The sequence below is a fragment of the Ahaetulla prasina genome, chromosome 3 (assembly GCF_028640845.1).
Source record: "Ahaetulla prasina isolate Xishuangbanna chromosome 3, ASM2864084v1, whole genome shotgun sequence".
Classification (NCBI taxonomy): domain Eukaryota; kingdom Metazoa; phylum Chordata; class Lepidosauria; order Squamata; family Colubridae; genus Ahaetulla; species Ahaetulla prasina.
The window spans coordinates 149,811,706-149,955,884 of record NC_080541.1 but is presented as its reverse complement, the minus strand read 5'-3'; positions in this window follow the sequence as shown (position 1 = coordinate 149,955,884).

Below are 144,179 nucleotides of genomic sequence, written 5' to 3'. Positions count from 1 at the left end.
CTGAAATAAGGTTTATTTATTTCACTTCAAAACTGGTTGTCCAACCTAGGACAATCCACCCATCTCTATATTTAACAGTCCAGTATACTGGATATATAACACCATGTACTAGCACGGTGCTTGTGGCAAAATAGGCGACATCTGTAGGAGCAGCGAATCTTGTGCCATTAGGGTCTTCAAATGGCTCAAAGATTGGTGGATAGCCTGAAGTAGCAGCGTCAAATATGGAGAATAATCCAAAATTAGCAAAAGGTAAAAATTAGGAACCATAGAGTTAAAAAAATGTTTAATGGAAGGTGGGGAGAATCTTCAGCCACACTTACACCATCCATTGAAAGGGAGACATCCTCTTAGGGCAGAGAGTTCCATTTATGAGACATTGGAACAAAATTCACATTGACCCATTTAGCCTCAGAAAGCATATGAAAGTGATGCAACACTTAAGTTGGAAGGATAAGCAGATTCTCAATGGAGATAGTCCTTCTTTTTTTTTTTTTTCATAAAAAGTTTTATTTTTACAATCATATCAAATAATTCATCCAATGTACAGTTATATACAATTAGTCGGGCTTGCCCAGTCACCACCCCCCTTTTTAACACTCTTCCCTCTTCTACCTTCTTTTACTTTCCAAACCTTCCTCTCCTTCTCTTATCTACATCCGCTCCTCCCTCCACCCTACACCTTCCTTCTCCCTCTACTATCCCTCTTCCTTCCTCTTCTCCTCTTTCCTACCTCCTACTCTCTCTTTTCTCCCTCCTCACCGTTCTAAAATGGTAACTATGCAGACCCGATCCTACATTAATTATATTTCTTCAATAATCCCTGTACATTAACCATCACTCCATCTCTACCAAACCCCCAATTCCCTCCCCCTTACCCCCCACCCCCCATCCCGACTTCCCAGAACAAAATGCAGGGTATCAAAACTAACAATCATAATCCAAAATAATTCCTAAATTATAATCTCTAGTCACACCACACTTAGTCACACTCTCAATTCCCCTCTCCTTCAAAAATATATCTAATACAAAATATTTCCTAAATTTACTCATATGCTATTCAATATTTTTTTTTATCTGATACTTATTTTAAATATAATCAATCCACATTTTCCATTCTAGAATATATTTTTCTAGTGTATAGTCTTTCAAGTAAGCGGAGATTTTGTCATCTCTGCCAGATTTGATACTTTGAGTGTCCATTCTTGATTGTAGGTAATTCTTCTTTCTTCCAATACTGAGCAATCAAAAGTCTTGCGACTGTTATTAAGTTCAAAATCAATTTAGTCTCTATAGCTGTGTAGTCCATAATTATTCCTAGTAGAAAGAACTGCGGAGTAAACTTAATCTTCTTTTTCAAAATATTCTGCATGATCCACCATACTTTAATCCAAAATGCTTTAACTTTTTTACAAGTCCACCATATATGGTAATAAGTAGCATCTTCACAATCGCATCTCCAACATTTAGCAAGATCTAATATGTGTTTCTTGTAAACAGGTAATGTCATTTTTAAATTGTTTCAAATAATGAAATACTTTCCTTCTCTTCTACGGTGAGTTCAGGCCATTAACATTCCAAGATAGGAAACTTTTGGAACACCAGCCGCAGATCACATTTTACTTTAGGCCTTGCTCCTCCCACTGTTTCCGTTGTAGTAGTTGCCAGTTGTTGTTGTGCCTTCATCTCTTGTTCCTTGCGTTTAGCAGCAGCTCTTGTCAACCTTTGTTCTTTTGAATCTAAACCCGTCGTAGGTATTTCCAACACTTGTAATAAATCTTCTTCCATCACAATCTGTTCTTGTACCTGCTTCACTTCTCTTTCCTTCACTTCAGCCTCCCTTCCTCTAACTTCCAATGGGGGAAGACTTCCAGCTTTTAATACCTCAACATAAAATTCTCTTGCTTTTCCAACCGTATTGAAACGATATACTTTCCCTGCATAATATACTATTATACCAGTTGGAATATCCCATCTATATTCAATCTGATGTTTTTTAAGTTCATTCACCAGGAAGGCAAATTCCTTCCTAGCCCTTAACATTTTTGGTGGAATTTCCTTTAATATCAAAATATCTTGACCAGCAATCTGAATCTTCTCCCCCTTATATGAAGCTTGCAAAATCTGATTTCTCACTGTTCTGTTTGTAAAATAAATAACAACATCCCTTGGCAACTTTTTTTGCCTTGCTATCCAAGAATTCACACGATATATTTTATCAATTTGATAAGCCACATCTGCTGGACGAGCTGCTAATATCTCAGCAAATACTTCAGAAAAAATTTCCCTTAAATTCTCTTCCTTATTTTCTTTCAAACCTCGAATTCTAAGAGCAAATTCCATATTTCTATATTGTATCAAAACTATTTCATCCTCTGTTTTTTCCATTTTACTTTGAAATTCATCCATTTTATTTTCTAATTTTAAATTATGTTGCTTAATTTCTTCAACCTCCTCCTCCAATAAAATCACATTCGTTGCCATTCTATCAGCAGGCAGCAAAGAGTTAAAGAGTAAAAGCAGCAAGTAACATGCAAATTACCAACTGCAGACGGAACGCTGAAAGTATCGCTTTCGCTTTCCACTCGTTAACTTGTTAACAATTCGCCTCCATTTTTTTACTGTTTTCAAGCTTGTTACAAAGAATCGGGGAATCGGCTTGGCTACTTGCTTAAAGTTCTCCCACTTTCGTTCTGTCCGGTATAATCCTTTATTGTCCAAAATAAATCTCGGCGTTTGGTCATGGTGATTGGTTCCGCCAAAGCAGAAGAATCCTCGGATCTGGAGCACTTCGGGTTACTGGAGGGAACTTAACCCTTCAAACCCCTTTTTTCTCAGGGGCTTTAGGGAAATTCAACCTCTGCCCTCAGCTCACCACCTTCTCCTTCTCCCGAAGAGGGGGTTTTCCGAACCGCTGGACAGCAGATTTAAGCTGTCCTAGCGATTCCACATAATCCAGAGGTTGGTGATCGTAAAGATCACCGCCATCACCTACGGTGCCAAACCGGAAGTCCCATGGAGATAGTCCTTCAACAGTCCATTTAAAAAGGTTCTTTGAAGCCAATGTAATAGCTAACAAAATAAGTTGATTATAGATTCAATATTTTAGGAAGAATATATTGTGCTATTTGAAGTTTCAGAGTGCCTTTCAAGGGTAGCCTCTAGGGAGTGTGTTGGAGTAACCTGAACTGAAAGCTAACTAATGCATGGATCATATCCAATTCTGACCAAGAATAAATGCAATGTTACACTAGATGAAGCTATGAATAAGCATCTCTGATCACCACACATCCCTACATATTTATTAACTAGCCCAGGTTCAGGAGTTCAGATTTATAAGACCAAAAATGGAATTATGTCCAAACTTGGTTCTCCTTTAATCTGTTGTGACTCGCTCAAAGACCTGTAGAATTTATCAATATCTACTTATAAATTCACAGCACATATAAAAATTACAGTCACTCTATTCAATACTGAACATATAAGACTGGGATGAACCCTATATCCCAGTGACTTCAACTAATAGAATGCCACTCTCCTTTTGCTCAGTTTTGGATGTATGGATTTATTTTGCTTCATGGATAAATTGCATCCCCATAGTCAACTCTTTAAATCATCTATCAAAATATCTATTCTGACATCAAATATCAGAGCTGGCTCTAGAGAGACACAAATAAGGTAAATCTTAAAGGAATTTACCTGTTCACTTTTCAAGGGGGCCATCAAGTAGAATGTGAGGGTTTTAATTTTCTCTTTCCAGTACCTGCACTGCATTGAGATTAGGGCCAGGGGGAAGGAAAATGTGTATTGTGTGCATGCAGATGTGCATATGGAATGTGCGTATGAGGCCTGATTCATCATCATGCAGTGCATATCATCTTCATGGCCAAAACACATCTGTGCTTTAGATAACTGTTTTCAGTACATTTACTAATGTGATTGGCTTGGCTTATTAACTGCCTTCAAGTTTGGCATGAGTATTCAAGGTGGCTCCTGCTTTAAAATGCCACAAAATTTCAGGAAATAATAATAGAAGAACACATAAAACACAAACAAGAGCTTCACTGACTTTTAATGAAGTCAGTGAAAGAGATGTGGCTGACATTCCTTTGGGGATACATTTCCGAGAAGTGATACAGGAGAACTGTTTTGCCATGATCAATAATACTTGGGCCTCAGATTGCAGAGGCACTTTTAAAAAGGTTCTCACTTGTAGATCCTAATGGCCGAAGAGATTCACAAATAGAGAAGGGATCACTCAGGTAATCAGGACATAAGCAATATAGGACTTAAAGGGCAGAGTTTTAAACTCAGTTTCGACTGCACTACTTTCAATTGTGCCAATAAGAGCAATTGGCAACCCAGGTACTAAGTCATCCAGGTAACCTTGTATCAGTTAGCAGCCTGAAGGTGCAAACTTTCCACTGCCACTTGTAACTATCTGATCAATTAGGGGGAGTCCTTCCTAAGTTTTTTTTTCTGTGACCACTAAGCCCCCGAGGGGCTCCCCTTCCTCTTGTCTGATTGTTTCCTAGGCAACATCTCTTTCCCTCATCCCCCAAGGTCATCCACACATTCTATTACATCCCGTCTCCTAAGCAGGGAAAGGGAACAAATTTTGCCTCTGAGTTAGTATCAATCCCCCACATACTCCAGGAAGATTTAATAATGCCATGAGCAGGGTGTCAGGAAAGCATCACTTCTTGGCTTGTTTTATTCCTGTTAAATAGAATTGTTAATTGCTTTGGCTTTAGACAAGTTTTTTTTACACAGGACTGTCCTATTCAAATAATTTTTTAATCCTTTTTTATTAAGTTTTGACAGGCGTGTTAAGCCCATTGAAGCTCTTCTTGGGAATTTTTCTTTGTTGCCAAATTGCATTAGTGCAGTCTGGGGAAACACTGCGGGCCACACACGACCTGCATATTCTTCCTTTTTGACTTAGCATATTGGATTGATAAAAGTGAGACCCAGTTTGATATGGTGGTTAAAGACGTTGGTTGGGAGACCATGAATTCTAGTCCCGCGTTAGGTACACTGTCAGTTGACTTTGGGCTAGTCCATTTCTCTCCACCCTGAGAAAAAGGCAAAGGCAAACAATTTCTGAAAAATGTCAAAGAAACTACGGTGGAATCTTATTTTTATTTTATTTATTTTATTTGTCAATCATATATAAGATAACAGGTAAAAGTGTAAACATAATTTGGATACATGAAAGAGTAAGTAAAAAAGGAATAGTAAGACAGGGACGGTAGGCACGCGGGTGCACTTATGCACACCCCTTACAGACCTCTTAGAATGGGGTGCGGTCAACAGTAAGACAGTTTAAGCTTAAAGTTTTGGGGGTTTGGGGAAGAAACTACAGAGTCAAGTAGTGCATTCCAGGCATTGACCACTCTGTTGCTGAAGTCATATTTTCTGCAATCAAGTTTGGAGTGGTTTATCTTGAGTTTATATCTTTTATTTGCTCGTGTATTGTTGTGGTTGAAGCTGAAGTAGTCATTGACAGGTAGAACATTGTGGTAGATAATCTTATGTACTATGCTTAGGTCAGAGTGAAGTCTGCATAGTTCTAAATTGTCTAAGCGGACTCATTCAAAGGCATAGTCATACAAAAATATAAGCACAGTGATATCTTTGAAGACATCATAAATGTAGTTATATCATATTTATAGTATAGCTGAAGAATTTGTAGTTTGCTCTTAGGCTGACATTTCAAGGAAAGAAACCAAAGCATGAAAAAAAAATAACCCTACCAACCCCAAAGCTCCCATGATAAGCTGCAAGAAAGGATTTGTGTGCAATTTTTTATGTAGCTACTCAAATGTGAAACGCCTCAGTTTAAGGGACATATTTCCAAGAAAGATATATTGATCTGCAGTGTTTCAGGCTTGTTTGTTTATTTGAAGTAGAATGGACATTACAGAAGATAATACAGAAATGAATTCAAAAGACCTAGGTTTTATGAAGAATGTATCCTGTTCTTTCACTGAATAATTTTTGTCTGTTTTTTTCTCTTCCTATTATTGTTGGGTTAATAGGCACCTTATTAAAAGGATGAAAACATTTGGTATTTTATGAACCAAATGTATGAAACCAGTTTTGATATATAGGCATTGCTCTCTGTTCCTAAGGAACCACATTAAGCGGGAGTTTTCTCCAGCACCTCTCTCAACTTTTCATTTTTCCAGGGAAATATATAACGTTACCGTCTGTAGGTAGCCATTGTCATGGGAAATATTTTTCTTCCACTTTCTGAAAGGACATAATTTATAATATGAAATTAAAAGCATCAAATTAGTAACCCAATCCCTGTATTCCAGTTTAATGAAATTGCACCTTCATTGCATTATTGTTTTGTGCCACTGGACCATTCTCTTTTGTTTTACAAACAAAATGTGGCTTTCATTAATAAAGAATTGTGTAAGACAAAAAGAGAGAGAGGGAGAGATCCTTGGTGCACATTGAAATATGTCTCCCAGAAGTCACAGTGCTCTCATTTAAAATTTTATTTTTCTTCATTTGCTCTCTAGAACTAGAACACCATGGATGTTTTTGTCTTTGTAAAATTAGTTTTAAAGGTTGAAAGGGGATGCCCACAGACAGAGTTCTGCAAATCCTTGAAAGAAATACAATAGAGCACACTTATGAAGCACCCCTATTCACCTAGATATGAGCTGATTTTTTTTTCAGGGTCTAGCAGTGGGTTCAGAAGCTGTTCCCCACTGCTTCCAAATTCCTAAAGAAATGAAGGGGCTGTTGTGCACACTTATGCAAAGACAGTCAACTTTCCAAACTTGTCAAAGATATGGAAAAAAGATATGGCTGCTTCAGTGATTTGAAAAGACATGTTGGGTAGGTTCTCTCCCATTCTTACAAAGGATTTGCACAGCTTTAATCAATATATTTCCCTATATCTTTTGATGATCCGCTTCACATTCGTAGCATTAAGATCTTGCTCACTGTTTCCAATTGGGGTATAGGTATATTGGGCAAGTCCAGAAAGGACATAAAATTAATTCTGAGATGTCTATTAGACATTAAGATCTAGATGTCAGACTTTGAACTAGCTACAAATCATATTTATCCACAAAACTAAAATACAAAGATGGAAGGAAAAAAAGATAAGAGGGTGCCTAAAATGTCTTCAGATTATTTGATTAATCTATTTTTAAAAAGACCTCTAAAGTGCTGACAGGAAATGTGCTTGGCAAGCAAGGAATAGAGCTGGCTTCAAGAAGAAAACACATTCAGCTAATTCTGAAATATTAGTTCCTTGTATTATATTGGAGCCAAGAGGATAAGCAAATACAAAAGCATTCTGATTTACTATTCCAATATACAGGAACCGTTTTTCCTGCTGAGTTCCTGGCCAATGTGTCCATCGCTAACTATGGCAAGATATTCTCAGCATAGCCTAATCTGAGTTTGTGGCTTTATTTTTACAGCCAAGAAGGGGCAGCCATGCGCCAGCAGCTGTAATGAACTGAGAAGTTCTCCATTTCACAGCATCTGAAATGCTCAAATCTACATTTTAACACTTCAAAAATGACTACAATGGATTTTTTAAAAAAAATTGACAACAGTGAATTTCTTCTTTGGCTGTCATGGGTCAGCCATCTTGCTCATGTATAAATTGTATTTCATTAAAGACAGATTGAACAAAAGCGGAGAAGCTCAAGTACATTTTCAAATAATGGAGATCATTTATTTTTAAAAAATTCTTGAAAATAGGTAGATTTTCCTTTTCTCTAAATTGGGTTATTCAGATTATATTTTTAAAGCAAAAAATAGTGTCAAAATATCAGGCAAGAAAGTAATACAGGAATTACATTTCTTGTGTAGGATTTAGAAAAAGATTAAATATATTCACTGGATCATATTTACTATTCTTTGATACTAAAACCAGATTCTGAAAGCTATATGATTTGATCTGATGATCTGTGACACAGCAAATTTACAAATGGATGAAGACTATTGCTTGACATAGTGTAAGCCGCCCTAAGTCTTTGGAGAAGGGCGGGATATAAATGCAAATAAAAAAAAAATTGAAATGAAGCAGATTGGCAGAACACCTTTAGATTTAGATTCCTTAAATTATACACTTGAACAAAATAATCTGATTTAAATATTTGAAAGAAATAATATATGTGATTTTTATAAATACGGAAGAGTATATAGACTTGTCTCATATTAAAGATTTTGTGTGTAATATATGAATGGATATGGATTTCACATTCTTATTAAAAACAGATAGAAGCCATGAGACAGTAGAAACTATTAAGATGAGAACAAGATAGCAATGGGGGTTAATCAATACATTTTGCAGCAGGATCATGACAAAAATTCCTCTTCAAAATCCCCATTCATCCCATCCAGGGGCCGGATAGCTCAGGCTGGTACAGCCTGTTATTAAGAACACAAAGCCTGCAATTACTGCAGGTTCAAGCCCGGCCCAAGGTTGACTCAGCCTTCCATCCTTTATAAGGTAGGTAAAATGAGGACCCAGATTGTTGGGGGGGGGCAATAAATTGACTTTATACAAATAGAATGAGACTATTGCCTTATACACTGTAAGCCGCCCTGAGTCTTCGGAGAAGGGCGGGGTATAAATGTAAACAAACAAAAAAAAAATCAGAGAAACCTATGATGACCTAAGAAAGCAAAAAGACTTACTACTTGAGGCATATTTTCCCCTCATTTCAGAGGTGAAATCCAGCAGGTTGTGTGTGACAGGTTCTCCACTCCTCTGAATACAACAAAATACCTTATGCCACCAGACTTGAAATCCTGGGTTTAGAAAACTTAGAACTCCGTCGCCTTCGACAAGACCTGTGTTTAACTCATTTATTTATTATTTATTTATTTATTCAAATTTATATACCGCCCTATCTCCCGAAGGACTCAGGGCGGTTCACAGGCAGATAAAAAAAGACATATATATACAAGTTAAGAAAACCATTAAGAAAACATATTCAGAAAGCCTAATTATTAAAAATAATATAAATATTAAAACCAATTAAAACCCCTATAAAATTTAAAAAATTTAAAATTTAGAAAATTTAAAAAAAAACTAGTCCATTTATTTTAAAAATTTAAAAAAATTTTTTTAAAAAAAAACTCATAGAATCATCTATTGCAATGTCCTTCCCATTGAAGACTACTTCAGCTTCAATTACAACACAAGAGCAAAGAATAGATTTAAACTTAATGGTTTTTTGTTTTTTTTTGTTTGTTTACATTTATACCCCGCCCTTCTCCGAAGACTCAGGGCGGCTTACAATGTATAGGGCAATAGTCTCATTCTATTTGTATATATTTACAAAGTCAACTTATTGCCCCCCCAACAATCTGGGTCCTCATTTTACCTACCTTATAAAGGATGGAAGGCTGAGTCAACCTTGTTAACCGCTTCAATCTTGATTGCAGAAAATATGACTTCTGTAACAGAGTTGTTAACGTTTGGAACACACTACCTAACTCTGTGGTCTCTTCTCAAAATCCCCAAAGCTTTAACCAAAAACTGTCTATTATTGACCTCACCCCATTCCTAAGAGGTCTGTAAGGGTCATGCATAAGAGCACAAACGCGCTACCGTTCCTGTCCTATTGTTTCCTTTCATTATATCCAATTAATATAGTTATTACTTACTTATGCTTATATATATGCTTATATATTATATAGTTATTTTCATGTTTATGCTTATATATACTATGTGACAAAATAAATAAATAAAAATAAATAAATAAATAAAATTTTGAGTAGTTCAGAGAACCAGTAGCGGAAATTTTGAGTAGTTCGGAAAACTGGCAAATACCACCTCTGGCTGGTCCCAGAGTGGGGTGGGAATGGAGATTTTGCAATATCCTTCCCCCAGGAGTGGGGTGGGAATGGAGATTTTGCAATATCCTTCCCCTGCTATGCCCACCAAGCCACTCATCTTGCTGCGACGGCTGGAGGGGTTGGGAGTGGGGGGCACCATTTTTCGGTGGTTCTCCTACCACCTCTCTGGCCGGTTGCAGACAGTGTTGACAGGGGGGCAGAGTTCGACCGCGAGGCGCCTCATGTGTGGGGTGCCACAGGGGTCGGTTCTCTCGCCTCTCCTGTTCAACATCTACATGAAGCCGCTAGCCGAGATCATCTGTGGTTTTGGGGTGCAATGTCATCTGTACGCTGATGACACACAGCTGTACATTTCCACCCCTAACCACCCCAACGAAGCCCTTGAAGTGATGTCTCGGTGTCTGGAGGCCGTACGGGTCTGGATGGGGAAAAACAGGCTTCGACTCAACCTCTCCAAGACTGAGTGGCTGTGGGTACCGGCTTCCCGATACAGTCAGCTGACTCCCTTGCTGACTGTAAGGGGCGAGGCATTGGCCCCCATGGAAAGGGTTCGCAATCTAGCTGTTCTCCTGGATGTACGGCTGTCTTTCGAAGATCATATGATGGCCATCGCCAGGGGAGCTTTCTATCAGGTTCGCCTGATTCACCAGTTGCGTCCCTTCCTAGACCAGGATTCCTTATGCACAGTCACTCACGCCCTCGTCACTTCTCGCTAGACTACTGCAACGCTCTCTACATGGGGCTCCCCTTGAAGAGCACTCGGAGGCTCCAACTGGTCCAGAATGCGGCTGCACGGGTAGTACAGGAAGAAACTCGAGGCTCCCACGTAACACCTCTCCTGCGCAGGCTGCACTGGTTGCCGGTGGTCTTCCGGGTGCAATTCAAGGTGTTGGTTACCACCTTTAAAGCGCTCCATGGCATAGGACCGGGTTACTTACTTACCGCCTGCTGCTCCCAAATGCCTCCCATCGACCAGTGCGCTCCCATAGGGAGGGCCTCCTCAGGGTGCCGTCGGCTAGACAATGTTGACTGGCGACCCCCAGGGGGAGGGCCTTCTCTGTGGGGGCCCCCGCCCTCTGGAACGAGCTACCCCCAGGGATGTGTCAACTCCCTGACCTCCGGACTTTTAGACGCGAGCTGAAGACATTCTTGTTCCGTTGCGCAAGGCTGGCCTAATATTTTAAATGGGGTTTTTAATTGGAGTTTAACTTAAGTTTTAGTTTTTACTTAATTTTATCTGTTAGCCAAATCGAATAAGCTTTTTAATAATGCTCTTAATTTTTATATTCTTGTTTTATCCGGCTGTAAACCGTCCTGAGTCCTTCAGTAGAAGGGCGGTATACAAATCAAAACAATAAATAAAAAAAATAAATAAACTGGTAGTACAAAAAATTGAATTTCCCCACTGCTTCCAAGGGATCTTTCTGGCCATTCAGAGTCAAGGTGTCAGGCATGTTTTGTTTCTCTGCACTAATGTTCTCCAGGTAATTTTCAAAACAATTCACACACAGAGGAAAAAAAAGGTAATAATTTCCTGAAGGGTCTATTTAACGTTATACTAGAAGCTCAATCAGCTGTGACTCTAGTGACACCAAACCACTGATATTTACATATCTCCTTCCTGATTGTTTCTTGGATATAGAAGAGTGTAGCAGAATGTTGGGGCACGAGATGGAATGCTGGCAATCAGTTTGGATAAAGAGATATAGTTGCTGGAATTTGGCCTGTACAAATCAGCCCACAAAATGTTTTGTTTGTGAGAGAAGTGTCCCTATGGAGCTTCTTAAAATGCTACAGTTTGTTAAAGGCTTGGAACAGCGGCTTTGAGATTCTGCAAGATCTGGACAAGCCTAGGAACAAGGGCCTAGAGCATTGTTGGTGAACCATTTCGGCAATGAATGCTGAAATGGGAGCTCGCACACATCCGTAGGGGAGAACCGTAAACCGGAAGAGCAGTTCCCCCATGCGCATGTGCGCACAGGGAAGCTGAGCTTCCGGTTTTTGGCATGTGCATGCACATTGGTTACCTGGTCTTCCAGTTTCTGGCATGCATGCACGTATGAAGACCAGATGGCCCACGTGCATGTGCGCACCGGAAACTATAAGGTCAAAAAATATTTTAAAACACTTTGGCCTTGATTGGCCAATATTCATTTTCTCATTTATTGTATGTATATATTATGGAATAAAAATATTCTCTGCCTGACTTATAGTATCAATACCCTGTTTTCCCCAAAATAAGATATCCCCTGATAATAAGCCAAATTGGGCTTTTTAGCGCATGGCAATAAGGCTAAGCGCTTATTTCAGGGTTCACAAAAATATAAGACAGGGTCTTATTTTCAGGGAAACATTATCTGGCAGTTTGACTGAAAAGATGTTAATAAGGAGGCAACTTATTAAGTTAAGGTTCCTAATTTAAAAAAGGGATAATCTGGTATTTCAAAAACGGTAGTAATTAGTAATTTGCTAGTCAAGAGTCATGAGGCATCTTTGTTTGTTTGTTTGCTTGTTTGTTTGGTATCCTCTTGCCAGATAACTTATAAACCAAAGCAACAATAATCAATAGAAATACAATAAATATTTTAAAAAATTGAATTGCACAAATTAGAAATCCTTTCCAAAGACGGTTACTATTGATAATATAACCTACAAAGAAAAGAATATACATAGAGCAAACTGCTGGGATAGCATTTTACTCCATTTCCTATAATACATTTTTCTGTGCCATCCTCTTGGTCTCAATTCTTATTGGTTATATAGAGACAATGATGGAATGTCTATTCCATTTCTGAAATCCTGAAGCTAAGCAGTACATCACTTCTCTCTACCATACCTTTGATTAAAAAAAAAGAGCGGTGTACATTCAATGCTATAAACATTGGTACTTCAATACCACCACTGCTAGCATCCCCCAAATCCAAAGCAACTATTTTATGCTCAACCATGTTTGCCTTCACCACAGCTGATCTGAAAATGGTCAGCTTCAGCATTTCTAGTTGCAAATTTCAACTTTCAGAGAAGTTCCTTGTCTTGCTACACAGCTAAGCTGAATTAAATTTGTTCAGGGGCTCAACAGAGGCAACAGCTTGGGTTCACAGGAGCATGGAGCCAATCCAGGAATGACATAAATGCCACATATGGAGGTGTGCATAATATATTTTTCATAATTAGATGGAATATTTTTGGCAGGCTTATATTTTGATAAATGGATATTGTTTTTACGTAAGATGGAAATGGCTAACATTCCTGCTGTTATCCTTGTGCTATGGACTACTACATGGAACTCATCTGATTCCATCTTCTCTGATTTGTTTGTCTGCACTAACTCTTTGCTAACATGCTAATTTCCACATAATGTTTCCCAACAGTTGATAAATGAAATATATTGTTTTAAACAGCTTTGTTGTAATTATTTGGTCCCACGGTACAAAGTAATGCAGGAAACTGCTTAAGGTACAAACAATCTGTTCTATAGGAGGCACTTCTTATCCTCACTTTATATAGAAGGATTAAATATGAATCCCAGATAACCCACAACAGATGTAAGAAGAGCAGAAAAAACGTCACTTATGATAACCTCCCTTATTTGGCTGAAAACAGAGGGAGGCTGACTTGCACCAATACACACAAAATGCCCAGTTTTGGGAGGGGGGCGACATTTTGGAGTTTATCAATCAGGATACTTTAGTATATGGAATAAATGACTATAAATGACTATATTCAGACAGTAGCCTTGAATATTCTGTATTAAGATCTGGATTACATTTTTTCTATACTTTAAAAACTCCATTTTGTTGCTGGTTTTTTTTCCTAGAAGCTTTGATCCCTTTGATGGAAATGTTATCCATATAATCCTATTCTTATCTCTAATTTTAGTCCTTTCAACAAATTCTAAACTAATAAAAGTCATCATCTTAGAATCAACCTTGGGCAAGATGAAGACCAATAAAGTCATGTTAAGATACAAAGAAAAAGAATACTATTATTTTCTTATTCCTCTTAATAATTGATATGACTAAAAATTTGCAGCCTTTTGATAGGATTTAAAATCTGTCCCACGACTTTGACTAATGGTAGGTCTAGCCTTAAATACACTGTTGGTCTTCTTAAGGTGACATACATGATCCAAAGGGAAGATCTTGTTATGTAACTCAGGAACTAAGAAATATCCTCAGCAGTCCTTTTCAAAGCACTTTTCATCTTAAATTACAGCTGTTGTTGTTGTTAGTTGTCAAGTCGTGTCCAACCCATCGCGATCCCATGGACAACGTTCCTCTAGGCCTTCCTGTCCTCTACCATCCTCTGGAATCCATTTAGGTTCACGCCTATTGCTTCAGTGGCTCCATCCAGCCACCTCATTCTCTGTCGTTCCTTTCTTCTTTTGCCCTCAATCTTTCCCAGCATTAGGCTCTTCTCCAGTGAGTCCTTCCTTCTCATTAGGTTACCAAAATATTTGAGTGTCATCTTCAAGATCTGGCCTTCTAAAGAGCAGTCAGGGTTGATCTCTTCCAGGACCGGTTTGATCACCTTGCAGTCCAAGGCACTCGCAGGAGTCTTCTCCAGCACCATAGTTCAAAGGCCTCAATTCTTTGGCGCTCAGCCTTTCTTATGGTCCAACTTTCACAGCCATACATTGCAACTGGGAAAAACAAAGCCTTGACTATATGCACTTTTGTCTGCTTTTTAGTATGCTGTCTAGATTTGCCATAGCTTTCCTCCCCAGCAGCAAGCGTCTTTTAATTTCTTGGCTGCAGTCCCCATCTGCGGTCATCTTGGAGCCCAGGAAAATAAAATCTGTCACTACCTCCATTTCTTCTCCATCTATTTGCAGGAATTGAGAGGGCCGGATGCCTTGATCTTAGTTTTTTAAATATTGGGTTTCAAGCCAACTTTTGCACTCTCCTTCTTCACCTGCATCAAGAGGCTCTTTAGTTCTTCTTCGCTTTCTGCCATTAGAGTGGTATCATCAGCATATCTGAGGTTGTTGATATTTCTCCCGGCAATCTTAATTCCAACGTTTGATTCATCTAGCCCCACCTTTCTCATGATGTGCTCTGCATATAAGTTAAATAGGCAGGGTGACAGTATACAGCATTGCCGGACTCCTTTCCCAATTTTGAATCAGTCAGTGGTTCCATGTCCAGTTCTCACTGTTGCTTCTTGGCCCGCATACAGGTTCCTCAAGAGACAAATAAGATGGTTTTATAAATCACAGCTACTCAACATTATAAAACCCAGATCTAAGACTTGCAGAAGGAGCAAAAGATACTTCTAGCACTAACAAAGTGTTGATGTAATTGATTTTTGGAAGAGGAAGAAGAAAGGATGAGGAAGGATAATTAGGTTTTTAAAAGTCTCTTTACTGTGAAGGTTTAGCCAAAGCAACTGAAAGAAAAATGTGAGGAGGGTAAAGTTTCCAACAATTAGTCAAAATCTGGGGGGGGGGGGGAAACCACATTAAATTTGGGCTATTGCCACTTCCCTTCTTTTGACACCCACAGAATGTTTCAAGCATCATGCAAAAGCATCTGGCAGCGTGAGGGTTAAGGGAAATGTTCTTTCTCTTTAACAGATGGTTAATTTACAATAATTATTACTAAATTCGGTGTTTAATAAGTTAGATACGACAAACCCGGATGCAGAAACACTTGCCAAAGCACCGTTTTTAAGAGTCCTGGGATGAAACAAAACCTGCAAAACACTTGCTAGCCTCAAAGTCTTGAGCTGAGGGTGGCAGGTTGAAGCACATTTTAGCTTTCCTGTAGATTATTAACTCTTTATTACCATCTGTTATCTTATTAGCACATATTGCAAGGAAGTCATACAACCTAGGAGCTTGGCCAAAAGCATATCCATCAGTAAACTGAAGTGGCAGTAAACTCTTAAGTCTCCAACACAGCATTTACTCTGGCCTAATATTTAAACATTTACTCAGTATTTTGAGGGGAGAAATCTTCATGTGAAATATGTACATTGGATCTATAAACTCAATGGAGAGTTTGATGGAGCTTTTCCTGTACAAACAGCAAGTAATCCTGCACAGGTCTCAGTGGACAAAAGAAACCTCTTGTGGACTCTTGTGAACCCTATTTGACATTTTTTTTTTAAAAAAAATTACCGTATATACTCGAGTATAAGCCGATCCGAATATAAGCCGAGGCACCTAATTTTACCACAAAAACTGGGAAAAACTATTGACTCGAGTATAAGCCGAGGGTGGGAAATGAGGCAGCTACTGGTCAATGTAAAATATAAAGATAGAGCCAAGTAAAATAACATGAATATTTATTTGAACGAAAAACAATAAAAGTGCAAAAGGGGGAAGGAGGATTCCCAGCTTTAGAAAATTTAGAACTACGCCGCCTTTGGTATGACCTGAGCATAGCTCATAAAATTATCTGCTACAATGTACTTCCTATCAATGACTACTTCAGCTTCAACCACAACAATACACGAGAACACAATAGATTCAAACTTAAAAGTGAACCTCTCCAATCTAGATTGCAGAAAATGTGACTTCAGTAACAGAGTTGTTAATGCCTGGAATGTGCTACCTGACTCTGTGGTCTCTTCCCAAAATCCCCAAAGCCTTAACCAAAGACTATCTAGTATTGACCTCACCCCATTCCTAAGAGGTCTGTAAGGCGTGCATAAGAGCACCAGCGTGCCTACCGTCCCTGTCCTAATGTTCCCTTTAGTTGTATTCCTTTTATGTATTCAATTCATGCTTATATTTATATAATTATTTAATATGTATTTGACAAAATAAAATGAATGAATGAATAGAATAGAATAGAATAGAATTTTTATTGGCTAAGTGTGATTGGACACACAAGGAATGAATGAATGAATGAATGAGTGAGTGAGTTACTTCAACAACATTGTCTCACAGAAATTGACAATACAACTGCAAGCATGAAAATGAGTCCTCCTTTAGCTTCCAAGGGACCAGGGTGCCTCTGAAGGTCAGTGCTCTAAGCACTAAGAACCCAGCACAAATCTAAGCCTGTATGCACACCAATAGTGAAAATACCCTGCACAGTGTCTCTTGGCAGAGAAGGTTAATTTTCATAGACGTTGGGGTGGCTCTTTTTTTTTTTGGCAGGGCAATAAGGGTCTCTAATATCATTAAACCCAAGTGTGAGGAAAAAGACAGCAGCTAAAATGTTAAGGCCAGTTGTGTGACCTTCTCCAATACAGTTGGCCTGGCTGTTTGCCAAAACTTAAAACACCCTCCCATCCCCCCTCCCTGCTAAAGCTTCTTTCTTAAAACAATTGTGGTCTTTGCCTTTCATTGTGCCAATCGACTTTAGATGTGTGTGTGTGTGTGTGAGAGAGAGAGAGAGAGAGAGAGAGAGAGAGAGGGAGGGAGGGAGTGCAAAAGGGGGAAGGAGGATTCCCAGCTCTAAACAAAGGGAAATCCCGGAATGCCAGCGAGAGGCGGTGCTCACGTTCCTCCTCCCTTGCTCAAAAGCCCCAACATGATATTGGAATTGGATGCCATTATATACCTGCTGAGGGGATAATTTGAATAACTTGAAAGATATAAAAGCTCTAAACATATTTGTTTAAAAATCTAAAATCTATACTTAAAATAAATGAATATAAAGTAATAAAGTTCTTTAAAGTTGTAATTCACTTTGCTGCTGAAAAAGAAAAGAAGCTTAACACCTTAAATGGTATTTATTAACTGAAATATCATCAAATCAAATATATAATGAGGTATATTATAATGACCTTTGTTTTCAGAAAGAAGCATGATGGAAGTTTTTCAATAAAGGGAAATATAGAAAAACTTAGTGTCATGCTCATATATCATCTTTACAGATGTTGTTAACACTATACTATGGCAGCATATGATGGTACAATGTTTCAATCAATTTCAGGATGAAAAACTCATCAATGAGGAGGAGGAGTATAATTTATTAACCTTGTATGATATCAGTTTCTCAAGGACTCTAGAAGGACCTGAGGAAGAAATCTCTGCCCCCTCCCCACTTTCCCTTTCCAACCCAGCCTTCCAAGGGGACCTTTGAGGGAGAAATCTCTGCCCCTCCCACTTTCCCTTTCCAAGGCAGCCTTCCAAGAGGACCTCTCGAAAAGGCTTTCTCCTGGCCGTTTTACCACCACCACACCCTCCACGCCGGCCATCCTAGGCTGGGTTAGAAACGAGGGGGAAGTTCAAGGACCACATCGATGGCACGAGCTCAGATTGTCGGCTGGGGATGATGGGCGCTGCAGTGCGATCTCGGGAGAGACTAGGGGGGAAGAAAGAATGACTGTTTCCCCACACCCTAGGATTGGGGAAAACATTGACACCCCCCCCTTAGTTGCGGGAGAAGGGTTGCGCTTCAAAGCGGTCGCCTCCATCCATCAATCCATCCTTCCTTCCTTACTTCCATCCATCCATCCATCCTTTTTTTTTTCCCAGCGAGCGGTGCGTGTGTGTGACATGCAAGCAAGACATCTCACGGGGCGTGTGTGTGTGTGTTTGTGGTGGGGGTCTCGTCCCAGCCACCCACCCACTCGCTCCCTTTCCCTCTTCGGAGCGTGGGCTGTTCCCGTTCGCCCTGGCCTCCGTCCTCCGATCTCCTGCGGCGAGCGAGCGAGCCAGCGAACGGCTTCGGGCACCGCGGACTTTGGCAAGGAGGAAGGTGGGAGGGAAGCGGAGCTGCCGGCTGTGGGGGGGTTGAGGGGCGTGCAAGAGGAGTGAGCGTGGAAAGGCCTTTTTGTGTGTGTGTGCGCGCCTGTGTGCCCTAGGGAGGGAAGCGGAGCTGCCGGCTGTGTGGAGGGGTTGAGGGGCGTGCAAGAGGAGCGAGCGTGGAAAGGCCTTTTTGTGTGTGTGCGTGTGTGTGCGCGCCTGTGTGCCCTAGGGAGGGAAGCGGAGCTGCCGGCTGTGTGGGGGGGTTGAGGGGCGTGCAAGAGGAGCGAGCGTGGAAAGGCCTTTTTGTGTGTGTGCGTGTGTGCGCGCCTGTGTGCCCTAGGGAGGGAAGCGGAGCTGCCGGCTGTGTGGGGGTTGAGGCGTGCAAGAGGAGCGAGCGTGGAAAGGCCTTTTGTGTGTGTGCGTGTGTGCGCCTGTGTGCCCTAGGGAGGAAGCGGAGCTGCCGGCTGTGGGGGTTGAGGCGTGCAAGAGGAGCGCCTCCTCCTCTTCCTCCACGCCGCTCCTCTTGCACGCCCCTCAACCCCGCCATCCCCACCCTCTCCAGCGTGAAGGTCACCTCCTCCCTCTTCCAGGCGGCGGCGGCGGCGGCTCGGCTCGGCGGAGCGCCACAGCCGGCAGCTCCGCTTCCCTCCACGGTCCCAGTCCAGCGAGCGGTGGCGACATGCCGGCGCCGCTCCGCTTTCACCGTTCGCTGGACTGGGACCGGCTTGGCTCGGTCCGCGCGCGGGCGGGGAGCCGCCAGCCTTCTCGGCCGGCGCTTTCACCGTTGAAACCTCCTCCCTCAGCCGAAGGCTGGCGGCTCCCCGCCCGCGCGACCTGCCAAGCGGTCCCAGTCCAGCCGAACGGTGAAAGCGACATGCCGAGCGCCGCTCCGCTTTCACCGTTTGGCTGGACTGGGACCGCTTGGCTCGGTCCGCGCGCGGGCGGGGAGCCGCCAGCCTTCTCGGCTGAGGGAGGGAGGGTTTTCCCGAACGGTGAAAGCGTCGGCCGAGAAGGCTGGCGGCTCCCCGCCCGCGCGGACGAGCCAAGCGGTCCCAGTCCAGCCGAACGGTGAAAGCGGAGCGGCGCTCGGCATGTCGCTTTCACCGTTCGGCTGGACTGGGACCGGCTTGGCTCGGATCCGCGCGGCGAACTGCTCAGCCTTGGGCAAATCCCGCCGGACGATCTTGCCGCCTCTTTGGCGTCTCCTGTGCGGGGTTCCCGAAGTACATCGAGAGTAGACTCGAGTATAAGCCGAGGGGGCGATTTTCAGCACAAAAAACGTGCTGAAAAACTCGGCTTATACTCGAGTATATACGGTATATTCTTTTTAAAGTTTTATTGAGGCTTATTTTAAGATAAAATGCAAATAGAAACAGAAATTAAGAAGAGAGAAGTGCAAAACTAAAGAGAGAAAAAAGTAGTAACATCTGACTTTTTTCAGCTCGGTAGAATACAGGAAAAAATTACAATCTCAACCTTTTGCTTTACATTTCTAAAAAAATGCATGCCATTTCTGCAACAACAAAGGAAGTTTTTCTATTTCTCCATTCACATAACATACTGATCCTCCAACTAAAGACAACAAAACTGAGAATGTCATACTTACATCATACTTACCTGAGAGCCTAGTTAACACAGCAGGTTAAAACAATGACTTGATGCCCATAACCAGGGGTCTGCAAACTTGGCTCTTTTAAGACTTGTGGATTTCAATTCCCTGAGTTCCTCAGCCAGCAAAGCTGGGAGTTGAAGTCGACAAATCTTAAAAGAGCCAAGTTTGCAGACCCCTGTACTAAACCACAAACCATATTACCCATTTTAATTTAGGCTGTTGTGGTGCAAGCCAGGCCTACGGGTAACCTAGATCTGTTATTACAACAGGGCAAAAACAATCTTTCTGATCATTTCAATATTTCCAGATGAAAACATGAGGGGAGGCTCATTTGTTGAATTACTAATTCATAAACACAAGAGTGTCTCTACCAGGGGGTCATTCAAGGGCACAACGTGCATTTCTGGGCCTGAAAGCTGTTTCCCACATGTTATATTTTTTTTAAAAAAACCAACATCTTTAGATTTATTTCATGAAGTTCCTAAATGGTAGACAGTAGAGTCAAATTACCTTGGGGAGGGAGGGGGTGAAGCTATTGGGCCACTCCAGAAGACCACTTTTGTGGAAATAAGTGATAAATAAATGCTCAGAAATTATTTGTATAAAACTCTGCTGGTTAAAAAAAAAGAAGTGCTATGTTTTACATTAGCCATTTATTACTCAATGGAATTTAACGCCATACATTAAAGGGGGTGTCAGATTAAATCAGTGCTAGTTTAAATTTTGGCAAATTGTAAACAAATAATAAATGTGCTACAGGACCCACAGAATGTCTAATATTTTTTTAAAATATTTTTATTATTATTATTTTTTAAATTGGCCTTCCCATATTCTTCTCTTTTTTGCCTGTTTGTAATTTATCAAATGTTTGCAAACTTTAAAAATCTCATCAAGCAATTTCCAGTGTTTTCATTTCCAATTAGTCTTCATTATAGCCAGATATTATAAAACCTGTATATGTGCATACATAGGCATGTAAACACATAATTACTTATAGAGATTTCTACCAACACAGATATACAAAAGAGAGCGAAAGGAGGAGGTGAGCTGGTTAGACACATTATGAGTATAATTATTACACAGTATGCAATTCCCAGGAAGTCTAAAAAAGCATTTTGTTTTCCTATTCTACATACCATCCATTCTTTTGATAGACATGAACCTCATTCAATTTTTGAAAAGAATGTACTTGACCAGTCATTCCTTTGAAGACCCATATTTCTAATCCACTTCTCCAGGTCAATATCCCAACAAAAAAAAAACAATGTGTGATTTTAATTATATTATTCTTTCTTTGATTGCAGATTCTGCCTCCATTCCACACACAGATTCTCAGCACGTGCCCCCTAACCTGTATTTATTGTTCAGCATGGATTGACTCCCCAAGTCTTCACAATGCATTACATATGATTTAAAAAGTCCTGCTTGTTTCATTTCATGATTAAATCTTTCCTGTGCGAAACTTATGCTTAAAGTTGGGAGTTCCAATTCCAAATTCTTTCTAGAAAGGATTCCTTAAATACAGGTGTAGCTACATATTTAAGTTACAAGTTTCTACTTTGCTCTAAATTCCATGTACGAATGTATTGAAAAGCATCTTTCCAAAATAAATGTGCATTTGTTACATATATTAAATCTACCAACCTGCCTTCCATTGAGGACCTGTATACTGCACGAATCAAGAAGAGGGCCGTGAAAATATTTGCAGATCCCTCGCATCCTGGACATAAACTGTTTCAACTCCTACCCTCAAAACGACGCTATAGAGCACTGCACACCAGAACAACTAGACACAAGAACAGTTTTTTCCCGAAGGCCATCACTCTGCTAAACAAATAATTCCCTCAACACTGTCAGACTATTTACTGAATCTGCACTACTATTAATCGTTTCATAGTTCCTGTTAAGTTCGGGAAGTAACGAGGCTGGAGACCAGGGTAGTGACAACAGCTCTTTAATATAGGGTGAACCCAGCAACCTGGCTGGGGAAAAACCTCTCCTTATATACTGTTTAACCGGCGGCTTCAACCAATCAGCAACGTGCTTGTTTCCCGCCAAAACATTTAAAGATACATAACACTCCTCCCCTCCCAGAAAACACTTTACCTATATTTACATATTATTTACATGTTATTTTTCGACGTAGTCACGCAAATAACCTGGGCGTCTCCTGATTCTTTCGGACCTGCGCGGTTCAGTCCTTGGGAGTGGGTTGAGCTGGTCGGAGGGGCTGTTTGCTCCTCCCAGCTCTTTTGCTAGGCCATCCGGCCCTGGATTACTTGCAGACTCTTTTTCTAGGCCATCCGGCCTTGGATTACTTGCAGAGTCGTCCCTGCTGTTTCCAAGGGGAACCTGATGGCGTCGCTGGACCTCCTGGGACTCAGCTAAGTCTTGCGCCTCTCCCGGGTTACGGTCAGCTGTTGGTTCAAATAATGTGTGGTCATGGTCTGTTTCATTTAGCTCGGATTGTTCGGCTATTCGTTTTCTTATTTGATCTATGTGGCGCCTCCATACTCGGTTGTCTTGTAACTCAACTAAGTATGACTTTGGACCGGTTGCTTTTATGATTTGCCCTGCCAGCCAACTTGGGCCGTCCCCATAGTTGCGGGCCCACACTCGGTCGCCTATGCCCATTTCTCTAGTTTTTTCCAGTTCCCCCTTGTAACCCTCTGGTGTGTAGTGGGGGTTTAAACGGTCGAGTGGGCACCGGAGCTTCCGTCCCATCAATAATTCGGCTGGGCTTCTGCCTGTTGCAGTGCTGGGGGTTCTATGCTGAACGGCCAGAAAGAAATCTATCTTTGTTTGCCAGTCGCCTGGCTTGAGTCTGGCCAATGCCTCTTTAGCGCTCCGGACGGAACGCTCTGCAAGGCCATTCAACGCAGGGTGGAAGGGCGCAGAGAGGGCATGTCGGATGCCCTCATCTGCCAATTATTCCTCAAACTGGGTTGCCGTGAATTGCGGGCCGTTATCGGATTCTAGCGTGTCGGGCAGCCCGTGGGTTGCAAATAGGTGCCGTAGGGCTGCGATTACCGCCTCGGCTGTCATGGATCTCATGAGAATGATTTCCAGCCATTTAGAGAAGGCGTCGACTACCACTAGGAAGGTTTGGCCGTGGAAGGGGCCAGCAAAATCAATGTGGATTCTCGACCAGGGCCCTTGGGGTTTTTCCCATTCCCTGACTGGGGCTGTTGGGGGTAGTGGTCTGGATTCCTGACATGCCAGGCATTTCCCTACCTTCTCAGCAATTTCTGAGTCCATTAGGGGCCACCACACATAGCTTCTCGCCAACCCCTTCATCCTTACGATCCCTGGGTGGCCCTCGTGGAGGAGGTCCAATACCTTTGCCCTCAATTTCTCCGGGATCACCACTCGATCCCCCCATAGCAGGCACCCCCCTTGAGCCGATAGCTCCCCACGCTTCTTCACAAACTCCTTAAAACGCTCGCCCGGCGCAGCGGGCCACCCTCTTTGTACCCAACCAAGTACAGTTCTCAAGATAACGTCCCGGTAAGATGCCCGAGCCACTTCCTTAGATGTGACTGGGCCAGAGTCCAGAGAGTCAATTAATAGTACGGGCGTCCCCGGGGTGGGGTCCTCGATTGCCCCTGGTAGGGGGCATCTGCTTAATGCGTCTGCATGCCCCAACTCCTTTCCTGGTCGATGCAGCAGTTTGTAGGAGTAGGCGGCCAAAAAGATAGTCCATCTGGTTAATCGGGGTGAGAGTGCCACCGGCGTTGGGCGGTCGCCAGCCAATAACCCTAACAGGGGTCTGTGGTCTGTGACAATTTCAAAGTTTCTGCCAAAAACGTATTCGTGAAACTTCTTGACCCCTGACACTATAGCTAGGGCTTCTTTGTCCAACTGGCTATAGTTCCTCTCGGTTGAGGACATCGTTCTTGAATAGAATGCTATTGGGGCTTCTGTGCCATTTGGAAGTCTGTGGCTGAGTACTGCCCCCACTCCGTAAGGGGAAGCGTCACAAACTAGAACCAATGGCAAATTGCTGTGATACTGGATTAGCAAGCTATTGCTCGAGAGCAGGTTTTTTACTGCTTCGAAAGCCTTTGCTTCCGCCTTCCCCCAAGACCATGCAGCATTCTTTCCCAACAATTTATGTAGCGGCTCGGCAATCGTTGCCTTATTTTTTTTAAAAACCGCGTAAAAGTTCACTAAACCCAGGAAAGCCTGTAGCTCTGTTTTGTTTTTGGGCGCTGGAGCCTTTCTTATTGCTTTGACCTTGCTCTCGGTGGGGTGAATTCCCTCTTTGTCAATTCTGTAGCCCAAGAATTCTACGGATTCTACCCCGATTTGGCATTTGTTCACTTTAAGCTTTAGACCGGCTGACCGGAAAATGCCCAAAACTTTTCTCAATCGCTCCCCCAATTCCTCTATATTTTCTGCCGATACCAAAACATCATCGAAGTAGGGGACTACTCCGGGGAGCCCTTGCAAAAGTCGCTCCATTAAGTTTTGAAATAGACCTGGTGCCACACTCACCCCAAACTGTAACCGGGTACACTTGAAAGCCCCCCTATGAGTCACGATCGTTTGGGCTTCGGCGGTGGTTGCGTCTACGGGTAGTTGTTGATAGGCTTGTGCTAAATCTAATTTAGCAAAAATTTGCCCTTGTCCCAGAGAGTGCAGCAAGTGTTGCACTACGGGAACTGGGTAAGCGCTCTTTTGCAAGGCTTTGTTTAACGTTGCCTTGTAATCAGCGCAGATTCTAACTGACCCATCTGGTTTCACCGGGGTGACGATTGGCGTCTCCCATTTGGCATGGTCGACTGGTACCAGTATCCCCTGCCTTATTAGCTTGTCTATTTCCTTATCAATTTTGGGCTTAAGGGCAAAAGGTACCCTCCTTGCTTTTATCCGGATAGGGGCTACCTGGGGGTCTAGATTAAACGAAATAGGGGTCCCCTTGTACTTGCCCAGGCAGTCCTTGAACACATCTTCGAATTCACTCATGAGTGCATCTTTAAGGTTAATGTCACTTCGGTAGATGCCAGTCACTCCCATGCCCAATGCACAGAACCAGTCTAGTCCCAACAAACTTGGCAGGGTCCCTTCGACGATCGTGATGGGCAGGGTCTTCTTGTGTGGTCCGTACTCGACTCGGACGGAGGTGGTCCCTCGAACAGGGATGCGATTCCCTTGATAGTCGTGGACTCGTAGCCGTTGTGTTTGCAGGTGTCGTTTTGCTACTGTTGGCAAAGCTTTCGCAAGAGTGTCCCAGGACATGATTGTGATCGCTGACCCGGTGTCCACTTCTAGTCGGCACGGCACTCCTTCTATTTTGGGTTTGGTGAAGATTTTCTTCTCCACCTTGGTTGCGGCGCGGCCTATGATCACGGTCGTTCGATTCAAGTTCGCGCCTTTTTTGTTTGAGCCAATCACGGGTCGCCTGGCCGATCCCGCGCTCTGATTGGTCGGTTTGAATTTTCGGCGGGAAGGTTGGGGAGCTCGACAGACTTGAGCCAGGTGCCCCTTCTTCTCGCACCGCCGACATGTAGCGTCCTTGAATTTGCATTGTTGACGCGGGTGTTGTCCTCCGCAACTTCCGCATTCCTCCCGGTCTTCTTTGCCACGTTTCTCGGTACGACAAACCCCTTCCTCATCCTCGCCGTCTGATTCGGTCTGGATCTCTTCTTGGTGCACCGGGGTTGCTTTTGTGCTCGCCTTCGGCGTGAGTGGCTTTTGCAGGGTCTCTGCCGCTTGGGTGGACATTTCATGCGCTCTGGCTTCGTCCAGAGCGTTTGCCAGCGTTAGATTGCTTTTTGATAGCAGCCGCCTCCGCAAACGCATGTCTCTGACCCCACGGATGAGTTGCTCTAGCAGCGCCTCGTCCAGGTCTCGGTACCCACAGTCTTTGGAGGCTTTCCGCAGGGCGGCCATGTAGTCGCTGATGGATTCGCCCTCTAGCTGTCGGCGCTCTCCAAATTCAAAACGCCGCACGTATTTGGACGGCGTTGGCGCGAAATGGTTTTTTAGCAGGGTTTGCAGAGTTTGCCACGATACCGATTGTACCGGCGTTGGCTCTGCCAGGGCTTCCGCGATGTCAATGACCTCGGGACCGCAGTGGCTCAAGAAATATGCCCTTTTGCGGTTGTCTGGAACTCCTTGCAGTTCGTTTGCTTCTAGGAAGCTTTCGAAACGGGTCATGTACGTTCCCCATTTCTCTCTGGCTGGGTCAAACGGCGCGGGCGGAGTGTAACTGGCCATCTCCGCGTTTCTGCCCTGGGTTTGCTGGGTTCGGTTCTTCCGTGCTTCAGCTCGGTTCTGGTGCTCCTTAGCCTCGAAATCCCACCTTCGTCGCCAGTGTTAAGTTCGGGAAGTAACGAGGCTGGAGACCAGGGTAGTGACAACAGCTCTTTAATATAGGGTGAACCCAGCAACCTGGCTGGGGAAAAACCTCTCCTTATATACTGTTTAACCGGCGGCTTCAACCAATCAGCAACGTGCTTGTTTCCCGCCAAAACATTTAAAGATACATAACAGTTCCCATCACCAATCTCTTTCCACTTATGACTGTATGACTATAACTTTTTGCTGGCAATCCTTATGATTTATATTGATATATTGACCATCAATTGTGTTGTAAATGTTGTACCTTGATGAACGTATCTTTTCTTTTATGTACACTGAGAGCATATGCACCAAGACAAATTCCTTGTGTGTCCAATCACACTTGGCCAATAAAATTCTATTCTATTCTATTCTATTCTATTCTATTCTATATATAGAGGGGGACGCGGTGGCTTAGTGGGTAAGACATTGAGCTTGTCGATAGAATTGTTGGCAGTTCAGTGGTTCGAATCCCTAGTGCTGCATTAATGGGGTGAGCTCCCGTTACTTGTTCCAGCGTCTGCCAACCTAGCAGTTCGAAAGCACGTAAAAAAGGTAAGTAGAAAAATAGGGACCATCTTTGGTGGGAAGGCAACAGTGTTCCGTGCGCCCTTGGCGTTGAGTCATGCCGGCCACATGACCACCAAGACGTCTTCTGACAACGCTGACTCTTCGGCTTTGAAATAGAGATGAGCACCGCCCCCTAGAGTCGGGAATGACTAGAACGTATGTGCGAGGGGAACCTTTATCTATCTATCTATCTATCTATCTATCTATCTATCTATCTATCTATACATATATATATGTTTTCGTAGATTTTCACGGGTATAAGTATGTAAGTGGAACAACTTGCCTGCAGAAGTTGTAAATGCTCCAACACTGGAAATTTTTAAGAAAATGTTGGATAACCATTTGTCTGAAATGGTGTAGGGTTTCCTGCCTGGGCAGGGGGTTGGACTAGAAGACCTCCAAGGTCCCTTCCAACTCTGTTGTTGTTGTTGTTGTTGTTGTTGTTGTTGTTATTATTATTATTATTATTATTATAATTCTTGGCGTATTCGGGTCTTTTCCTGTGTAAGGTTAAGAGTATCTTGGCGATGTTTCGACGAGGTCACACTCGTCATCTTCAGGCTGGTACTTACGGTTTGGTGCTTGTGCAAGCAAAGCATGGTCGGAACTTACAACACAACCGACCACCCAGGATGTTGCAGCACAAGACTTAGGATGTCATAGTGCTGGAGCTCAGGATGTTACCACACAGCCCATTACCCAGGTCATTACAACACAGAAGACTAATGGGCACACAACTAGGACCACACGCACACAGGATGCTACTAAACAGCCAACTAATCTGCAAACATCAACTCCATCAACCCATCAAGATGTAACAACACAGCCAACCAACCGGCTTACAGCAACAAAGCCAGCACTCCACACCTCCCCACCAGTATTTATAGAAAGACGGCAGCTCTGACCATGCTTTGCTCACACAAGCACAAAGCTGTAAGCACCAGCCTGAAGATGACGAGTGTGACCTCGTCGAAATGTCGCCAAGATACTTTCAACCTTACACGGGAAAAGACCCGAATACGCCACACACACACACACACACACACACACACACACACACACACACACATATAAAACATTCCTGTTTTTTATCTTGTTATTGAATTCCGTAACACTTCAAAATTTTAGAATCCAGGAGAATCTAAGTACTAATAAATTATTCAAGATAGCTTGTAAATATAAGTGCAGCTCTGTTACACATGTTGCACAGGTTCTTCACAGATTCATGGGGTCCACAAGGGCCAAGTAATGAAATGCGTGTAATATGAACATAGTGACGAAATGTGTTGCAATACATTTATTAAATATTTATTTAATAAATATTTATTTATTTAATTGAGTTCATTTTATGTATTCAATTCATACTTATACTTATATATATATTATTGAATACATACTTGATAGATAAATAAATAAATAAATAAATAAATAAATAAATAAAATAAATATGTTGATGCAAACTTCTATTCCTTACATTCTTGAGTAAAATATCGTGACACATGTATAAAAAAATGGAGTTTGCATCGTGATGTCAGGATACATGTTTGGCTATTTTGGTGTCACTTTAATGTCATTGATACTTATGTATACATCGATCAAAAGTCAGCAACATTTTCAGGTTGCAAGCATTATAACATGGTTTTGCATGGCCCCTCTGATTCTTGGACTAAATCAGTGAAAATACTAGTTGCTGGTTCCAACATAGATAAACCTGCAGCTCTCTAACTTAACCAAATCTGATGGCAATTTAGGAAAAAAATATGTGTTGGCTGCATTCACACAATACACTAAAGTTAAAATAAGTTGGACAAACCACATTATTTAATACTTGTATAGAACATCAAGAAATAAAACTTTTTAAAAAGGCTGGGGTTCGCATCTGACATCACAATGCATATTTCGCCATGTTTTTCATCATCATGGTTTGTAGTAGACGACTGTGAAAATTTTACCCTTTCTGAAGGTTTTGGGAAAAAAATATCCATCCAATACAATTAAAAAAATCCCCCAATGAAGTCTTACTGCACTCTCATTCATAATACAATGGTGACACATAGATGTTTCACCGAAAGAATATAAGACTGAAGATGCAAAACTGGAAGCCCAGTTTCTACATCAGTTCTCTTACCTTTTGTATCCAAGTTAAAAGACATTTCTGGTGAGCAAAGAGATTTTTGCAGTCACAGAAGTGCAGCAGACCGTCACGGCCCATCTCATCTCCTTCCCGGCAGATAAAACATTCTTTTGACTCTAATTAAAAAAGATTAATAAAGTAAGAGAACACATCAGGTTTGCATCAATCAACTGCCCATGTGGTTCATATTATTGTAATTAAAAGTTATCTCTCAAATTGTTGGATGAAAGTGCCATGATCTGCAATTGAAAACAGATTGAAGGGAGTTTTCCCAACTTATTATATTTTAAACAGTCAGACTGGAGCAATGTTCTGGAGATAATATGTTCAAAACGGTCCTTAGAGGCAAAATGTCAGCAATCATATTCCTTTGAAAGGCTCCTTATAAAAATGTGTCTTGTGTATTTGTATTTCTTTAAAGAAAGATAGTAAAACATTAATATCAGCCAACTCCCCTTGCAATGTTCTACTGCAAATGATATTCTTTCGCATTTACTACCCAATCATTGAATCACAAGAAATATCTGTTTTAATAATACAGTTCTATATTCCTTTATGAGATCTCGTCTCATAAAGGACCTTGAAGACTCCAGGCTAAAATTCTTTACTCCTACTCTGAGTATGACAGTTGCTGGTGTGGGCCCTGAACAATACATATGTTGCATTTGGACAATCAAATCTAGACTTAGTAAAGTGAAATCCGAACAAACTTTATGGAGTTAAACAATGTATTACATCCAACTACATCCAACCAGGGAACACTGATAAATTTATTTATTTATTTTATTTATTTATTGATCAAATTTATTTTTCTCTTAGCTCTGCACGCTTTTTGCAATGTAGGTTCTGGAGGACTCGGTGTGGCTGTCAGCTTGAGAAACTTAACAAACTTTTAAAAGCTTGCACAACAATGAGAAGCTGCAGAGATTTCGCTTTCTCAAGGCTGTAGAATAGTTATCCAAATGTATCTTCCACCCCCGGCAAGGCCGCATCAGTTACACAAACAAATCCCCTCTGAGATAGCAGTTTTTTAAGGACTGCTAAAAAAGCAGCAGGCATCTTCAGGTTGAAATTCAGACTTCTTTCCCACATAACAAAGGGTGTTTGATTGGATTTAAAGTGACCAAACGTGTCCTACCACCATTGTTGGTGACATGGAAGACTTTGCAGCAGCTATGAAAGAAAGGCATGAGTCATTCAGTACTGCGATCTCACCAAGGCAGCACGGAGTATATTTATTAATTTTAAATATTTATGCTGGAAGGAGCAATCTGTGGTCTTGTGCGGCTATCAGCCTATTTTTCTATAGCGTCTAGCATGATTTTTTAAAAAATCTCTCTACAATTCATCAGAATATATTTCTGGCAGGCAAGATAACATGTCAAGATAATATGTTCAAAACGGTCCTTAGAGGCAAAATGTCAGCAATCATATATTTAGGTCCTTTGAAAGGCTCCTTATAAAAATGTGTCTTGTGTATTTGTATTTCTTTAAAGAAAGATAGTAAAACATTAATATCAGCCAACTCCCCTTGCAATGTTCTACTGCAAATGATATTCTTTCGCATTTACTACCCAATCATTGAATCACAAGAAATATCTCAGTTCTAATAATACAGTTCTATATTCCTTTTTGAGATCTCATCTCATAAAGGACCTTGAAGACTCCAGGCTAAAATTCTTTACTCCTACTCTGAGTATGAGAGTTGCTGGTGTGGGCCCTGAACAGTACATATGTTGCATTTGGACAATCAAATCTAGACTTAGTAAAGTGAAATCCGAACAAACTTTATGGAGTTAAACAATGTATTACATCCAACTACATCCAACCAGGGAACACTGATAAATTTATTTATTTATTTATTTATTTATTTATTTATTTATTTATTTATTTATTTATTTATTTATTTATTTATTTATTTATTTATTTATTTATTTATTTATTTATTTATTTATTTATTTATTTATTTATTTATTTATTTTATTGATCAAATTTATTTTTTCTCTTAGCTCTGCACGCTTTTTGCAATGTAGGTTCTGGAGGACTCGGTGTGGCTGTCAGCTTGAGAAACTTAACAAACTTTTAAAAGCTTGCACAACAATGAGAAGCTGCAGAGATTTCGCTTTCTCAAGGCTGTAGAATAGTTATCCAAATGTATCTTCCACCCCCGGCAAGGCCGCATCAGTTACACAAACAAATCCCCTCTGAGATAGCAGTTTTTTAAGGACTGCTAAAAAAGCAGCAGGCATCTTCAGGTTGAAATTCAGACTTCTTTCCCACATAACAAAGGGTGTTTGATTGGATTTAAAGTGACCAAACGTGTCCTACCACCATTGTTGGTGACATGGAAGACTTTGCAGCAGCTATGAAAGAAAGGCATGAGTCATTCAGTACTGCGATCTCACCAAGGCAGCACGGAGTATATTTATTAATTTTAAATATTTATGCTGGAAGGAGCAATCTGTGGTCTTGTGCGGCTATCAGCCTATTTTTCTATAGCGTCTAGCATGATTTTTTAAAAAATCTCTCTACAATTCATCAGAATATATTTCTGGCAGGCAAGATAACATGTCAAGATAATATGTTCAAAACGGTCCTTAGAGGCAAAATGTCAGCAATCATATATTTAGGTCCTTTGAAAGGCTCCTCTCTGTGAGAGCGCACGGGTCGGTGAGAGATATTCGATCGCAGTAGGCGGTCCCGTAAGTAACCCGGCCCGATGCCATGGGCGCTTTAAAGGTGGTCACCAACACCTTGAAGCGCACCGAAAGCCACAGGTAGCCAGTGCAGCCTGCGCAGGATGGGTGTTATCACGGGAGCCACGGGGCTCCATCTATCACCAGCGCAGCCGCATTCTGGACTAACTGCAGCCTCGGATGCCCTTCAAGGGAGCCCCATGTAGAGAGCATTGCAGTAATCCAGGCGAGGCGTCACGAGTGCGTGGTGACCGTGCATAGGGCATCCCGGTCCAGAAAGGGGCGCAACTGGCGTACCAGGCGAACCTGGTAGAACGCTCTCCTGGAGACGGCCGTCAAATGATCTTCTAGAGACAGCCGTTCATCCAGGAGGGCGCCTAAGTTGCGGGCCCCTTCCATCCGGGCCAATGACTCGCCACCCATGGTCAGCGCGGTTAGCTGACTGTACCGGGATGCCGGCATCCACAGCCACTCTGTCTTGGAGGGATTGAGCTTGAGCCTATTTCTCCCCATCCAGACCCGTACGGCCTCCAGGCACCGGGACAGCACTTCGAAAGCTTCGTTGGGGTGGTCCGGTGTAGAAAAGTACAGCTGGGTGTCATCCGCATACAGCTGGTACTTCACACCGAAACCACTGATGATCTCACCCAGCGGCTTCATGTAGATGTTAAACAGAAGGGGCGAGAGGATCGACCCCTGCGGCACCCCACAAGTGAGGCGCCTCGGGGCCGACCTCTGCCCCCCCGTCAACACCGACTGCGGCCGGTCGGAGAGATAGGAGGGGAACCACCGATAAACGGTGCCTCCCACTCCCAATCCCTCCAACCGGCGCAGCAGGATACCATGGTCGATGGTATCGAAAGCCGCTGAGAGGTCTAATAGGACCAGGGCAGAGGAGCAACCCCTATCCCTGGCCCTCCAGAGATCATCCACCAACGCGACCAAAGCCGTCTCCGTGCTGTAACCGGGCCGAAAACCGGACTGGAACGGGTCTAGATAGACAGTTTCATCCAGGTGCAAGGGAAATTGATATGCCACCATACTCTCTACAACCTTCGCCGCGAAGCGAAGGTTGGAGACCGGACGATAATTACCTAAAACAGCCGGGTCCAGGGACGGCTTCTTAAGGAGGGGCCTCACCACCGCCTCTTTCAAGGCAGGCGGGAAGACACCCTCCACCAAAGAAGCGGTCGTAATCGCCTGGAGCCAGCCTCGTGTCACCTCTCGAGTGGCCAGCACCAGCCAAGAGGGGCACGGGTCCAGTAAACACGTGGTGGCATTCAACCTACCCAACAACCTGTCCATGTCCTCGGGAGCCACAGGGTCAAACTCATCCCAAACAATGTCACCAAGACCGCCCTCGAGCATCTCACCCGCATCACCGCAATCTTGGTCCAGACCATCCCGAAGCTGAACGATTTTATCGTATAGATAACCGTTAAACTCCTCAGCACGTCCTGCAACGGGTCATCCGCTCCCCTGGTGTAGGAGGGAGCGAGTCACCAAACAGGGCGGCTGGGCGGTTATCTGCCGATGCAATGAGGGAGGAGGCGTAGCTCGCCTCGCTTCCTCAATGCCACTAGGTAAGTCCTAGTATAGGACTTCACTAGTGTCGATCAGCTTCGAGCGGCTAGACCTCCAGGAACTCTCTAGGCGTCTTCTCCGGCGCTTCATCCCTCTCAGCTCCTCGGAGAACCAAGGAGCCGGTTGGGACCTGCGCCGGGTCAGAGGCCGCAAAGGCACGACACGGTCTAAGGCCCCCGCCGCGGCCCGTTCCCAGGCCGCAACAAGTTCCTCAGCCGAGCCGTGAGCCAGACCCTCAGGAAATGGCCCAAGCTCCGTCCGGAACCCATCCGGGTCCATCAGGCGCCTGGGGCGGAACCAACGTATCGGCTCCGCCTCCCTGCGGTGGTGAATGGCGGTCAGAAAGTCCAGGCGAAGAAGAGAGTGATCTGACCATGACAAAGGTTCAATGACTATTTCCTTTAAGTCCAGATCTCTCAACCACTGACCAGAGAGAAAAATCAAATCCAGAGTGCCACCCCCAATGTGAGTAGGGCCATCAACTACTTGAGTCAGGTCCAAGGCCGTCATGGAAGCCGTGAACTCCCGAGCTGCCGTCGATGACGAGCCGGAAGATGGCAAGTTAAAGTCCCCCATGACTAAAAGTCTGGGGGTCTCAACTGCCACCCCAGCCAGCATCTCCAGAAGCTCGGGCAGGGCAGCTGTCACGCAGCAAGGAGCCAGGTACGTGATCAGCAAACCCATCTGACACCTACGACCCCATCTCACAAAGAGGGATTCGCACCCGGCAATCTGAGGTACAGTGGTCTCCCTCGGCTCTAGACTCTCTCTAATCACAACCGCCACCCCCCCACCCCTACCCTGGGCCCTCGGCTGATGGAACGCACGGAAACCCGGTGGGCACATCTCAACAAGGGGCACGCCCCCTTCAGTGCCCAACCAGGTCTCCGTAATGCCCATAAGGTCCGCGGAACCCCCCTGTATAAGGTCACAGACAAGGGGGGCTTTATTCACCACGGACCGGCATTGCACAACATCAACGAGGCCCAAGCTCTGAGGATCCTGACCATCTTCCATGAACTCATTCCAGTTTGTCTAAATTTCACCTGATGTTTGGCAGCCAGAACTGAATACAGTTCTCAAAATAAGGTTTAACCAGTGCTGCTTCTGCACATTGGCTTGAAGCCCCTACAGTTAGCTCTGTTTTGCTGATACAATCTCATATGAGCTTAAGAGCAAATTTAAGCAATGAGCTTTAATTACCTAAGCTACGATTAAGCCAAAAGATGCTGACACCCTATTCTCAAAGCCTCTGGCTTGCCTTCTATGGTGTCTACAAAGTAGACCACTTGAACATTGTAAGGGGATGAAAACCATTTTCCTTATCAGCAAAATATCTTAGCAAAAAAAATCAGCCAAGTAACTATTCCTTATTTAAAAGGTCATCCATTAGATGGCAGCTAATTAAGACAATGATGCAAAATGGTCATTGAAGGACTGAAAGAATATTTACTTAAAGGCACATAAATCCTTCTGCAAGTAGCATTCAACCTTGGAAGACAATCCCCCCAGCTGCTTTTAAGTTTTGAAAACAAACTGGATCTTTCAATACACCAAGAATTTCAACACAATGGAGACTAAATGTCTCTGAGAATAAACAAAAAAATGTTTATTTCTCTGCAGTTGTACTATAGCCCAGATTTGCTGCAAAACTCTTAAGAAAACAACATCTCTGTGAGGTAGGATAGGCTGAGAAATCCAGCTGATAACCATCAAGGATTTCATGACCAATGTCAGCGTTCTAGAAAAACCCATCTCCAATTAAAAACTCCAACGCAAGCATTGAGAAAATCCGAATCTGAGAGTTCCGGGTTTTCCCTCAGTAAATCAAAACCCCCAAAATCATCCCCTCACTCATCAGTCCATGCTCCAATCACCATTATGCTCCAATCACCATTATGCTCCAATCACCATCTGTCCCATCTTGAGACATCACTCCAACCACTCCTTTACCAGATGCAGGATTGTCCTGACCTTGACCAAAAGGAAGAATGCTATTTTGTCTAACTACATTTATTTTATTCTTTTCTGGAGGTGAGGGGAATTAGTGCATCCTCTGACAAATTTCCCTTCTCTTTGTTCTTGAAATATCAGTGAAAGTGTACATACGTGAATTCCCTTCGCTGCAGTACTTAAATGAAATAAAAATGATTTTCAAAACAATGCTTAAAATGTGGCATTTATATAGGTAGTCCCTGATTCACAGCAGTTCGTTTAGTGACTGTTCAAAGTTACAATGTGACTGAAAAAAGTGACTCATGACCATTTTTCACACTTACGACCATTGCAGCATCCCCATGGTCACATGGTCAAAATTCAGACCGCTGGCAACTGACTCATATTTATGACGGTTGCAGTGTCCCAGGGTCATGTGATCAGCTTTTGAGAACTACAGGCAAAGTCAAGGGGGAATCCAGAATCATTTAACAACCATGTTACTAACTTCATCACTGCAGTGATTCACTTAACAACTGTGGCAAGAAAAGTTGTAAAATGGGGCAAAACTCACTGAAATATCTCACTTAACAACAAAAATTTTGGGCTCCATTGTGGCCATAAGTCAAGGACTACCTGGACTGCTGATCCTCTCTCTCTAGAAGGAGGTCAATCCGTGTGAAATAATTATAGTAATTTAGAAAGTTTGGCATCAGTTTAGGCATCTGTCAAAATTCCCCCCATACCATGTTAAGTGGATTGATTGGTAGGTTTTTCTCCACATCTGCTGGTTGGTGGTGAGCTGGGAAGACTACAAAGCCAGAGGAACCCAACAATTCCTGGCACTGACGTACGCCATATAAATAAGGATATCTTTGTTTGTCAGCTCTGTAGCTGGGCAGCATCACTGGGCCCAACAAATGTTACACTGGTATAAAATTCTGCCAATTTAGAGACTAGATCGATGGGGCTTTAAATTGGCCATAAGGAAGGGCTTTCCCTGACTATGTTAATTTGTAAATAACCCTGACAAGTCTACCAAATATCAGCTAACTACTTTTTTTATGGTTAGTAGCAAGAAGTATATAGTATATAGTACATGGAAACATATGACTGGTTTCTTCCTAATTACTTGTATAAGGACCATTTTCTATATTATTCATGTTGTTTTGTATTTTGTTATGGATTGCACCAGTAGAGGCTAAATCAATTTACGTATATATGTACAATGACAATAAAGTAGTATGTCATATATTATGTATGTTCGAACATATTATGTATATTTGATATTGAGCACTCTTTTTGTTGTTTTTGTAAGTTTTCCAGAGAAACTTGCTAGCTATTATAGGAAAAATGAATTGTACATGTAATGGAGCTTAATCTGGTCTAACAAGAAGATTTATACAAAAAACACAATCTGACATTTACAAAGTGACAGAAGAAATAATAATCCATTCCTATATTTGTATTGAGAAAACAAGATTGTCGTGCACGTTGATTGCTATTTCACTTGCAAGTCAAATGTCTGTTTTTAGTAATGCAGTAGAAAAAGAATAATAATAATACCAGGTGTCTGATAGAGAAAGCATACTAGAATTTAATATATATGACAAATTGTTTAAAAACAGCAAAATGTGACCTGACTCTAGTTTCACTTTTTATAGTATTCTGCTGAGTAAGGACTGGGTATGTAAATTAAAATAGCCTCAGGATGTAGTATTTTTCACCTGAACTTCCAATTTGGTAGTTTTCTTAGAGTATAAACACATACTTCAAGAATTAAATAATGAAACTTGCTCTCTTGTTCTTTCAGATTTTTTTTTTAATTTTCAAGAAATGAAAGACACATTTCAGGTTGATCAACTCAACCAGTTAAGAACCAATCTATTATCAGCCAATAGCTGCAATGAAGAATTGTATTAGTCCATATTTTTGTAGACTATCAACAACCTAATCTGCATAGTTGAAACTAATTAATAGATTGGAATGCAGTTAGTCTTTGACTTTAGAATAGAATAGAATAGAATAGAATAGAATAGAATAGAATAGAATAGAATAGAATAGAATAGAATAGAGGTATGCACTAGAATTAGTTGGTTCATTAAAAAAACCCTGCACATGTAATATGTGATTTTTAAGGGTATGCACATATTGAAAATCTGCATAAAACTGTGTTTAGGAAACAGAAAGGAAGTCTTTTTTGACTCAGCCTGTATAGAAGTGACATGAACCAAAGTAGATATTTTAAACCATGTAATTTAAAGAGTATACGCAGCTGGTGGGATTCAATGAAAAAAAAAGTTAAATTGCTTTAAAGAAGACAGAAATTAAAAGACTGCCCATGCACAAATTCATTATTGGATGAATAAAAATATTTTAAAACATTTTCTATTTTGAAAATATTTTCTAATATTACCACTAACCATGGCAATATAATCAGTGGTGGGATTCAAATTTTTTTACTACCGGTTCTGTGGGTGTGGCTTGGTGGGCATGGCATGACTTGATGGGCATGGCTTGGTGGGCGTGGCAGGGGAAGGATACTGTAAACTCTCCATTCCCTCCCGATCAGCTGGGAATTGTGAGGCAGAGAATAGATGGGGGCAGGGCCAGTCAGAGATGGTATTTATCGTTTCTCCGAACTACTTAAAATTTCCACTACCAATTCTCCTGAACTGGTCAGAACCTGCTGAATACCACCTCTGAATATAATTGCTAAAACCTGGGTGATATTTGTTCATCTGAAATATGAGTATGCCTTCAAAACCGTCTCCTATTATGTCAAGTGACCACAAAAACAAATGAAATGACTTATTTTTTTAAAAAAAGTTGAGGAAAAATGAGGCTTGCAAGGGGGGGGGGGACACCTAATAAAAAAGCACCCTATTTTTGTTGATTTCCAAGCAGGTATATACTGCATGCAAAACAAGCATTCTAACCAGGAGTGAAATGCTACCAGTTCAGGCCAGTTCACCCAAACCAGTAGTAAAAAATGCTACCGGTTCACCGAACCGGTAGTAAAAAAATGTAAAAAAAAAAAGTTTCAATGATCAGCTGAGCAATACGCTATTGTTGTAACTTTTTTTTTTTACTTTTTCAGCATTTTTTTTTACTACCTGTAAAAACCGGTAGTTAAAAATATTTTAAAAAGTAAAAAAAAAAAGTTCTGATGATCGCGCATAGCTCAGCTGATTGTCGGGACTTTTTAAAAAACTTTTTAAGCATTTTTTAACTATTGGTTCAGGCTAATAGGTAGTAAAAAATGCTTTAAAAAAGTAAAAAAAAGGTTCCCGAGATCATGCAGCACAGCTGATTTCTCCCCTCCACTGTTCTACTTACCTTCCCAAGCCTACTTATGGCGTGTACTGTGCATGAGCACACAGCACGCATTTGGTGCGAACTGCGCATGTGCATGCTTGGCGCACAGCACACATGTGTAGCCACCAAACCGGTAGGAAACCGGTTCAGATTTCACTACCGACTCTAACCACTTTGCTTTTGATATATCATTATAACAAGGCATCAAAAACTTTCTTCAGGAAATGCTTTGAAAATTAATTGAAGGGACATTTTTTCCTCAATAAACTTCTAAAATTAGCTTATAAGGAAGTAAAACAACTCAACCAAATATTTTAAAACTACAGCAGGAAAATACACCTTGTAGTTGCTTTTGCAATGAAACCAAGTGAATAAAGAGTAATTTTATCCATTATTGCCCTCAAAAAAAAAAATAGGGACTAGGTGATCAGGCGGTGTGGTTAAGCCTTAGATTTATGTTTCAATGCCAGATGTTGGAGCACCAAGAGCAACAGCCCTGATTTGTATTATTCACTGATTGTCCAGATTATGCCACTGATAAAGTTGTGTAGATCATTCTCAATGGAGGGCATGTCATTGACCCACTATTGATATCTTCTTGTATTCCGTGGCTTTATTTTTTTAATCAGTGGAAGGACAGGTTTGTGTTTGGCGTTGTGCTTGGATGAGCAACTCACAGGAAAAAAACAAGGCAGCGGATGAGACTGGAAAGGCAAAAACAATTGGAAGTGGTGGTAAACCATAATATTTTTTTTTTTAAAAAAAAAACCTACACAGGCATGTCCATGAAATTACCAAGCTCAATTCAAGGGACACCTTGGTTTGACATTCAAATCTTTGAATTTAGCTTTCCAAAATAGATACTGTGGTTTTCAACGCATTTGTCTAAAGTATTTCCTTCTTTGATCATTTTTTTGAGCAATGAACCACAAATACTAGACAAATATGTTCTGTGCCCCTAATTTGTGCCTCTACAGAATACATTTTGGCAGCTCCGACACCCTTGAGTCCTATCTAAAAAATGCCTTGTAGATTACTGTTACATGCCTATCTCTCAGGCTCTATTTTATTAGTAGTAGTTTCTAGAGGATCATCTAACTTGTTTTATCAAGATGAAATTAGAATTTAGGTTTCATGAAACAAGGAATATATTAGGATTAATAAAGTGTCTTTAAGAGAACCCCAGTAAAGTTTGGATGCCACATTGAATGTATTATTGCAATTAAACACTTTGAAGATGACTCTCTTAGAATTTACTTAGTCTCATCCTTATTAACCAATACTTAACTGATTATATATTTTCAAGTGGGACTGAATGGAAGGCAAATCAAATTGGATGCTATTACAACCACTTTCAGATTTGGCATCTAATATTCCATCTAAAACGCTACAAGATTATTTTTTTAAAAAGAAAATCTTTGCCCAGTATTTATTAACATTATTTCTGAATTAAGCCATATACCACTGAATTTAGCTTGAATTTTATACAGAGAAACCAAATCTTTGTTTAAATATACAATGATTGAACAAATTCTTCTTAACAATTTTAACAGCAGAACTGAAGGAAAAATTAAGTAGAAGAAACAGATAAGCATTAAAAATTGTGGAATTCTTAAAATATTAATCTTAGAAGAATGGCTAATATATTATAGAATTGGAATTTAGACATGTCTTACAAATAACTAACCACAAAGTTGAGTGGTTGAGCACTGAAATGGACAATAAGGATTCTGAACTGGACCTCAAATAAATGTATACCATATCCTGTTCACCGCAAACATTTGGCATAATGACCTGCCTGGTAAACTTCTAGATTACAGTTCTGCAATTATTGCCTATTTTGCTACCTTCTTCCAACATGGCTCTTGAACATACCCTGAGACCAAAGTATCAGGATAGGAGGCTGCAGGAATGATATATTTCCCATTAACATTTTTTTCAAGCTTTATTTATGTATTTACGGTTATATATTGCAGTGTTTTACAAGCCCCACCCCCAGTGATTTACATCACGCACCTACACCACGTTATTTATACATTTTACAAATGATTAAGAATTTAATCAATTGAAATTAAATTAAAATTTAATTTAATAATGAATACTTAAATGCATTTATAAAATAACAAGAGTATCATAACATAACCAGCAGATGGAGTCCTCTTATCCACCAGGCAAAGAGCTGGGTTTAATAAGTTTTGGAAAGTGGCATTAATGGGTCAAGTCTAATTTCTTTTTCATAGAACTGGAGCCATAACAAAGAAGCTGTGCCTCTTGGCATTTCCTTTCCTGGACAAGATCTACTTTAAATGGAATTGTCTACATGTCAGTGAGGTATCACCAATCTACTTCAAAGTCCTAGCTGGTTATCTATAATGAAACTGTTATAGCTGAATCTTTCACTGAACAATATGATGATATATGGGATAGCATGACAAATCAAAACATTTTCAAAGTTAAAAATGTTGTTCCAGTCACATTTCATTATACTTATTCTCTGGTGCTTACATAGGGCTTGTTATCATGCAAACTTCAGACTGAAATAAAGCCAGCAATCTTCACTGCAGATTTTTCAGTCTATTCTAAAGAATAATACGCTTTTGGTTTGCAGGGAGTTCTTGTGTTCAGAATGTAGAACAAACTATAAAAACATGAATGCAACTCTGAAGCTTACTGAGTGTCTTTTAAGCTAGATGCACACTGACAGCTTGTAAGTGCCCAGAGAATGATTACTAAGTAATTTCACCCCGTTTTAGCATCTGTAGAACTAATTTTGCTAATCCAGAAATTCAAGAGAAAACACATAGATAATTCCTTTTCAGCATCTTACGTATAACTAAAATGCCAATCTGCAGAGATTTATACAACACTTTAAAAACATATTTGTCTTAATTGGATTCTTAACAAGCCACATTGGTGGTTTCCGACTTCAGATGTTCAATACATTGTTGAATTGTTGCATACTTTCTAAGCTCATTTCCAGGTTCGGTGCAGACATCTCTGTGCCCTTATACGGACTTTGACAGAACTGTTTCCATCAGCCACTGTTGCCATATAAGTGATATAACTCAAGGGTAGTGTCTGAACACAACAATTAGATTTTCCTTTTTTCATGACATGATTAAGATTATCTGTTTATCCTACTGCAACAGGAAAGTTGATGGTTTACTTGTGCTATGCAAAAGAATAAGACTACCAGATTCAGACTGTAAAAATTGCACGTGCTCCTAGATAGCAGCAAAATATACCTAAAACTCTAACTTTTTGGTGCTATCCTCTGATCTTCCAGATTTCTTGCAGCCCAAAATCTCATATCCTTATAAAAGGATAAATGACAAGTCCCATTTTTCCCCATCTGCTTTGCCTGATTTCTAATGCCAACGGTATTCTTCATTTCACTAGTGCTTCAAAGGTTAACAGTATGCTGCATTGTGTTAACTTCTCGATTGCTTTGTTTCCCCCTTCCTCAAATTATTCTTGCCTTTTTGGCCTCTCAGTGATTGAACAGATGTTTCCAGTGAACTCTTGACAAAGAAGCACATTCTCCCTCCTCCCCTCTGCACCAGCATATTATGTACTCTGCACACTCCACTATTTAATCATGTCAGTGCAAAGAAGGAACCAGGAGGTACTAGGGCCCAACTAAAACCTCTCAAGAGTGATTGGAAACACAACAGTTGAATGCTGTAGTATGAAAACAACAAGTGAAGAGGCACAGGTAAGTATGGTTTTGCACTGAACCATCACCTCGGAGCCAAGTTCTTTATTTTTAATTTTATAAAGCAATCTCAATTTCCTGTCTTTCTCAAGAAAAATGAAGGGAAAAAAGAGACTGTGATTATAACCCCCTTTCAACCCTCCTCCCACTCCCTCCCTGCAGTTGGGTTTGGTACACAAGGATATTGCTTGCTTCTTCATAACTTCTCTGCAAATAAAATGAGATTTTCAAGCAGGCCACTTTAAAAGCCTTGAAGGGACTAAGCGAATGTGCGACAAAAATGCTACATATTAGTTGTTATTCCCTCCTTCTCAAAGGATAAAAAAAGATTCACTTTGAAAAAAGGGAAGGAACTATAGCAGGAAAGGGCTTCACAAACACTTTCTCATTAGTATTTTAGAGGAATATTGGAATAACCTTGAAAAAAATGTGGCAACTATTAGGAAAACTCAACCTTAGCTTAGAAAATATGAACTTAGTACAGGGAAGGGTGAGAAAGAAGCTCAAGATTGCCCCACCTTGACTGTCTTTGGTGAGACACAAAGTGAAAAAGACCTGCTGTCAGGCTTTCAAAATTCTGTTACTATAGCCTAAAGTAGCAAAGAGACCAGAAACCTGAGGTTTCCTGACCTGGTCTACCTCAAAGGGAGGTATCTTTTTCCCTCAGTTAAAATATATATTCTTCATGTATAAGTAGCCATGAAAAAGAAACACATGCTATTCTTGAAAAGATGATAGAAAATGCTTGGGTTTTATTATGTTTTGGGAATACAAGGTTGCATGACTGACTCTAAATCAAGGGTAGCCCATTAGGATTGTTCTTGTCCATTGAAAAGGCTGAATTCTTGAGCATCTCTTTCAAGTCGTTGCCCCATCCAAATGCCGTATGTTAAAATATTCTCTATGAAGTCTCAGGAATATGGCTTCCAAAATAATCTAAAATTTAAGTTTGGGGAAATCTTCAAGATTACAGTTGTTTTTCCATGGCCTGGATCATGCCAAGTTACTTTTCTTGAAACTGAGGGCCACTTTCTTTTACAATTACCTCAAACATTGAAGGCCTTTAGGATACAAGGAAGTCATGCTATGACATTAAGCTAGACAACGCTGAAAATTTATAGCCTCTTGTTTGCTATTTTTTAAAATAGGCTTATGTATCATAGAAACCATCTTTAGTTTACGGAATTTTCCACGGAAAATTAAGATGGACATCCAGAAAAATGGTAAAAGGATTGCCTGGGGGGTTGGTCTACATGAAGCATCTGATTATCCATACTTTGGAATATGGTTCCATTGGAATAATAACAGTGGTCAAATACTTTGGTTTTCATTATATTACTCTATAGATGAATTTCCATTCACTCTCTGTCTTTTGTAATAATAGCTGCTTGGGTAGATTACTACACCAGGACCTCACAGAAAGGAGAATTATACAGTTAGATAAGTTGCATCTCAATAGTGGAAATTTTTATATGAAATTTTGGAAAAGTATTATATTTGATAAAGACATAAATTATCCAATATTCTGTTTCATGCCATATGTATTCAGTTCTATGCATTTAAGAACACATATATATGTACATAAAATAGAATGTGCCACAAACGTAGGCTATGAGCTTTGGATTCCCTACTGTATGACTCAGTCCCCTAACAGTTTATGATTTATGCATCTTGCCAGTGGAGAAGTAGGCCATGCCAGCCTTGAAACCACTATAGGTTGGCTGTTAATACTCATGAAGGACATGTTGCCCTATCATTGTTCGGTCATTTCTTTAAGAAGGTAAAATCCTGAACGAATTCCTATAATGTGTGTGGCCAGGTCTGGATGCCCTGCTGACCAAGGGTGTTTATACAATTAGAATAATTATATAAATAATCCCAATGACATTCCGAAGTACTGCACAATGAAACTTAACAATTTTAAATGCGTTTGATAATATTTTTAGAGATCTATGGCATATATACGTGTGTGTGTGTGTGTGTGTGTGTGTGTGTGTATTTGTTTTCTGAGGTTTTCGCGGGTGTTTGTATGTAGGTCTTTGGTTATTCGGGTTTTCTCCCGTGTAAAATTGGAAGTGTCTTGGCGACATTTCGACGAAGTCTCATTCGTCATCTTCAGGCTTCAGCTTCATGCTTCATGCTTCTGAGAGCAATGTGTGATCGCAGCTGTTTCTTCTTTTTAACTGCTTTTAACTCCTTAACTTCCTTTTAACTGCTTTTAACTTATAGCTAACTGCTAGAAACCCCCACTAGCAGTTAAAAGGAAGAAACAGCTGCGATCACACATTGCTCCCAGAAGCACGAAGCTGAAGCCTGAAGATGACGAATGAGACTTTGTCGAAACGTCGCTAAGACACTTCCAATTTTACGCAGGAGAAAACCCGAGGCACCACAGACAGAATCAGCAAGATCCTCCACAAACATAACATCAAGACAGCATTCTGCACAAACCAAAAAATATCCACCATCCTAAGAAATCCCAAAGACAAAATTGAGTTAGAAAATCAAGGAGTATATGAAATCCCATGCACCGCCTGCCCCACCACATACATCGGACAAACCAACAGAAGAATAAGTGCACGCATTGAAGAACACAAGAACTCAGTCAAAAAAGAGGAACCAACTTCTTCCCTGGTCCAACACCTTAAAGCCACAGGACATGATATTGACTTCAAAAAGACCAGAACTATCGCCAAAACTGAACACTTTAACAACAGAATAATCAGAGAAGCCATCGAGATAGAAAAACGCCCACACAGCATGAACAAACGAGATGATACCTCCCGCCTACCAGCCATTTGGAAACCCGCCCTTATTGACAAACGAGTCCCTAACACGAGACCCACGAGACCCACACTCATGAGGTCCACACAGGATGTCACCACCACACATCCACCCAGAAAGCAGACCCAAACCCACACTGATCAGGAAGCACGACCAAGCACCAGAAGCCAGACCGCAGCTGCAACATTAGCCATTTCAAACCCCTCCAATCCATACATACAGCAGACAGACATCCACTATGAAGATGTAGCACGACCACAAACACGAAGCCAAACAACAGCAATGCAACTCGCCAGCTCAAATCCCCCTGCAACTCAGATTAATCTGAGCACAACCAAGTCCCCACCCAAACAGGACACACCCCCATCCAATCAGAGCACAAAAAAAAACAACCCCATCCAATCAGAGCAGAGCCAAGCTCCCACCCAATCAGTTCAAACCCTCACTAGCAGTTAAAAAGGAAGAAATAGCTGCAATCACACATTGCTCCCAGAAGCATGAAGCTGAAGTCTGAAGATGACGAATGAGACTTCGTCAAAACATCGCCAAGACACTTCCAATTTTATGCGGGAGAAAACCCGAATAACCAAAGACCTACATACAAACACCCGCGAAAACCTCAGAAAATATATATATATATATTTGTTTTCACGGGTATATGTATGCAGATTTTGGTATGTTTGACTCTTTTCCTGTGTAAGGTTGAAAGTATTTAGGCAATGTTTCGACAAGGTCTCACTCGTCATCTTCAGGCTGAAGTTTTTGGCTTTGTTCTTATGTGAGCAAAGCCTGAAGATGACGAGTGAGGCCTCATCGAAACATTGCCTAAATACTTTCAACCTTACACGGGAAAAGAGTCAAACATACCAAAACCTGCATACATACATACATACATACATACATACATACATATCCACAGAAATAATTAGAATTAAAAATAAGCATAGCATACACAATAATATGAAATTGAAATAGTCCTTCAAGAAAACCTTGGAAGTATTATTCTAGTATTCATTAACATTAAATAAATACCATTTGTAAAATAGAAGTTTTAAACTACTTTCTTTGGCAACTATCCTAATGTGTCGGATTACAGTTCCTAGCATCTCCTGTCCAAGTGACTTTGCTGGGAGAAGATAATGTAATCCAATTCATTGCATTGGTAGGGAGTGTTTACATAGAGAAACCGAAGGATAGTTAACCTTCTTTCTTCCAGAAGATTTTAGTATCTTAAAGAAAAGATTTATAAATGTTTGATTTTCTGTAGGAAATCTTTACAATGAACAACATTCCCAAATATGCCATCACATTTGCAGAATTTAGTGTAAGTGAAGATTTGGAAGATAATTTCTTCTCTTCTGAGAATTTCAGAAGGGTGGCACTGGCATTTCCCCTTCCACAAATGCCAGTGTAAGGCAGCATTCTGAATGGCTCAGAAGGTTGGCATTTACTAGCAATTTTGCCAGATTTGAATTCCATTCCTTGAATGTTGTAGGTCCCTCAGCGCATTGAGGAAACAGGCCTCAAATCCTCCATCCTGTCCACTTGCAACCTTCCCTGCCAGCTTCACCACTGACTTTCTTGGGAAGCCGGCAGAGAATATTGCAAATGACAATCATGAGATCACAGGGATTTGGCAACCAGTTGTAAATAAAAATCGGTTGTCAAGCACTTGAAATGTAGTCATGTGACCAGGGAGCAGTGTGAACATTTATGACAGCTGGGTGTGTTTTAGGGCAGGGTCCACAACCTCCGGGCTCTGGCCTGGTACTGGGCTACGGATCGATGAGAACCAAGTTGCAGAAGCGCTGGACAAGCAGACAAACCCGGGAAGCTTGCGCAAAACCAACCTGTTTCCCACTGCTGCTGCTGCCATGGCCAGTCTACAGAGCCAGGAAGGTTAGGGACCACTGCTTTAGGGGCTGTAAAGCCCTTGTTCTGAAGCTGTCGTATGTTGTAAATTAGGGACTACCTGTAAAACTACAGCAAGTCAATCCCACACTGACCTTAAAATCAAGCATGAACTGAGATAATCGTTCCAGCATGCAATATTTTTTCCTCATTTTGTCAATCACACTTCTTAGGCACATTGTAAAGTTTCAAACCTATGAGGATTCCACAGCATCAGAATGTCTGACCATGAGGGATTCCCTGAACTAGATTCAAATACTGCCTCTCATTCTTTTTTCTGGAAATGCTATACTGGCCTATAGATTGAAGGTGTATGTGGTCCACTTTATTGTTCTAGCTAAATGATTCAATGGCACGGCTGCAAAATTTCAGTCTTGTGCCAGAAACAAAAAACAAAAAACACACAACAACTTTGTACTCTTCAGAGGGTTTACTCCACTCGATACAGTTAAGCTGCCTCTTTTTTCTGTAAAATGAAAAAGACAAGCCAGCAACATTCTGCTTTTCTAATGTTCCAGCTGGAAGCAAACAAATGTCTTCTCTGTTCTCTGCTCTCCACCTACATTGATTGAATAGGTGGATTTTAAGGGTTGCTGGTATATAAAGAACGGAATTAGGAAAGTGGAGGAACAGGAAAATTCAGAAAATTGGACTCTTTGATTAACACACCTCTATACTTAATATGCACTTAAGCCATTGATCAGTTAATTGCACCAGCTATTCAATTAAAGCATTCGTGCCTGTCACCGTATGTTCCAAATGTACCATATATACTTATTATACACTTAAGCCATTGATCAGTTAATTGCATCACTTAGTCAATTAAAGCATTCATATACATGTCCTACGGTGTGCTGTAAAATATACCGTATATACTTGTAAGCTGCAAATTATATTAAGCACTGGCTGGTAAACATCTCAGATTGCTATTGAAGTGGTTGATTCATTAAAGCCACTTCTCATTTTTGGCTTCTTCCTGAACTAAGGGCTTGACGCACTTTCTTTGGTGGAATATGGATTAATGAGTAAGACACTTCCTCATGGTTCATATCAGGGCTGACATCTACCAGTTCAAAATGCACATGCCGTGCGTACGCAAAACCTTCTGTGCATGCACAGAAGGTAAAAAACATATTACTTCCTGGTTAAAACCAGGAAATAATGATACCCAGGCGGGTGGGCGGAGCTTTGCTCCACCATCGCTACCGGATCGCCGAACCACTGGCCACAATCACTACCGTATTGCACAATCCAGTCTGATTCAGGAGCATTTCACCCCTGGTTCATATTTGTCCTTTCAGCTCTAGCACACCCTCTCTACAGCAACAACCATCCACCCTTGCCTGCCACACAAACGTACAATAATGCAAACCTTACAATGCAGTTTTACCACACAACATGCAGGATATTCTCTTTCCCTCAGAAATGTTCCTGTCTACAACCTATTGTTTCCAAGCAAGACATTTGATCTTCTCCTTCTTACCTGTCAGCCAGATCTGTGGCTATCAAGCATGTTAATTTCTGCCAGTGCTTTTGAGAACTAATGTTAGACAACAATAAATCCACCACCTTACACATCCCAAGTTTGCTTTCTCTTCTTGACTTTGGGTGTGCAAAGTTCAACAATCAGGATGATACATAAAACCAGATGCTTTTTTTTTTTGTAATCTGGAAGATATCAAATGCAGCCATTATGGACATAATTCTGTACTTTTCTGAAAGTAGTTTCCCAAAACAGGTAGTGGTTTGAGATTTAGACCAAATGTAGAAGATCAAGAACTACTTCTTTCAGAAGATTTACCTCTAGAAAACTAGCAGGTCTTCTCTGAAACATCATAATCAATGTCATCTGGAAGAAAAATAGAATAGTTTGTTGTTCCTTAGAAAGTGCCATCCCTTGAATGGTGAGTTTTGCACAAAATTAGAGCAAACTCACAAAACGTTTTCCTTCATGTGTGAAAAAAACCTTAGTCTACTCTAGAGGAAGAAACTGAATATATTTATAATTGCATACATGTATATTATGCCTTTGCAAATCCAAGAATGAGTGTTGATGACGTTTGTGCCAAAAAAAAAAAAAATCTTCCGAAGAGTTCTGGAAAGCAAGAGACACTCTTATTTTAAAAAGCAAAGTAAATTGTATTGCTGTTTCATTTTAAGGCCTCCTGCAACAAACCTACAGTAGTAGGGTAAAAGAAGCTTCTACATTATGGAAAATGACAGACAAGACTTTACAATGACCAGAAGCATCTCTTTAAAGAGAACTGTGTGTTGTTTCTTCACTTTATTAAAGAGAACCATATTACCTGCACAGTATAAACCACTTTGTTCAGACAATTGAAGTCACTTTCCAAAACCCAATAATGTTCCATTTACACTAATTAGGATGATCGGATTCTACAGTCTCACACAAATGTGTTTCTCTAACATAATTTTTAGTCTTAGCTAAAATTTAGAAAGCAGACTTTTTTCCCCCCTCGGTGTGAGAAAAGCCAACACACGGGTATGCAAAATTGATGAACCTTTGGAAGAGAGCTTTATATAAGTTGCAGTGCACTCTGTAATGCAATCACCCCCAATTATGCACGCAGACTCACTATGAGGGATTCGGGGAGTAACTACACACACTGAGAAGTATGCTAATGAAATAATTAAAGGCTCATCTAAAGAGTTGCTAGGAAAATCTCCTTCTTAGCAGTATTGACGGAGAACTGGTGAATTTCCATGCCCAGCATATAGTAACTTAGATTACCTACACATAAGCAGGGGTTTTGTAGAAGTAACCAGCCTCTAAATGTCATGGGTGTAACTGAACGACATTTCTAAAGTGTCTAGTGCAGGGGTCTGCAAACTTGGCTCTTTTAAGACTTGTGGACTTCAACTCCCAGAGTTCCTCAGCCAGCTTTGCTGGCTAGGGAACTCTGGGAGTTGAAGTCCACAAGTCTTAAAAGAGCCAAGTTTGCAGACCCCTGGTCTAGTGGAACATCAAAGATTATCTGAGACACCCTACCATTCCATCACTGTCAAATGCCTTCTCTTGCCCAGTATACACTTCATTCATTTACTGTCCAATTAATAGTGCAAAGCTTTGAAAGCTGATAAGATTTTTTCCAGTAAAAAATAAGAGAAAAAGAGAATTTTTGTAAAGCCTGCCATCAACAGTTCACAACAAATCACCACAGCCGCAGAGTGTGAACCAGCAAACAGTACTTTATCTATGTGTGCACCTTTACATAGATTTCCACAAGAGGAAAAACAATTGCATCTACAACTCAGGAATTTAACGTGGGATAGCCTTCAGGCTGAAACTTAAGAAAAAAGACAAAGAAAGCAAGTTATTCGCACCATTTAACCTAGTAGCATTTTGAGCACTGCACAGAATCTATACATGAAGACAAACAGATACATGGATTTATCAGGCCAGCAAAATGACAATTCACCAAAGGCAAACTGTCCCTGATAAACCGGGAAACCAGAAACATTTATGAGGCATTACTGTTAGGAAGATATACCATATTCTAGTATTTTTGGAAGTGAACGTTCAATCTGTGTCAGATTTTTAACTTTAAAGAGTGTGTTTCAGCTATCGGAATTTTTGGAAAGCCTGGTCTAAATCATAAAACATTCACATAAAAATTGTGATATTATCAGAATTAAAGTGACCTCTGACCTTCTGGGATTTCTTTCATCAATGGTGGCAATATGTAAGTTTTCTGAAGGAAGTTAGCTATGTCATTGCAGCTGTTCTTTCTATCTCTCAGCTTTAAATGGGTTCAATAAGGCCTTAATGCCCTTGAACCATAATGTATCTGTGTTGAATTTTAATTTTAAAGGGATTATCAAGAAAATCTATTCTTTCTGTCAATTCCCTTTGAAAAAAGTGGTAGAACACTTTTGACCAATTATCTTTGAATGGTGCATTAAAAGAGCGGAAATACCCAAATATTTTAACTGGGAGTAGAGGCTGGGAATCAAAGATGATTCAGTGTGATGTAACTTTCAGCATATAATATGGCACATTCTACCAAAAAAAAATAATAAATAAAATCCAAACCATAAGCAGTTTCCCAAATTAGGCTTTTTGGAGAAATCATTCCACAGTGATTTTAGTTTACTTTTGCGTAATCAAATGAGTATGATTGTCTGCTAGAGTAGGGGTGTCAAACTCAAAGCCTGGGGGCTGGATCCAGCCCGTGGGGTGCTTAGATTTGGCCCGCAGGGCCGCCCTGAAAACAGCAAAGGACCAGCCCGTGGTGCCTCTGCCAGTGAAAATGGAGCTCAGGAGCACACCGGGTGGCCCCCCCTGAGCTCCATTTTGCTGGCAGAGAGTTGTAGGGTGCCATTGCAGACAAAAATGGAGCTTGGGAGCCCATTTTCACTGGCAGAGTGCTTGGGCTACCATAGGCACCCCTGACACAAATGATGTCGAGCTGACCACGTCCACCCTGGCGCCCTCAAGGTCAAACACAGCCCTGATGTGGCCCTCAATGAAATTGAGTTTGACACCCCTGTGCTAGAGTAATCCACTGAGCCTGTATGTATGTGTTTGTGTGTATGTGTGTGGGGGGGTCAAAGTAGTCAACAAGACAGAAGACAGGATCACAATTAAAGTCCCACTCTTGTATCACAACACTGTTTGCCTTCTTGCCAATGTTGACCTCCCACTGGTAACTGTGCCAATTAGCAACTGAGCAAGGTCCAAGGTTTTCATTATAGCACAAAGACCCTCAAACTACTTCATACCAGAATACCCTCTAATTGCCATCTAATTGACTTCAGTCTGAAAGTTGCCTACTCAATCACTAGATCACTAAGGGAGGCTCTAATTCAAGAACCAAGAACCACTGGATGTCATTTAACATCTGTTTGTAGGCAGTCTTTCTGGTGGTGCTCTCAAATGCTCTACCCATGGAAATTCAGGAAGTACATATTATGACCTCTCTGTGGTGATTGCGGAAAATTCAACTCTTTGTCTCAAGAATACATTTTCAGCATGCTATTTTTAATCTCCCTACGTTGATGGAATGTAAGATTTACTCTAGGAATAGGGGAAAGGAGAAACCAACCTACAGAAGGAATTTCAGAAAAAGAGAGTCTTCCGGGAAGAGAAAGTGTGAAAAAGAAGCTCAAAGTAACCCTGCCTTATTTTTGTTAGGTATAAATTAGGATTAAAGAGGAAACTCTGCTTTGAAGATTATAATACTTGAACAGTGTAAAGGTGTTGGTGATCACCTTTAAAGCGCTCCATGGCATAGGACCAGGTTACTTACGGGACCGCCTACTGCCGCCAATAGCCTCCCATCGACCTGTGCGCTCCCACAGGGAGGGTCTCCTCGGGGTGCCGTCAGGTAAACAATGTCGGCTGGCGGCCCCCAGGGGAAGAGCCTTCTCTGTTGGGGCACCTACCCTATGGAACGAACTGCCTCTGGGGCTATGCCTTCTTCCCGACCTCCGGGCCTTTAAGCGCGAGCTCAAGACTTTTTTGTTTCAACGAGCAGGGTTGGCCTAAGAGTAATTTTTAATTGAGTGGTTTTATTTCTTGTTATTTTAATATTTGGCCTTATGGTTTCAGATTTTTAAATTTCAAATATTGTGTTTTAATTTTTGTATATGTCTTTTTAACTTGGCTGTAAACTGCCCTGAGTCTTCGGAGAAGGGCGGTATAGAAATGTAAATAATAAATAATAATAAATAAATAAATAAACAATAAAGATCATTCTTGATAGCCTAGCTCCGTGATGGCAAACATATGCCACACGTGCCAAAACTGACATGCGAAGCCATGTTGCCCAGCATGCACAGCCTTGTCTGTTTGTCTTCCAAGTTTCTGACGCGCACATGACAATCAGTTGTCCTTCACGCATGCGGCAGTGCCAAAAACCGGTGTATTCATGCACACCGGCCAGCTGATCATCAGGCACGCATGCATGCTAGAACCCAGAAATTCGGCTTTTCTGGAGCGCGGCCCTGACGAGTGTGTGACATTTCCGTGTGACCTTTTTGGCACTCAGTGCCGAAAAGGTTCACCATCACTGGCCTAGCTGTTTCTTTTTCTTGATCTGGCCTACTCCAAAGGGCTGACATTACCTTATGGTTTGTTTGTTTTTAATGGCTATTGCCATAAATTACTTTAATGTACTGTTTATAATGTATTTTGCTGCTGTTTTCATTGCAAACCATTTCAAGTTGCTTCAGCACAGGAAGCAATCTATTAATATATCACATAAATAATTAAATGAATTCATTACAATCATGCCAGAGCTTCTGAAAAAAAAAAACCCACAAAATATTTATTTCTTCTCCAACTTCCCTCCTACAAACCTGTTTGGGCACAGCTAAAACCATATATTAACAAAATATCAGGAAAAAACACTTTTATAATTTGTGCTTCGTGCTGTCTGCATCAGAATTTTATCAAAGATAGATGGCAAAACTAATTTGCAAATCCTTCTGTTTGTCACTTAGCCATTGCTTAAACAAGTAATTCCTGACTTCTACAAATTCCAAGGAATAACTGGCCCTAAAACTTCAAACGGGAAGCAACTGTAGCTAATTTAACATTTTTTGTCAATATCAACTTGCCTTTTCCCTTAACTGGCTGCAAAACAACTTTGTTTCCAACAGTAGATGAAAGATATTCTACCTCAGGGGTGTCAACCTCAAAGCCCAGGGGTCGGATCTGGCCTGGCGGTTTGCTTAGATCTGGACCCCGGGGCCGCCCTGAAAACAGCAAAGGATGGCCCGCAGTGCCTCTGCCAGTGAAAATGGAGCTCAGGAGTCTGCACGTGGCCCTCCCTGGCACCATTTTTGTCTGGATTGCCTCCTGCAGCCCTCTGCCAGTGAAAACGAAGCACAGTCCCTCCGTTTTCACTGACAGAGGGATAGCAAAACAAACTAAAAGCAAAACAAAACAAAAGGAGACATGTTTCCACTTTTGCATTTGAGCATCCAAGAAGGGACAGGAAAGGAGAAAGGGAAAGAGGAAAGACAAAGAAAAAGAAGGGAAGATGGGAAGAGAGCAAGGACGAAAAAAGAAGGAAAGAGGGGAAGGAAGAAGAAAGGAGAAGGAAGAAGGAAGAAGGGAGGGAGGGAAGTCCTGCCTTAACACTTGGCCACCAGCAGACAATAAGGCTCCTTTGGAGGTCATGGGTTTGGCACTCTCCCTGGTCTCGCCTTCCTCCACTGAACACAATGGATTTCCTCCAGCCCCACCCAGGCCACTACAGGTACCCCCAACACCAGTGATGTCAAGCTTGCCACACTCACCCTGGCCACGCCCCCCCCATCCTCCCCCAAGGTCAAATACAACCCTGATGCCAGCCCTCAATAAAATAGAATTTGACACCTCTGCTCTACCTATACTCCATTATTAAATCTGGCATAAGATGAAGATGACCAAAGACATTCTAGGTTGGGAAAAAACAAAATGAATTCTGTTTCCATTGAGATAATTAAACTCACAGCCTACTTTTCTGAATTAACTGCAAAGGTTATAACCTATTAAAATTATGAAATAAAACTTTGACAAAATCATGAGGGCCAGTTTTATTTATGTGTTTAATATATGAATATAACAACATGGTCATGAAAACCATCAGTAATGAGGGTCAGAATATGATTCCTTCACTTTAAGGTCTTCATCAAAGAGTTATTTTCTTTGTCGCTAAAATACACTATAGTAAATCCCTTGGAATAAATCCATTCAAATGGACTAATTCATTAATTTAGATTAATATAAATATGAATCCAAATATGCATTTGAATACAAATACAAATGTAGAATGTGAATATGGTTTCAAATACGAATGTAGGTAAACTTTCCTGAAATAGTCAAATGTAGTAGTACTGTAGGAAAAAAAAATGCAAAATTTAAGGCAAAAGATCTCAAAAACTCCCCTGTTCACAATGGCCCATTCATGGAAAGGGAAAGTGATTTCAATAGCTTATTCTAGAAAGAACTAGTTCTAAAGAACATCATGCAATAATTAGGACATGTCAAATTTTTCAGCTTTCAATTTCCAAACATTAGGGGTTATCAAAATTTGTGGCATGTCGTGGGGATTGTAAAGATATTTTGCTTATTTTAATATAATTTAGATGTGCTTGATAAGTAATTACATAAATATCATAACTTTTTAATATTTATATTTTGTTTGTTCCAACATAGTAAATAGTGAATGATAGAGCTGTATAAACACCGAAATGACAGAGCATGTGTAAAGCCAATATCTTTGACTCATAAAGTATCTGGGTCTTTTACCACTCACACATGGTTGCTTTGTGAACTGCTCCCAGCTTTTGATGCAACTCTGCACATGTCCAGCCCAATGAAGCAGCTATGTACATACATACGTCAAAACATCTAAGAGCAACTTCCAAAATGGTTGTGTGAGTCTAGAAAGATTCCGATAAAAGGACCTCCGGTGGCTCAGCAGACTAAGTCTGTCTGTTATTAACACAGCTGCTTGCAATTACTGCAAGTTCAAGTCCCGCCAGGCCCAAGGTTGACTCAGCCTTCCACCCTTTATAAGGTAGGTAAAATGAGGACCCAGATTGTTGGGGGCAATAAAAGTTGACTTTGTATATAATATACAAATGGATGAAGACTATTGCTTAACATAGTGTAAGCCGCCCTGAGTCTTCGGAGAAGGGCGGGATATAAATTCAAATTTAAAAAAAAATGCTACTGATGTATTCCTGCACTTTCCAATGTGCCACTTTCTTAATATTTGGAAAGACCTAGGAAATAGTTGATGGTATTGGAGTGGGGTGCAAAGAACACAATAAAAAATAAACTACTGAAGAAATGGAAATAAAAATTAAATTCTGGGATAAAGTGTTCAGAAAATTCAGAAGCAGTATTGTTGAGTATGCATAAAACATTGTCTTTTATAGCATGCAGCTAAACCACAATATAAAAAGCTATACATCAGAAAAATGTGAGGCTTTGATAGACATGTATTTAAAAAGGCATTTAGAAAGACAATGTTTTGAATAATTCCTCACAGATTGAAAATTAAGAAGACGGGATTATAGTTGGGCAAAGATTCAAAGTCACATGACATAACAATTCAGAAAATATAGGCTGGACCTTTGACAAAGTTGTTAGAATTTATTAGGCAGTAAAAGTAGTGGTAGAACTTTACTCGACTACAAATCATAGAATGTAAAACATAAAGAATACAGCAAGCATCTAGCAAGTATAGAGACATGCAAGGGAAATAAAGCAAGGAAAGAAAAAAAGATTTTGTACAATAATTCAAGGGATGAGACTGCAGATTAAAGAACACAATAGTGGTAGAAATGTGAAATAAAAATATATACATACATGGACGGTGTTCTGTATTAGGAAATTGATGCCAAATAATTTATCATTTTTAAGTATCTGTTAATTTAAAACATCAAGCAAAATTATGAAGGAAAAGATTATTTTAGTCTCCAAAATATTTTTTTTTTGGGTATATACAATCCCTGGGAAAGATGCAGCTGCTTTAAGGAGTTGTATATAAATGCTACATTTGCATTCCAGTGTGTTTTAAAGTGCTTTTTGGAGATCAGATTGCAGAGCCCTATAAAAGAACCAACATCCAAATTAATAAAGGTGAGGAAATCTATGTAATCCTATGCAATTAAAGACTGCTGCAAGCTGAATCATCAATTCAGTCTGGAGAATCAATTTGATTCAAATGAATGAACTGATTTCAAAAATCAGATCAATTTGGCCTATTGATTTGATCTCAGTGATCACTGATATGTTTCAAACCATTGGGTATTGTACATGCACAAATCAGTGAATCAGTTAAAAGACTTCAAAAGAATCAATCAGATTTAACCAAATAGCCAGTGAAGGTACAAATCAGCTACAGTATTTTCTTCCCCTTAGCGTGGGGACTTTCTCTCTGAAGAAAAAAGAAAAAAATAGTGACTAGATTCATGTTCTAGAGACTAATGGAACGGATATCAGGTTTCTTTACACATACACATACAAATAAAACCATAGGTTCACATATAAATGTGTTAGAGATATATAGTAATAGGTTGATGCATTAAAGCAATACTGAGGTGCACTAAAGAGAATGGGAGACATTTTAAAAGAAGGTCATTTATTTTAAAGGAATTTGCAGACTGAAGGTTAGATTTTTAAATCAGGATAAAATGATAACTTTTGAAATAGTTTTAGGGAACACTATACATATCCTAGAATCAAAAACTTCTCAGCAAAGAGCACAATTTCATGCAGGTTCTGCAACCTCCCTGGCGAAGTCTAACCCAAGTTCATTGTCCATTCTGCTAACTACATGGACAACTGAGAACATTGGTTTGGTTGCCAAATCATGGTTCTTCCTGTTTTTAAAAGATCTGATTGATCTGACGTTATTAGGCTTGAAACCAGGCACTTTCCTCAAAGTCTGTATTTATGATTATAGGTTGAAGGGGCAGCTGAAGTAGGCAAAAATCAAAAGCTTAAAAACCAGATGTGAATTAGGAATGACTTCACACACAAGCAGCAGACGGACCTCAATCTTTTTTAGAAGGTCTCAGTGATAAAAATAGCCACCAGCTATAGCTGTCCTCAGCTCTGGAATTCAGGATTATTAATTCTTTTCCCTTTTGGGGAGGATTCTATTACCTTTTAACATTTACCTGGAACAGTATTTTTTGTGTTCAGCAATTTTAAGATATGTGAACTACAATTCCCCAGCCAGCATGAGCAATATTAGGAACAATGGTCACATAATATCTAGCACAGTATTTATCTATGCTATTATCCAACAAGATGGGGTCAGTTCAGGGACTCCTAATCCTTAGTGAATGATTACTAGAGTGGAACCATCTTAATATGGCTTCCTATCCAGCCTTCTTTCTTACAAAAATAATTTAATTTAAATGCGGCTATCCTGGTTAGAAGCAGATTTTCACAAGGCAGAGGGAGAAAAATAGTGGGAACCTTTCCCAGAAGCACACCTTCAGCTTTCCTTTTCTGAAGACAAAGACCTGAGGGATATCACTCTAAAACTTGCACTATCCAGACAAACACAAGGCTGAATGGACAAAACCAGGGAAGTGGAATTAAGATTAGGACATCATGAGGGAGGCTTGTGAAACAGAGAATTCTATTATCCAAACACCAAAGTGGCTAGATATTCAAAATTAAACTGAATCAATATTATTTTGCATTTAGGATTAATTAAATTAAACATTTAAAACAAATGGCTGCCCCAAATTAGAAAACAAAAGGAGAAAAATACACATTTATATTAGCCTTAACCAAGAGTTTGGTGAGTGCATATGCTCCTTATGTCTAATACTTGTCAGCAGATTTCCCTACCCATAATATTACTGATCCAGGCCTTATTGCTTAAGGAGCAAAACAGTATGTTCAAACATCTCATATATTGGTTGTGATGCAGAAGCTAAATAAGAAATGATAAGAAAAGACTGACCATAGTCACAATACCACAGGTGTGGCAATTACTCAGGTGTCAAGCCCCAAACCAAGAATGATACATGGCGATTTTTTCAAGCTGATTTATTGTTTCACACCTATAGACAAAATCTTGCCAAACTGAGCACACTGCTTTCTGCATCTACTATACCAGTGATGGCTAACCTTTTTGCCATCGCGTGTCGGGGGGAGTCACAAGCATGTGTGCCCACACCCATAATTCTATGCGCCCCACCCCCACCCATGCACGTGCGCCCCACCTGCTCCCCCTGCTCTTGGCACGCAATGGCCCGGTAGGCCCGTTTTTCTCTCTCACCTGGCTCCAGAGCCTTTCTAGGAGTCTGGGGAGGGCGAAAACGGGCCTTCCCCATCACCACCCCAGGCCCTCTGGAGGCAGGAAACAGCCTGTTTCCCTACTTCTGGTGGGCCCAGAAGGTCCAAAAATCAGATGGCTGGCACGTACATGCATGCCAGAGCTGAGCTCACGTGCCCACTGATATGGCTACACATGCCACCTGTGGCACGCATGCCATAGGTTCACCATCAGGGTATTATGCTCTGTGAACTATTAGGCAGGTGCTGTCTTGACTCTTTTATGGACTGAATTGCCTCTTGTTCCTCCGGGATGCACTCCTTCCCTCCTGGGAATGCATCTCCTTATTACGTTCCATTACATTAGATTAATAATTCCTTCATATCAATACAAAGCACTTATTTTGACTCTGGTGTTTATATGGAAAGAAGCCCAGCTGAATCGCTTCTCTCTGCTTCCAGTCCTACTTGTCCTTTGAGGAGCCTTGCTTTGAATAATGTTTTAATCATCAATTAAAATGCTAGTTCATTTCATTCGGTTATGGGTTTTTTACAACATAGTTAAAGCTTCAAAGAGGACCATTTTAAACCCATTTGACTTGTTGGTTTGTAGAGAAAGCGAATAGGAAATGGAATGGAATGTTCCCCAGAGAGGAAACTGGTCATCTGATCAGTTTATATATTATTCTGAAAGAAAGACTGTCAGGCATTTAGTAAACAGGCTTTACACATTACATTACATCAATGGTTCTTTTAACTGTGGTTTAATAAATAAAATCAATTCATGTACATATTAAACTACAAATAAAAGCTGCTAGATTCACACATTATATGAAAGCATATGATTGCTGCTTTAATTTAATTTGAGTATTATATCTAGGCTCCAGATCTGGTCTGCAAACATCCAGACAACAACTTGATGGAAACAAAGGATATCTCTGTTTCTGGTGGTGATCCATATTTTTGCAAGTCAGATTTGAAAGCCCTAGTTATGTGAACCTCACCAGAAGACAACTGTTGGTATGTGACATATTTAACTGAAAAAAGAATAGTTATTTATCTGCTATTTATTTGGCCACTTAGCTGCTGTGTATATTTAAAGCACATAGATGCTAACATCTATATGATGCTTGTATCACTTGAAGAGAAGTAAAGTTCTGAAAACGTAAGTTGAGACTAATATATTTTTGACATTTAAAAAATGGTAAAGGGTACACAGAGTGAGGCATCAAAATTGCACTGAAATCTCAGAAGGACTGAAATGTGGTTTAGATTTTCAAGTCTTACAGATTAGCCTATGATCATGATGTTAATTTCAGATGTAAGTTAATAAAAAATAGTTTTATTGAGTGATATATTCAAATCAAGGAGTTTTTAAGCCTCAATTGAAAAATCCAAATTGCTCTTGAATTCAGTTTGTCTTCACACTGGACCACAGCTTGCTATTAGTATATTTTATTAAATCTGCTTCTTTACAGAACTCTACCTCCCATAAACAATTAATTTTATACAACCTTCTCCTGTTAAATTTATAAAACAGAATTAAAGGCACATGCATTGCAGTGTTACCTCCCCATTGAAAAGAAGTACTAGAGATGGCTTATCATTTTTTTGACAGGGTGGATACATTTTGAGAATGATTGATTTGCAAGTGCAGAGCTCATACTGAGTGGCTGAAATCTAGGGCTGAAATTCAAAATTATAAGCAGAAAAATATGGGGGGGGGGACAGAAGTGACAAGCTATTTCTTTTCTGATATCTGATGAGGGAAGGAGGAAGGGATACAGGTAAGAATTAGGAAAGAAATCACCGAGCCTGTTGAGTTACTTGAGGCAAAATTGATTTTTTTAAAAACAAAAACCTGCATTCAGGAATTTAAATAAGGCCTCTATTTTTATTCCAGCCAATCATCTGATCTGAGAGTTAGGAAAAATCAATTTAACAAGTAGTGTGTTTAATTTGAATCATTTATCCATTCATAGGGATAATAGAGAAGAGAAGCAACATATGAGCTTCAGTTACCATAAGTAGAGTCCTATAAATTATTAGCAGAATTCTGATAGCTTGAAGGTAAAAGTGATTAACGGAGAATGTTATTTGCTCTAATCATTTCTTTTTCAGAATAAGAAGGAAGAGTTGCAGTCCTTATTGCAGCTACTACCATAATATTTATGGAAGGAGAATTATACCAGAGTCATCCAATGTCATGGTGGATCATATTCATCAGCTTAAATCACAAAAATCTGTCAAAATACAGTGCGTACAGCTTGTTAGTTCCTGTGTAGCACAAAGTTTTATTGAATCTACTACTCAAGTATTTTATTCTCCAATTGGAGAATAAGATGCACTCCACATGTACGTTCTTAGATGACAGAACAATGGCCTCCATATCATGGGCAATTCTGGCTACTAGAAAATACCTCAGTTGTTTATAGCAATTGGAAAAACAAGATATGATTGTTCCCTCCATCATAGTCCAAATGGAACTGGTTCTCTGTCTAATTGACTTGTTCAGTTCTCCACTCTGGAAGCAACTTCTGAAGCAAGTCAGATATCATCACTTCCACTGGGGTGCAAAGCTTGCTTTTACTGAAGCCAGCACTCTTTGTCCAGCTTACGCTGCTTGTAGTACACTTGAATGAGATGAAATAGAATAGAATAGAATAGAATAGAATAGAATAGAATAGAATAGAATAGAATAGAATAGAATTTATTGGCCAAGTGTGATTAGACACACAAGGAATTTGTTTTGGTGCACATGTTCTCAGTGTACATAAAAGAAAAAGAAAAAAAAATACCTTCATCAAAGGTACAACATTTACAACACAAATGATGATCATAGGTTGCAATTTAACCCTTAATGATAGCAACAAAAAGTTACAGTCTGAAACAGTCTGAACTGTCTGAACTGAAAGATACTGATATATCGATATATTTATTTATTTATTTTTTATTAATTTATTTTGTCACAACATCATACAAAAAGATTATATAGCATATAAACACATATATGAGTAAATATAAGGAGGTATAAGCATATATATATATATATATAGGAAGAAGAAAAGAAAAACAATAGGACAGGAACAGTAGGCACGTTTGTGCGCTTATGCATGCTCCTTATGGTCCTCTTAGGAATGGGGTGAGGTCCATAGTTGAAAGTTTTTGGTTAAAGCTTTTAGGATTATGGGAAGAGACCACAGAGTCAGGTAAAGTATTCCAAGCACTGATGATTCTGTTACAGAAGTCATATTTTCTGCAATCTAGATTAAAGCGGTTAACATTAAGTTTAAATATATATATATATATACTTTCTCTGTCTTTGGTTTTAGAATTTTCAACAAGGACTATCACTATTGTAGCCCAAGTTTTGATTCTAACAAATAACTAATGAATACACTTAGACAGGAATTTCTATAGTATTTTAACTTTAAACCGATGGATTTCATGGATCAAAAGCAAAGGGCCCAAGCTGATCTTCCTTTTCCTTGTCTCTTTCTCCCTTTCTATACTGATAAAATGGGGAGATGCACTGCCGTGTTAAAATTGTTATCTCAAACAGAAATTAATAAAACATGCTCTGATTTCTTTTTCTAATTGGTTGCAGACAAAAGCAGCACAGGGTAGAAACAGGCAAACCTACACTCCCATCAAGTCATGGCTTGTAAACTCTGAACAAAAAGTGATCAGTAAAAAAACTATATAACTTGTGAAATGCTAATAAAATAAATTAATGCACAAATAAATATTCTTTGTTGGATGAGTTAAGTAGTAAGCATTCCATAATTTTTCCCTGGCCATTTTCTCAGGGGCACTGTGATTTGTGATGTGTATATTGGGGGTTGGGGGGCATTAGTCATCCCTACTAACAGATCTTAGACTACCTCATACACTGCATTATTGCTATCCCTGTGCAATGTATAGAGTATAGAATCTGTAACATACAATGTCACACACTCCTCAAGGAGTAAAAAGTGTTACCAGTGGTTACTCGTAGAATTATTTATTGCTTCTGCTTCATTATTTTAGTATTTATTGCCTTCACCTGTGATGAATATCCAAATAATGCTTGAAAACATCATCACATCTCTTTTCTCGTGACATTTATAGCATTCATTTGCTCAGGGAGGGTAAATTTAATCTTCCACAATTACAAGGAAAAGTGATGGCAGCACTTTTCTCATCATCAGGTGCCTTTAGCAAATGAGATTTTCCCACCTACAATCCAGTATGAAACTCCTAATCCTTTAAACGATTCATATCCGAGAACAATCCAGTAAGCCTGAGGTAACACTGCAAAAGGACTGTCAATTAATTCAGCATTCTTCCCGTAGAATTTTCATTCCAGAATGTTCATTCTGGAAGCAGATGAAATCATTCTTTTTTCAGAGTTTACCTTAAGGCACTTATTTCCAGTAGTGATGGTTAAGGATACTGGGAGCTACAATCCAGGACATCTGGAAAGGTGCCAGTTAAGAATGAGGCCTGAAGATATTTCATTAAAAATAAAAAAAGCTTGAGAAGGGCCATATTTTCACAAATTCAGCAATGATTCCTTTTTACTTCAGGCAAAGCAGCTTCAGTATATTTTGATTCCTGAAGCAAAAGATGAGATGAGGTTTTCCAAATTCCAAGTACTGGTATAAGTTAATGATATTTGGGTCTTTAGCACACATAAAGGAAACAGACTAACTCAGAGAAATGTGATATTATACTTCTAATTATCCCATTGTCACTTGTCACTACATGCAAGAATAGCAAGTGGCTACAGCTTTCTTTCCTGCAACTCTAGAATACAGATAGTCCTTACTTATGACTGGTCCCTTAGCGACCAAGTTAAAACAGATACTCTCAAAGCTACTTATAACTCAGTTTTGAAGATTCAACATTGGGCCACAGAAGTGGGATTCACTTACCTTCCCTACTGGTTTGCAAATATGAGTGCCACTTCTGTGCATGTGCTTGGCCTTCTGCACACGCACAGTAGTCACTAATTACATCTGGGTGGGTGAGTGGAGCCTCCCACAGTTGCCGCTACCGGTTTGCACGATCCGGACAGAACTGGCTGAATCCCACCACTGGGCCACTCCTCATGGTCATGTGATATTTTGGAGGTTCAGCACTTACGGCTCATACTTATGGCCATTTGCAGCACTCCACAATTAGGTAACTTCAGTTTATTATGGTAAGTAAACCAATGTTTACTTCTTATTTTGTTGCCCCTTAGCAAATAATGGGTCTGGCTAATGACCACAGTGTTCACTTAGCAACATGGCATTTGTTTAACAATCAATAGGATTCAATTAATGACTGCCACAAAAAGGTCATAAAATAAAAAATAATATAACTTGATTTTATGACCTTTCTGTGGCAGTCATCATGACATAGTACCATAAGTGTGGAGCTCAATTACGGTCAAGAGCTACCTGTATCCATTTTCTGGGACAGATGCCTCATTCTACTTCATAGCAAGGCTAAGCTTGAAACAGTGGCAAACAATGTCAAGAATTAAAATATTCTTCACCCCCATTTTAATTTAAGAAGAATACAGTTGTTAAGTTAATAACATGATTGTTAAGTAAACATGGCTTCTCCATAGACCTTGTTTGTCAGGAGGTTGCAAAAGGTGATCACATGACCCCAAGATACTGCAACCATCATTAATAAGAGTCAGTTGCCTAGTGTCCGAATTTTTATCATGTGATCATGGGAATGGTTTAACTGTCATAAGTGTAAAAAATGGTCAAAGGTCACAGTTATAACTTCGAATGGTCATTAAAGGAATGATTACAAGTCAAGGACTACCTTTATAGCGGTTGCCAATGCCAACCCATAATGCCTGGACCAATTATTTTGCTTACTTAAATAATCTTTAAATGATAGTATGCTGTTATGTCTTATTTTGCCACATGTGGGATTAATATCAAATAATGTATTATGGCCAAAGCACATATAATTAAAGTAATGTAACATTGTCTTGAAAATGAGATTTGTGTTTTTATTAATAGCAATCTATAGACATATCAAAATGCAGGTAAAACTGACATCTTGTATAATCAGCATTTGACTATTTTGGATAGTAATTCAATCATCCTCTTTTTAATAAGCATTTTTTAAATAAAGCCTATTTTGTATTGTTGTTTCTCTTGTTGTGTGACAAGACTATTCCTGTAATTACTACATTCCACAGCTGTACTTTCTTTCTCTGTCTGGCACCCCTAATTTGTTGACCTCTAAAACATATTCGGTTTTGGGAACTAGAAGCAGTTGCTACAGATCCTATATCTATAATTGTATGTGTTTAAAAATAAATTCTTCTGCATACACACATTCACAACTGGGAGACACATGGTTTTATATATGAAAGAGATACTTGGTGGTATGAAACAAAACCACTATTTTAAATGGTGCAACCAATAGGCCACTTTTATTTAAATAAAATACATTTTAAAAATAAAAATAAAATAAGTAGCCATATGTTTTATATTCCATAAAACTGACTGGGTTTCAGAGGATTCCCTACTGTTTGAGTACTTGACAGGGTGAATAGATTCAAAACAACCTGTGCCCAGTACCAACTTTACTTTACCTGTTCAGATATATTAACTTTTCAAGAAGGAATTTCCTTGAAAATTAATATAGCAAGGTTTCATATTCATCAATATATTATCCATCTACTTTATGTCTTAACAAGAAATGGACAATTTTCTACACATGAAAAAAGGTCAGGATTTTACATTTTTAATTTATTATGAAAATATGCATGGCCTCCCAACTTGCAATCAACTCCGGACACCACACGAGCACCAAAACCATTTGTAGAGAGCCAGTTTGGTATAGTGGTTAAGGTGTTGGCCTAGAAACCAGGAAAATGAGTTCGAGTCCCGCCTTAGGCCTGAAAGCCGGCTGGATGACTTTGAGCCAATCATTCTCTCTCAGCCACGTTGTTCTGGGGGAGAAAAGAAGAGGAGGAAAGCCTATGTTTGCTGCCTTGAGTGACTTTTAAAGTAATAAAGGCAAAATAAAAAAAAATCTAATAAAGAGAAAACTGTAGAAACAATAAAGATGCCAGGTAAAAAGTCCTAAATCAAACAAACCAAATGCAAACAGACTCCATTATTGCAACATCCAGGCCACAAGATTTGAGGAAATGCAATGTGGTAGCAAACATTTTCCTTACAAATGTGAAGTGTAACTGTTGTTCACCTATATTTCTCCCGTGCCTTTGACACTTCACCTAATAGCTATTCTGATGCAGCTCTCTTGACTTTTCTTTTCTGTATACTAGTTCCTGTGATTTGGGGCCCCTCTTCTTCCTTGCAGTGCCATAGTTTCTCCTTCCCCCTCAATAGTAATTAAAATGCTGGGAACAATATTTTACCAAAGAGAGTGTCCCAATCACTTAACCTAAAGAAAGTTAAACTTTCCAGTATTTTGGATCCAAGGGAAGCAAGAAGACATAAAGAAAAGTATACATGCAAGACAGGGGAACCTTCACTGTATCCAAAGCAATAGCTAAGTGACAGATGAAAAGCGGCAGAGTAGTTTTTTGAAGCTTTTTATTTTCGGTGAGGAGGATCTAAAAGATTAAGAGGTTACATGAAGCCCCCTCCCCCCATTTTTATCTGACTCAACATGTGACTGTGACACATGTAAAACAGAGGTGGGGCTTCAGTCACACACTGTGGAAAATGGTTATGTTTGGCCTAAGAATTATAATCTTTGGCCCTTACGCCACCATTCCATGTTTGGGATGTGAAATATAATTTTCTACCTACAGTGCAAAAAACCCTGCTATATAAAAGTTGGGAATATTTTAATTAGGATTTCTATTCTGACCAAGGGATTAAAATACATGATCTTGATTCATCAGACTATAGATATTCAGATCCAAAAATAGTCAGAAGGCCCAGTATACTAAACCGTAATTTTTTTTTTAAGGAAATATACCTGTACCAAAATGAGAAACATTTTGCCTGATCTTTACTTTCCAAGACTTCACCTCTTGCATATCTATTGTAAAATTCCTGTGGCCTTGCCATGGTATCCATAAAACCATTACCCAGCTGTGCATCCTTAAATGTGTTTGGGTTATAGGTATGAAACGGCTAAAATTTCTGGAGCTACAATCCAAACGTATCTGGAGAAGGGCGCATTTGGGAAGACCAATTTAACAACTTTTGAGATTTCTGGGAAGTATCACGCAGCACCCTTGCAGTTTCACACTATGCTTTGATTACACTACCAGTATAGGAATTTAATGTAACCTCTAGAACAGGGGTCTCCAACCTTGGCAATTTTAAACCTGGAGGACTTCAGCTCCCAGAAATCCCCAGCCAGTAAAGCTGGCTGGGGAATTCTGGGAGTTGAAGTCCGCCAGGCTTAAAGTTGCCAAGGTTGGAGACCCCTGCTCTAGAATATATCCAATAGTTCCTCATGGGGATGCTTTCATGAAAACTCCAAAGTGGTGAGGAAATCTTTCAGAAAAGTCTCTCCAAACTGGCAAATATCTCATAGTTACTTGAAGAATACCAGCCTCCTTCAAAACACACTTTGGAAAACAAGATAACAAATTATCAAAGGTTTTTTTCTTTTTAATCTTCCTAAGAGCGAGCATATAAAGATCATTTTTATCTCGTATTTGTGTCTTAGGCCTTACGGACTTCCCTGAATGGCTTTTACTTCAGCGTGACTATATTCTGTTAGAGCCACATTTTGCTAATAGTATTTTAAAGTGCTGCATGCCAGCATGTGTCCCTGTGGGTGATTGGGAGGAATATACTTCAAGAAACACCATGCATACAAACCATCACCTCCCTTGCATTCTGCCTTTCTCTCCTCTTCCCAAATGCATCCAGCACAGGACAGAGGCAGTTTTGTGCCTTGATTACAAAGAAGAGATAACTTACCTATGTTGATTAAAGGGGTTGAGTCAGAGTACATTTTAAAAGATTCATATTCATTGTCCATTGCCAAATTCTTTCACTGCTGGTAAATGTCTTTATTATGCTCACAGTCTTGTCTCAACTTGTAGGGCCTTAGGAAATCATCGGACGTCCTTTCAGCTCTTAGCCGAGCAAGCCTGGTACAATTTCAACAGGAAACCCTTTGCGTTGCTCAGTATCAACACTACGAAGCCAGTGCAACGTCATCTCTTTTTTCTCTTTCAGATCCTGTCTCCAAAGTTTAGAAAGCACACTGTCAACTAGCTGCTGCTTTCGGTTTTAATAATACACTTGAAAAGAGGTGTTTATGTTTATGTAAGTAGTTTACGCTGCTTAGACCAATAGAAATGTGCTTGGGGCTGGGACTGGTGATGATCTCACTTGGAAACAGGAACTGAAAGTATATTTCACTTCAGCTCCTTTTGTCTATGAGAAGTCTGGTTGTCCTTGTAAGTGCCTGACCGTATTGTGTAAGGAAATGCAAATAGTTCAACTGGGCTCTTTGATTAGTTAGCTGCACGCATCTTAATTTATTGGCTTTTTATTTATGCTGTTGAGGAAAAAAAAAACAATAAAAGAAATTTCCTTAAGGATCAGCTTGCTTTCAAAGAGTAATTAAAAGCATCTGGAAAGCATTTCCAATCTATCATAAACAGGAAGGAATCTCACCCATGTGACTTCTAACAAAATGATGCAAATTGAATTCCCTGCCAAAATTTACAGTAATCTGTTTCTTTTTCGCTCCCCACCCCCCAAGGTGGAGGAAAAGAGGAAAACGCAGCAAGAAGTGGATTACTTCAGACCAAGAAATAGACTAAGCCCAGGAATTGTTGCTTTATTAAATCAGCTTAGTCATTTTGGGGCACGTCTGGAAATTATATAGGAGCAAAGCACTAAAATGGATTGTGTTTCCTTTTTCAGTACTAATCGCTTTCCTTCTAAAGGACTTGTTAGAGAAGACAAGTAATTATATGTCTGCAGTTTGGGCCAATTTTGTCTCTGCGTGGAGCTTCTCCTTTGTACTGTACAAAAACGTGCTTATAAAAATGGGATGCATCTAATATTAGTAATGCCCCTCAAAAATGATATTGAGAGTTGTTTTTTAATAGTACAATGAGAGTATAGAAAAGAAAGATATAGCGTATATGTTCCTCCAAACAGATATGACATGCTGTAAGTGTATCTTTTTAAGCAAAAGAAAGGATAGGCCGCAAAAAAATAATTACATCCTTCCAGAGTCTTTGAAGCTATTCACTGTATGACCGCCATTAATATTCACTCTGTTTAAGAGCTCACTTTCATTTTCTGGTTCTGCACCAGTTTATTTCAAATTGGAGTAATGCTAGACTATGTTTCCACAGTACTACAGTGCTTGTAGAGAGTTAGTTCTCCGCAGGAATATCTCAATAAGTATTATTTCTTGGATTTTAAGGAGAATGGTGACAAGGAAGCTACAGTTGCTCTGTAGCAACTGTTTAGATTCCTTATTTATTATCTGCTTTTGCAAATGGCCAGCAAGATGCATGTAATGTGAGGTTTTATTTATTTATATTAGATTTTTTTTAATCCCACCATCATCATTTTTTTATAAACAACTCAAGGTGGTGAACATATGTAATACTCCTTCCTCCTATTTTCCCCACCAATAAAACCATGGGATAGGTTTGGCCCATTTTGGGGGCTTTTTTAGGTCTGTTTTTGAGGCTTTTGGGGCCCATTTTTGAGGCTTTTTTCAGCCCATTTTGGCGGCTTTTTTTGGCCTGTTTTTGAGGCTTTTGTCAGCCCATTTGTTTAGAAAACAATGGACCAAAAAAGCCTTGAAAACGGCCCAAAAAAGCCCCAAAATGGGCCAAAAAAAGCCTTGAAAACGGGCTGAAAAAAGGGAGGCCAAAAACTTTTTGGGGGGTTTTTTCCTCTTCTAAATTTAGGTGTATCTTATGGTCTGAAAAATATGGTAAATGGTTTTCATACCTAAGGTGGACTAGAATTCGCAGCCTGCTAGTTTCTAAGTCAGCACCTTAACCACTCTATGACTTTGGGTCATAGAGAAGGGAAATGAGAGCATTTTTACACCTGTTGGATCAGTGATAGGTCAAAGTGATGTTGAGATTTGGCTCACGGCTGAAAGAAGTAAATACAAATATAAATTGCCTTCAAACTAGTTTTGAGAAATTAGGAACTAAAAAAGTGTTGCAGAAGGCCTCCAAGACATTCGTATGGCTCTTAGATAGGAATAAGAATTATGTAGCAGCTACAGAGAAAAGAAAAGATTTGGTTAAATCAAAATGTATTGATGGGGCTGGGGGAATGTTATATAATTTATGTCATTCATCTTTTATAAATAATTGGCTTAATATTTTTCACAAGCACTAGAATCAGGTATTATATTTGGAATCCATGCAACTGCTCTTAAAAAAAGAAATAGCTGAGATTCATATAATAATTTATCCCATCCATCCCATCTAAGTCCTATCTGATATATTTACTTCTTAAAAGTATTTACATACCTCTTCATATTAAAAAATAAATAAATCCTAATATGGTTTACAATCATTTGAAATTTGCAAATTTTGAAACTCTTTTCTAACATGCAATGTCTCTTGGATTAGCAGGGTTTGTAGCTGAAAAACACAGTCCCCACAAAGAATGCACTAAGATATCCTACAATAGTATGAGATAAAATTCCTTAATTAATTTCACATTGGAACCAAGATAAAATGCTCATTATTCATACATATAGATAATCTGATGTTTTAATAGTGTGCTGATCTCATTTTTAACACAATTATGTCCCATTCTCTATCTAAATAATCTAAGGAAGCTTATATGAGGTTATTTCATTCATAATACCAGTATAGCAACTTTTACATACCCTGTTTCCCCAAAATACGACATTCCCTGATAATAAGCCCAATCGGGCTTTTGAGCACATGGCGATAAGGCCAAGTGCTTATTTCAGGGTTCAAAAAATATAAGACAATACAGTACCGAGTTTCAGGGAAACACGGTACTAAGAAATTATGAATTGCTAAGGTCTCCCTCTCTAAGGGTGAGTAGGCATACACATCCAATATTGGATCCATAGCAGCATTCTTGTTTTCAAGAACATACTTTATAAAATAATAATTTATGAAAAATTGATAAAAATATTAAGTTTATACCATCTTCCCGTTCATTTCCCTTGATTGAAACCACACTGACTTGCTCTCCTCAATCAAGCAAATATTTACTTGAATAGAAATGTGGGCAAAGGTGGAGAGCTACTTTGGTTACTTGTCCCATCTTTGGACCTCCAGAAATATGCATGACCTATTAAAAAGGAACACCCAACACATACAGTAGGCCTACTTTATGAAATAATTAACCTAAATAAAATAGATTGAGTCTTTTCATAGGATTGGTGAACTTTATATCATTGGATACAGAGGCAAGGGAACAGGGAAGATTCATAACAGCCATAGTAAGGTGCATTTGTCCTATTCTTAAATGAGGACAGTATGTCAATGTGAAAAGCACTAGGCCTACAGAATATCTTCATCATGTCTCAACAGGTTTGGTCACTGTAACTATTGCTCACACTTGAATGTATACAAGCTTTACAACTAAAACTGAATGTATACAAGCTTTACAACTAAATGCCATTCTTCATATACAGGAGGGAGTACAAGATACTGATGAATGAGCCCCTAAGCCTAGTAAATACTTGAGTTCAGCACATTACAAATTCTGTGTACTAATAGGAATATCTACTTCCTAGAAGACCAGCATTTGGTCTCACATGAGATCAATATTCCTATCTCTGAATAATCATCATCATCATCATCTTGTTTGCTGTGTATACTGTCAACAACAACAACAACAACAACAACAACAATAATAATAATAATAATAATCATGCAAAACTACTGTGGGATTTCCGAATACAGACTGATAACGTTTTGGAACACAATACCCCGGATATCACGATTGTGGAAAAGAAAAAAGTGTGGATAGTCGACATTGCTATACCTGGTGACAGCACAATCGATGAGAAACAACTTCAAAAAGTCACCAAATATCAAGATTTGAGAATCGAATTGCAGAGACTCTGGCATAAACCAGTGCAGGTGGTTCCAGTGGTATTTGGAACCACTGGAACCTAAAGACCTAGGCAAGCACTTAAAAGCAATTGGCGCTGACAAGATCACCATTGGTCAGTTGCAGAAGGCCACCTTACTGGGATCTGCTCGCATAATTCGCCGATACATCACGCAGTCCTAAACGCTTGGGAAGTGTTCAACTAGTGATCTGTGATACGAAATCCAGCATAATTATCTTGTTTGCTGTATATACTGTCATTTTGTGCAAGAGAGAGCCATTCGGTCTATGTGGGAACCACAGCAGAAATAGCCTTGGAGAGGAAGGGTAAGGTCCAGTGGTGGGATTCAAATAATTTAACAACCGGTTCTCTGCCCTAATGATTTCTTCCAACAACCAGTTCAACAAATTGCTCAGAATATTAACAACCGGTTCTCCCGAAGTGGTGCGAACTGGTTGAATCCCACCACTGGTAAGGTTCTATGGAAGACCTACTGGACCAAAATGCAAACCCTGATCATATCATCCACGGTAGCACAGTGGTCAGAGTGCAGTACTGCAGGCTACTTCTGCTAATCACTGGCTGCCAGCAGTTTGGCAGATCGAATCTCACCAGACTCAAGGTTGACTCAGCCTTCCATCCTTCCGAGGTCAGTAAAATGAGGACCCAGATTGTTGGGGGCAATATGCTGACTCTGTAAACCGCTTAGAAAGGGCTGTAAAAGCACTGTGAAGTGATATATAAGTCTAAGTGCTATTGCTATCCCAAGGGTTCTCTTCGTGCATTCAAGACTGCGCACTTAGGGACTTTTGCAACAACAGTAAAGCATTATTTTTTGCACCAGAAAACTTCGACTTTATTTCAGCCTGCCCAATCAGTAGGCTAGTGAAAAGACTGAAGCAACATTTATTTGTAAAAGACATTTCTTGATAAAGTGGTCACATTGGCCACAGCAAGCAAGATACATGGAGGAGCTTTTAGCTAAGTTTGCCCGTGTAGTTTTGTTCTTATTTAAGAAAGAAAACAAAATTAAGAAAGAAAACATAAAATTTTCTTAACGTGCATTATATTTTTTGGAACAAATATTTTAGGCATGATCAAAAATAATTCTCCTTCTGTTTCATGTCATTTATTTTGAATAACCAAAGAATAATGTCCCTTCTTATTCTAAAAGGGAATTTTATTTTTAAAGGTTTTTTTTGTCTGTTATGGTTATATGCGACCATGTAAGTGTCAATGATTTATTTATTTAAAGGACACATTTAAACACAAATACTATTGCCAGCTCATTCACACTTCTCTGTTGCAGAGTTTGTATTCTCATTTTCTTCACTTTATCCCTGTTTTCCTTCCATCATTAGTATAGTGCATCTGTTATTCCATCATGCATAAAAGAGGTTGCCCTTTCTTTATTTTAATTAAAGCTATTCAACCCCCATCCCCTCAAATATAATAAAGCACTGGTCCTAATTTGCAAAACTATATCAGATATAATCTCTCCGAAGGCATATTAGCATCTCCTGCAAAAGTGTTTAATGAAAGAGAACACTAAGAATGTGCCCTTTTCTTTTTTATATATATTTATTTACTGGCTTCTTGACTTTCCCCCTTCGAGCAACGCCATAGGTATGTAAGTGAAAGAGGGTCAGTGATGCATGAAGAATAAAGGCTTAATTAATTGAACTTGAACTGTAAAATGGTGCACTAGATGCGGCTAAGGCACATTCCACACTTCCCCCCCATAAAGATTGTGACATTTTTTGTGGAAGTGTTGAAGATGGGGCCAGGAGCCATGAAATGGATGAAACTTCATTAAAGAGGTACAGCAGGGAAGCCCTTGTCCTACTTTCTATACAGACTTCTCTTTTCGTACCCTTATTTTATTAACATCTCCTACTGAACCTCTTGTTCTAAATACCACAGCTAGATTTTTTTTGCACATCACATGCTATTAGGAGCACATAAGTCGTTTGCTGACTTAGTTCTACAAGCCATCCATTCTTCGCATATGAGCCTGTAGTTTGTGAAATGTGGATTTAGGTGGATTTTATCTATGGTCCCAGTAACTATTTTTCATTTCTTCCGTAAGTCGTTCCTATTTTTGTTTTTTTGTGGTACCAGTTTTCTTAGAGTATCCCAAAATACTTCTTATCCAAATAGGTTTATCAGGATTCAGTAAAATGAAAATGCCTTTATTGTTGCAAGTAGTTAAGCCAAAAGCTGTATTTTTTCTTTTTCTTTCATTTTCTGATAAAAGGCAGTTTGCCATTTTTTTCAAAATGCTTATTTACTCTGGATTCTTTGCATTGTACGTTCCATGGATTTTTAAGGGAATGAAAGAAAAACGGCCATATCACAAATATTCAAAGAGGCTGTTGCAAATATATTTCATTATTTCATTTGCTAAACTGTTCATACAGGTATTTATTTTATTTATTTTATTTATTTATTTATTTATTTTTCATATTTGTATACCGCCCTATCTCCCTAGGGACTCAGGGCGGTTCACAGGCAATTAAAAATACATATAAATACAAGTTAAAATAACAGTTAAAAAACTTATTCTATAGCCCATTATTAAAAATAATATAAAAAATAAAAACCCGTTTAAAACCAATAAATTTAAAATCTAATCCAGTCCCGCGCAGATGAATAAATATGTTTTGAGCTCGCGACGGAAGGTTCGGAGGTCCGGAAGTTGACGCAGTCCTGGAGGGAGTTCGTTCCAGAGGGTGGGAGCCCCCACAGAGAAGGCCCTTCCCCTGGGCGTCGGCAGACGACACTGCCTAGCTGACGGCACCCTCAGGAGTCCCTCTCTGTGAGAGCGCACGGGTCGGTGGGAGGCATGAGGTAACAGCAGGCGGTCCCGTAAATAGCCCGGCCCTATGCGAGGTAGTCCTCGCTTAATGACCAGTCACTTAGTGACTAATGGAACCTACAACAAACCTCCCCAGAACTACTTATCACTCAGTTCCAGTGTTCCAACACACACACACACACACACACACACACACGCTTACAAAATTGCATTTTGGGCACTTGGCCGCTGGCTCACACTTGCAGCCATTTGTAACAACTCACCATCGTGTGGTCTTGATTCTGGATGGATTTTGCCAGTTTTTGAGTTAACTTCCAGTTTCTGCAAAAAACTCTTCATTGAAGAAAACAGATTTGGTTAATGACTAGCACATTCACTTAAGTGCTATGTTTGCTTAATGGACCTCACAATAAGTCATCAATTTGGGTATGGTCACATGGTGACCTGCTTAATGACTGCCACAATTTATAACTTTAAGTCAAGGACTACCTGCACTGCCAGCAATCCATACTGGAAAATATCTGGTCCTTACAAACCGTAAAACTGAATGGCTTAAAATGAATGTTGGCATATTTGTCAACAATGCTGCCTCTTTCAATGGATGTTTCCAGTTGATAGTACTAAACTCCAAATGGACTGATTTCATTATGTGCCATCAAGTCAGTGTTGACTTGTAGAAACCACACAGATTTTCTCCATGATGATCTGTCCCTAAAACTCTAAAGGGCAGATGTTGAATTTGGTCCTAAATTAGCCCTTTAATACCTCATTAAAGGGCTAGGATTAAAACTGGAGAAAAGAACAACACAGACCTCTTAATTTCCATCCAGGAGGACATTCAAGAAGTATTATGTTCACAATAAATGATTTGATGAAATCATCAGCTCATCAAATAAATCAGTGTTAAGTTGGGACAGAATAGTATGGTGATTGTCTTGAAATGGACATATTTTCTATTGCTTGGCTGCAAACAATATCCATCCAGAATCGTTCAAGTAATGGAAATCAAGCAGCAAGCTGGCATAGTTTTCTGCTAGCTCACAGAGTGGAAGATAGCAGATAGTTTAATGTGCTCCAACTTGAGTGATTCTAATGCAGGTAATTATAAATGTGCTTTTTCTGATGAAATTCTATTTATATATTGTAAGCCAATGGTCAGAAGGGGAGGAAGTAGAGCTGATAGATTTGTCTTTTTCTAGGAGCCCCCGCAAAGCTACAAATTCAGTCAATGTGGTTTACTTCTGCTTCTGTTAAGAAGATTCTAATTCTAATACGGGCTTTTGAGAAATAGCTTACTGAACTTAATTGACCCAAGTAGAATAGAATATTTGTAGTTCAGGATTGAACTGTGGGGTCTTTAATGTTCTCTGAGCTTGGTTGTCTTCTTGCAGACATTTCATTACCCAATTAGGTAACATCATCAGTGCTAGAAAGGGAGTCGGGTTTTTATTTCAATCTTTATTAGGACCAGCACAAAAAAATTAAACATTAAAATAAAGCAGAACTAACAGAACCAAACAGAAGAAGTCATCAATATTACCTAATTAAGTCTGCCTAATTTTACAGACATTGTAACAAAACTTAGCTACTACAATCAGAGAGACTGAATCACACTGATTCTACAACAATAAAAATGATCAGCGTTTCCAGGATATGTAATTGGTCAAGGTGTTATATGAGTCCATGAGTTCCCATAGAGTGACTCATAAGACAACATGAGCTATGATTTTGGTGGCCCCTTATCCACAGGAGCAGTCTCAGCTCATACGGAATATTTTTTTATATTGGCCCCCCAGAGCTGAAGAGTGGGGTTTGCTCTCTGTTTATGTACTACTGAGGTGGCTTTGGGGGGGGGGGAGTGGTCTTGGCAGTTCCTTGCTTAGGCTGTTGTTTAGTGTTTGATTGTATTGGTCAATTGAATTGGTAGCTCCTTGGTTAGGATATTGTTTTCTGCTTGGTCTAGTATTAGTCGTGGTGTAACTTTCTACTTATCCCTTTGTTTCCTTTTGGGCCTTTTGATTATATTTTTTGAATAGCATCTAGATGTTGTTTATATCTATGTGCCTGTTGATGGCTGAATTGTTGAGTGCCGGGCTTCCAGGAATTCTCTAGCAGGTTTGGTCTTATCAGTTGAATAGGTTTGTTTAGGGTTACATTCAGCAAATAAGCATTCTGTAGGAGGAGAAAAAAGTTCTGCTTCCACAGAGGGTTTTGTGTTGCCATTGGAAGTACCTGCTTCTGGATTTTTCAGCATGCTGAGTCAGTTCTTCAATTCTCTATGAGGAGCCTGCAGATTTAAAAAGTATCTACAATAAGAATTTGCCTTTCCATAGTTTTGACTAGTTCCTGACCTACAGCAAGGGATCCAGTAAGGCCAAGATGGCAGAACAGCTTTTACGAGGGAAGGCATTCCTCTCCTTTTCTGCTTGTGGAAAAGAAAGATTGCCAAGAGAGATGCTGGGGAGCAAAGGAAGACAAATTGTTTTCAGTTTCTTATCAGTTTTAAGAGTTTACAACAGCTTCAGAATCACTTTCTCTTTTTATGCTCCTCAACCACAAATCTCTAAGTTCCAGGCTGTTTTTTGTGACTTTCTGAACTATTCCCAGGAACAAAGCATTTGTCTGCAAATACTACTTTAATGTGGTGAATGGTTCAGGTTTCGCTTCTTCACCCCTTATGCACAGCTTTGAATGGACTTTTCCTCATCAAGGAAACAATGGATTTGACTTTATTTGTTCATCCCATATCTTGACCATGCACAAGTTTGGTAATCTACTTAATTGGGGATAAATTTCACTGGACTTAATGAAGTTTGTTTCTGAATAGGCACATGGAGGAGCATTTTTTTCCTTGCTTAATGCTAAGTAGGCACACAGGGAGAGATGTACCCAACTTATGTGCTGGAAATATGAAACAATATTTCCAAAATAACCAGAGGTAGGAGCTAAATATGTTAATGCCCTACAGGGGTGGTATTCACTTACTTTCCTTACTGGTTCACAAATGTGTGTGTGTGCGCAGACGCGCTTGCTTTGCTCACACGCGCCCAGCCTTCCATGCATATGCTTTGCTGGCATGTGCATCTTCTGTGCATGCGTCCGGCCTCAAAAATGGGTCTAAATAGGATGGCATAGAGTGTTCTGTCCTCCTTCGCCTCCGTCAGAGTGATGGCTTAATTAGCTGGCACTATCAGCTCTGGCAGCAGAATAGCCAGTGTATGCCAAGAGCCTCCGTTATCTTCCACGACGCTGGTGAGTCACCCAGGAACAAACGTCAGCTCAATCAGTGGATTTGCCTGTTACAAAGAGACACAGCAGCTCTCGCTGCCTTTTATATCCTGTGGGGTGTGGCTCCATGACTCAGCACTTCCTAGGCCTGCCCCACCCTTGCTTCTGTTGTTCCCTCCTCTCCTGCCTATGAAACCTAGGGTTCAACCAAGCCTGATTGCTGTCAGCTGGGTCTGCAGGCATGGCCTGTGGGGGGGAAAAGTCAGGGGATGGAGGCCTCGTTATCTCTTCCACCTGGCCTGTTTCTGGCTCCTGGAGCTGAGCCAGAGAAGCCAGTGCTCCCGAGGTAAGTCCTGACGGCCCTTCCCCCTACTGTCCAAGTCACTTTCTGGCAGCAGGGCCGGCTCGGGGGGCGCAGACACAACATAGAGCCAGGGCAGGAGGGCGGGTGCCCCACCCATGATTTCCAGTACTGATTTGGGTGAACTGGTCCGAACTAGCTGAATATCACCTCTGATGCCTGTTGTGACCCAGGCCCAAGTAGGTAGTAGAAACTCAGTCCGTGAAACAAACAAACAAACTTTATTTGAACAGCTGAGAAACTGCTTTCTGCTTGTGGACAATGGGTTTGCGTAACAACCTCGGATTCATTTAATGACTACTGTGACTCACAAAGTGACCATTGCAAAAATGATATAAAATCAAATCAGACATGTGATAATCCACTTGATGACTGGCACAACTTACTACTGTGAGTCTGGGCTGAATTACGATTGTACATCAAGGACTACCTGTATTACACCTAAATGTAACCAGCAACGCACAGGTGGCAGAAGTTGACTTGCTTTCTTCATTTAAAAGAATAATTTTGAGAGGGACAGGTTTATATGGAACCCTCTAATACCTGACGAGTGCTTGTCACAATGTACTTTGGAAAGATCTTTGGAAACAGTGGGCAGCTGCCTTTGTAGAAATTATGTATCAAAATAGCGATGGAGAATATTTCCCAGTAATCAGAGTGAGGGGGCATGTCTGCAGTAGCTGAAAACTGCCAAGAAGAACTGGACAGATCCTGTCCATGACCGCTTGAGAAACTACATGCTATAGCAGTGATGGCTAACCTTTTTGTTTTTTGCGTAATAAAAGTGCGTGCACGCACGACAGCGTGCTCATGTGCCTGCACCCATAACGCCATGTGCGTGTAACCCCCCGCGTCCCTCCCCCTATGCATGAACCCCCCTGCGCCCTATCACCCTGCGCATACATGAGCAACCCCCCTTGCTCCCCCACACACACACGCGTGCAAACCCCCATGGCCTGTTTTGGGCCTAGCAGGCCTCCCTGCAGCCTCCTGGGACCAAAACAGCCGCAGCCTGTTTTTGGTTCCAGGAGGCTGCAGGGAGGCCTGCTAGGCCCAAAACGAGCCGTAGGGGGGCACTGCACCCCCCAGTGCTCCCCCCACCCCCCGCATATGTGTCCGCTGCCCCCAGATGCACCCCACCCCCGCACATGCGCGGTAGAGACCCATAAATTAGCTGGCCGGTGAGAGGTGCACCTACATGCGGGATGGAGCTGAGCTGGGTGATGGCTCGTGTGCCCGCAGAGAGGGCTCAGCGTACCACCTGTGGCACGTGTGCCATAGGTTCACCATCACGGTACTATAGTTCATTGCATTAAAAAAATGTATCAGGAGACAAACTGTAATAGTTAAGAATACCCTTAAGGTATCTCAGATATGGGCTGGGGCTAGGTTAAAGGCATAAATGTGGGTACTTTGTTAGGGAACAGGGAAATCAATCATACACTATATTGCTAATTGCCAGAATATTTTTTATTTGTTTTATATCCCGTCATTATTACATTTTTATCAATATCCCAAGATTGTGAATATATTCAGCATACCTTCCTCCTTCTATTTTCCCCACAATGACCACCTTGTGAGATGGAACGGGCTGAGACAGAATGACTGGCTCAAAGTCACCCAGCTGGCTTTCTAAAACAGGACTAGAACTCACAATCTCCTGGTTTCTAGCCTGGTGCCTTCACCACTAGACCAAAGTGGCTCTCAGGATACTTCTACATTCCAAGAAACTTTTAAGGTAATCTGGGGTCTGCAGCCTAGATTAGGGCTGATAGAAAACTAAAACTTGCACTTAATGAATTATTAGGGCAAAATCTGGTCCTTCATTTCTGATAATTTATTCAAAATCTCTCCTACTCAATTTCTAACTCAAGACTCTACACCTACTTTCCAATGAAGATTGAGAGTCAGACATGCTGTCCTTCAGAGTAACAAGTACCTCAGTATATATTTAAATTTAAGGATACCCTGAAGTCATATGTAACACTTGGTAACTACATGTAATGTTCATGTTGTTTTTCTGGTAAAATATAAATGTGGTTTGACGTTGCTTTATTCTGACAATTCTTTTCAACTTTTCTGTCTATCCTTGGAATTCCCAGGCTCTTTCCCCTTTCCAAATACTAAAAGCTGCTCTGCTTTTGAGCTTAGACAAGTTTGACTAGATATTACTTCCTGCTGAGGCTCATTTTGTATTTTGTAATAAAATATATCTGTTTGTATGAATGAAGACATTGTTTATTATATTTATTTCCATTGCTCCAAAATCAGGTTAAAAAAGAAATGCCCATCAAGAGTTTCTAGTAAACCTTACCTAAGGAAAGAATAGGGAAGGGCATAGGGAATAACCATTGGATTTCCTAATCTACTGCCAAACATAGAACATCTCCCTCGTTACTAGCTGTACTGGTACTTTAGTCAATTGAGTTAGGATTTTGCAAAGCCATCTTCCAGCACCTATTCCTTCTTCTCTGGCTGAAACTAGGCAAACTGCCCTTCTTGCAGTGATGTTTCTTCTAGGAGATAATTGATCTTTATGGCTAAGATAGGCTGGCCTGCTGCTTTTTCAGGTCCTTAAATCTTTAGACACTGATCAGACATTCTGCAGCCTGGTTCCAATTAAGCTATCTGTAATGTAGAAGCTCAAGCTATCTCAGCACATATGTTGGCTATCATGCAACTAAATAACATAGGTGGTTATTTTAAATCTGCCATGAAATGACATGCAGATTCTATCAAAACTAGTCCATCTTGTACCAGTTACTTGAAATAGGTGAATATTTGCACACAGCCAACTAATGCATTATTGTATGCCAAGCAAATAAGTCAACGGTTATAACATGCAGACAAAAAGAAATAAGTTTGAACCCAAAAATTATGACACAGCGATCAGTGCTGTGCAGTTGAATACAATATCCCAGATTCAGGTTAAAATTTTCAAATTTCAAAGATCAACCTTCTTTTAGAATGAAAAGATAAAACAAATATTATTTTCACTTCTAGATATAAGGAAACTGGGTAGTGGTTCAATGAATAACTTTTTAAAAGTTAAATACATATCCTTAATTTAACATCTGTAACTTAAAATGAAGATTGCTATTATTAAATAGCAGTTTTTCTTAAAGCCATGAAAAGATGCATATGTTTTCCTGTTTGTTTTGTTGAGCTCTTCAGCTGCAATAATTTAACCCTTATATATAGTCAAATACAAGTAAATAGAATTTATGAGCTATGTCTCAAATTTACTTTTATACTAAGAATTCTAATAGAATAGAATAGAATAACAGAGTTGGAAGGGACCTTGGAGTCCAACCCCCTGCCTAGGCAGGAAATCCTACACCACTTCAGACAAATGTTTATTTAAGATCTTCTTAAAACCTTCCAGTGTTGGAGCATTTACAACTTCTGGAGGCAAGTTGTTCTACTAATAAATTGTTCTAACTGTCAGGAAATTTCTCCTTATTTCTAAGTTGCTTCTCTCCTTGATTAATTTCCACCCATTGCTTCTTGTCCTACCCTCAGGTGCTTTGGAGAATAGTTTCACTCCTCTTTGTTTGTGGCAGCCCCTAAGATATTGGAACACTGCTATCATGTCTCCCCTAGTCCTTCTTTTCATTAAACTAGACATACCCAGTTCCTGCAACTGTTCTTCATATGTTTTAGCCTCCAGTCCCCTAATCATCTTTGTTGCTTCTCTCCTTGATTAATTTCCACCCATTGCTTCTTGTCCTACCCTCAGGTGCTTTGGAGAATAGTTTCACTCCTCTTTGTTTGTGGCAGCCCCTAAGATATTGGAACACTGCTATCATGTCTCCCCTAGTCCTTCTTTTCATTAAACTAGACATACCCAGTTCCTGCAACTGTTCTTCATATGTTTTAGCCTCCAGTCCCCTAATCATCTTTGTTGTTCTTCTCTGCACTCTTTCCAAAGTCTCAACATCTTTTTCACATTGCGGCGAACAAAACTGAATGCAGTATTTCAAGTGTGGCTTTACCAAGGTATTATAAAGTGGTATTAACACTTCACATGATCTTGAGTCTATCCCTCTGTTTATATAACCTAGAACTATGTTGGCTTTTTTGGCAGCTGTGCACACTGCTGGCTCATATTTAAATAGTTGTCCACTAGGACTCCAAGATCCCGCTCACAGTTACTACTATTGAGCAAGGTACCACATATACTGTACCTGTGCGTTTTGTTTTTCTTGCCTAAATGTAGAACCTTACTTTTTTCTCCATTGAACTTCATTTTGTTAGATAGTGCCCAATGTTCAAGTCTGTCAAGATCCTTCTGTATCTTGAGCCTATCTTCTGGAGTGTTGGCTATTCCTGTCAGTTTGGTGTCATCTGCAAATTTGATGAGTTCCCCATCTATACTCTCATCCAAGTCATTGATGAAGATGTTGAAGAGTACTGGGCCTAAAATAGAACCTTGGGGTACTCCACTGCTTACTTCCCTCTATGTAGATGCAGCTCCATTGAGGACTACATCTTGAGTGCGGTTGGTCAGCCAGTTACGAATCCATCTGGTGGTGATGCTGTCTAACCCACATTTTTCTAATTTATCTAGTAGTAGATTATGATCTACTTTATTAAATGCTTTACTGAAGTCCAAGTAAATTATATCGACAGTATTCCTCTGGTCCACTAATTTTGTCTCTTTGTCAAAGAATGCAATAAGATTAGTCTGGTATGATCTGTTTTTGACAAACTCATGTTGGTTTTTGGTTGTTACTTTGTTTCTAGGTGTTTGCTGATTCATTGCTTGATTATCTTTTCCAGAATCTTCCCTGGTATTGAGGTCAGGCTGATAGATCTGTAGTTTCCTGGATCTATTTTTTTTCCTTTTTTGAAGATGGGAACTATATCAGCTCTTTTCCAGTCCTCTAGTAGTTACCCAGTGCTTTGAAAGATATAGTTCAGTGGTTCTAAGATCTCGTCTGCCAGTTCCTTCAGAACCTTGGGGTGTAATCCATCCAGTCCTGGTGATTTGAACTCGTCTAGGGTAGACAGGTGTTCACTTACCATTTTCTTCCCTATTTTAACTTGTGTTCCTAGTCTGTTTTTTGTAGTGCTGTTTTTGATAGGTTGGACTGTTTTTTCCCTTTGTGTAAAGACAGATGCAAAAAATGAGTTAAGTAGTTCTGCTTTCTCCCTGTTGCTTGTCACCTTCTTGCCACTTTCTCCCAGCAATTGACCAATTGCTTCCTTGACTTCTTTCTTGTTTTTAACATGTTGGAAGAAACTTGTTTTGTTATTTTTCTACTTTTGTCACAAGCCTTTGTTCATTGTGAGCCTTAGCTTTCCTCACTTCATCTTTAAAGGCTCAGGCTATTTGCTGATATTCTGCCTTAGTTATTTGCCCCTCTTTCCACTTTTTATACTTTTCTTTTTTTGTCTTTCAATTTGTCAGAGAGTTCTTTATGCAGCCATAATAGCATAGCACTTCATAGCATAGGGCAGCAATGAAGTAAAAGGAAATATAAGGTACAGAAACATTTTAATTCTACAGCTACTCTACAGATAATATGATCATCAATCCATTAACGTTATACTCTCTATTTTGTATACAGAAACTGGATACATAACAACTGCCCAATTAAACAATTCACATAAGTATAAAATTTACAAGTAGTCTTTGCTTAATGACCATTTACTTAAAAACAATAAACGTTATGATGGACCTCCAAAAAATTACTTATGACCCATCCTTGAAGTTAAAACTGCTGCACCGCTCCAATGTGGTCACATGATCATATTTCCAGCACTTGGCAATCAAATTGTAGGAAAAGGACAGACAGAGCCTGGGGAGGGCTGGGAAGTGGCTCAACAGGTTAATGCACTCTGTTATTAACACACAGCTGCCTGCAATTACAATTACTGCAGGCTCCAGTCCCACCAGGCCCAAGGTTGACTCAGCCTTCCATCCTTCATAAGGTAGGTAAAATGAGGACCCAGATTGTTGGGGGGGGCAATACAAGTTGACTCTGTATATAATATACAAATGGATGAGACTATTGCCTTACACAATGTAAGCCGCCCTGAGTCTTCGGAGAAGGGCGGGATATAAATTCAAATTAAAAAAAAGACAGAGGAATCAGCCGGGAGTCCATACGTTCCCACAAGTGGTATAAGTTCAACTCCTTTTGAATTCTGTTAACTCTTATCTAGTGCCAATTTTAGAGCTGACAATCTTGTGTATAGGCATGAATCAACTTCACTGGAACTTAACATGTGATCATGATTCTTTACTCCTGACACAAATTGCAATTATGATTGGTTGCTGCTGCCATGGTCATGTGATTACAATTTGCAATCCAGCAAAAATGTCAGTTCAGGAGAAAGGATTCACTTAATAACCATATGCTTTGCTTAATGTGATTCATTTTTACAACCATAGTTGTATTCTAATGTAATCCTTGCCGTCCATTTTCTAGCTATTGACAATGCCTTGATAAAAACATAAGCAAACCCAGAGCTGGGTGTTACCAGGCACATGTCCCCATTTCCAGCAATATAACAGAGAAATCTGAAAAATAGTGGGTGGGGAAAGATAAAACCAAACATTGCTGGAATCTTTCTGAGATGAGATCATACAAGCCCCTTGTCAATCTTTTGAGGACACCTGACAAAAATGAATAGGGCCATTGGCATGCAGTTCTGAGAAACTCACAAAACACTGGGGATTTCCTCAATATCATGAACTAACAGGCCTTGCAGTTGGAGATTATGGAAGTATAAAAAATAACCTCTTTATTGTTTCTATAGGTATACCATTTACCAAGGCCGAAAATATTCTTACTGCTAAATCTAGGCTGAAGGCCACCCTGGCAAAAGTCCAGATGTATCTCTCCTCCCCTCCCCCAACGTTCAATGCTCTTCTTTTAAAAATATCTTACAGTAACTTACAATCAATAATTACTGGAGTGGAACCTTACAATAATGAATATAGTGCATACAGATGCTGATTATTACTGTATTTACCCCAAAGGAACTTTCTAGTCATCTTACATTCACCCACTAAGAGAATGTGAAACGGAAGAAAAACATGTGGGGAATATTCTATCTGTTTGGGGCTTTCTAACTAATATCCTGGAGACAGCACCAATGGCAGCAGCTTCTTCCTTTTTCCTATGTCACAGTAAATGAACGGAAGTATCTTGTTAGCATTATTTTCTGCAACTCATCCTTGGATGAGGAGAAACTTCATATAACTGAACAAAGGTCAATAGCATGCTTACCATGTAATCAGTGGTAGGATTCAAATAATTTAACAAATGGTTCTTTGCCCTAATGACCAGCTGGGTGGGGTGGCTATGGCGGGCATGGCCAGGGGTGTGTGACAGGCAGCCCTCAGCCTCCTGCAACCCCCTGGGAGCAAAAACAGACTGCGGGGGAGACACTCCGCCCTCCCGCCCTCCCACCCCCCATTTTGGGCCTAGTAGGCCTCCCTGCAGCCTCCTGGGAGCTAAAATAGGCCGGGGGGGAACGCTGCACACACCCCGTGTTATGTTTGGGTATTGACGAGGCAGGAGACCAGGTTAGTGACAACAGCTCTTTAATATAGTGTGACCCAGCAAAACTCTGGAGAAAAACCTCTCCTTATATACACTTCAGCCAGAGGCTGCATCCAATCAAGCGAGATATTTCCGCCTAAAACTCCCGCCAAAACTTACAGTAATACATTACACTCCTTCCCTCCCAGAAGGCACTTTGCCAATATTTGCATATTACTTCTCTCGTAGTCCCGCAGGTCGTGGGCGTCTCCTGACTCTCCCGGACCTGCGCAGTTCACTTTCTGGAGTTGAGTCGAGCTTGCGGAGGGCTTTTCGTTCCTCTGAGCTCCTCCTCCCGGCCATCCGGCCCTGGATTATTGCCGGCTCGGACCTGCTGTCCTCTAGAGGACCTGCTGGTGTCGCTGGACCTCGCCTGACTCAGATAAGTCTCTGTTTGGTTCTCGCTTTCTGTTTGTTCTCGGCTCCAGTCAGCTGTGGGGTTAATTAAATCATAGTCAGGGCTGGTCTCGCCTAATTCTGCCTTATCGCTCAATCTGTTTCTTAATTGATCTATGTGGCGCCCAAACTCTGCCATCGTCTATTTCCACTAGATAAGATTTGGGGCCCGTTTTGTCTATGACTATTCCCCTCTTCCAGCTTGGGCCGTCGCTGTAATTATGTGCCCACACTGAGTCTCCTATGTTTAATTCCCGGATTCTATCTGGTTTTGTTTTGAACCCGTCCTGCATGTAGTTCGGGTGTAGCCGGTCTAGCGGGCACCGTAGCTTCCGTCCCATTAATAGCTCGGCTGGGCTGCGGCCGGTGGCCACACAGGGGGTCCTGTGTTGGACGGTTAGGAATCGTCGATCTGTGCCTGCCAATCGCCGGGCCGCTTCGTGATAGCGCTTCTTCGCACTCCGAACAAAGCGTTCAGCAAGGCCGTTCGACGCGGGGTGGACCGGCGCTGAGAGGGCATGTCGGATGCCCTCTTCAGCCAGGTACCCTTCAAATAATGCTGCGGTGAACTGTGGGCCGTTATCGGACACGAGGGTGTCCGGTAGCCCGTGCGTGGCGAAAAGGTGTTTTAGTGCTGCAATGACAGCTCCCGCGGTTGTGGATTTCATTAAGATGATCTCCAGCCATTTGGAGAATGCATCCACCACAATTAGAAATGTTTGGCCGTGGAAGGGGCCGGCAAAATCAATGTGTATGCGGGACCAAGGGCCTTGGGGTTTCTCCCACTCCAACACTGGGGCCGTAGGTGGTAGTGGTCTGGATTCCTGACATACCTGGCATCGCCCAACCCTGTCACCGATTTCCCTGTCCATTAGGGGCCACCAAACATAGCTCCTGGCTAGCCCCTTCATCCTTACAATTCCTGGGTGACCCTCATGCAGTAGTTCCAGGACTTTTTTTCTCAGCTTCTCTGGAACTACCACCCTATCCCCCCAGAGCAGGCACCCCCCTTGCACAGACAATTCCCCTCTTTTCTTTACAAACTCTTTAAAACGGTCGCCCGGCACAGCGGGCCATCCCCTTTGAACCCAACCGATTACAGTTCTTAAAACAATGTCCCGGTAGGAGGCCCGAGCCACTTCCTGCGATGTGACTGGGCCAGAGTCCCAAGAGTCAATTAGTAGAACGGGGGCGCCCGGAGTAGGGTCCTCGATTTCCCCGGGCAATGGGCATCTGCTCAATGCGTCCGCATGCCCCAGCTCTTTTCCAGGTCGATGCTGCAGTTTGTAAGAGTAGGCGGCCAGAAAAATAGTCCATCTGGTCAGCCGGGGCGATAGTGCCACTGGCGTTGGGCGGTCGCCAGCCAGTAATCCCAATAGTGGTCTGTGGTCAGTGATAATTTCAAAGTCTCTCCCAAAAACGTATTCGTGAAATTTTTTCACCCCTGACACTATTGCGAGAGCCTCCCTATCTAGCTGGCTGTAATTCCTCTCAGCCGGGGACATTGTTCGTGAATAGAACGCTATAGGGGCTTCAGTGCCGTTTGGGAGTCTGTGGCTAAGTACCGCTCCTACTCCATAGGGGGACGCATCACAAACCAATACTAACGGCAGTCTGTTGTTGTATTGTATTAACAGGCTATCGCTTGATAGCAAACTTTTACTGCCTCAAATGCCTATTCTCTGACTTCCCCACGACCAAGCAGTGTTTTTCCAAGCAATTTATGCAGCGGTTCAGCAACGTTGCCTTGTCTTTTAAAAACACGGCGTAAAGTTTACCAGACCCAGGAAAGCCTGGAGTTCTGTCTTGTTTTTGGGTGCTGGGGCTCTCTTTATCGCCTTGACTTTGCTCTCAGTGGGGTGAATCCTTTTTGTCTATTCTATAGCCCAAAATTCAACAGATTCGACCCCTATCTGACACTTGCTTGCTTTGACTTTTAATCCTGCCGACCTAAAATGGCCAAAACTTTCCTTAATCGCTTCCCCAGTTCTCTTAAATCTTCCCTGATACCAACACATCATCGAAATAGGTCGACTCGGTAACCCTTGTAGGAGCCGCTCCATCAAATTTTGGAATAGCCGGGCCACACTCACCCGAACTGTAACCGGTGCACTTAAAGGCACCCGGTGCGTTACAATGGTCTGGGCTTCAGCTGTGCTAGCATCTACGGGTAGCTGTTGGTACGCTTGTGCCAAGTCTAATTTGGCGAAAACTTGTCCGTGCCTAGTGAGTGCAATAAGTGTTGCACTACTGGAACTGGGTAGGCGCTCTTTTGCAATGCTTTGTTCAAGGTAGCCTTGTAATCAGCGCAAATTCTTATGGACCCGTCTGGTTTTATAGGGTGACGATTGGCGTCTCCCATTTGGCATGGTCAACTGGCACTAGTATCCCTGGCTGACTAATTTATCTAACTCTTTGTCGATTTTAGGTTTGAGTGCAAAGGAACCCTCCTTGCCTTTAACCTAATGGGAGCTATTTGGGGTCTAAATTGAAGGAGATAGGGGTCCCTTGTACTTGCCTAAACGGTCCTCGAATCGTCTGCGAATTCCTCCATTAGGGTGTTTGCAGGTTGCATCCGGTCCGGTGGGCGCCAGTCACCCCATTCCCAACGCCCGGAACCAGTCTAGCCCCAGCAAGCTTGGCAAGGTTCCTCGACTAACGTGATGGGCAGGGTCTTTTCGTATGTCCCGTACTTGACCTCGACGGTCGTTGTCCCTCGAACAGGGATGCGGTTGCCCTGGTAATCCTGCACCCGGGCCGTTGTTTCTGTAGCTTGCGCTTTGCGATGTGCGGCAAGGCTTTCACAAAAGTGTCCCAGGACATGATTGTGATAGCTGATCCTGTGTCTACTTCCAGTCGGCACGGTACGCCTTCAATTGTCGGGTTTGTGAAGATCTTTTCTTCGATGCGGGTAGCTGCGTGGTCTATGGTAACAGTCATTCGGTTTGACTTCGCTCTTTCTTTCCTGGCCAATCGCGGGTCGCCTCGCCGATCTCGCGCTCTGATTGGCTGGTTTGAAATTCGGCGGGAATGTGGGGTTTGCATCTCTGACTCAGAGCCGCTCTGATTGGCGATTTGAATTTTCGGCGGAAGGTTGGGGTGCTCGGCAGACTTGAGCCAGGTGCCCTTCCTTTCACACCGCCGCAAATGGCGTCCCTGAACTTACATCTTTGGCGCTGATGTCGCCCCGCAACTTCCGCATTCCTCCGGGTCTTCCTTGTCGATTTTCCGGTGTAGTGGACTTCTTCCTCCTCTTCGCTGGTTGACTCACGATAGGTTTCTTCGTGGTGGACTGTGCTCGGCTTTGCGCCCGCCATCGGCGTGAGTCGCTTTGTAAGGTGTCTGCTGCATGGTTGGACATCTCATGGGCTCTGGCTTCGTCCAGAGCGTTTGCCAATGTCAGGTTGCTCTTGGCTAGCAACCGTCTCCTCAAACGGATGTCTCTGACCCCCCGTATAAGTTGTTCCAGCAGCTCTTCGTCCAGATCGCGGTACTCGCAATGCTTGGAGGCTTGTCTCAGGGCTGCCATGTAGTCGCTGATAGACTCGCCTTCTTGTTGCCTGCGCTCCCCAAACTCGTACCGTCGAACGTATTTGGACGGGGCTGGTGCGTAGTGATTCTTCAGGAGGGTCTGAAGGGTCTGCCACGATACGGAGTGTAGCGGTGTTGGCTCCGCTAGGGCTTCTGCGACGGCGATGACTGCGGACCCACAGTGGCTTATGAAGTAAGCCCGTTTACGGTTGTCGGAGACTCCCTGTAGCTCGTTTGCCTCCAGGAAACTCTCGAAACGGGTCATATATATTCCCCATGTCTCCTGGGCAGGGTCAAACGGAGTGGGTGGCGTGTAGCCGGTCATCGCTGCATTCGCCGTCACCTTGCTGGGTTTGATTCTCGTAGTGAGTTCAGCTCTGTTCTGGTGCTCTGCCTCAATATCCCACCTTCGTCGCCAATGTTATGTTTGGGTATTGACGAGGCAGGAGACCAGGTTAGTGACAACAGCTCTTTAATATAGTGTGACCCAGCAAAACTCTGGAGAAAAACCTCTCCTTATATACACTTCAGCCAGAGGCTGTATCCAATCAGAAGCGAGATACTTCCCGCCTAAAACTCCCGCCAAAACTTACAGTAATACATTACACCCCGTGCCCCATTTTGGGCCTAGGAAGTCTCCCTGAAGCCTCCTGGGAGTGATAACTGACCATGGGGGGGGCGCACTGGCCCCATGGGCTGCATTTTAAGCCTAGGATGTGACCAGGCGTCCCCCTTTTGGCGGGACAGTCCTGCTTTTTAATAATTTGTCCCGCGTCCTGCGGCATTTCAAAAAAGTCCCGATTTTTTTTTTATTTTTTTTTTTTTAAATCCCACCTTCAGACGCAGACTCCATTCACTCCCATTCTGAAAATGGGAGGTGGCAACGCAAGAGGAGGAGGAGGAGGCAGAGGCGGGGGAGTGGGTGTTACGGACGTCAAGCAGTGTCTCTCCTCCGCCCGCCTCCTCCTCCTCCTCTTGCGTTGCCGCCTCCCATTTACAGAATGGGAGTGAATGGAGGTGGGAGGAGAGACGCCGCTTGACTTCGCCCACCAGAGGCTGCCTGGAAGAGCTGAGAAGGTGCCTGGAAGAGCCAAGAGGAGAGCCGAGCCTGCCTGGAAGAGCCGAGAAGCAGTGCAGCAGCCGCTCCTCCTCCTTCAGCCAGGTGGCGAGACCCAGCGCGCATGCGCAGCCCCCCCCCCCCGCTCGATGGTGTCCTGCTTTGCCATCGCTGAAATCTGGTCACTTTAGCCTAGGAGCCCTCCCTGAAGCCTCCTGGAAGTAAAAACAGGCTGCAGGGGAGCACACTGTGCCCCCCCATGCCTCATTTTGTGTCTAGGAAGCCTCCCTGCACTTACCAGGGAACCAAAATGGGGCACCTGGGGACTTCTGGAAGAAGCGGGGAGGGGCAGGACCAGCCAGCAATTTAACTAGCAGTTCACCCGAACTGGCCCGAACCGGTTAAATTCCACCACTGCATGTAATGGTAACAGATACCAAATTCAGTAAGGCTTATCACAGAATATAGGCATATTCTTGCTGTTTTCAGCCAAATATCTTTTCAATTTTTAATTTTTCTTTCCTACTTTCTGATCTTCATCCACATTTTGCCCTCATTTCGCTTTTCTTTAGCATCTAGTGCAGCTCATCCATCAGTTCATTCCATCCAATTTCTGCCAGATGGTGAGATGGGAGTGGATGTGAGCATATATACATTTACTTTGGAGTGACGGTGGTTTCAGTCTGTAAAAACAATTAATTGTATAAGAAGGTAATTTTAATCAATCCACTTATTGATTGATTTTATTTTCCCCTGACACTACCGTTTTTTTTAATACGGCTTCAGGCCTGTGTGCATATAGACACACATCTAAGTATACAAATATATTACATTCATACACATTACAGATTTATCGGGGATCTTTCAAGTTTGGTTTCAGGTGGAGTTTGCATATCCTGGTTGATTCTATGGTAAGGAAACTAAGCATTGTGTAAAAAAACATGTTCCTATTTTTGACTAATCTTTATTTTTTTTAAAGAAACACATCTTACATTCATGTTATCATAAATGGTTTGGTTAAATTCTACAGAGCAGTTTTCTATTGCATTCAGTAGTTGTGTGAATTCTGAAAAATCAAAACAGTTAATTTTTTTCAGTTGAAGTCACAAAGCCAGAATTTGAGGCAAGCTAGAAATGTTGCACAGAGTATAATGGGAACAATACTTGTTGCATGAAAAAAAAAAACACCACACAGATTGTTGTGCATAAACAGGTAATAAAGAATAGGATCTGTGGCTTTCCATAGTTCATTAAACATACAAGAACATGCATACACACACTCTCTCTCTCTCTCTCTCACACACACACACACACACATACACGGAACAATTAATTTCAAGACAAAATACAACATTAAAGAAGGTTTCAAACAAACTCCTATATACTAGGAGAAATTTTTTTTAAAAAAATTGGATTTTCCAGTATTTCTTTTTTAAAAGAAAATACCTAAAAATCAGCAGAACAAATTGATGGACACAATCCTAAGGTAGATAAAACTTTTCTGAAATCTCCAAAGACACTTCAGGAGGTAATAATTTAGGTTTTCCTGCTCTTGTTTCAAAAGCCAAAAAGAGAATAAATAAAAATCTTAGTCAGCTGATTTTTTTTCAACTATTTTCTCCTCAGGGCCAAGGATTTTCCAACTGTACAATTAGTCAAGGTCACTCCTGGCAAACATGAAGTAATCAAGGTTTGACAACCATCGGCTCAATTTACCCAATTATATAAATATTATATGTATACATTTTAAACAAAGAAAACCCCAAAACGTTCAAACTAAAATCCGTGCAATTAATGGAAATGCTTTAGTATGCATTTTTATTACAATAGATCACAAAAAAGTATCCTCGCTAACCAAAAATTTTAATTTAAAGCACAATAATCAACTTCAGAATGTATGGCCTATAATAATAACCTTTATTTTTTAAAAAAACATAAATAGCAATACATTCTGTACCAAATAATAATCAACTTAGATATATTTGATCTCATTCTCTATAGTGCATTATTTTTCAAAGTTTAGAATAGAAAACAATTTATAAAAGGAGAGTTGACTGAATATCAAAAAAAAAAAAAAAAGACAAAGCTAAAGCTAAAGCTAAAGCTAAAGTTAATTAATGAAGTTCAGAGAAAGTTTAAATTAGGGTAGCTTCTCCAGCCATTTTGCTCTTGTTCATAAAAGGGAAAACATATTTCTGTAAATCAGTTTCTAGTTGAAACCACAGACTTAATCAGCAAGAAGTCACAAAAAGAGGTACAAAAACATGTCAACACAAATGCTAGCATAAATACTGAGAAATATCTAATATGTAGAATCCTATAAATCATTAAAATTATTTTTGTTTTATCTTCCTTAGCAGCAAGGAAGTATTCCAGCCTGATCATTTTTCTATGGATTATAGAAACAAAGAAAGATAAATTTTCATATCATTTTTATTCATGGTATTTGAAGGCCTTGTATGTATCTTTTCCTTAAATGTCCTATGAATTTTTAAAATCATAGGATAATAACATTGTGCTGCTTTGTTCTTTCACATGTAAATCTTCTGATGTAAGTTTTAAAAAAAACATGATACTGTTTTCAGTATAGAAATTCATGCAATTTCCTTTCAAATACACATTTTGATGGAGTTTTGATTAGGAAAAGAGAAACACAAATCAAATTTTGATGCTCTCCTACAAAATCTGGTGGCAGTGACATGGCCAAATTCACCCCCAAGGAAATCTATGGCAAGCATTTTTTTTTTAATGCTTGCCATAGATTTCCTTGGGGGTGAATTTGGCCAATTTGGCAGCTTTCTGTGCCTATAAATGGATCTTTAAAATATTATTTTGAAAAATAAGTTAGTTTAGCCTGTTTTGCTGCACCCATAGTTAACTTTTTTGTTCTTTACTGCCAGATTTGGCACAGTGGGCAGGAATAATGCTATGTTTCTAATTGCTAAGGAAATTGTAAATACTATTACTATCACATGAAGCAGGCAAGCTTCAGAATATATGATTAATCTCTAAAACACTCTGATTTTAAATAGTAAGCTAGTTAAACTTGTAATAATCATATAACAATTCACTTAACAGTTTTTCAATTAAAATGCTATTTTAATATCACTAAATAACTCTGAGAGCACCTTTTCAGAATTCATACAATAGGCATATTATAAAGCATTACTAAATGGTATGCTGCCACAGTTTTACCTTAGCTTCACATTGCTGTGAGTAATATAATTTTATTGATTTAGGCTGTACATAAAGCACTACTGTGTGTTGCAGTTTCATTGATTTCACTTTTAAAGTCCTGTTAAAATAAATTTGGCAATTTTATTTTCTCAAAAATTGAGTGAGATGTCATATAAGCAGTGTAAATTCTTGGTATTTCTGCATTCGGTGGTATCTGTAAGCGAAAGTCATATGCTATAATGGCTCTATCTGAATTAGCACCTATATTCTCATGGCATCTACAGACGGTCCTTGACTTATGAGTCCAGAAATGCGGTGATAGGTTGCGCCGCAGGATGCTGCATATGGCCAAATATGTGGGCCAATTACCAAGGGCCCAAAATGCAATTACACGATCATTGTGGGGGGAGTGCTCAAACTTCAAATCCAGGTCGTAAATACATTTTTTGGGTCTGTCGTAACTTTGAACGTATGCTAAGCAGGCTAGCAGATATAGGGCTACCTATACTATATCCAGCTGAACACCCAAAGCTCTCAGATCTGGGCAGGAAGAATCTGGAAGGGCAACAAAGAGTTATGGAAAACAATGATCTGCTGCTGCCAGATATGGTAATCCTTACTGTCTCATAGGAGAGTCGTGGACCTGAGTGGGCCTCATTTTGAAAAGCTACTTTGCCCATCTTTTTTTCCTTACATGGGAAGGTCTGGTTTGGTTCTGCAACCCAACAAGACAGACTTCAGAGGATAATTAGAACTGCAGAAAAAAACAATTGCTACCAACCTTCCTTCCATTGAGGACCTGTATACTGCACGAGTCAAAAAGAGAGCTGTGGAAATATTTACAGACCCCTCACATCCTGGACATAAACTGTTTTAACTCCTACCCTCAAAACGATGCTATAGAGCACTGCACACCAGAATAGAATAGAATAGAATAGAATTTTTATTGGCCAAGTGTGATTGGACACACAAGGAATTTGTCTTGGTGCATATGCTCTCAGTGTACATAAAAGAAAAGATACATTCATCAAGGTACAACATTTACAACGCAATTGATGGTCAATATATAAATCATAAGGATTGCCAGCCAGACACAAGAACAGTTTTTTCCCAAATGCTATCACTCTGCTAAATAAATAATTCCCTCAACACTGTCAAACTATTTACTAAGTGTGCACTGCTATTAATCTTTTCATCGTTCCCATCACCCATCTCCTTCCGCTTATGACTGTATGACTGTAACTTTGTTGCTTGTATCCTTACCATTTATATTGATATTGTTTTGATTACTTATTTGTAACCTATGACTATCATTAAGTGTTGTATCTTATGATTCTTGATGCACATATCTTTTCTTTTATGTACACTGAGAGCATATGCACCAAGACAAATTTCTTTTGGGTCCAATCACACTTGGCCAATAAAAAATTCTATTCTATTCTATACCTGAGAAGCAGAAATTCAATCCTGCATTATATGTTTGAGCTGTTTTGCTTTGGTACTGTTGACAGGAGTCATTTTAGCTGTTTTCCATGTTCGGAAACTCTTTTCACTTGTAATTATGTCCTTCTGTTCTATGTTTAAAAATGCTTGTATTAGTAGGTATGATGTATGAAGTAGGCCTATAGTAGTAGAAATTGTGACAGACATGGCCCTGGAACCTAGAATTACAAATCGTTGTGTAAAAGGGTTATGCCAACCCAAGGAGCCCAGAGGAATCTGTAAGTTTGGATATTGCTTCAAAGAAAATGTTTTTGTTTTTCAAATAATCAAATTCCTGATGGATAGGCACAGGATTGGCAGCAAAGCTCTGTTTTCTAAAAAGCATGACTGAATCTCACAGCAAAGCCATTTCACAAGGCCTCTATTAATGTCAGTGCCAGTTGTAAAGGGTTACCTCTAGGGTGATTTTGTAAAATAACCTAGCACATCTCTGTAAATTTACCTTGTAGGCTTATATTTTTCAGTATGTACTGTAAATATTAAACAAAGTTATCAGCTGTCCGTTAGGGGGTGCTGCTTTTGGTTTAAGAAATGTTTCAGCAGAAAAGGTGAAAGGTAAAAAAATTGGCAATGGGCCAAATTTTTTAAGAATGTTGAGAGAAACAACGATTTAATTACGCAGCAAGACTGGTGGCAGTCTCCATTATCTTTTAATAATCTTCTGGGGAGTCATCAAGCATATCAAAGAAGAACAAAACAGACTGAAAACAGCAACCTTTTACAAATAAAACTTCCACCATTCTGTCTCTTTTCACTTTGTCTACCCCTTTCATACAAACAAAGAGTATGTCAAGTGAAAGTCAATGGACCAGGTTGCAGTCAATCAAGCCCACATTGTTTGTAAATCTGGCACATCTTTAAACACCCATGCCGATTATTTCCTCAATAGAAGAGAATATTTGTAAGTCATGTTCAACTGTGAAGTCCTTGGTGCCTTCTGAGCGGGGTTGTTTTCTTCAAAATTTTTCATTACCCAACTATGTATCATCTTCAGTGCTAGAAGAGAGTGGGGTTTCTTCTCTGTTTATATACAGTGGCTTTCCCTGTCAATGTTGGGGAGAATGTTCTTTTTTTCTTGGTAGTTTCTTGATTAGGTTGTTGTTTACGGTTTGATTATTTGCCTGAGATGGTAATTCCTCGATTGGAATATTGTTTACTGCTTGATTGGTGGTCTGGTATTAATCCTGATGTTAATCTGTGTTTATCTGGGTGCTAGTGAGGTCGTTTTCTTTTCTTTTTAACATTGTCTGTTTTGAATTGTGTGTAAACATTGTTTATCTCCATGTGCCTATTGATGGCTGATTTGTCTGTGCATATTCAAATACAGCAAATACCTTGAATCGTGGAGCTCATCAACCTCTGCCTTACTACCAACCTTTGGTTTGAACAACAAATATACCAACACCCATGGGATCACCATTCTCAGGAATCATAGCAGAGACAAAAACAGTAAACAACAACACAATAGAAGTACTACCAAGGATAAAACTAGGAGTGAAATCCAAAATTTTTCCCTACTGATTCTGTGTGTGTAGCTTGGTGGGTGTGGCAGGGGAAGGATATTGCAAAATCTCCATTCCCACCCCTCCTGAGGGAAGGATATTGCAAAATCTCCATTCCCACCCCACTCTGAGGCCAGCCAGAAGTGGTATTTGCCGGTTCTCTGAACTACGCAAAATTTTTGCTACCGGTTCTTTAGAACCTGTTAGAACCTGCTGGATTTCACCCCTGAATAAAACCACACTACTACCAACACTGACAAGGAAAGCCACTATATATAAACAGAGAATAAACTCCATTCCCTTCTAGTACTGCAGAAGTTACCTAGTTGGGTGATAAAACATTTACAAGAAAACTTCCAAACTCAGAGAGTACCAAGGACTGCACTATTTTTTCCTCATAATATGAAAGTTATTTCATAAGTTGTCATCAGCCTAAGGATTTCTTCAATTTACTCAAATATTTTTTCATGAAACCTACTTCCTAGCATTGAAGGCTAATATTGAACTAAAAATAATTGCTAGCATTCTAGTACCAATGATAGCTCAGTATTTATCACACTACTTTCTGGGGCTAGGATGTAAACATGGGATGGCTCCTGATTTCTGATCTGGGGTTACAATGAGATACAATCTGCCTTGCCATTTCAAGCCTTCGGGGTTTTTTAACCTGTTTTCAACCTATTTCAGAGTTCAATATTGGAAAACCGAAAGCCTCTTCCTGTGATTTCTGATCAGAACCAAACCAAGATATTTTAGAAACATTACGGACTTCAATTCCCAAAGTTCCCTAAGCCAACAGGCCTTAGTTTCCTGAAAGAAGAACCTATGTAATGAAAAGTTCCCAGTAGAGTCAGTAACTGATGACCATGGAACTTGATTTGCTTCCCCGAGGATGTGAAGACATTTGGGACTGTTTTTGGGGACAAAGTTGTCCTGCATCCTTTCACAGAACTTTCTCTACAGAAAGTAAGAAAAACTGATCAATTGGAAATAAACATACCATCAGCAGCACCCTTTGCCACCTCTATATAAAGTACATTCAAACAGCACTTCCGATTTGGAGAAGGAATTACAGTTATTTATTTATTTATTTATTTATTTATCATATTTATATACCGCCCTATCTCCCTAGGGACTCAGGGCGGTTCACAGGCAAATAAAAATACATATAGATACAGAATAAAATAACAATTAAAAAGCTTATTCTACATAGCCCAATTATTTTAAAAACCATATAAATAATAAAACCCATTAAACCAATATAAAACCAATATAAAATTTAAAATCTACTCCAGTCCTGCACAAGTAAATAGATGTGTTTTAAGCTCGCGGCGGAAGGTTCGGAGGTTCGGAAGTTGACGAAGTCCTGGGGGGAGTTCGTTTCAGAGGGTGGGAGCCCCCACAGAATAGGCCCTTCCCCTGGGTGTCGCCAGACGGCACTGCCTAGCTGACGGCACCCTGAGGAGTCCCTCTCTGTGAGAGCGCACGGGTCGGTGAGAGGTATTCAGTCGCAGCAGGCGGTCCCGTAAGTAACCCGGCCCTATGCCATGGAGCGCTTTAAAGGTGGTTACCAGAACCTTGAAGCGCACCCGGAAGGCCACAGGCAGCCAGTGCAGTCTGCGCAGGAGAGGTGTCACATGGGAGCCACGAGGGGCTCCCTCTATCACCAGCGCAGCCGCATTCTGAACTAACTGAAGCCTCCGGATGCCCCTCAAGGGAGCCCCATGTGAGAGCATTGCAGTAATCCAGGCGAGGCGTCACGAGGCGTGGTGACCGTGCATAGGGCATCCCGGTCTAGAAAGGCGCAACTGGCGAACCAGGCGAACCTGGTAAAAGCTCTCCTGGAGGCGGCCGTCAAATGATCTTCAAAGACAGCCGTTCATCCAGGAGGCGCCCAAGTTGCGCACCCTCTCCATCGGGGCCAATGACTCGCCCCAACAGTCAGCCGTGGACTCAGCTGACTGTACCGGGATGCCGGCATCCACAGCCACTCTGTCTTGGAGGATTGAGCTTGAGCCTGTTTCTCCCCATCCAGACCCGTCGGCTTCCAAACACGGGACAGCACTTGATAGCTTCATTGGGGTGGCCCGGTGTGGAAAAGTACAGCTGGGTGTCATCAGCGTACAGCTGGTACCTCACACGAAGCCACTGATGATCTCACCCAGCGGCTTCATATAGATGTTGAACAGAAGGCGAGAGAATCGACCCTGAGGCACCCCACAAGTGAGGCTCCTCGGGCCGACCTCTGCCCCCTGTCAACACCGTCTGCGACGATCGGAGAGATGGGAGGAGAACCACCGATAAACGGTGCCTCCACTCCCAATCCCTCCAACCGGCGCAGCAGGATACCATAGTCGATGGTATCAAAAGCCGCTGAGAGGTCTAATAGGACCAGGGCAGAGGAACAACCCCTATCCCTGGCCCTCCAGAGATCATCCTGCTGACCAAAGCCGTCTCAGTGCTGTAACCGGGCGGGCGGACTGGAGCAGGTCTAGATAGACAGTTTCATCCAGGTGAAGAAACTGATGTGCCACCATACTCTCTACAACCTTCGCGCCAGCGAGGTTGGAGACAGACGATAATTACCTAAAACAGCGGGTCAGGAAGGCTTCTTGAGGAGGGGCCTCACCACCCCCTCTTTCAAGGCGGCCGGAAAGACTCCCTCCAACAATGAAGCACTCGTAATTGCCTGGAGCCAGCCTCGTGTCACCTCCTGAGTGGCCAGTACCAACCAGGAGGCAGGTCCAGTAAACACGTGGTGGCATTCAATCTACCCAACAACCTGTCCATGTCCTCGGGAGCCACAGGGTCAAACTCATCCCAAACAATGTCAACAAGACCGCCCTCAGCCGCCCCATCTGAATCGCCACAATTTTGATCCAGTCCGTTCCGAATCTGAACGATTTTATCGTATAGATAACGTTAAACTCCTCAGCACGTCCCTGCAGCGGGTCATCCGCTCTCCCTGGTGAAGGAGGGAACGGGTCACCCGAAACAGGGCGGCTGGGCGGTTATCTGCCGACGCAATGAGGGAGGAGGCATAGCAACGCCTCGCTTCCCTCAGTGCCACTAGGTAGGTCCTACCATAGGATCTAACTAGTGTCCGATCAGCCTCCGAACGGCTGGATCTCCAAACACTCTCTAGGCGTCTTCTCCGGCGTTTCATCTCCCTCAGCCCCTCAGAGAACCAAGGAGCTGGTTGAGACCTGCGCCGGGTCAGAGGCCGCAAAGGCACGACACGGTCTAAAGCCCCGACCGCGGCTCGTTCCCAAGCCGCGACTAGTTCTTCAGCTGTGCCATGGGCAAGATCCTCAGGGAATGGCCCAAGCTCCGTCAGGAACCTCTCCGGGTCCATCAGGCGCCTGGGACGGAACCACTGTATTTAGTTATTACCTAAAGATGATCCTTTCAGATAGTTTTCAGGTATTTTTAATTGTGACACATTTGGAAAAACTATGTGTTCCTCCTTCCAAAAATGAAGACATAAACAACTATTTAATCTGATTTAAATACAGATACAGCTAAAAAGATATAAATGATTCTAGTATCCAACTCATCCTTCATCAAATTAACATTTGATTTCTGGAAGAAATCTGCTATATATAATAGGCGTCCAGAAGTAGTGTTTACCTATAAGTATGTTACATAATTATTAAATAATTTCAGGTTACAACTTTCACTTGAACATGAGCTATCTTTGGCCAAGACGATGAAAATTGATTGGTATACAGCTCACATATCTGAAGGCCAATTTGGTGCAATGGTTAAGGTGCTGGCCTAAAAACCAGGAGACTGTGAGTTCTAGTCCTGCCTTTGGATGACTTTTGACTACTCTCTCTTACACTCTCTGCCCAATTCAGCTCAGAGGATTGTTGTTGTGAGGAAAATAAGAGCAGTCCGAGCAATAAATAAATATTGCTGGGCTGCTTTCCAAAATCCTCAGCACGTCCCTGCAGCGGGTCATCCCGCTCTCCCTGGTGAAGGAGGGCGGGTCACCCAAACAGGGCGGCTGGGCGGTTATCTGCCGGCGCAATGAGGAGGAGGCGTGCAACGCCTCGCTTCCCTCAGTGCCACTAGGTAGGTCCTACCATAGGATCTAACTAGTGTCCGATCAACCTCGAGCGGCTGGATCTCCAAACACTCTCTAGGCGTCTTCTCCGGCGTTTCATCTCCCTCAGCCCTCAGAGAACCAAGGAGCTGGTTGAGACCTGCGCCGGGTCAGAGGCAAAGGCACGACACGGTCTAAAGCCCCGACCGCGGCTCGTTCCCAAGCCGCGACTAGTTCTTCAGCTGTGCCATGGGCAAGATCCTCAGGGAATGGCCCAAGCTCCGTCAGGAACCTCTCCGGGTCCATCAGGCGCCTGGGACGGAACCACTGTATTTAGTTATTACCTAAAGATGATCCTTTCAGATAGTTTTCAGGTATTTTTAATTGTGACACATTTGGAAAAACTATGTGTTCCTCCTTCCAAAAATGAAGACATAAACAACTATTTAATCTGATTTAAATACAGATACAGCTAAAAAGATATAAATGATTCTAGTATCCAACTCATCCTTCATCAAATTAACATTTGATTTCTGGAAGAAATCTGCTATATATAATAAATCCAGAACTAGTGTTTACCTATAAGTATGTTACATAATTATTAAATAATTTCAGGTTACAACTTTCACTTGAACATGAGCTATCTTTGGCCAAGACGATGAAAATTGATTGGTATACAGCTCACATATCTGAAGGCCAATTTGGTGCAATGGTTAAGGTGCTGGCCTAAAAACCAGGAGACTGTGAGTTCTAGTCCTGCCTTTGGATGACTTTTGACTACTCTCTCTTACACTCTCTCTGCCCAATTCAGCTCAGAGGATTGTTGTTGTGAGGAAAATAAGAGGAGGAAGTAATACTGTGTGCGATTGCCACCCTGAGTAATTTATAAACTAATAAAGGTGGGATAAAAAAAAATTCAAATAAACAAAAATAAGTACTTTGAATTTGCGGGGAGACAGTTTGGAATAATGGTTAAAAAGGCACTAAGCTAGAAATTAGTAGGCTATGAATTCTAGTCCTCAGTGGTGAAATCCAAATTTTTTTACTACCGGTTCTGTGGTGTGGCTTGATGGGCGTGGCAGGGGAAGGATCTTGCAAAATCTCCATTCCCACTCCACTCTGGGGCCAGCCAGGTGGTATTTGCCAGTTCTCTGAACTACTCAAAATTTCCGCTACTGGTTCTCACAGAACCTGCTCAATTTTTTATAAGCATGAAACCAGCTGATGACTTTGACCTAATCACTCTCTCAGCCCTAAGAAGGAGGAGTATTTTCATAAGATTGTCACAAGTCAAGACTGACTAAAAGGTGCACACACATACAAAAAAATTTGTACCCAGAGATATCGTTCCTGTGGCTGTAGAAACTATTCATCAGTTTTTGTTTTGTCAGTGAGGTTATTTTACCAATCATCCCTGATATTTTTTCCATTGGTATGAAATGGGAAAACCAAACAGAGCAGTATGAAGTCAGGAAAAATAACAAAACAACGTTTTGGGCTCAATTGCAGTCTTAAATTGAGGACTACGGTACTTGCAATTTGAACCTTATTGGACACTTCATTCCTGGAGGGTTTTAAAGAACAGACTGGACAATCCTTTGTCTGAAACAGTATAGGATCTCTTGCTTGAGGAGTGGGGACTGGACTAGAAGATCACTGTTAGTTTGGGATATGTTCAGAGCCCACACATCTGATGACAAAAAAATTGGCAAAGTCATCTCAAGTCACTTTGGCCGTTATTCCAGGTGGGCTTACATCTGTATTGCAGCCCCTAGATGTCAGTTTAAATAAACCTTTCAAGGACCGTGTGCGAAGGATGTGGCATGAATGGATGACATCTGGTCAAGCTCGTCTGACAAAAGTTGGAAATCTGAGAAAGCCAGACATAGAACTAATAGCACAGTGGGTTCGTGATGCATGGGAAGATATTCCAGAGGACATGGTGCAACGTGCCTTCAAGAAATGTGGCATTAGTAATGCTATGGATGGCAGTGAAGACAGCGCATTGTATGAGAGTGACAGCAGTGATGATGACGACTGTGAACTCAGTGATGACGACAACGTATATGCGGATAACATCACAGAAGCTGAAGTAGCTGAAGCTCTGTTTGGACAAACAGATGATGAGGAGGAGAACTCCAGTTTTGAGGGATTTTAGCTCTCGTTAGCTTGGTTGCTGTTACTTTTAAAGATACTGTATTTTTGATACCATATTCTTTTTGGGGACCCCCTTTTGCACTTTTATTGTTTTTCGTTCAAATAAATATTCATGTTATTTTACTTGGCTCTATCTTTATTTTTTACATTGACCAGTAGCTGCCTCATTTCCCACCCTCGGCTTATACTCGAGTCAATAGTTTTTCCCAGTTTTTGTGGTAAAATTAGGTACTTCGGCTTATATTCGGATCGGCTTATACTCGAGTATATATGGTACATTCAAACAGCACTTCCGATTTGGAGAAGGAATTACAGTTATTTATTTATTTATTTATTTATTTATTTATCATATTTATATACCGCCCTATCTCCCTAGGGACTCAGGGCGGTTCACAGGCAAATAAAAATACATATAGATACAGAATAAAATAACAATTAAAAAGCTTATTCTATATAGCCCAATTATTTTAAAAACCATATAAATAATAAAACCCATTAAACCAATATAAAACCAATATAAAATTTAAAATCTACTCCAGTCCTGCACAAGTAAATAGATGTGTTTTAAGCTCGCGGCGGAAGGTTCGGAGGTCCGGAAGTTGACGAAGTCCTGGGGGGAGTTCGTTTCAGAGGGTGGGAGCCCCACAGAGAAGGCCCTTCCCTGGGTGTCGCCAGAGCACTGCCTAGCTGACGGCACCCTGAGGAGTCCCTCTCTGTGAGAGCGCTGGGTCGGTGAGAGGTATTCAGTCGCAGCAGGCGGTCCCGTAAGTAACGGCCCTATGCCATGGGCGCTTTAAAGGTGGTTACCAGAACCTTGAAGCGCACCCGGAAGGCCACAGGCAGCCAGTGCAGTCTGCGCAGGAGAGGTGTCACATGGGAGCCACGAGGGGCTCCCTCTATCACCCGCGCAGCCGCATTCTGAACTAACTGAAGCCTCTGGATGCCCCTCAAGGGGAGCCCCATGTGAGAGCATTGCAGTAATCCAGGCGAGACGTCACGAGGCGTGAGTGACCATGCATAGGGCATCCCGGTCTAGAAAGGCGCAACTGGCGAACCAGGCAAACCTGGTAAAGCTCTCCTGGAGGCGGCCGTCAAATGATCTACAAAAGACACGCGTTCACCCAGGGGGACGCCCAAGTTGTGCACCCTCTCCATCGGGGCCAATGACTCGCCCCCAACAGTCAGCCGTGGACTCAGCTGACTGTACCGGGATGCCAGCATCCACAGCCACTCTGTCTTGGAGGATTGAGCTTGAGCCTGTTTCTCCCCATCCAGACCCGTCGGCTTCCAAACACGGGACAGCACTTGATAGCTTCATTGGGGTGGCCCGGTGTGAAAAGTACAACTGGGTGTCAACAGCGACAGCTGGTACCTCACACGAAGCCACTGATGATCTCACCCAACGGCTTCATATAGATGTTGAACAGAAGGCGAGAGAATCGACCCTGAGGCACCCCACAAGTGAGGCTCCTCGGGGCCAACCTCTGCCCCCTGTCAACACCGTCTGCGACTGATCGGAGAGAGGAGGAGAACCACCGATAACGGTGCCTCCCACTCCCAATCCCTCCAACCGGCGCAGCAGGATACCATGGTCGATGGTATCAAAAGCCGCTGAGAACTTGGCAGCTCACACGCTCTTTTGTGTCATTGCAGTTTAACCTGATAAAGGTATTAACCAGCTGTATATTTTGGATTTATTTTTTGTGACATATTATTTTCAGAAAAATCAAATTCATTTGGAAATACTACCAAGGAAAATTGGCCTCGGATCATGCTAGCATTCAAGTCTTTCAGGATGTCAGAGTTGGAATGGCAGCATTTTTTTCTGTTTTTTCTGTTGGGGTAAGTATAAACATCACTAACAACCAAACATGAATAAAGATGATATAGTTCTTAAATCTTTCTCACTCGGACTTTCAAAATTACTGAAATCTACTGGGTTACAATTAAAGTACTGCTGTTAACGCACTCAACAATTATGAACATATTAGATCATCTATCTATTTATTTAACAAATTTAGCAAAAGATTAGACATAACAGCTAATTTATCATGAAATTTAGTTTTCTTCCCTTCCCTTTCAGAAAATATAAAATATAAAACCCATTAAAACCAATATAAAACCAATATAAAACCAATATAAAATTTAAAATCTACTCCAGTCCTGCACAAGTAAATAGATGTGTTTTAAGCTTGCGGCGGAAGGTTCGGTGGTCCGGAAGTTGACGAAGTCCTGGGGGGAGTTCGTTCCAGAGGGTGGGAGCCCCCACAGAGAAGGCCCTTCCCCTGGGTGTCGCCAGACGGCACTGCCTAGCTGACGGCACCCTGAGGAGTCCCTCTCTGTGAGAGCGCACGGGTCGGTGAGAGGTATTCGGTCGCAGCAGGCGGTCCCGTAAGTAACCCGGCCCTATGCCATGGAGCGCTTTAAAGGTGGTTACCAGAACCTTGAAGCGCACCCGGAAGGCCACAGGCAGCCAGTGCAGTCTGCGCAGGAGAGGTGTCACATGGGAGCCACGAGGGGCTCCCTCTATCACCCGCGCAGCCGCATTCTGAACTAACTGAAGCCTCCGGATGCCCCTCAAGGGAGCCCCATGTGAGAGCATTGCAGTAATCCAGGCGAGGCGTCACGAGGCGTGAGTGACCGTGCATAGGGCATCCCGGTCTAGAAAGGCGCAACTGGCGAACCAGGCGAACCTGGTAAAAGCTCTCCTGGAGCGGCCGTCAAATGATCTTCAAAGACAGCCGTTCATCCAGGAGGCGCCCAAGTTGTGCACCCTCTCCATCGGGCCAATGACTCGCCCCAACAGTCAGCCGTGGACTCAGCTGACTGTACCGGGATGCCGGCATCCACAGCCACTCTGTCTTGGAGGATTGAGCTTGAGCCTGTTTCTCCCCATCCAGACCCGTCGGCTTCCAAACACGGGACAGCACTTGATAGCTTCATTGGGGTGGCCCGGTGTGGAAAAGTACAGCTGGTACCTCACACGAAGCCACTGATGATCTCACCCAACGGCTTCATATAGATGTTGAACAGAAGGCGAGAGAATCGACCCTGAGGCACCCCACAAGTGAGGCTCCTCGGGCCAACCTCTGCCCCCTGTCAACACCGTCTGCGACGATCGGAGAGATGGGAGGAGAACCACCGATAAACGGTGCCTCCACTCCCAATCCTCCAACCGGCGCAGCAGGATACCATGGTCGATGGTATCAAAAGCCGCTGAGAGGTCTAATAGGACCAGGGCAGAGGAACAACCCCTATCCCTGGCCCTCCAGAGATCATCCACCAAGCGACCAAAGCCGTCTCAGTGCTGTAACCGGGCGGAAACCGGACTGGAGCAGGTCTAGATAGACAGTTTCATCCAGGTGAAGGAAACTGATGTGCCACCATACTCTCTACAACCTTCGCGCAGCGAAGGTTGGAGACAGACGATAATTACCTAAAACAGCGGGTCAGGAAGGCTTCTTGAGGAGGGGCCTCACCACCGCCTCTTTCAAGGCGGCCGGAAAGACTCCCTCCAACAATGAAGCACTCGTAATCGCCTGGAGCCAGCCTCGTGTCACCTCCTGAGTGGCCAGTACCAACCAGGAGGGGCACGGGTCCAGTAAACACGTGGTGGCATTCAATCTACCCAACAACCTGTCCATGTCCTCGGGAGCCACAGGGTCAAACTCATCCCAAACAATGTCAACAAGACCGCCCTCAGACGCCCCATCTGAATCGCCGCAATTTTGATCCAGACCGTCCCGAAGCTGAACGATTTTATCGTATAGATAACCGTTAAACTCCTCAGCACGTCCCTGCAACGGGTCATCCCGCTCTCCCTGGTGAAGGAGGGCAGGTCCAGTAAACACGTGGTGGCATTCAATCTACCCAACAACCTGTCCATGTCCTCGGGAGCCACAGGGTCAAACTCATCCCAAACAATGTCAACAAGACCGCCCTCCGACGCCCCATCTGAATCGCCGCAATTTTGATCCAGACCGTCCCGAAGCTGAACGATTTTATCGTATAGATAACGTTAAACTCCTCAGCACGTCCCTGCAATGGGTCATCCCGCTCTCCCTGGTGAAGGAGGGCAGGTCCAATAAACACGTGGTGGCATTCAATCTACCCAACAACCTGTCCATGTCCTCGGAGCCACAGGGTCAAACTCATCCCAAACAATGTCAACAAGACCGCCTCAGACGCCCCATCTGAATCGCCGCAATTTTGATCCAGACCGTCCCGAAGCTGAGCGATTTTATCGTATAGATAACGTTAAACTCCTCAGCACGTCCCTGCAATGGGTCATCCCGCTCTCCCTGGTGAAGGAGGGCAGGTCCAGTAAACACGTGGTGGCATTCAATCTACCCAACAACCTGTCCATGTCCTCGGGAGCCACAGGGTCAAACTCATCCCAAACAATGTCAACAAGACCGCCCTCAGACGCCCCATCTGAATCACCGCAATTTTGATCCAGACCGTCCCGAAGCTGAACGATTTTATCGTATAGATAACCGTTAAACTCCTCAGCACGTCCCTGCAATGGGTCATCCCGCTCTCCCTGGTGAAGGAGGGAACGGGTCACCCGAAACAGGGCGGCTGGGCGGTTATCTGCCGACGCAATGAGGGAGGAGGCGTAGCAACGCCTCGCTTCCCTCAGTGCCACTAGGTAGGTCCTAGTATAGTATATCATAATACAATATATCTCGGCTGGATCTCCAAACACTCTCTAGGCGTCTTCTCCGGCGTTTCATCTCCCTCAGCCCCTCAGAGAACCAAGGAGCTGGTTGAGACCTGCGCCGGGTCAGAGGCCGCAAAGGCACGACACGGTCTAAAGCCCCGACCGCGGCTCGTTCCCAAGCCGCGACTAGTTCTTCAGCCGTGCCATGGGCAAGATCCTCAGGGAATGGCCCAAGCTCCGTCAGGAACCTCTCCGGGTCCATCAGGCGCCTGGGACGGAACCACTGTATTTAGTTATTACCTAAAGATGATCCTTTCAGATAGTTTTCAGGTATTTTTAATTGTGACACATTTGGAAAAACTATGTGTTCCTCCTTCCAAAAATGAAGACATAAACAACTATTTAATCTGATTTAAATACAGATACAGCTAAAAAGATATAAATGATTCTAGTATCCAACTCATCCTTCATCAAATTAACATTTGATTTCTGGAAGAAATCTGCTATATATAATAGGCGTCCAGAAGTAGTGTTTACCTATAAGTATGTTACATAATTATTAAATAATTTCAGGTTACAACTTTCACTTGAACATGAGCTATCTTTGGCCAAGACGATGAAAATTGATTGGTATACAGCTCACATATCTGAAGGCCAATTTGGTGCAATGGTTAAGGTGCTGGCCTAAAAACCAGGAGACTGTGAGTTCTAGTCCTGCCTTTGGATGACTTTTGACTACTCTCTCTTACACTCTCTCTGCCCAATTCAGCTCAGAGGATTGTTGTTGTGAGGAAAATAAGAGGAGGAAGTAATACTGTGTGCGATTGCCACCCTGAGTAATTTATAAACTAATAAAGGTGGGATAAAAAAAAATTCAAATAAACAAAAATAAGTACTTTGAATTTGCGGGGAGACAGTTTGGAATAATGGTTAAAAAGGCACTAAGCTAGAAATTAGTAGGCTATGAATTCTAGTCCTCAGTGGTGAAATCCAAATTTTTTTACTACCGGTTCTGTGGTGTGGCTTGATGGGCGTGGCAGGGGAAGGATCTTGCAAAATCTCCATTCCCACTCCACTCTGGGGCCAGCCAGAGGTGGTATTTGCCAGTTCTCTGAACTACTCAAAATTTCCGCAACTGGTTCTGCAGAACCTGCTAGATTTCACCCCTGCTAGTCCTGCTTTATAAGCATGAAACCAGCTGATGACTTTGACCTAATCACTCTCTCAGCCCTAAGAAGAAGGAGTATTTTCATAAGATTGTCACAAGTCAAGACTGAGTAAAAGGTGCACACACATACACACACATACAAAAAAATTTGTACCCAGAGATATCGTTCCTGTGGCTGTAGAAACTATTCATCAGTTTTTGTTTTGTCAGTGAGGTTATTTTACCAATCATCCCTGATATTTTTTCCATTGGTATGAAATGGGAAAACCAAACAGAGCAGTATGAAGTCAGGAAAAATAATTTATGTATAATAAAGCATCAGAAAATCGATCCAAAGCCGTACTTGCACAATTCCTTTATTAAGTCCAATCAAAATGATAGCAAGGGGTGTGCAAGCTTTCAAGGTCACCAATTTTCAGGTTCTCTTCCTTCTGCAGAATATTCTGGGGAACTTGGCAGCTCACACGCTCTTTTGTGTCATTGCAGTTTAACCTGATAAAGGTATTAACCAGCTGTATATTTTGGATTTATTTTTTGTGACATATTATTTTCAGAAAAATCAAATTCATTTGGAAATACTACCAAGGAAAATTGGCCTCGGATCATGCTAGCATTCAAGTCTTTCAGGATGTCAGAGTTGGAATGGCAGCATTTTTTTCTGTTTTTTCTGTTGGGGTAAGTCACTAACAACCAAACATGAATAAAGATGATATAGTTCTTGAATCTTTCTCACTCGGACTTTCAAAATTACTGAAATCTACTGGGTTACAATTAAAGTACTGCTGTTAACGCACTCAACAATTATGAACATACTAGATCATCTATCTATTTATTTAACAAATTTAGCAAAAGATTAGACATAACAGCTAATTTATCATGAAATTTAGTTTTCTTCCCTTCCCTTTCAGAAAATATAAAATATAAAACCTTTCCATGTTTTTTATTATAAATTCTATAACTTTATTGACCTCACCCCATTCCTAAGGGGCGTGCATAAGAGCACCAACGTGCCTACCGTTCCTGTCCTAATGTTCCCTTTGATTGTATCCAATTTCATACAGTTATTACATACTTATGATTATATATATGTTTATATATCATATAGTTATTTCATGCTTATGCTTATATATAATGTTGTGACAAATAAATAAATAAATAAAGTAGTACATGCATTTTTCCCCCTTTCATAGCTCAGAAAGAGGGTTCAACTTCATTGTTTGGGATGAGTAACCTTTCTGTGACTGAGACTTTTAAGTGAAGCCAAGATATTTAAAATAACAGTGCGGGGCCAAAATGAGCAGGAGCTAAATTTAAATGTATATACTCATCCCCATGTTATATTTTTTCTGCTTCAGTCTCATTAAAAATTCAATTTGGTGGTTACATTTGAAAGAGTCCAGGAATCACATCCTGGGTGTTGGGAAACTTTACAGACTTGGGTCCATGGACAGATTATATTCCGATGTGTCTGAAGCAGCCCACAAAGATTTAGAAATGATATTACCTGAATTAAAACAACTTCAGTTGGATGACTTTTGAATTAAGGGAAATGAATCAGTGGCTACATCTGAGGAGTATGTACAGTATACTCCACTCTTTCGTTTTAATATAATTTCATACTTCATTATTTTTCAATGACCTTATGTTCATAGTTGCCTTTCTACTCCAATAGTCATATATATCTCCCAGGGAATCTCCATTTTGGAAGTTAGACATATATACACATGCAAAACACATGATTCACTCATATTTCTTGTATTTCCATATATTACTATTACCGTTTTTACTGTTGAGACCCAACAGCTGGTTTGCAGAATGATGGGAAGGAGGCCATTTCATTAATGTACAGTTAATTTTGTTCACTGATTTATTTTATTCTGCAAATCTGCTGACAAAGTTTTTAAACAACAAAGCAATTATTAAGCGTTGCGGTGGGGGAGTGTGTTGTGAGTTTGCATTGAAAAATGATGAAATCAATGCTGTAGTCTACAGTGCAATAAAACATATCTGTTATCCTTTGATTAGAATTCTGCAGAAGGAAGAAAGGAAATTAAAATAAGGGCAATTAAGATCTTTCTTTGAGTGCCTGATGCTAATATCTTGCAACTACTCTATTGCTTTGAGATTAAAAGGGACCATGTTGATGACTCTTCCATTGAATAATAAAATGGAAGTTGGATATCACTGATTAACCATTAGGTTTAAATATCAGTTATATTATTATTGTACCACTGACAGTTACAATTAAATTATATGAAGTGTAGGAAAAGAGTGGAAAATTTTCAGTGTTTGGCCCAGCAGGACCAATGGCAGAGCAAGAGATGTTATCTCTTGTACTATTGTAAATAAAACATAATGAAGATCGTTAGCCCATAAAAGCATTGTTAATACAGGTAGTCCTTGATTTACATTTAGTGACTGCTTCAAAAAAGTGACTTTTATACGTATGACCGTTGCAGCATCCCCATGGTCATATGATTTACATTTGGATCTTTGACAACTGGTTCATATTTATGACGGTTGCAGCATCCAGGGTCATGTGATCACCTTTTGCGACCGTCTGACAAGCAAAGTCAATGGGGAAGCCAGATTCACTTAACAACCATGTTACTAATTTAACAGCTGCAATACATTTAGGCCAAAAAAACAAAATGCACCAGTACCATATATGTGGTACCTTGCTCAATAGTAGTACCTGTGAGAGGGATCTTGGAGTCCTAGTCGATAACCATTTAGATATGAGCCAGCAGTGTGCAGCAGCTGCTAAAAAAGCCAACACAGTTCTGGGCTTTTTTTAGAATCAAGATCACGTGAAGTGCTAGTACCACTTTATAATGCCTTGGTAAGGCCACACTTGGAATATTGCATCCAGTTTTGGTCGCCACGATGTAAAAAAGATGCTGAGACTCTAGAAAGAGTGCAGAGAAGAGCAACAAAGATGATTAGGGGACTGGAGGCTAAAACATATGAAGAACGGTTGCAGGAACTGGGTATGTCTAGTTTAATAAAAAGAAGGACTAGGGGAGACATGATAGCTGTGTTCCAATATCTCAGGGGTTGCCACAGAGAAGTGGGAGTCGGGCTGTTCTCCAAAGCACCTGAGGGTAGAACAAGAAGCAATGGGTGGAAACTGATCAAGGAAAGAAGCAACTTAGAACTAAGGAGAAATTTCCTGACAGTTAGAACAATTAATAAGTGGAACGACTTGCCTGCAGAAGTTGTGAATGCTCCAACACTGGAAATTTTTAAGAAAATGTTGGATAACCATCTGACTGAGATGGTGTAGGGTTTCCTGCCTGGGGAGGGGGTTGGACTAGAAGGCCTCCAAGGTCCCTTCCAACTCTGATGTTATGTTATGATTCACTTAAGAAATGTGGAGAGAAAAGTTGTAAAATGGGACAAAACTCCCTTAACCAATTTTTCACTTAGCAACATAAATTCCAGGCTCATTTGTAGTCGTAAATCAAGGATTACCTGTATTCAGGTGATCAGTGAATAAACTCTGGTTTAACTATGGTATGCACCACCCCATATATGCATACCTATATTCTTTACAGACATTCAGTTTGATGACTGTCAAGGACTATAATAAAAATGAAACATACCTGGAAAGATTTCCTAGAATTCAACCAGAAGGCTTGGAGCATAACAGAGCTAGCCGTTCCAATAAAAATTTACCGCTATTGTATTTACTTTTCTTATGGTCACCCTGTGGAAGGGTGAGGTTCAAAAAAGATAAGACGGTGGTCAGGGCGATTTGTACAAAAGGGGCTGTCATGTTACTTTGACATGGCTGCCGTATTGCCTTTTTTGACTCCTACATGAATTTTGATCTTTATTATTATAGTATGTTACATTATAACGTACGTGCGTGTAGACGGTGTATTTTGCCCCTTTGCCCAACAGTCAGCTGAACATCAGGTCGCGAAAGGCACATCAAAATCATGGTGGCTAAATTAGGCAAATTCAACAAACTCACTGATACTCTTGCATGTCGTAGAGCAGCAATGAATAAACACCTTAAAAATGAAGTCTTGTCTTTAGACTTCCAAATTAAGAAAAAGAGGGTTGAAACAGAACTTCATGATTGCCGTAAAATGATTATAAAACATCTATTTAGATCCAGTAAGAAGTCAACCTGGATAGAAATGTTACAAGCTTTAGCCATTACCACTTTACATGCTTCCTTAGGCCGTGAGCAATGGCTGTTGGATTAAGGCAGGGGTATCCAAACTTGGCAACTTTAAGACTTGTGGACTTCAACTCCCAGAATTCCTCAGCCAGCTGGCTGAGGAATTCTGGGAGTTGAAATCCACAAATCTTAAAGTTGCCAAGTTTAGACACCCCTGGATTAAGGCTTTCATTGTAAAGGAAGGAGAAAGGAAGTCTCTGTACCTCTTTGTTCCCTGGCTAATGACCCAAGTGATCTTTTCTTGCCATGCTTGTCCTTCCTACAAGAAGGGCGTCTTGTGACATGATCACCGAAAGTAAGAAATATGAATATAGCAATGATTTGTTAAATTTAATTTTGCATCGTCCCTTCAGCAGGAGTGCCCAGCTGTAGAGAGTAAGGAAGATGACCTTGGTGGAAATATCCAAGAACTATTCTCAAGGTAAAGGTACAGAGCTAGTTTGGTCTAGTGGTTAAGGCACCAGGTTAGAATCCAGGTGACTGTGGGTTCTGGTTTCATGCCTTAGGCATGGAAGCTGGATGGATGACTTGGAGCCACTCATCTTTCTCACCACAGTTGTTAAGTGAATCGTTGCAGTTGTTAAGTTAATAAACTCTGGTTTAACTATGGTATGCACCACCCCATATATGCATACCTATATTCTTTACAGACATTCAGTTTGATGACTGTCAAGGACTATAATAAAAATGAAACATACCTGGAAAGATTTCCTAGAATTCAACCAGAAGGCTTGGAGCATAACAGAGCTAGCCGTTCCAATAAAAATTTACCGCTATTGTATTTACTTTTCTTATGGTCACCCTGTGGAAGGGTGAGGTTCAAAAAAGATAAGACGGTGGTCAGGGCGATTTGTACAAAAGGGGCTGTCATGTTACTTTGACATGGCTGCCGTATTGCCTTTTTTGACTCCTACATGAATTTTGATCTTTATTATTACAGTATGTTACATTATAACGTACGTGCGTGTAGACGGTGTATTTTGCCCCTTTGCCCAACAGTCAGCTGAACATCAGGTCGCGAAAGGCACATCAAAATCATGGTGGCTAAATTAGGCAAATTCAACAAACTCACTGATACTCTTGCACGTCGTAGAGCAGCAATGAATAAACACCTTAAAAACGAAGCCTTGTCTTTAGACTTCCAAATTAAGAAAAAGAGGGTTGAAACAGAACTTCATGATTGCCGTAAAATGATTATAAAACATCTATTTAGATCCAGTAAGAAGTCAGCCTGGATAGAAATGTTACAAGCTTTAGCCATTACCTCTTTACATGCTTCCTTAGGCTGTGAGCAATGGCTGTTGGATTAAGGCAGGGGTATCCAAACTTGGCAACTTTAAGACTTGTGGACTTCAACTCCCAGAATTCCTCAGCCAGCTGGCTGAGGAATTCTGGGAGTTAAAGTCCACAAGTCTTAAAGTTGCCAAGTTTAGACACCCCTGGATTAAGGCTTTCATTGTAAAGGAAGGAGAAAGGAAGTCTCTGTACCTCTTTGTTCCCTGGCTAATGACCATGGCCATGCTTGTCCTTCCTACAAGAAGGGCGTCTTGTGACATGATCACCGAAAGTAAGAAATATGAATATAGCAATGATTTGTTAAATTTAATTTTGCATCGTCCCTTCAGCAGGAGTGCCCAGCTGTAGAGAGTAAGGAAGATGACCTTGGTGGAAATATCCAAGAACTATTCTCAAGGTAAAGGTACAGAGCTAGTTTGGTCTAGTGGTTAAGGCACCAGGTTAGAATCCAGGTAACTGTGGGTTCTGGTTTCATGCCTTAGGCATGGAAGCTGGATGGATGACTTGGAGCCACTCACTCTTTCTCACCACAGTTGTTAAGTGAATCGTTGCAGTTGTTAAGTTAATAACCCGGTTGTTAAGTGAATCTGGCTTTCCCATTGACTTTGCTTGTCATAAGGCTGCAAAAGGTGTTCACTTGATCCGGGGACACTGCAACCAACATAAATATGAACCAGTTGCCAAGTATCCAAATCTTAGTCATGTGACCATGGGGATGCTGCATTGGTCGTAAGTGTGAAAAATGATCATGAGTAACTTCAAGCGGTCACTAAATGAGCTGTTGTAAGTCGAGAACTACCTGAATACAGAAGCAACTCAGGCAGATTTACTGGAATCTACAGGCGGTGACTGGGGAGAGGTATACCATAAGAATCAGGCTTGCAAAATTCTGTTACTGTACAGGGGTCTGCAACCTCAAACGCTCAAAGAGCCATTTGGGCCTGTTTCCCACAGAAAAGAAAACACTTGGAGCCACAAAACCTGGGTGGGCATGGGCAACTCCACGTCACTCACTTCCACCAGTACCATGACCCCGCTAGCCACGCTACCCAGGCGGTCATTAGGGCAAAGAACCGGTTTTTAAAAAATTCCAGGAACCACAAAACTCTTCTGACATCTCTCTCTCCCTTCCTCCCTCCCCCCCCTCTGTATCTCTCTATGTCTCTCTCTCTCTTCCCCTCTCTCTGTATCTCTCTGTCTCTGCCCTGACCATTTCTCCATCCACCTTCTCAGGCCAGGCAAGTAATGACTGGGAGGGGAGGGCAAGGGGCGTGACCAGCCAGTAATGGGATCACCCAACAGGGAGCCACAGCAGAGAGCCCAAAAAGCCACAAGCGGCTCCAGAGCCACAGGTTGCTGACACCTGCTATAGCCAATCTGACTAGAGCTTTTAGCCTTCCTGTGGAGTTGATTTCCTGGTCTGATCTCCTTAATGGGATGGACAACAACTCATTTGGGGCTTAGACTACACTTGACTTTAGAGTGGTGTATGAGAACTCACACTCCAAACTATAAATGGAGACAGGAGAAAAAAGAAGTAGGCAGCACAAGCTTAATGGTGATAATGATAACAATGGTACAGTTAAGATGATTAATGCCCATGCATTTAATGATCTTCTCCCTCTGTCACATTAAAAAAAATTAATAGTAACTTTTGAAAAGGCTTTGAGAGCCACAGCCAAGACTTTTGAGGCTTATGTTATGCACCAGTGATTTCAGATAAGATGGAATATTCCGATAAAATGGATGGTGTAGGTCCTAATAAAATTTAAAATATGTCTCCTTGAATGAAAATGCAAGCATATGGGGCAGCCCTACCACTAAGTAAAAGCTTCATGCGGCAAATGGTGAAGGGCATAGTGTAGTAAGATAAGAGAGGACTATTTATTTATTTAGCGTATGGCAAAGACTATGGAATTATAGTAGTTCAAATGTTAATGTCTAGTCCACCGAGCCATTCAAGGACAGGGTGGTCTATGTTGAAAAAATCAGACATCAGGCTATTCTGTGTATCTCGTTCTGTTCTCATGGTCTTCATATGCAATAGACATCATTTTTGAGTAAGACCCAACTCCAATCTGCTTTTCTGGCAATGGGGAAAAGAAACAATGGACAGCAAAATGTTTTGGCCAGCCCCAAAGGCAACCGTAGTGACTACATATATTATTCCAGATGACACAATCATTGCAAAATGAGTGGAGCATAGATTTGGGGCTCTGGTCCTTCTGATCCTCTCATAACCAAAAAGCACTTGTGCCAAATGACATTTTTATATTCCTTTTCCTTTTAAGTTTGATATGAAGAGGAAAAATAATTACATGCTCCTTGTGGGAGGTTTTTTTTTTTTAAATCTGAAGCCAGGATCCCATTGAAGCCAATGCTTACATTTTTCAAAATTTACTTTAGGGACCATAAACACCCTGAAGCTGCATTTGATGTTTTCTCACACTCATGGTGACATAGTATCTCTGAACTGGTGCCCAACATGGCATGTGTTTTCCATTTTTCTGTATTGCTCATTGTTTTAACCCTTTGGCCATAGGCGATTTAATAGCATCTTACTTCATGCATAAACTTGTGGCTACTGCGGTATTTTCAGTAAGAAGAGATCCAGATGTTAACACTTTCATTAACACTACAGAGGTTCTCCATTTACAATGCATAATTCTCTGGAATTATTTGTACATACTTCTGACTACATTAAACCAAACCAACTAGACAAATTTATTTCTCTGCAAAGCCAAGTTCTTCATTAAAGTTACTGCCGGTTAGAGAGTTTGGTTTTATTTTTAGATGTCTGTAATGATGATTTCAGTGCCATTATTTTCCCCCCAAAAAAATTAAGTAAATCTTGCAAAAGTAGGTATATCTAATAATAGTAGTACACCAACCTTATCTGGTGAGCTACCTAATCTTCCACTTTGGGAAGTACAATAGAATTTTTTTTAGAATAGAAGATGTTCTCCATCTTATATAACAGGGGTCTCCAACCTTGGTCCCTTTAAGACTTGTGAACTTCAGTTTCCAGAGTTCCCCAGCCAGCTTTGCTGGGAGTTGAAGTCCACAAGTCTTAAAGGGACCAAGGTTGGAGACCCCCGTTATATAAGATGGGTGTTGTTGATGGTGTCTTTGGAATGCTTCTGACACAACTTGAAGCCAGCATGGGAAATTTGTGACTTATAAGCCCATAACATCAACCAGGCAGAGGTTAGGTTAAGAATCCCCTCCTCCTCCGTCTATTCCCCCTTTTTTTGTGACCAAGAAGGAAGGGAACAATGTCTGTTTCTGTCCTGAGTAAGATTCTGCCTTTCTGTGCTGAAAAGGAAGTTAGCAAAGATCACTTCCTCATTCTCAAGCCTTGTTCATTAACATCATTTAAGAGCAGAATATTATAGCCCTTTGGATTCAGTTCTCCACCCATGTTCTAAGCTCTGATTTCCTGTGTTATGAATTATTCTTAAATTACATCAAAAACTGGGACACTCTGCTCATGTAAGAGGGTTTGTCCCTTGAAAAACACAATTTTCCTGCTGGTTCACTTGGATATTGCTTGAAGAGACTGAGGGAGGGGCTCCATCAGGAAGGTTCACTTGTGAGGACATGTCCTCACGAAAAGGGACAGCTCAGTTCTAGGCAAGGAAGGTGAGTGGATGAGTGGTTGCCTGAGCCAGGACAAATGAATAAGCCAGAAACACATTATATGAACATGCAAGTAGAAATCTTCCTTCCTCCCTCCCTCCCTCCCTCCCTCCCTCCCTTCATTTTAGGAAGTTTACATAGCTGCCTACTTGCTCACAGCGACTTAGGAGGCTTACAGAAAATAAAAACACAATTCGAAGAAATAAAAATAATAAAAAAATAACTTATTTACTTACTTCCTCTCCCCTCCTTCCTTTTCTTCCTAACCACAGCCATGGCAAAAGTGCATAGGGGAAGTTGGAAAGAGTTAGCCCTCAGCTATCATCATTATCATCATTAAGCTTTATGTCTGTAGTAGATATTTTAATGCTAGGGGTTGCTAACAGTTTCATAATAGAAGTAAATTCATACCTTGTTCTGAGTCTGGCCTCTGGACAATCTTTTTTTTTTTTTTTTTTCAGCCTGGCCGACTATAGCAACCTTTAAAGGGAATGGGTTGTGAATAATTAATACTCTGTACAGGAAATAAGGAAAGCTTTTGGTGACACCAGTCCTTTTCTTAAAAATAAATTTTTCAACCAATGTTTTATCTTTTCAAGAAATGGAAAAAGAACTAGGAAGCGATGGTGGGAAGGGAAGTTAACAATATTTTTAAAACAAATGTCTTAAATCTATTGGAATAGTGTCACAGTTATCCAATTAGCATATTGCACCTATTATAAATCTGGTTAGTTCTGTGATGATGGAAGAAGCTGAGGAAATCCTGTGGGATCATTTTAAGGTTGGAGGCTCAGAACAGTAAATATTTTTTTTAAACTAACCTGGCAGAAACCTACCGAAATGTGCAGGGAATCCTAATACAAGTTGAATTGTCTTGACACTTCAATTAAATTGTAACCTTCAAGAGGAAAAAATCCCCAATGGCCAATTTTAGTTAAAAAAAACCCCAAAACCTCAAAGATCTTCTCAGGTTGTAGCCATGTTTACCTACCAACTCAGCCACTCCATGATGCAGTTTGGGACTGAACAACTCTAAACATCTTAAATATCTAAATTGTTTCCTAGGTTCCTAATTTAAAACAGATTTTGTGTAATTATTTGATGTATGGAGTACCAAATTTGATGTATGGAGTGGCTGAGATTATAGACAGAATCCAAATTCTCCACCTTACCACAGCAAACAACCAGGATTGAAGATAACTTCTACCCAGATAGATAGTTACTCTTTCTCAATCCAAACCGGTTTGAAGAGGTGGTGTTGTGGGGGAAAGGAAAAACTATAGTTTTATAGTTTTAAACTTCATGCAATCAAAAATATTAAAATATATTATAAAATAAAATAAAAATTGAGGGCATATTCATGGGCCAGTAAATTCTTATAAAAGCCTAAGAAACCTAAACAAGCCAATGTCAGGCACCTTGTTTTTATAGTCGTTTTTATAGTCGTACATGAGCTACAATTTCAATGGCTGTGTTATTCTGCTAAGAAAATATTAATAGTTGACATTAGTATGTACTGAGGCCTGGGCCACTGAGTTGCTGAATTATGGGCAATACTATGTTGATTTACAATGCAATTTCTGGATTAGAGATCCTAATTTAAGTAGAATAGAGTGAGCATGAATGGAATAAGATTTGGCTTTTGCTCATGGCATAATATCCAAAATCTACCAAAACCTGACTGGTATTCTCTTTATCATAGTGGAAAATGCTGCAGGTGGCATGAGCAGGACCAAGGCTTGTAACATAATCTGCACCTTCTCTATCTTACTAAAAAGTATTACATGAAAGATTCAATTTACCAAAGTTATTAAGGCACTAAAGGTCAACGCTTATGAGCTATCTGATGACAACTGTTAAGTTCGGGCAATGAAGAGGCAGGAGACGATACAAGTGACAACAGCTCTTTGGTTTATTGTGATCCCAGCAAAAGCCAACAGGCAAAACCCCCTCTTTAAATAGTATTTTGGCTGAGGCATCAGCCAATCAGCAACGTGCATTTTCCCGCCCAAATTTCCCTCCTAAAATTCAAATACATTACACTCCTCCCCTCCCAGAACACATTGTACCATATTTACATAGTTTTTTTGCATAACATTTGCATGTTATTTCTCCACGTAGTCACGCAGGTAGACAGGGCGTCTCCTAACTCTTTCTGACCTGCGCAATTCATTCCCTGGGAGTGAGTCGAGCTGGTCGGAGGGGCTGTTTGTTCCTCCCAGCTCCTCCTCTGGGCCATCCGGCCCTGGATTATTGGCAGAGTCGTCCCTGCTGTCCTCTGGAGGAGCCGGTTGGCGTCGCTGGACTTCTTCAGACTCAGCTAAGTCCTCCGATCGCCTCGGGGTTGAGTTAGCTGTTGGTTCAAATATTGGGTAGTCAGGGTCTGGCTGTTTGGTTTCTGGATTGTTTTGTATTCTTTTTCGTAATTGATCTATGTGGCGTCTCCACACTCGGCCATCCCCCATGTCCACTATGTATGACTTTGGGCCCGTCACTCCTACAATTGTTCCCTTTAGCCACGCTGGGCCCTCACTATAATTATGTGCCCATACCGGGTCACCTGTTGTCATTGTTCTGGTTCTTCCCTTTGTGCTTTGGTACCCATCAGGGGAGTATGTTGGGTTTAACCGATCTAGGGGGCACCGGAGTCTTCTACCCATTAATAACTCCGATGGGCTGCGGCCGGTGGTCACACAGGGAGTTCTATGTTGGACTGCCAGGAAGGTATCAATTTTGGATTGCCAATCTCCTGGGCTAATTCTAGATAGCGCTTCCTTGGCACTGCGTATGAAACGTTCTGCAAGTCCGTTCGTCGCCGGGTGGAAAGGCGCCGAGAGGACATGTCGGATGCCCTCTTCTGCCAAGTACCCCTCAAACTGGGTGGCCGTGAATTGTGGGCCATTATCGGACACTAGAGTGTCGGGCAACCCGTGTGTCACAAATAGATGTCTCAATACTGTGATTACAGCTTCCGCTGTTGTGGTTTTCATGAGTAAAATTTCTAACCACTTCGAGTAGGCATCTACCACAATTAAGAAGGTCTGCCCATGGAACGGCCCGGCAAAATCTATATGGATCCTGGACCAAGGACCCTGGGGTTTCTCCCAATCCCTTATGGGGGCTGTTGGGGGTAGTGGCCTTGATTCTTGACATGCTTGGCATTTCCCTACCCGGTCGCTAATGTCTTTATCCATTTGTGGCCACCACACGTAACTTCTCGCTAGGCTTTTCATCCTTACAATCCCCGGGTGGCCCACATGCAATAGTTCCAACACATGCCCTCGTAATTTCTCCGGAATAACCACTCTATCCCCCCATAACAGACAACCCCCTTGTACCGACAGTTCCGAACGCTTTTTTGTAAATTTTTTGAAACAATCCCCTGGTGCAGTGGGCCATCCCCTCTGCACCCAACTGATCACAGTTCTTACGACAATGTCTTTGTAAGATGCCCTAGTCACTTCCGTAGATGTGACTGGGCCAGAGTCTAAAGAGTCAATTAACAAGACGGGCGCGCCTGGGGTTGGGTCTTCAATAGTCTCTGGCAACGGGCATCTACTTAAAGCGTCCGTATGTCCCAAATCCTTGCCCGGTCAGTGAGACAGTTTGTACGAATATGCTGCCAGGAAAATTGTCCAACGGGTCAGCCTGGGTGATAATGCAACCGGTGTTGGACGGTCCCCCGTCAAGAGTCCCAATAAAGGTCTGTGGTCTGTGACTATTTCAAATTGCTGCCCAAACAGGTACTCGTGTAAATTTTTAACCCCAGAAACTATAGCCAGGGCTTCCCGGTCTAGTTGGCTATAGTTCCTTTCCGCTGCGGACATCGTGCGGGAAAAATATGCGATAGGGGCTTCTGAACCATTCGGTAACCTGTGGCTGAGGACAGCCCCTACCCCGTAGGGTGATGCATCACAAACTAGTACTAGTGGCAACGTCCCATTGTACTGAATTAGAAGGCTATCGCTGGACAAGAGATTCGTAATGCCTTGTGCCTTAGCCTCAACCCTGCCCCAAGTCCAAACAGATTTTTTCGCTAGCAGTTTATGTAGCGGTTCGGCTACCGTTGCCTTATTTTTTAAAAATACCGCATAGAAGTTAACAAGCCCCAAAAATGCTTGTAATTCTGTTTTGTTTTTTGGGGTTGGAGCCTTTCTAATGGCTCGCACTTTGCTCTCAGTTGGGTGGATGCCTTCCTTATCTATCCATTAACCCAAGAATTCTACAGATTCAACTCCTATCTGGCATTTGTTGAGTTTAACCTTAAGCCCCGCAGACCTGAAAATGCCCAAAACCTTCCGCAATTTGACCCCTAATTCTTCCAAGTTTTCTGCTGATACCAGTACATCGTCGAAATATGGAACTACTCCCGGTAGACCTTGTAGGTGTCATTCCATTAGGTTTTGGAATAACCTGGGGGCTACACTAACTCCGAACTGAAGTCGAGTGCATTTAAAAACACCCCGATGTGTGACAATCGTCTGCGCTTCGGCTGTTTCGTCGTCAACTGGTAATTGTTGGTAGGCTTGAGCCAGATCGAGTTTGGCAAAAACCTGCCCTGTCCTAACGAGTGCAACAAATGTTGCACTACGGGAACGGGATAAGCACTCTTTTGCAATGCTTTGTTAAGCGTTGCCTTATAGTCAGCACAAATACGGACTGATCCGTCCGGTTTGACTGGGGTCACTATTGGTGTCTCCCATTTTGCATGGTTGACAGGGACTAGTATTCCCTGGCTTACTAATTTTTCTAGTTCCCTGTCAATCTTGGGTTTGAGGGCGAACGGGACCCTCCTAGCTTTTAATCTAATGGGAGCCACCTGGGGGCCCAAATTGAATGAAATGGGGGTCCCCACGTACTTGCCCAGGCAGTCTTGGAAAACGTCCTCGAATTCTCTCAACAATTCGTCCTTCAGGTTGACTCCGCTTCTGTGAACCCCGGTTACTTCCATGCCCAAGGCTCTGAACCAGTCCAGACCTAGCAAACTGAGCAGGTTTCCATCTACGATGGTGATCGGCAGGGTTTTCTTGAATTGTCCATATTTCACTCTGACGGACGTGACTCCTCGAACAGGGATTCGGTTCCCCTGGTAGTCTTGCACTCTCAGCTTTTGGGGTTGCAGCTGGCGTTTCGCGATGTCCGGCAGGTCCCTTGCGATTGTGTCCCAAGACATAATCGTGATTGATGAGCCGGTATCCACCTCCATTTTACACTGCACTCCTTCGATGTATGTCTTGGTGAATATTTTCTTTTCTAGCTGTGTCGATGCGTGGCCCACTCTCACAGTGGTCTGATTCAACTTTGCGCCTTTTTTGAACTGACCAATCCCTGGCCGCTTCGCGGATCTGGCGCCCTGTTGATTGGCCGGTTTGAATTTTGGGTGGGAAGGTTGAGAGGCTCGGCAGGCCTGAGCTATGTGTCCTTTCTTTTCACACCGCCGACAAATTGCATCTTTGAACCTGCAATTCTGTCATTGGTGTTGGCCTCCGCAACTCACGCACTCGTCCCGGTCGCCTCTCTCCGGCCTCCCGGTGTGGAAAACCTCTTGCTCTTCTTCACCGTCCGATTCGGCCTGGATTTCTTTGCTGTGGACTGGCGTTGCTTTCGCAGTGGCATTTGGCGTGCTCGGCTTTTGTAAGGTTTCCGCCACTTTGGTGGACATCTCGTGTGCCCTGGCCTCATCCAGGGCTATCGCCAGGGTTAGATTGCTTTTCGACAGCAGCCGCCTCTGTAGTCGGATGTCCCTGACCCCACAAATGAGTTGTTCTAATAAAGAGTCCTCCAAGTCTCTATACTCACAGTGGTTTGCGGCTTTCCTTAATGCAGCCATGTACACGCTTATTGATTCGCCCTCTCGCTGAACTCTTTGCCTCAACTCGAACCGTTGTACAAACTTCGATGGCACCGGCGCGTAGTGTGCTCGTAGCGTCGTCTGTAGCGTTTGCCATGGCACCGACTGTACCGGCGTTGGTTCCGACAGCGATTCGGCGGTATCGAAGACTTCTGGCCCACAGTGGCTCAGGAAGTAAGCGCGCTTCCGATTATCCGATACTCCTTGCAGTTCGTTAGCTTCGAGGAAACACTCGAAACGAGCCATGTACGACCCCCATTTCTCCTTGGCTGGGTCGAATGGCGCTGGCGGCGTATAGCTAGACATCGCTATGTATCCGCCCTTGATACTGGCTGGGTTTGAAATTACGTTGCTCCTTCAGCTCTTTTCCTAGTCTCACTGCCTTCAATATCCCACCCTCGTCGCCAATGTTAAGTTCGGGCAATGAAGAGGCAGGAGACGATACAAGTGACAATAGCTCTTTGGTTTATTGTGATCCCAGCAAAAGCCAACAGGCAAAAACCCCTCTTTAAATAGTATTTTGGCTGAGGCATCAGCCAATCAGCAACGTGCATTTTCCCGCCCAAATTTCCCTCCTAAAATTCAAATACATTACAACAACCATGCCATATACTGTAGGAGACTGCAATACCTACATACATATCAATGTCTTCTGTAACTTCCAGAAAAAAAGGAAGATATTTAGTGAATGCCAATGACTAAAGCATTCAAAACCTATAATAAACAGCTTCTATGTGCTAATAGTTCATTACAAGGCATCAACGTTCAATGCCCATGGAAACAGGTTCTCCTGGAAAATGATATTGATAGAAGAGAATATTGTAGCTCAGGGTTGAACTGATGTTGTTACCTAGTTTGGTAATGAAACATCTGCAAGAAAACCACCAAGCTCACAGAGCACCAAAGACTCCACAGACAATGATATTATTATGATTAATCACATAGTCAAACAGATGTTTAGGCTGGATTTGACATTGGTGTCCACCTATCGAGTCCTTCTCAAGGATCTGGAAGAGGCAGACATTGTTTAATAATATTAAAAAATATTGTTGCAGGATGCAAGCTGTTCAAAGTAAAGTTGCTTTTTGCAATTGACTAATGATGTGCAACTGGCGTTCCATATGTTTTTGAATTTTTGATGATGATGTTTGGAAGCACAGTCAACCAGATGTTTAATGGGCTTTGGCATTTTTATCCACTTAGTGAATCCTTCCCAAAGATCTGGGATAGGCAGATGCTGTTGTTAAAGATACAGTTGCAGGATGTAAGCTGTTCCGAATAAAGCTGCCTTTTGCCATTAATGTATTATATTCATTATGAATCAAATTCAACGATGCTTATATTGGAAAATATAGCTGTTACTCCTTTTCCAAGATATTTATTTTCCATAAATTCCACTGCTAGGATAAAATTTTACCAAGGGCAAGAAGAATAGATATATGATGTATTTAAGATGCTCGTTCGTTCAGAGATAACCTTCCAATCATTAGTATGCAGATCGATAGATGTAGGAAATATATCATGACAGACTTTTGCTAGTGGGGAAAAAAAGTCTTAATTTTGTGTCCACTGCCTGTCTGGAATGAGCAACAAGTAGGTGGGAGAAAACAAAACACAACACAACAAAACAAAACAACAAAATAAATAAATAATAAGTACTAGAACATAGTTTTGCCTGCAGTTGTGATGACCCTTAATGTTTATTATACAAGTGATACCAAATGCTAACCTTATTCTAGCAGCTTTGCTCCCTCTACATTTTTCATGTAATTGCTTGTACAGCAAACCAGATTCCCGCTTGTTCATTAGGATCTACTTGTTATTTATAGCATGTGCTCTTCATCTTATTCTTCCACTGAAAGGCCTAGAAACATTTCCTATGGACAGCAATAATTTCATGAAAACATATTCGTTTTGTATATTTATGTATAAAAGTAGGAGGTAAGTTGACTACCAAATATATTAGTTGCTTGAAAAATATTTCTTACGTTTTTATCCGATGAATCCCAAAAACATTTCAGCTGTCAAAGACAGATTTTATAGCAGTATAAAGTTTATAATACCATTTTTACTTCCGTAGAGTATATGTGAGTGTATGTTGCATAACATCCAAATGGTTTCATTATTTTCAAGGGTTTCAACAATTAGAAATGACCTTCAAGATACTTTTGAGGAAGGCATCCATCCACATTTTATTTGTTATCCTTGTTGCTCCCGGGTAACACCGCTCCTGCGCAGTCTGCACTGGCTACCTGTGGTCTTTCGGGTGCGCTTCAAGGTTTTGGTTACCACCTTCAAAGCGCTCCATGGCTTAGGGCCCGGGTACTTACGGGACCGCCTGCTGTTACCTTATGCCTCCCATCGACCCGTACGCTCCCACAGAGAGGGTCTTCTCAGGGTGCCGTCCACCAAGCAATGCCGGCTGGCGGCCCCCAGGGGAAGGGCCTTCTCTGTTGGAGCACCTACCCTCTGGAACGAACTTCCCCCCGGTTTGCGCCAAATATCTGACCTTCGGACCTTTCGCCAGGAATTAAAAACTTACTTATTCATCCAAGCGGGACTGGCCTAATTTTTAAATTTTAAATTTTAAATTTTTGTAATTTTATATGGGTTATTTTAGGTTGACGGTTTTAATTCGGCCATTATTGAATATGTTTTTTTTAATTGATATTTTAACTTTGTATATTTTATTGTTTTTATCTTTGGCTGTACACCGCCCTGAGTCCTTCGGGAGAAGGGCGGTATAAAAATTTAAATAAATAAATAAATAAATAAATAAATAAATCCTATACGTGTGTTTGGCATGTGCTGGATTTCTGATTGTTCTGACAGAGAGAGAGAAAGAGAAAGAAAAAGTGAGAGAAGCAGGGACAGAAGAAGAGAGAAAGAGAGAGGCAGGGAGGAAGGGAGAGGGACAGAGAGAGGGAGAGAGAGAGATGCAATTTTATATGATTTCCCCATCTTAATGTGCTTGGTGTGGACTACTTGCTGTGAATGTGTCACCAGCATATATATTTATTTAACTCCATTCTTTTCTATCCAACTTTTAAAGAGTAACAACCCTCCTGAAATGTCTACGGAAGTTCTACATTTCCCGAACTCAATGGTTACTGTTTTGCATCTGATTGTGAAATTTTGCATTTATTGTAAAATGAAAGAAGTGGGGGTGGAGGGTGTGGAGGAGGAGAAGAGGAATGATGAAATGCAGAGACCTACGCAGAGAGCCACGTGATTCTGTCACAGGAAAAGGGAAGCAAATGACACTACTAAGAAGATTGCTCACTTATTAAAATCCAGGCAAGAAAAGGCAAGCAAAACATCTGAGAAAGGGCAAAGGAATAATTTGAAAGGGGATAAAAATGCTCTGGCAATACCTTGACCAATGGAAGATATAAGAGGAAAGGGAGAATTGAAAGATAAAAATGATCACATTGTGAACAAAGCTAATGGTGTCATTTGTTTGCTTCCCCCTCCCCCCATTATATTCTGCCTTCAAGAATTTTCTGCCTTCAAGAAGTAAGAATTTTCTGTCCTATTACATTTTACATTCAGTCCAAGATGCTAGCAGGAAAGTTTGGCAGAAACCGAAGCCAGGAAGTAAGAGTAGCAGGGCTGGAGAGAAAAATATATATATATGTATAGCAAGTGAGACATTATCAATAGCCCAGACATTGTATTGTTTATAATTCTACACAATGCATCCCATAGCATGAAATCAAGAAACTAAAATAGTAGAGGGAAAACATTTCGACTACAAGCCAGATACCAAACAACGTGAAAGGAAAATTCCTATGTTTTTACATACATAGGCCTCTAATGCCACTTGGGCCTGAATTATTATAAAGAATATCAGGATTTAGCACGCCTGTAAACTCACAACATTCATATTCGGGGAGGAAAAACATTGCTTCCCCTTTGTGCTTGTTAAGGGAGCATCACTGAACACACCAGCACTTTTCTCACCGTGATAACCTTGTTAGTGCTCCATCTAACTGCATGTAACCACTCAGCATGACATCTTTTCCTATTTTTCTTTATGAATAATTTTGTTATACCTCATCCATTTTCAAGTGCTCTTTATTACAGCATGGCATTACATTTATTAGATTTCCCATTGGAGGGTTCTTCTTCGTGTTTTTCTTAATAGTGCCATGTACTACCTCTTTTCCCTGTAAAGCTGGCATTTTTCAAAGGGCATTTATTAGTTCAAAATTCATGCCAGGAATTTCTTTCATGTAAGAGGAAGATTGCAATACATGTTCCCACTTACGATCCTATGTAATATTAAAAGCGAATAATAATGCTAAGACAACCAAATAGACAGGAAGAGGATAAGCATTAACCATACAGTATCACCTCCCCTACTTTCAGGTTCTTCCAGATTTTTCAGAATAATGAATGTACTCACCTAATATTTGCATTATCTATGGACCTGATTTTGACCAGCTTCTGTTGAAGAATATTCTACTGTAGTTACTTCTCTACTATTTGTGATTTCTTTGCAGTCCACCGATGAAAGCTAATTAGAAAAGCAGCAACAATTAAATAGGAAGACTACAACATCCTCAAGACTGGCCAGCAGAGGCTTGTGAGGCTAATGACTCACAACAGGCAGAAGTAAATCAACAATGAATTAATGTATATGCAAGATGATGACAAATGCTCCACAAGACAGAGTTCAAATCTCTTAGATTATGGAATAGGGAGGAGGCATGACTCAAGAGAGGCTTTACAAAGGGAAAGGCCAATAAGGCTGGAAACACACCCGATAGGGCTGGAAACACACTAAGAGGAAATCTAGGAAAATCGTGGCCAATCACGATTTTGGGCCAATCATGAGTTTGATTAGGATGAGTTTGATTCTGTGGCTCTCGAGGACGTGGACAGGTTACTGGGGAGGTTACATGCCACTACATGTTTACTGGACCCGTGTCCTTCCTGGTTAGTGCTGGCCACACAGGAGGTGACACGAGGCTGGCTCCAGGGAATTATAAATGCTTCGTTGTTGGAAGGGGTTTTCCCCGCCGCCTTGAAAGAGGCGGTGGTGAGACCCCTCCTCAAGAAGCCTTCCCTGGACCCAGCTATTTTGGGTAATTATCGTCCAGTCTCCAACCTTCGCTTTATGGCGAAGGTTGTAGAGAGTGTGGTGGCATGGCAGCTTCCCCGGTACCTGGATGAAGCTGTCTATCTAGACCCGTTCCAGTCCGGCTTCCGGCCCGGATATAGCACGGAGACAGCTTTGGTCGCGTTGGTGGATGACCTCTGGAGGGCCAGGGATAGGGGTTGTTCCTCTGCCCTGGTCTTGTTAGATCTCTCAGCGGCTTTTGATACCATCGACCATGGTATCCTGCTGCACCGGTTGGAGAGTTTGGGAGTGGGAGGCACCCTTTACTGGTGGTTCTCCTCCTATCTCTCTGACCGGTCGCAGATGGCGTTGACGGGAGGGCAGAGATCGACCGCAAAGCGCCTTACTTGTGGGGTGCCGCAGGGGTCGATTCTCTCGCCTCTCCTGTTCAACATCTATATGAAGCCGCTGGGCGAGGTCATCAGTGGCTTCGGGGTGAGTTACCAGCTGTACGCTGATGATACTCAGCTGTACTTTTCCACCCCGGGCCACCCCAACAAAGCCGTCGAAGTGCTGTCCCGGTGCCTGGAAGCCGTACGGGTCTGGATGGGGAGAAACAGACTCAGGCTCAATCCATCCAAGACGGAGTGGCTGTGGATGCCGGCACCCCGGTACAGTCAGCTGCAACCGCGGCTGACTGTTGGGGGCGAGTCATTGGCCCCAACAGAAAGGGTGCGCAACTTGGGCGTTCTCCTGGATGGACGGCTGTTGTTTGAAGATCAGTTGGCGGCCCTCTCCAGGAGAGCCTTTTACCAGGTTCGCCTGGTTCACCAGTTGTGCCCCTTTCTCGACCGGGATGCCTTATGCACAGTCACTCACGCTCTTGTCACTTCTTGTCTGGATTATTGCAATGCTCTCTACATGGGGCTACCCCTGAAGTGCACTCGGAGGCTTCAGTTAGTCCAGAATGCAGCTGCGCGGGTGATTAAGGGAGCCACACGTTGCTCCCGGGTAACACCGCTCCTGCACAGTCTGCACTGGCTACCTGTGGTCTTTCGGGTGCGCTTCAAGGTATTGGTTACCACGTTTAAAGCGCTCCATGGCTTAGGGCCCGGGTACTTACGGGACCACCAGCTGTTACCTTATGCCTCCCACCGACCCGTACGCTCTCACAGAGAGGGCCTTCTCAGGGTGCCGTCCACCAAGCAATGTCGGCTGGCGGCCCCCAGGGGAAGGGCCTTCTCTGTTGGAGCACCTACCCTCTGGAACGAACTTCCCCCTGGTTTGCGTCAACTACCTGACCTTCGGACCTTTCGCCGTGAATTGAAAACGTACTTGTTTATTCAAGCGGGACTGGCTTAACTTTTTAAATTTTTAAATTTTTTGAATTTTAATAATTTTAACTGGGGTATTTTATTTTTGGGTCAAATTTGACGGTTTTAATTTTCGGCCAATTATATAATATGTTATTTTAACTGTTGTTTTAATTTGTATATTGCACTGTTTTAATCTGGCTGTACACCGCCCTGAGTCCTTCGGGAGAAGGGCGGTATAAAAATCTAAATAATAAATAAATAAATAAATAAATAAATAAATAAATAAATAAATAAATAAATAAATCAGCATCAAGCATTCTTAGCTAAATAGTCCAATCATCTGATTCAGAATCTGCCAGTTTCCTGTTGTGCCTATTTGGTTGTTAGTTGTGAGCAGCTAACCACAAGAGTCATCTATACTTCAGGCAGAGGAAGCCAACATGTAGCAATGGAAGGGGGACGAAATTGACATCTATCAACATCTGACCAGCAGCTTACCCCTCTTGCTTATGTGAGTTTTTTGTAAAAACTTGGGCCAAGAAAGATTGAATTGACTTGGCCAGCCAATGTGGCACCTGTATAATAGCAGGCATGGAAATAAGATTTGACAATAGGCTTACCCCCTCACTGACTTCCCATGAAATTCTAAAAAATAAAACAGTTTGAACAAAATGTTTTATTTTTTTGTTTGTTTCCAGACTATACCTTGTTTTATTCCACCTTGTTGTCTGAAGTGTCTTTTTTCTCTTGTGGATATTTGAATCTTTTGCCCGCTTTCATTCTTTTGATTAAACTTGGGTCAGAGGAAATCTTAAGCAATTGTTTTTCTGACAACTATCGTCAACCATTTTTAAGCAAACAAAACATTGTTATCTATCTCTAGCCAAAGTAATTCATCTGCATATGTTTTAAAATGACACAGTAACAGAATCGGGCAGAATCATGCTGGGAATTTTTGCCCAAAACTGCTCTGAAACAATATAAAAGTAATAACTGGGTGAAACCAGGAACAGGATTTGAAGAAAAGAAGAAGATATAGATGACTTCATTAAGAACATGCTTTGGGTAATATGAGAGCCAGCTGATGCTTGTTAGAATTTGTGGGCCAAAAGCATTTTGCTGGTGACTTTTCTTCTATTATTTGTATCCTTATTAGTACAGAACAGAATAATAGAGTTGGAAGGGACCTTGAAGGTCTTCTAGTCCAGGGGTGTCAAACTCGCGGCCTGCGGGCCTTTTTTGTCATGTGCCTGCCCCACCTCCGCCCGGTTTAGCGAAGGGGAAAAAGTCCCGATACGTCACATGATGCTACCATGAAGACGCGAGTTTGACATCCCTGTTCTAGTCCAACCTCCTGCTCAGGCAGGTAACTCTTGGGCCGGGATAGCTCAGGCTGTTAGAAGCCTGTTATTAGAACACAGCAGCCTGCAATTACTGCAGGTTCAAGCCCGGCCCAAGGTTGACTCAGCCTTCCATCCTTTATAAGGTAGGTAAAATGAGGACCCAGATTGTTGGGGGGGCAATAAGTTGACTTTGTAAATATACAAATAGAATGAGACTATTGCCTTATGCACTGTAAGCCGCCCTGAGTCTTCGGAGAAGGGCGGGATATAAATGTAAATTTAAAAAAAACAACTCTATACCATTTGAGACAAATGGTTGTACAATCTTTTCCTAAAAACTTCCAGTGTTGGAGCACCCACACCTTCAGGAGACAAGTTGTCCCACTGATTAATTGTTCTAACTGCCAGGAAATTTCTCCTTAGTTCTAGGTTGCTTCTCTCCTTGATTAGTTTCCATCCATCGCTTCTTGTCCTGTCTTCAAGTGCTTTGGAGAATAGCTTGACTCCCTCTTCTTTGTGGCAACCTCTGAGATATTGCAACGCTGCTATCGCCCCTTAGTCCTTCTTTTCATTAAACCAGACATATTGACCCCCTGTAACATATGCCACATCAATTCTGTGACACAGTGCAACCTTTATAGTGCAATGAGCATTAGCACACTGGTTAGCAAGCTATTCACATCAAAGAATAATTCTTTGTGGAAGCCTATAATAGAGAGGTGAGGAACTTTTATTGACTCAAGACAACACATTATGCCCAAGGATGCAGGACAGATTTATGGGGAGACTATAGAGATTGAATCTTGTGTTTTGATGATTTGACGCTGACTTCCAAACTTCAAATAAGGTTTGATATAATGGGCTTGATATAATGGGCAAAATATATGGCAGCTTGAAGAAACCCCAGAGTTCCATCTGCTGATTCTTCCCAACTTTAGGGAAACTTTGGGCTTCTGTTTATCTTGATTAAAAAGGGTAATAAAAAGAATATAGGACTGAATCTACTGGGCGTCAACTTTACAAATGTGAATTTTTAGAATCATAGTGTAAAAGAAACTTCTGTAATGGGTTGTTTCTTAGAAGTATAGGATTCCAAATCATAATGTTCCCAAAAGTTTTGCGCCATTGCTAGTTAGCAGTGCTAGGAGATATTACTACATAAATTTGGAAACATTAAGTGGAGAAAAATTGGTAAAGAAGAAAGATACCTGTTTCTTATCCATATTTCTGTGTCATGTAAAGCACCACAATTAGACCTTGGTTTTGAAAGTTCAAGATAGGTATGACTCTCAATTTTTAAGATTGGTTTCAGGACTGGATAGCAGCAGAAATTTCAAGTACACAGTCCTATTAGATTATATAAGGGTCTCCAACCTTGGCAACTTTAAACCTGGAGGATTTCAACTCCCAGAATTCCCCAGCCAGCTGGCTGGGGAATTCTGGAAGTTGAAGACCTCCAGGCTTAAAGTTGCAAAGGTTGGAGACCCCTGGATTATACAGTATCTGTACATACAGTATATCCATATCTATAATCTATGACTCCGGGCATTTATTTCAATATTTCTCTTCCTGTGTCCTTGGATCTATAGCCATGTTGTCGTTCTTTTCTCAACATTGAGATTGGAATGCATCTATTTTGTGTTTCTGTAACAGTCCTATTTAACTTGAGCAGTGTTGGCTCTCATCTTATTAACTTTATCCTTTACAAGTTCCTTTTTCTCTACATATGTATCAACAGTCTTCGTCTGTACCACAAGCAAAATTGCTAGTCCCAGATTCTGAGGGTTTTTTCCCCCCTCAGCTCAGCTGTCTATATTCCAGTCTGCTATCTGCTTATCTCTTTTATGACACCTCTTCAGTCCATCACTGGTCTCCTCTTTAGCTGGATATCGCTTCCAATGTTTCCTTGAATTGAGATCTATTTGGGAGACCATTCTTCAGGTCCTGACTCTAAACAGAGTCAGTGCATTGGTCAGTTCCTTAATCTTTCCCAACCGAAGAAGTTATGATGAAGTCATCAAAAATAACATGTGATTTTATTATAAAGCATTTTTTATCAGTTCCGTTCCTTTATGATGTCTCTTGCCTATAGAGCCCAACTCTATCCTCTCATTCTTTTGTCCTATGCAGCCCAAGAGATCAATATCTGAATCTCTTTTCAGTCTATGATCATATTTATGTTCAATACTTGGATTTGGTGCCATTGAGGTTGACAAAAGAGGAGAGAGATGTAACAGCAAAATAAATTGGTGCATTTGGTTTTTCAAGAGAAATTTCTTGTATATTCTGGAATATAGAAGATTAAGACTATTCACCTTGATAAATACATAAATACATTTCTGTACCAATTCTAAAGCATATAAAAGTTATCATATGATGATTCCTTCCCCTTGATAACATGTTATTTGAATTTATAATTTAGAAAAGGAAAGAATTGGAGCTAGATTAAAGGAAAGCTATTCCACCCCTAATGTTACAATAAATATTGTGATTAGAGAATAATATCAAATTACAGTGTATTATAATTCATATTCCTTTATCTTCTCTTTCAGGTTTTTTTAATATTGTGGTTCTTCCTTAAAAATTATACTATGGAAGCACAGTATTTTGACTGCCTCTCCTCAATTATTTCTACCCATCCCATTAGGTCCAACAGGAAGAACACGTTGTGGATCATTTCAGCCAAGAAGCTTCATTTGATGGGAGAGCTTTTTCTGCCATGGCCCTCGCCCTCCAGAACTTTATTTCTCCTGAGGGGAGATTGGCCCCGTCACTGCCAGACTTCCACAAGGCCTTCAAAATGTAGATATGCTATTAGGCTTGAATTGGGCCTGCTAAATTGTTATACCCCATATAATCAGATTGCATTTCTGTCTTTTTATTACTGCATTTTTACATGTTTTAAATGATAGAAGACCATGATTTTATTTTGTTTGAACTGTGTATACACCATCCAGAGTTCCATGCAAGTGAGATGGGTATCTATATAAAACGATGGGTGGCTCTTTCAGTCTTTTAAATAAATAAATAAATAGAATCAAACTATAACCAAAAATATTAGGTTAATCCCCACAGTGACATCTTTGTCAATCTCAATCTAACATACTTTAGAAGGTTGTGAGCAAAAAGAAAAAAGAAAAGAAAAAGAAAGACGGGACCTCTATGTTCTTATATGATTGTAATTTAAATAGAGATGTATACATTTAACTAGGAAAATAATCTGAGTAAGCAAAGTTAGTAAATTATAATACAGAGCACATTTTAAATCCAGCACAAAAAATGTAACAAGTATCAAGAAAATTTATCTCTCTGTTTCAAATATTTCTAGCCTACCTTTCAATTTTAAAAATTTATAAAACTGTCTCTGAACATATTTTAAAGCAATGACAATAACAATTTAAAATCCTCAGCATAAATCTATTTCTGCAAGTCATCAAGAATTGACTATAAAATAATTCATAGATAGTAGTACACCCTCTTAAATGGCATTATGTTAATCGAAGTTTTTTCTGTGTTAGGTTGGACAAGTTGTAATCAAATTGGTAAAATGTCCACCTATTAACTTTAGTCAAAAGCTTTTTTAGAAACAGGGAGTTCTTTATAACAAGTTTTGTTAATTCTACTTTGGCTAGACACTAGATTAATTCCCATTTGTCCCTTATCATCACCACCACCCAAAAAACCCCACAAATGTGCAAAATGAAGTGACACATGAAAATTGAAATTCAGATGGTTTTGTAAATTGCCAGATTACAGTACTGAAAAAAGTTCATCTTTCATTGAATCAATAATATTTAAAATTGTGGAAGATAGCAGTGAAAAATTAACATAATAGCAAAGAATCTTTCATCTAAATAAATGCAGTACTCATATTTGCTTTCCCTTTTTTTGCTTGTATTAACACAATAATCTGTAATAAGAATTACTACCTTATTAATATATCTATCTAATTATTTCTAGATAGAAGTAAAAAAACAACAACAAATTTTTAAAACTTCCTACTTCTCTTCAAAATAAGAAATTCTCCTCATTCTCAAATTAAGGTTTTATATTAAAAATGGTACGATATATGTACTTTTTATTATTTTATTACATTTTATTATTTTAAGCATTTTTTTTCTTGATTGATGTTTAAATGTCAGTCTGAAATCAACATATATACCCAAGCACATACAAATAAACACACACCTCAATCAGATTCTAATTAGCAGACCAGAGTTTTAAGCTAATTGTAGTAATATAAAGTATACATTAAGACCAACATATCAAGAGGATATGTTTTGTTGATACATTGACCCATCATTATGTTACTGCTATAAACTACAACAGAGAGATGTAAAACATGAAACAAAAATATTCCTTTTTAAGATGTGCTTCCAAATGAAAATGCTTTCATCTACTATCAATGATGGAGCATAGGGCAACAACTTTTTCACCCATGTCTCTCTTGAACAGTTGACATCTCAATCACTTCCTGAAACACTAACCATCCTGCTAAGAAACTTAGGAAATCAGTTGTCTGTGAGTATGAAGCTTAGCAGAACAATGAGATCCTCCTCTCCATTTTCCATTCGAGTAATTCACAATATTGAGAATCAGCCTCATTGTGTTCTTGTATTTAATAAAGAATCTTCCCTCAAGACGATGCTACATTGTCTTATGCTCTAGGACAGGCCTGTCAAACTGGTGGCCCATGGGCCAGATGCGTCACATGCGGGCTCTGCAAAGGCAAAAAACATTGCAATAAGTCACAATACATCATGTGACGCGATCGAGTTTGACACACGTGCTCTAGGATGTAGTAGGGCTGTATTATTATTGTCCTTCTCATCTTACATCTTACATATTCCTTTAGCATCTTATAAGTATCACTTTGTTGTTTGTATCTTATGATTTATGCTGATAGTTTTTATTTAGTATCTTATGATTATCACTGAGTGTTATGATTCATGATGATTGTATTTTATGATTATGATCATAATTTATCACTTGTCGCTTGTATATACACTGAGAGCTTATGTACCAGAGATAAATTCCTTGTGTGTCCAATCATGCTTGGCCAATAAAGAATGGTACAGAAATACTTTCTTCTTTCAGGATGCTTCTTTAAACTATCACTGTGGCTGATCCCATGAATCTCCTCAGAATCACAGCGGGCAGGCTAGTCCAATTCTCCTCCTCATTGTCATCCTCATCCTGGAAGAAGTTAGTAGTTAATAATTTTTGTAACACTATTGATGAAATTACATGGAGTTGAACAGGAGTCGAGGGTGTCTTTGTGTTTATTTAACCCTCTGGGAAGCCATGCATGGTGGTCACCGACAAGCACTTTCTTTTGTAGGTTTCCCTCTAGAATATCATCCAAACTTTCTTTCTCAGACACTTCCATAAGTGCAGCATGCGAAACACAGACCTTTTTGCAGTCCAATTAATTCTCTTAATAACCACCGCATTCATCTGCAATCTCTGTTCTACTGTGCTGTACTTAATTATTTTTTATGATGCTGTGTTAGTAAGCCAAGGCATCTTTCATAAATCTAATGTTATTATTTCCGCAGTTGTTACCTTTCTTCAGAATAAAGAATGAAACTGTAGGCATATGCAGGCCAGTAATATATTAATTTTGCCACAAGAGAACTGTAAACTGCCCTTGCCTCTACTGCACTGAGGATCGGATATAATTGCATATATGACTAAGGCACGTAAGACTTTGGGATGGGGGGAGATGCAAGTAGTGAGTTTTTGGGTGGCAGCTTATTAGCCTTAATGATGGAAGCAAGGCCCATTGCCTCTAGCAAAAAATCTGAAACTATTTCGAAACAAAGATATCTTAACAACCTCAGAAACGGCTCCTGCCACTAGTTAGTGAAAATATAGAATGAGCCAATTATTCTTCTACAGTGACATAAGTATGTAATTTGCTAGCATCACCTACAGGTGAAAATACAGTACTGTGGATTGTATGTATAGAAAGCATATAAGTGGGGTATTTTCAGGGTAAAGACACATACAGTACATGATCAGTGTAATCAGCAACTAATACCATTCTTTTTTTTTCTTTGCAAGTTCTGGCCCTTGGAAAATATGTGTTATGATGAAGCTGGCGTCAGATACCAAATTTTTCCATTCTGGTTTTGAGTGGAAACAGCTGCAGATAAGAACATCTTTGTAATTGTGGGGAGGGTCAGATATGAATCTGAAGTGAGTAAATAGAGAAGGTCCCAGGAACTTTTTTTGTCATATATCTTAGTCTAAGATCAGATCACAGCTACAGTTCCTTTACCAAGGATCTGAAAGGAAAGCAGGCAGATATATATACTGTGCAACACAAAAGTTTCTGACAGCAACCAAATAAAATGTAGAGGATATTCACATCTGTACGGGACACATCTTTAATAAGTCATGTATGTGCTTTCTTAGAGCAGGCTGACAGAGATGTGTTATGAGTCATCTCTTATACATTATTCACCCTCCCTCCCTCCCTCCCTCCCTCCCTCCCTCCCTCCCTCCCTCCCTTCCTCCCTCCCTCCCTTCCTTCCTTCCCCTAGCTATTATACATTGTAAGACTGTTTCTGTCTCATAGGTTTTACCCTTCAGACTAAGAAAATCATGTATCCACCTGGATTTTAAATAACCCATTTAATTCATTCCCCCCCTGGAGTACACTATACTCCTATATCATTAGTTGTGTAGAAATTAAATTTGCAACTTGAGCTCACTTATAACAAAGTAAAGCTTAACAAAATAAAATCTGCGTGGCAGGCTATATTTTTCCTCAGAGAAGTTGTGGAAGGTGGTTTAAATGGCATGGAAAAAAGAAGGGAAAGGTACTTTTTCCCTCTGTTTCTCTTTTTTCTTCAACTCCTGAATTTGGCTACTTTCCAGTTTTATAGCATAATACCTGCTGAGTCAGGCCCGGCTTTTTTTTAAAAGTCAAAATAACTCTTCGACTAAATTTTTTTTTCTTTACATGCGAACATTTTCTTCTACTTTTCCTAAGTTATATTAATACTTTTCCATCTTGAAACAAACAACCTTCTCTCTAATAAACAATTTGGTTTCAGAAAAAAATTGTCTTGTAACCTACAACTCCTCCACTGCAAAAACATATGGACTACCAACCTTGATCAAGGAAAAACAATAGATGCAATCTACATAGACTTCTGCAAAGCTTTTGATTCAGTAGTACATGATAAACTACTCCTCAAACTAAAATCCTACGGCATTTCGGGACCTCTTCACAATTGAATAAATGCCTTCCTGTCAAATAAACAAAAAGTGATCAAAATTGGCAACGCTATATCAAATCCTGTTCCTGTCAAAAGTGGCGTTCCCCAAGGTAGTGTTCTTGGACCAACACTCTTCATACTATACATAAATGATCTCTGTGACCTCATCTCAAGTTATTGTGTTCTCTTTGCTGATGATGTCAAACTATTTAATGCCACTAATAATACTTCTACCCTTCATGAAGATCTCGACTTAATTTCCGATTGGTCTAAAACTTGGCAATTCCAAATCTCAACCAGCAAATGCTCAGTCTTACATATTGGAAAAAAGAACCCTAACATCAAGTACAAACTTAATGGACATTACCTAACTGACGACCCCCACCCTGTCAAAGATCTTGGAGTTCTCATATCAAATGACCTTAATGCCAAAGCCCACTGCAACTACATAGCAAAAAAGGCCCTAAGAGTTGTAAACCTAATTCTACGCAGCTTCTTTTCTAAAAACTCTACACTACTAACCAGAGCATACAAAACATTTGCCAGACCTATTCTTGAATACAGCTCATCCGTCTGGAACCCATACCTCATCTCTGACATAAATACAATAGAACGAGTCCAGAAATATTTCACTAGAAGAGTTCTTCACTCCTCCGAAAACAACAAAATACCTTATACCAACAGACTTGAAATCCTGGGATTAGAAAACTTACAACTCCGTCGACTCCGACATGACCTGTGTTTAACACACAAAATCATCTATTGCAATGTCCTTCCTGTAAATGACTACTTCAGCTTCAATCGCAATATTACAAGAGCAAAAAATAGATTCAAGCTAAATGTCAACCGCTTCAAACTTGATTGCAGAAAATATGACTTCTGTAACAGAGTTGTTAATACTTGGAACTCACTACCTGACTCCATAGTCTCTACTCAAAATCCCAAAATCTTCAACCAAAAACTGTCTACTATTGACCTCACCCCATTCCTAAGAGGATTATAAGGGGTGTGCATAAGAGCACAATAGTGCCTACCGTTCCTGTCCTATTGTTTCCTTCATTATATCAAATTAATATTATTGATGCATATTTTACTTATATATTTTCTTCAATACATGTTGTTTTATCTATGACAATTGTTTGTGTATACTGTTGTGACAAAATAAATAAATAAATAAAAAAGTTCAGTGGGATATGGTTGTTATCATTATATTACTTATTTAAACATTTGTGTCATGCCTTGCAAATCTATGTGTACCACTAAGGACCTCTATGTAGTCTATTAGCAGAATGGTTGTTTTTTTTTAAAGCACGGGTCTATCCAGATGATTAATGGCAATTCATGAATGGGAGGATATTTGCTATCTGCCCATGCATCCCAATTTTCCTTCTGCTAGATTTCTTCTATCATTTCTTAAAATCTGTTGTCCAGATTTAAGATTTCTGTTCTGCTTTTCCTGGCTACAAAAAGGAAAACAAAACAAAAGAATCACAACATTTGTGCAGGAGATTTAGGAGGTTTGAGAAGTATCGCATAGTACCGGAACCTCCTTCTTTAATTATATTCAGATCTACAGTAGGGTTAGGTATGAACCATGAGGAAGGAAGGAAGGAAGGAAGGAAGGAAGGAAGGAAGGAAGGAAGGAAGGAAGGAAGGAAGGAAGAGTTTATACAAAGCTGCGAGGTAATTTAATGAGTATAAGCCATGGATCATCTATTCAGTATATACTTCTGGTTATTGTCACTAAAGGAAAGTGTCATGGCACTCTTCATCTTCAAAATGTCATTAACTGTGCATGTAATGCCTTAATCGTGTTTTTAAATTACATTTATTTATATATTTAATTAAATGTATATGCCGCCTGTCCCACTGCCCATAAATAAATGCTTAGATATATATATATCTTAGATATATATCTGGCTACATACAGACTCATGGTGTTCACCAATTGTTTAATTGTCAAGTTATGGCAAGCTAAATGGGTTGACATGGGAGAAATCACACTCTTTTAAGATGAAGTTGCTATTAGCCATTCATTTGCAAGGCCAGAAAAATTATTTTTGTTTCATGACAAAATTCAGAAATCTGTGCTACTCCTAAGCTTTCAAGTCCTGCATGAAGAGAGAGAGAGAAAGAGAGAGAGAGAGAGGAGAAAGAAAGAGAGAGACAATGAGAGGGGAGGAGAGAATGAGAGACAGAGGAGAAAGATAGTAAATGAGGAAGGGAGAGAGAGGAGAAAGAAAGAGAGAGAGAGAATGAGAGAGAGGGGAGGAGAGAATGAGAGACAGAGGGGAAAGATAGTGAATGAAGAAGAGAGAAAGAAATAGAGAGGGGGGAGAGAGAGAAAGAGAGAGGAGAAAGGAAGAGAGAGAGAGAATGAGAGAGAGGGGAGGAGAGAATGAGAGACAGAGGGGAAAGATAGTGAATGAAGAAGAGAGAAAGAGAGAGGAAGAGAGAGAGAGCATTTTCAAAGGAAAATAAGAATGGTCTGGTGAAATATGCTGGAGTTCCAAATCAGCTATTTTGTTTCCTGTTTTCATTTACTTTGCTTTGGTCAGCATTTGGTGAGGAAAGTGGCGCTATGTCACAGTCCTTCAGAGAAGAAGCCGCAAGCAGCCCCTTCCATTTTGCCTCTTTCTCCCATCCAAAGCACATGAACACCTTTCTTACAAACCCCCCAGGGGTTGCCTCACACATCTCCAATGCGCAAACAGCACAGAGTGAACTTCGCATTGAACCTTTGTGCCTCACCATTTGGAACATAATTCTTTGTCCAAATGCATTATATTTTAAAATGCATAGCACACTTAATTTGAGGTAGGCAATTGATAGCTAAAAATATAAATAGCCAGAAGACATCTCTAATGTTACAACTCACAAGTTTAATGTGAACTTGCCTAAAAATAAGGGGGTGTGGGGTGTTGCAAGACGAGCAGAAGTGCCCCTTTATTCAATTAAATGTATTATAGAAAAAAAAGGGTAGCCTTTTTTTTTCTCTGTCTCCTACATTTTTCTGTTGCTCAGTAACTTCTGTACTATGTTTTCCATCCATTAATAGCAAGGATGGAATAATAAAACTCTTCCAATAGCTTTAACAAGCCTTGTGGGAACATTTATTTATGTACATCGTGTGATCCATTTTAGACTGCAGGGCAGAGCTGATTTGCCTAGAAATAGATGAGAAGTGCATTTATTCTGAATTTTTATATGAGTTTAATTCCATTTGCACCCACTGAACCTAAGTAATATTGTTTTCCCACTATTTCATGATATATATTTTTTTGCAGTTGCAATAGTCTTTAGCTTTAAACCTTAACGTGGCAATTTGTTATGTAGAAAAACAGTGTTTTCTGATTCACAATTGGTGTAAAAAGCTGGATTTTAACCAGAGCTTGCCACTTTGGATGAATGGAGTAGAGTAAAAAGCCATGAAATTTGGTGTAGAAGAGAAGAGGGGATCCACCCAGGTAGGTAGTTTCTAATTTTGATTGATAAATAAATAAAATAAATAAAAAACCTATTGAAGATGTTTCTTCAATAATTTTATTTATTTATTTATCAAATTTAAGAACTACTCATCTCTCTTGCAGAGTGACTTGGAACCTAGTATGAGTTTATTGGAAGCCCAGACTGGGTTTTACTGCTTATGCAGCTTCGGAGTCAAACTTAGAATATCAAACATGAGTCGAGAAATATAATTTTGGCGAATATACTTAAGGCAAGCAGTACTTGATTCAATACACAATATGAATTTTAATGATTTCTTATATATATTGGTATCATTTTCTGCAGACCAAATAAAACTGTTGCACCATTGATATTGGGTCCTCATGTTTTAACATTGACTTGAGCAGGCATCCAACCACAGGGGGGGAAAAGAACATTTGTTTTATAACAAATCCGTGTTCAGTTCTAACGTCAATATGTATCGATGTCTCTCTGAATGATAAACAACTGTCAAGTAAGTAGCTGAAATATATCATCGATGCATCTTATTGGCTGCCCTCTAATGAAGCTTTCATCAGAATGGGAAGATGAGTCATACACTTTTTTTATAATTACAATTCAGATAAGTTAAAAAAAAAAAAAAGATGCAGCAGCTTGCCATGTTGTTCATGGGCCAGTGGTGAAATTCAATTTTTTTTTACTACTGGTTCTGTAGGTATGGCTTGGTGGGCGTGGTGTGGCTTGGTGGGCATGGCAGGGGAAGGATACTGCAAAATCTCCACCCCCACCCCACTCCTGGGGAAGAATACTGCAAAATCCCCATTCCCTCCCCACTCCTGGGAGAAGGATATTGCAAAATCTCCATTCCCACTCCACTCTGGGGCCAGCCAGAGGTGGTATTTGCCGGTTCTCCGAACTACTCAAAATTTCCACTACTGGTTCTCCAGAACCTTTCAGAACCTGCTGAATTTCACCCCTGTCATGGGCCATAGAAAGGCCCTTACCCACCTATTTCAACTGAATGTGGTCTCAATTTCTAAAAGCTGGATAAGGCATGTTTAATCTCACACTGTTCTCATACTCCCTCTGAAACAAGCAAAATCATTCAAACCAGCTGCTTCTACATAGTTGAGAAGGAGAAGGAGGAACCATCATAAGATGCTGTATTTTGTCTTCTGTCAAAAAGTCTTCCAAGTTACTGTAGAGAGAGATTGAAAACAGCAGCCAGAAAGCAAACTCTCTTTTAAATGTTCCCTTTGCCTCATATTGATTTACTAATTTTGAGCCCTGCAACTATGTTTCTTTACCAGAAGCATTCTTGTTGACTGCACACAACCAATGTTGTGTATGTAGTCCTGCAAGAGCTGCAAAAAATCAGAGTTATTCCTTCTATTCTGCCTTGTCCCAAAAATACTGGATGATGTCTTTATCTTTTGATGATGTCTTTCAAATGTCAGTTTGGATCTAACTGATGTGTGTTGTGACATCAGCTAGTGAATTGTGCAGATTATGTAACATGCATCAGTTACATCATTGTGTGCAATGGCTTTCATATGCTCCATGATGAATAATATATATATATGTTACTTTTGATGAAAGGTAGATAATATATGAATAGATAGATAGACAGATAGATAGAGATAGGCAGGCAGGCAGGCAGGCAGGCATATAGTATAAGTAGGATGGATGAGTTCTAATTTATAAAATGTGTCCCTGAAATTTTTAGTAGTTGAACCCAGCTCAAAGGAAACTTTACTTAAA